At 33.8% G+C, this 135,682-nt stretch overlaps 7 protein-coding genes across 9 annotated transcripts; 4 read left to right on the top strand and 3 right to left on the bottom strand.

Moving 5' to 3' along the window:
- The first annotated feature begins 2,154 nt into the window (after positions 1 to 2,154).
- On the top strand, positions 2,155 to 23,442 carry LOC117916678 (probable apyrase 6). Of its 2 annotated transcripts, XM_034832823.1 has the most exons (8): positions 2,155 to 2,943; positions 6,224 to 6,336; positions 12,202 to 12,309; positions 16,996 to 17,038; positions 18,805 to 18,963; positions 20,979 to 21,076; positions 21,983 to 22,179; positions 22,857 to 23,442. In XM_034832823.1, exons 1-8 carry the CDS (start codon positions 2,337 to 2,339, stop codon positions 23,125 to 23,127), a joined length of 1,596 nt encoding a protein of 531 aa, XP_034688714.1. In that variant the 5' UTR covers positions 2,155 to 2,336; the 3' UTR covers positions 23,128 to 23,442. The 2 variants fall into 2 exon arrangements, with proteins under 2 accessions (XP_034688714.1, XP_034688716.1); XM_034832825.1 differs by lacking the exon at positions 16,996 to 17,038 and having other exon boundaries at positions 12,202 to 12,304.
- Positions 23,443 to 27,436: 3,994 nt separating this feature from the next.
- LOC117916589 (NADH--cytochrome b5 reductase 1-like) lies at positions 27,437 to 41,212 on the bottom strand. The gene is made up of 9 exons (XM_034832700.1): positions 40,999 to 41,212; positions 38,077 to 38,218; positions 37,848 to 37,938; positions 37,674 to 37,751; positions 36,312 to 36,392; positions 36,102 to 36,191; positions 29,829 to 29,894; positions 27,940 to 28,026; positions 27,437 to 27,853 (listed from the first exon to the last, which is right to left on the bottom strand). The coding sequence occupies exons 1-9, from the start codon at positions 41,105 to 41,107 to the stop codon at positions 27,761 to 27,763; spliced, it is 837 nt and encodes a 278-aa protein (XP_034688591.1). The 5' UTR covers positions 41,108 to 41,212; the 3' UTR covers positions 27,437 to 27,760.
- Positions 41,213 to 67,216: 26,004 nt separating this feature from the next.
- On the bottom strand, positions 67,217 to 70,511 carry LOC117916904. Of its 2 annotated transcripts, none has more exons than XM_034833125.1 (5): positions 70,206 to 70,505; positions 69,632 to 69,696; positions 69,482 to 69,542; positions 69,144 to 69,290; positions 67,217 to 67,534 (listed from the first exon to the last, which is right to left on the bottom strand). In XM_034833125.1, exons 1-5 carry the CDS (start codon positions 70,447 to 70,449, stop codon positions 67,422 to 67,424), a joined length of 630 nt encoding a protein of 209 aa, XP_034689016.1. In that variant the 5' UTR covers positions 70,450 to 70,505; the 3' UTR covers positions 67,217 to 67,421. The 2 variants fall into 2 exon arrangements, with proteins under 2 accessions (XP_034689016.1, XP_034689017.1); XM_034833126.1 differs by lacking the exon at positions 67,217 to 67,534 and adding an exon at positions 67,541 to 69,004 and having other exon boundaries at positions 70,206 to 70,511.
- A 383-nt stretch (positions 70,512 to 70,894) lies between these two features.
- On the bottom strand, positions 70,895 to 73,843 carry LOC117916954 (disease resistance protein At4g27190-like). The gene has a single exon (XM_034833196.1). It carries the CDS (start codon positions 73,841 to 73,843, stop codon positions 70,895 to 70,897), a length of 2,949 nt encoding a protein of 982 aa, XP_034689087.1.
- A 34,637-nt stretch (positions 73,844 to 108,480) lies between these two features.
- LOC117916654 (probable inactive receptor kinase At5g10020) lies at positions 108,481 to 115,161 on the top strand. Its single transcript, XM_034832784.1, has 3 exons — positions 108,481 to 110,237; positions 112,272 to 113,846; positions 114,336 to 115,161. Exons 1-3 carry the CDS (start codon positions 109,340 to 109,342, stop codon positions 114,923 to 114,925), a joined length of 3,063 nt encoding a protein of 1,020 aa, XP_034688675.1. The 5' UTR covers positions 108,481 to 109,339; the 3' UTR covers positions 114,926 to 115,161.
- Positions 115,162 to 123,697: 8,536 nt separating this feature from the next.
- LOC117915770 (putative disease resistance RPP13-like protein 1) lies at positions 123,698 to 125,022 on the top strand. Its single transcript, XM_034831449.1, has one exon. The coding sequence runs from the start codon at positions 123,754 to 123,756 to the stop codon at positions 124,939 to 124,941; it is 1,188 nt and encodes a 395-aa protein (XP_034687340.1). The 5' UTR covers positions 123,698 to 123,753; the 3' UTR covers positions 124,942 to 125,022.
- A 26-nt stretch (positions 125,023 to 125,048) lies between these two features.
- On the top strand, positions 125,049 to 127,760 carry LOC117916955 (putative disease resistance protein At3g14460). Its single transcript, XM_034833198.1, has one exon. It carries the CDS (start codon positions 125,049 to 125,051, stop codon positions 127,758 to 127,760), a length of 2,712 nt encoding a protein of 903 aa, XP_034689089.1.
- The last annotated feature ends 7,922 nt before the right edge of the window (positions 127,761 to 135,682 follow it).

A 135,682-nucleotide genomic window follows, 5' to 3' on the forward strand; every position in this document is an offset into this window, starting at 1 on the left:
GTTAGATTGCAAATTCATTCACATTAAAATTCCATTTCACGTTTTATTTTCAAGTTTAGTAAATGGTCAATATTGTTATCTGGAATACATGATTCATACTCTTTAAGATGCTAAGAAAGGATTTGCTTATTGAACTGCAATCGATTTAATGATAGAAATGATTCTTAGTAATTTTTTGCAAATAGTAAAATTATAATGCTAATGTCACAATGGTTTGATTATCACCCATGTTCTAATGTATGTGTTCATGTCAATTCCTTGTTTGCAACTAAATGATTACTCATATATTGAAACAAAACTCCTAGATTGAGAAAGTTAACAATCAAGGTTCCATCACAAACTATATTATCTTTAACATATGATAAAAATTAGAGCACATTCACTCTGATCCACACTAAACAAAAAAATTATCTTATCTTACCTACGACAAATTTCAACAATTAGATTTTTGTTATTACAATATGAAACTAAAGTTGTGAGATATGAAAGCTAAAAATGATAAAGTTGTGGAAAAACATTTTTTGATATGCTAGATATAACTAGTTGTTCCAATGGATCAAACCCATACACTTAAATGACAAGAATGAAAATATTAATTCACAAATTATGACACATGTTGGTGATTTAGGAGTTGATGCTGAAAAGATGTTGTTTGAAGAAGTTAATAGCAAATATCTTAACAAAGACAACAAATTTATTTGAGTAGATAATATAACCACTAACATGACTTCCTTGTGTTAATATTGATTCCATGAGTGTTGGATGTAGTAGTGGTGTTGATCTTCTAGTTCCGATTATGATGCCTCGAGAGAAAAAAGGGGATGATGATGGAAATGATGATAATGCTGAAATTGATAAAAGGGATGTTGGACAATGTAACTGATGCCAATATCCGTTAAATCTATTCACTAGTGAAACCAATTACACACGCTGCATGCAAGTTGAAGACCACGACTTTAAAAGAGTTTATCTAGGCATTGGAGCTATCAGAAAACCATATAAAGGGTCAAGACAATAAAGGATAACAACATTTGACAAGGACTATCAAATAGGGTTATCATTTGTCATCCTTATGTAATGAGTTATGTCCAACATCTTTCAAATTTTAGGATGGGTTCAAATTCAACTTATAATCACTATGGTATATTTAATTATCTTCATATAAAAATATCATGTACTATTCCTTATGAAATGCAGGAAGGATTCCATACAAATACATGGATGAACTTAGAGTTTCTCACCTATGGAGAAGCAATGGGCAAAGTTATGCGACTTATGCATGACATGCTCATAATTACAATTAATATTATACAAACTAGATGTCATAATATTAATATATATATAGATATATTCATCAAGATGAGTTTCCTTCATCCTCAAGTGTTGTAAAACCATATTGGTCTTTATTTTGGTGTTAAAAGGAAACCGTTAATTTGTAAAATGACATTTAAGGAAATCAAATATTTACTATTGATTAGTATTGGGTCTATATTTTGAAAATTCATATTCCTATTCGTGTATATTATATTATTGTCAAATATCACCAATTATATATATAGTTTTCTTTATTAAAATAATTTTAATATGTATTATTATTTGTTTTATCATTTTTTTTTAGTTTTTCCCAATATCCTTATAAGTCTTAATGAATTTTCGCCCCATTATATATATATATATATATATATATATATATATATATATATATATATATATATATATATATATTCTAATATATATAAATTATTTTCATATATTGAATAAATGATATATAAAATTTTTTATTTATTACTTTTAAAATATTTTAATCATAAATATTATTACATATAAGAAAAATTTATATTTTTAATTAAAAATATTGAAATACAATATAATTTTTATTTTTAATAAAAATCAAATATGAAAAATTAACATATATTTTATTTAACTTTTTTTTAAAATTAATTTTATAAGTTAAATGTAAGTACAACATAAATATTTCATAACTGAAGATACCATATTTATTAGATATAATATTCAAAGTTATTATATATCATTCAAAATAATATTTTAAAATATGTATTTTGTATGAGATATTTGTCAATTATATCTTGTACCAACCAAACATGGTCAAAGTAATCGGAGTCTTTTATTTTATTATTATTATTATTATTATTATTTCCTCCATCCTGTCCAGCAGCAACAGCGAACAGCTGCAATCCAAAACCAGTTGCAGAGATCCCAAGGAGGAAGGGAAACCCACACTAACGGCTTCTGAGTTCTGACTGAGCCATCCAAGTGTGGAAAATGGTATGAATTAAGGGGAGGAGGTGTCCATCTGCAATCGGCGTACTTAATAGATGCACAAGGATATGGATTTGTCGACGCTCCAATCTAGGGCATCCTCTGCCTACATTCCACCCCACCGCACGCAGCTCCATCCCCGCTTGTATTCAATCCCAACCCCCAAACCCTCATCATCCTTATCACAGCACTCCCGCGACAAGTGGCTCATCATCGCTGCCTTCGTCCTTACCATCCCTTTCCTATTCTACCTCTTCTCCCTCGCCCAAGGCCTCCACCGCTCCTCTAAATTCACCAATCCTAACCCTGGCCCTATCCTCTTTGGTCTCGTCCTCCACGCCTCCCCCTCCGCCTCCCGAATCCGCGTCTTCCACTCCCTCAATGACGCTCCCATTCCCTTCATTGCTTCCAATTTCAACTCCAATTCTCTCAAGCTCCGCCCCGGTCTCCCCGATGATCCTGGGGCTGCTGGGCCCTCTATTTTGGGGTTGATTGAGTTTGCACAGCGGAGGGTGCCGAGATCCACGTGGAGCAGCACCAAGGTGCAGCTGGAGTTGGAGGGTCTGGGCGCGGAGTTGACAGAGGCCGCCTTGGAGTCGTGCCGCAGAGTCTTGAGGTCGTCCGGGTTTTTGTTCAGGGACGAGTGGGCGCGCGTCATGAAAGGTGTTTGCTGATTTTTCTGTATTTATGTTGTTTGTTTGAGCTAGGTATACTGAATGCTTATGAAATAATATACTTATAAAATAAAAATAAAAATATATTGCTTATGAAATTATAGCTGTGGTGGAATTAGGTTGAATCAGAATTGGATTTCTTCATTGCTTTTCGGTTCGTTGGAGTGATTTAATAAAGGATGATTATGATGCCCACTTTGGATTTAATATGTGCTGCTGTTACATTGATAATCTGAAGTTATTTCATTGTTTGGTATGTTTTTTTGAACTATGAGGTGAAGGTAAAGGGAATCATTTAGTTCAGATGGTTGCTAAATTTCCTGAGAAAGAGAAGAAAAGGAAAATTTGAACTGCGTCAATTCTTTGCAATTCTTTTTCTCGCTTGTGGAAATGTGAATATCAACCCAATTAAGTCCTTTACCATCATCTGGCTCAATTATATCAACTTTCTCAATGCAAGCTTCAAAATCTATTCTTTTGGTTATTTTTCTGGTTAGGCAATATGTTATAATGGATGTTGATCCTGCCTCAAAATTTTCTTTTACATTTAATAATAAGATCAGTACTTGGTCTGTTTGGGAAGAGTGAGTTTTTTAAGTGTCTTAGTTTAAGAAATCAGATATAAAGTTAGTTTGAAGTTTGGACTATATCTTCTGAGTCCATCTTTAAGACCTGTATTGTTGACTGATTGAAGAAGGTGCTTGTTGATGCCATGTACTTCATTTCTTAATCTCAATGGGACTGTTGATTTTTTTTAGATAGGTAATTTTTTTTGTCCACAATGGGATTTGGACCTGGAACCTCCCACAGACCTTGCCCATTCCTTTACCACTTGAGCCAAGCCTCAAGGGCAATCTCAACGAGACTGTTGATGGTTGTTAACTATCAACCAAGTATTCCTAATTGACTATAGTTTTGGTAGTTACTATAGTTCGTTTCAGATATTTGTAACCAAAGTAATGTTCATCTTAGAAAGGAAGATAAGAATCAAGTGAATGCATCTTTTTATTAGTTAATTTCCTGAATATGAAGTTTACTCCCTGAGTAAGACTTGTGAGACATTAAATTTTGAGATTTTAGGGAATTTCATGGAATTTTTTAATATTACAGGTTCAAGGAGAAAACATCTGTTGTTAATTCTTGGAGTCCTCTACTGGATAACAACTATTTGCTATGAAGTAGAAATAGCTTTGGGTATGAGCTTTGGGTTTGGGTTCTCTGGCTTTGCTATCTATAACATAGTCAAGATTTCCTCTCCCCATGAGAGATAATCTTGCTGATTAATTCCTCACCAAGTAATTAATCTCATTTAGTATTCCATATATCAACAGTGCATGTAAAAGATGTAAAATAGTGAATTGAGAACAACGATTTTTTATTTAGTAATGCACACATAAATTATATGTAAAAGATAAAGTCCATCTAGTTTTTTTTTTTTAATTTGCATTTTTTTATTGTTAAAAAAGAGCACTAGTCTTATAAATGGGTAGTCTCAGTCTCCATCTATTCTCTTTCTTTTAAGATTTTCTCTCCCCATGAGAGATAATCTTGACGATTAATTCCACACCAAGTAATTAATCTCATTTAGTATTCCATATATCAACAGTGCATGTAAAAGATGTAAAATAGTGAATTGAGAACAATGATTTTTTATATAGTAATGCGCATATAAATTATATGTAAAAGATAAACTCCATCTAGTTTTTTTTAAATTTGCATTTTTTTTATTGTTAAAAAGGAGCATTAGTCTTATAAATGGGTAGTCTCAGTCTCTTTCTTTTAATGTTAATTTAAACTATATGCTTAATTAACACTATTGTATTATAAATTATTGGTTTAACCAATCTAGGCTTTAAAAGAAAAGGAAGATACAATGGAAGATACAATGTCTCTAATAGGAGCATGAATCCTCCTCACTATGTAAGCAAGTTGCGAAGGGTAGTGTTAATGAGGTGGTGATTGAATATCCATGTTTAACTTGCATATATAGCTATATGCTCTCAATCATCAATAACCGTCTTGGTTTAGAAAAAGACCTATAATAATCTCCCATTGTTAATCTTTGATAAGAAAACTAAACCTCATCTCCATAGAGAATATCTTGGGCTACCCAAAGCCCTTCCATTAAATTCAACTTGTAGATATCATATGGAGGATGAGACCTAGGTGAATAATTTCCTTTGTCTTTGGTTACCAAGCAAATAGCTTTTCAATCCAAAGAGATGAAACTTAGTGTTCAAGAACTTCTTTGTGGTTAACACCATAGGTGCATGACCAAAAATTTTTATCCCATAATTCTTCTATGAAATGATCCTATCTTAATTGACACTGAACAAATGCGAGAAAACAAATTCTGTTCCATGATTCTTCCATCGGGATGGTCCCATCTAAAAATCCTTACAATTTACTTTGATAATGTTGCCCAAATCATAGCAAGAATCACAAGCCTTTGCAAGACTCTACTACATTTTTTGGTAAAGCACTTTGAAGTAGGGATCAACATGTTTAGGAAATGCTCAAGGACCACCTGACATATTCTTGCCAAAGAGAAAAGTCTTTGTGTTTCTTCACAAGCAAAAAAGAAATGAAGAAATAAGTGGTTAACTCAAATCCCACTAGCTTTCTGTAAGGTTCATCTATTAGGGCTAATGGAACTTGAAGCAAATAGCCTTGTTGTTGCTGCTAGGCATCCGAGACTTTGACTTTTGGAGGAGCCTTAGGGGATAGAAAATTGCCATGTTGAGTGACTTAACAAGATGAGGCTACTTGTGTCTATACCCTCATTGATTCTCCTCAAAGAGGAGGAAAATATAAATAGCTTTTTTCTTTTTCTTTTTTTGGGTTCAGTTTTTTTTTTTTTGTAACAAAAAGGATGATTCCTTGAAAGTTCCTCACTAAATCTTTCCAAACCTTGGTTGATTTGAATAAACGAATGAGAAGCAAGGAAGCTCCTATTGGGCTTTGGACAGGTCAAAAGCGAGAAAAGTTGGACAAAAGCAATAAAGCTACATATGCAGCTTGTGTGCATATTGTTTGAAGTTGTTGTATGGACAATACTGTAACACCTTCTTGGAACTTAATAAACGCACTTGCTTTCTTCTTCACCAAATGGTATTGCATCATATTATTTCTTCTTTACTTGCAAGATGTTAATAGTCAAAATAAAAGTAGGTTCATCATGTGAGGTCAAAGGGCCTTTGCTTTCTGTTGCAGTTTAGAACACACCATTGATAGAGGCCCATCTGGCACATGATATGATCTTAATGCAGGTCAAGAAGAAGGAGTTTATTCTTGGGTTGCTGTAAATTATGCTCTTGGAAGCTTGGGAAGTGAGCCTCAGGAAACCACTGGGATAGTTGAACTCGGTGGGGCTTCTATGCAGGTTCTTTTCATTCACTGGACATCTTTCCCCATAATGCATGTGTATATGTGCTTGTGTAGTTTTCATCCTTTGTTTTTGTTAGATTTTTCCATTAACTTGACTTAACAAAATCTCAATCAGGTCCAAACCTTATTGCAATAAGAAATTAGTTCAAGATATGTTTAACCAACAAATCAATCAGTTTGTGGAACTAAAGGATGTAAAAATGGGGGGGAAGTGCTAGAATGGGGTTGAATCAAAATCCTTGGAGATTTTGAAGGAGATGGCTAAAGGCAAGTAAGTTGACGTGATTGTGGAGAGGGGGCAAGGTCTCTCCTCTTGGATCAGATTTGGCGGGAGAGGCCTTGCTATGTTCTCGGTGGGGGTTGAACTTTGTTGTCACAGTAAAAACAGAAAGCCTTTAAGGATGGAGTGGAAAGAAGGTGGATGAGTTAATAAGCTAGAAATTTGTAGCAACAATGTGCACAGTTTTTTGTAGTGTTTAGTTTGATCTGCAGAGGGGAAAATATTCTCCTTAATCTTTCTAGAAGCAAGGGTTTTCCAAAGGGATGGAGGTAGTAAATTGAGGAGTATTGATGTTGTTCCATTGCCCATACTTGGGAAGGGGCCTTTAGTGGGATGATTATCAATGGAGGGGGCGTGCAGAAGAATCCCATCACAAAGGTGTCTCTTATGCAGAAGTGGCAACTAGAGGCAAGAGGTAGTGGGTGAGGCAATTTCTTGCCTACAATAGAGATTTTCCTGGAGTAGGGGTGTGTTGTCCAAGTAGTGACGAGTCCAGCCTTTTCTGCCTGTAGCAAAGATTTGACAGTAGGTGGGCCAATTGTTGGGGGGGGGGGGATGGCCTTTGAGCTTCCTTTTATGGCTTTTGATGGGTCGGAGGACCTAGCAGACTTTAGCCCTCTGTTTCATGTGGGCTGGGATGTGGGATGCCTAGGTTCAGATTGCCTTGGGCCTTTCCAGTCATTTGTAGCCCTAGCCCAGCCCCCTTTGGCCTTTGCTCATCAGGCCCTTCCTAGTTTACTGGAGGTGAGCCCTTCATTGCTTCAAGCTGGGCCTTTGCCATAGAGGACTTCTGTAGGCTGGCAGATTATAGTGTGGACTAACCCAAAGGCATCTTTGAGAGGCCTTTTTGCTATTGGATGAAGGAAGCATGGGTGACCAGAACCTTCTCCTAGACCTTTACATCTTGATGATGACTAAGAGCCCAGAGGAGAGAGTGTCATCTACAGATGCCGCCCTCTTGTTTGCAGTGGACGGTTTTATAACTAAGTCGTCTTTTGATCTTTTGTTGGGGTGTGGGACTTCTCTTTCTATTTCTAAAGACGGCCCATCGTCTATGATGACCAATAGCTTGGTTTCTTGGAGGGAGCAGGAAGAGGGGTTTTTAGTAGAAGGCATGGCAGTGGTTAGGGTCCTCTATTAATAATTTCTTGTGAGGGTTTGGTTATGGACTTCCTGGAGAATCATTCCAGAGATGCCAAGAGAGAGGACCTAGAATTGGGTAGTGAGGAGGTGACTTTAGAAATGGTAATCTCAATCAGGGTACAATGGGCTCAGATATGTCTTTTGGAAAACTTGTCTCCTTTATCAACTTTTTAGGATTGCTAGTGGACGATTATGGAAAGGAAAGTTGACAAATTGGAAGCCGGAAAAGGTCGTAGAGTGGTGGTCTTAAGTAAAAAGAGGAGGCATTCCTTTGCCTCTCGTTTTGATAGGGAGCTATGGAAGTTAGAGTGTGATCGGTTAATTACAATCAATCAAGTGGAAAAGAGAGAAGGGGCTAGAAGTGTGGTTGGAAAATGGTTTTTGAGTGTTCATGAAGTTTTAGATTTTTGGATTGCCGGCGGTAGGTTAAGAGGTTGAGATTTTGGCTCCCCTTAGAAATATGAGGGCTAGAGAAGAGGTGAGGGGATTGGGAGGGTGGGAAGAGAAGGTAAATCATATCCTCCTCAAAATTTGAAAGAATATTAAAGAAGCTAGAACGGTTTGGGAATTATAAGAGGGTAGAAGGGAATTGATCAAGAAGTGGCAAGAGAGAATGGGAAATTGTTGTTGTGGGTACATGAAGTTTTAATTTATCTCTTAGAATGTTAGAGGGGCTAACATTAGCAACAAGAGGTAGATTATTAAGGCTTTTATCAAATTATGAAACCAGACTTTGTGTGGCTGCAAGAAGGTCATCTGTGGGCATTTTGTTTTTCTAGGTCTTTAAGACATTGGTTTTGTACCAGGCGGTGGTCTGTTGTTCCTCTTTTCCTTTTACTTTCTTTTTGGCTCTATTTTTATCTCCATGTGTACTTTCTTACACCTTTTCCTAGTGTCTTTAATTTAATTACTTATTTTTCCTATCAAAAAAATAAAAAATAAAAAAAATTCTGTGTGTGGAACTAGCTCTCACTTGATGCCCCCCCAAATTGCTGATGTGTTTGTGTGAACTTTACATGTTCTGCCCATAATACATATACTACTCATTCTGTGCCTGCTAAAAGAGGAGAGTACACAAACTTTGTTTTCTTTTTTGTGGAGAGAGTTGATTTCTCCTTTTCCTAGTGCTTTAGAAATCCCATCTAACATTTTATATTTGTACTACACTGTATTTCCTAAGTGTTTAATTAGGGGTATAATGCTTATTGAAGCTAAATCAAACTCCAGATTTTACAAGGTCCAAATGCAAGTTTAACCTTGGAATCCATGTTTTGTAGGTGCGAAAAAGTGCCCCAGGTTCTATGAAGTTCTAGAACTTGGATTCCAATTATCAAAACAAGAAAGCAAAATGAGATACAAGATAAGAAAAGGAACTAGAAGAGAGTCTCAAAAAATTTTGAGATTTGAGGTGGTAAGAATGCCATTGAAGAGGCTGTATTTTGGAGACTCAAAAGAGGAAAAAAGGGAATATTCTTTCAGACGTGCCAAAATTGATATCATTGAGCAAGAAGGGAATATGACTCTTGAACTCTCAACCTTAAAAGCCATAAGGAAAAGGGAACTAGAGAAGTTACTGTTAAAAGAAAAGGTTCGTTGGAGGCAAAAATCAAAGGTTAAATGGATAAAAGAAGGAGATTGCAATTTTAAGTTCTTTAAGTTCTCCAATGGGGTGGCTAATGGTATATGAAACAAGAAGTTTATAAAATCGTTGGTGTCTGAAGAGAGGGTAAATTTAATCACCATTGAAAATATTTTGGAAGAGATAGTGCATTTTTTGGTAAGCTATACTCCAAACCCTTAGGTGATTTTTGAAGGATTGAAGGATTAGATTGGACTCCCATATCTAGAGAGAGTGTTGCATGGCTAGATCGTCCATTTTTTGAAAAGGAGGTATGCCTTACTATTTTCCAATTGAACAAGGAAAAGGCCCCTAACTCTGATGGTTTTACCATTGTAGTGTATCAAGGGTGTTGGGATGTGATTAAAGAGGACCTAATGAGGATGTTCTTAGAGTTTCACAATAATGGGATAATAAATCAAAGTACCTATGCCATATTCATCATTCCTGTGCCAAAAAAGAGTCAAACCAACAAAATCTCATATTTTAGACCTATTAGCTTGGTTACAAGCCTGTATAAGATTATAGCTAAGGTTTTATTGGGGCGCTTACATAGAGTTCTCCATGAATCCATCTGTATTTCTCAGGGAGCCTTTGTTGAGGGGAGACAAATTCTAGATGTTGTTTTGATTGCCAATAAAGTGGTGGATGAGGAAAAGAATTCGTGGGAGGAAGCAGAAGATTTCAAAATAGCTTTTTAAAAGGCCTACGAGCTACGACCATGTGGATTGGGGGTTTTTTTGGACCATGTATTAGAGAGGAAAGAGTTTAGCACAAAATAGAGATCTTGAATGAGGGGTTGCTTATCTTCAACAAGTTATGTAGGCTTAGTAAATGGAAATGCCAAAGGTTTGGTTAACGCAACTAGAGGTTTAAAACAATGTGACCCTCTTTCTTCTTTCCTTTTCACCATTGTCATGGATGCTCTAAGTAGAATGATGATTAGAGCGGAGGAGAGTGGCTTATCAGAGGGTTTCATGGTGGGTAGGGATAGGATATGATATCCAAGTTGACCTCTATGCTTGATTGTAAAGCTTCAAAATGACCTTTATCCTATTTGGGCCTTCCTTTAGGAGGGAATTTGAAGGCAAGCGGATTTTGGGATCCATTGGTTAATAGAATCTCGAGGAGATTGGATAGGTACAAAAAGACTTTGTTGTCATTAGGAGGGTGAATAACCCTATCCAATCATGTTTGTCTCACATCCCTAATATTTCATGTCTCTCTTCAAGATCCTAACATTAGTAGCCTTAAAGATTGAGAAATTGAAAAGGGAATTTTTCTATGGTTAGGGGCTGGGGAGGGTAAAAAAGATCATCTTTGAGAAATCATGCTCTTTTAGGGAAGTGGTTATGGAGGTTCCCTAAGGAAAGTTATGGCCTCTGACATCAAGTTATTTCGAGCATTTATGAGACACATTCTAATGGCTAGAACATCAACATTCTGATTAGATGGTCACATAGATGTCCTTGGAAGGCTATTGCACAAGCTTTCTAGGACTTCTCCTTATACACTTGCCTTGTGGTGGGTAAAGGGGAGAGAATTGTTTGGGAAGACATGTAGTGGGGTGATCAACCTTTGTATTCACAATTTTCAGGTCTGTATAGAGTTATCATGGTGAAAAATCTCACCATTTCAACCTTCCTTTGTAATTCCTCTCCATTTTCTTGGAACCTTAACTTCGCCACAGTCCTAGTGATATAAAAACTGAAAACCTTGAAAGACTTATGTCCTCACTTACTTTTGTGTACTTATCTCCTTTTGCCGTAGATTAAAAAATTTGGTCTTTATCCTCTGCATGTTCATTCTTAGTAATTTTTTTTTTCTTGGCCTTGTCCAATTTATCAAATCCTTTCCCATTCTTTCTTGCCAATTTTTTTTATGGTAATCAAAAGCCCCTCCTAAGGTCAAGGCCTTTGCTTGGTTAGTGGCACATAAAAAGGTAAATGCCAATGACATGTTACAATTGGGGAGACCCTACAAGTCTTTTAGTCCTCATTGATGCATATTATGCATGGGAAGTGGAGAATTGAACCATCTCTTTCTACATTGCTTGTTAACATTGGGGCTTTGGCATAAGCTTCTCAGATTAGTCAAGATGGTTTGGGTTCTGTCTAGGAGTGATTGTGATATGATGACCATTTCCTATAGAGGTTTGGGAAGCTCCATCAGAGGCAAGACCCTTTGGGAGATGTTCCACTCAATGTTATTTTTTGATAAGCCAAGAGAAGAAATCATATTAAAACACGCCAAAACAGGGGGCGCTCCCTATGTACACCGGCAGTATACAAAGAAAGCCTCACCCAAGGCAACAAAGGAGAAACAAAAACCTAGAAATGCCAAAGATGACCAACAAATCAACCACCCAACACATTCATAAAAGAGAGATAGTCCACGTCCATGACCACGTCAATGTTATTGTACTGTCGATATGCCAATATTAATATATATTGGTGGTAGAAAAAAGAAAAGAACAATAGCTTATCGTCTAGACATCCATCTGCATGTTACTTACCTGCTTTGAAGTCATCATTTTGGTACTTGGTTTGCTTTAACAACTAATCATTCGATTTAATGTTTTGAAATATACTACCGATTAATGATTTTATTCATTTTATTATTTTGTATTCTATTGTCTGCCCAGCTGCTGTAAAATTTTTTGTTCATTTGAAATGAGGAATGACCTCTAGGAGGAATTTGTTGCGCTATACTTACAATTCAGAGTTATTATCCAGTGTGATGCTTTAGCTTTTTCTGGATGAAGTATATTACTTGGATGACGATTCATGAGTTTTGAACCAGATAAGTAATATTTGCAGATTGCATTTGCTTCAAGAGAAACGACACCAATGCAATTTTTGCGAGTTATCAAGTTAGCTGGAGTAACATACAATCTACATACTCGAAGCTTAACTCAATTTGGTCAGGTGTTTCCTTTGTAAATTCAAATGTGAACTTATTTATTTATATTTTATCTTACTTGACTCTTTATGTTTTTACTTCATCCCAATTGACTTAAAATTTTCGTCTGGTCTTATTTATATAGACAGATATCAAGGGAAATATTGAGATAAGTTTGGAAAATTTTGCAAATTAAAATTGCAAAATTTGGGAATTTAAATGGAACTTTCGGAAGCATTATTGATAAAGGAATTAGTGCCCGATCCTGATTTGAAATATTGAATACACACAAACACACAAGTGCATACACACAAAACATGTGTGTAGGTGCAAAAAGTGCACATTTTATCTCAGAAAGCTAAAGAACTCGTATCAAGTTGGACGTTGGGTTGGCATTGTGGTCTGTGCCTTCATAATCACTGAAGAGTCTGGGGTCCTCTGAAAATTTTCGTATGTTTGTATCATGTGGATCCAATATGATTCCCTTTTTCATGAGACTTCTAGTGTTTATGTTTGTTGGAAGTCAGATCTTTTATGCAGTAGCAGCACAGTGCACTTATTGAGTTTCCTCCATGCTGCCATTCCCAAGTGTTGGAAAACAAGAATATGTTATACAAGATTGCTGATATAGCATAATATATATTTAAACAAGAAAATGTCAAAATATCATGTCAATTTTTTTATATCTTGATTTCTCATCTGATATCATGTCAAAATGGAGCCATGATATTGATGCCCATTGCTAGTCAGGATATCCAATGACATTTTGACATTTTCAATGATATATTGGACAATGGCTGTATAATTAATATCTGATATTGTTGCTATATCTATAATTGAAATTTGTTTCATTCTATTGCTTTTGTAAAACTGACATGGAGCTTTATCCATCAGTGAGAACACAAGCATAGATAAACTCTTTGTATGCTTTCAAGTGTACAGGTCAGGAAAGTTATCCTAGGTTTTACCAATAATTAGTTAGGTTCAAAGTGTTGCTGTCTTGACATGGATTATAATTTGATCTGAATTTCATGTTTGTCAGCCTGTTTGCTGGATTCTTTCTTTCATGTATGGGTGCTTCCTAGGGCTGTTAGTCACTTCTTTTAGCATCTAATGTAGTGCTTTTTCATGAAGAGCTGTATTTTTTTTTTTTTTTTTTTGATAGGAAACAACAAAGAAATATATTCATAGAATTAAGAAGTACAAAAGATGGATGAGGAATCCTCTCACAAAAGAAAACTAAACAACAAGAATACAAAAACAATAAGCTAAATGGTAATAACAAAAAACAAACTCTCTTTGCTACACCACCCCAATGAAGAGCTGTATTGAGAAGAGATTTTTGTAAAGAGGTTTGATGGTGTCTGGTTACTACATTTTTTGGAAGGGCTATGGGTAAGGTAAGGCACAAATGAATATTTTGTACTTTCAGAAATCTTTTGTGGGCAAGTGTGTCTAATTGAAAGGATTCACTCAAATTTCAGGTGCCCCTTGTGCATCCTCTACTTGCAAAGCAACCTTGGAACTGCTCACCAAATAGGACTTTGTTATTGAAACCAATGTACATAAGTACTAGGATTGTATCCAAAACATAGTTGAAGAACTTTGGTTGCCAGGAAGCACTTTCAGACCTCTAAAAAACTGACACATGGGGCCTAAATGTTCAGATATAGATAGCCACCCGGTCTCTATCCTCACATTTCTGTAAGAGAAAAAAGTATGTATAATGGAACCCTAATTTGGAGTTTTATTTGGATGGGGCAGCTCACAATCTCTGATTAACATAATATTTGCTTGTCATGGAAAGTACATGTTGTCTGGCAGTGCGCTTGGCAAAGCATGGGTGGTACATGAAGTTATGAGTAAAGATACGCTTTTCACCAACTTTGATTTGCCCTGGATGAGATATAGAGGGGATCAGAGGGAGGTGGGACCTCTCTGGGTTTATTAAGAGAGATAAGTGTCCCTAATACTGAAAGGAGAGATGGAGAGAGAGCTGGATCTGAAGAAGTGATCTCTTTTCAAAAATATCAAGAGTTCTACATCTCTGTTCTGTTTTAGATTTCATAAGGTCGTAACAATTTTGAGGATCCTGGGATACTTCATGTGATTCCTAGGATATATGCTTCTGGAACTAGTGAGAATAATCCAGGAAGAAAGTTGGGAAGGTAAAACATACAAAAAAAAAAAAAAAAAAAAAAAAAAAAGACAAAAATTTCAACAATAACTAGGAACATTGATTAAATTAGAATTTAATTGTTTCATTTTTGCTAGGTGTCTTTTATTGCATTCTGTTTGTTTGCTTATCAAATAAAAAATAATTAATTGTTGCAAACTCTTGAATCTTCTGGTAGGTTTTGCTTACTCCTGATGAAGTTGCTGATAGTTTGCTGGGTATTGATTTAATTATGGATCACACCTTGTTTTAGGAATTAAATACTTAAGAGCATAAAACATATATACACATCTGTGTGGGGTGTGTGTGTGTGTGTTTGATTATGTGTATATATGTGTTTGTGCGTGTGTATCCATAGAATGGAAATTTTATTTGAACATCATGTAGCTTGTAGTAGATCAAATAAATTTTAGGGTATATTAGTAGGAAGTTCGGGGAGGAAGAAGGGGGATGGTATACTAGAGATGTCAGGGAGGGATTTGGAGTAGGCTTTTGGAAGGACATAAGGAAGGAAGACGCTCTTTTGCAAAACAAAGTGGTCTTTTCCGTGGGGAATGGTAGAAGAGTGAAATTTTGGAAAGATAATTGGTGTGGGAATTTCACTCTCTGTAATTCCTTCCCCTCTTTGTATGCCTTTGCTTCATACAAAGAGGCTTGGATAGAGGAATTGTGGGATCATTCGGGAGAAGAAGGGGTTTGGAGTCCTTGCTTCTCTAGGCCCTTTAATGACTGGGAGGTGGAGGAGGTGGAGAGATTACTTTTGACAATCCGGGGAAGGAGGCTTAATCCTATTATGGAAGATAGAATGCTGTGGAAAGAGACTAAGGATGGGATTTTCTTAGTTAAATCTCTTTGTAGTATTCTAGTTTCAAGAAGAGTTGTTCAGTTCTCTATCAGCATTATTTGGAATCTTTGTGTGCCAACTAAAGTGTGTTTCTTTGCGTGGGAAGCTTCGTGGGGTAAGGTGCTAACTTTGGATCAACTCAAAAAGAGGGGCCGGTCTTTAGCTAACAGATGCTTCCTTTGTTGTGAGGAAGAAGAGTCTATTGATCATATTCTTATTTAGTTCTCCAGGGCAAGAGTGTTATGGGAGTTATTGTTTGCTCTATTTGGTGTTACTTAGGTCCTTCCTCTTTCGGTTAGAGATACCCTTAGTGGTTGGTGTGGAAGGAAAGAAATAGGATTGCTTTTGATAATGAGGAGCTTTCGATGCATAGGTTGAAAAACTCTTTTGTATGTAATCTTTGGTTGTGGACTAAGTCGGTTGTAAATGATGGTCCTCTCTCTTTACTCTTTTTTTTATTGGCTAGGCACTAGGTGAGGGCTGGTATTGTATTTCCTCTCCTTTTTGTGCCCTTTGGCGCCTCTTGTATACTTCCTGTATGCTTTAGGGTCAGCCTCAAGGTGCCCTTTTCTAATATATGCCTTTTGTATGTTTGCCTATCAAAAAAATAAATAAATTTTAGGGTATATGATGATTAGCATATCAAAGTTCAACAATTAAACCAACTAAAAGATATACATTTGATTGAATATGGATTAGAAGCTGGATCAATGCTTCTGTATGTTGATTAGGTGGATGATGACGCAGGAGTAAAAGTGGCTGTGCGAGAGTAGGTGCAAGTTGAAGGGTGGAGGTGTGTGCCAGTGGTTGATTTACAGGAAGTGGGGGATAGAAATTGGTGGTGGTGGTGATGATGTAGTGGTTGTAGTAGGCGATGGTAGCTGAGGTGGTGGTGATGGTTGTTGGGTGGTGGCTATGTTAGGTGGTTTTATAGTGGCAACAGTTCCAGTAGTGGGGCTGTTGATTAGGTTATTAGAAGTTATAATTGGATAGTTAAAGGCCTGTTTGGGGTATCTTTTAACCTATTCCAAAGTGGTTTCTCTTGTTGTGCAATTAAATTTTATGTTCAATTACTGTATTTTAAAAACACGGTGAAATTTTATATTGGAGAATTGTATTTTAAAAAATAATTTTATAACCTATCAAAGAAAAAATATTTTAAGAAATAATTTTATTAAAATGAGGATAATTTTGACATGTTAAAATTTTAAGTAAATAAAACTCTGCTTTTTGGGTTGTGTTTGGAGAAAAGCACGAGTGTCTTTGCTTTTCCAAAACATGAATAAATGACATTAGGAAGTGTTGAGTCCATGTATTGGAGTTCTACGCAAATACTCTTAAAAGTTGCATTAGACCTTCATACACTACTTTTAGCCATGAAGAAGTTCATCCAAACAGAGCTTAGGTATCATTTATCAGTTAAGAGAATATTATCATGCCCATCTGGTCTTTTGAGAATGTAGAAAGTAGCCATTAGATCAGGGGTGAACTTTTTGATTCTTCATCAGTCACCTCAACTTCTCAGTCCATATGTTTTGTATACATAATTTCTTATGATCAAACAATGCATTCTATCTTTTACACTGCTACTTCTATACTTTATAAATGGCATTGAGCTTTGCATTACTTCATTAATTTCAAACCAAATTGGATGTCCTTAACCTAAAAATTTTGATCATTGTTCCTTTACAGAATGCAGTTTGGGAGTCACTTGTTGAGCTGAAAAATTCTAGAGGTTTGACATCTTTTAAGTTTTCAGTAGATTTTTTCTTTGTATGATACCATGGGATAAAAATTGGTTACTTCATTTTCGTATAATAGAGGTTCATGCCTAGTTTCTAGATGTGCAGTTGCATGACTTCTGTAATCATAATGTTTCCATTCATGTGTTATTTCTTGGTTTTGCATCATTACTTTCTTCATTTTCTTTGGTTTGATGTAAGACACATTTTATATGATGGTATTTATCATCTATAGTTCTACAAGGCATAAGTTCTATGACACATGAACACAGATTTATATCTCCAACTACAACCAGGACTTGGGTGCCCTAGCATTGGGTTAGGTTGAAATTAGTCCAAGTTCAAACTAAGTTCCAAGGGAAGCAAAGCCCCAGTTGCTTGACCCAGGCATAATCTTTTGAACTTGGATGGGTTGATCTACACATCAAGTTGGATCAGGATGACTCTCATTTAATAATAGTGATTACACTGCTCTTAACTAGTCTTAGATCTCTGCAATCATAAACTTGATTTATGAGTTAAAAGTAACATTGAACCTGTTCCACTCTTTAATGTTACATAATGCTAGAAAAGGTATGGTAGAGAGGGGAAATCTTGGGCGCGCAAAGTAGGGTTGATGTTGCTCATATCATTTTATTTCTGGAGAAGAGAGATGGTGTTGGCAATTTCTACTTTTGGTCTTTTAACTCACTGCAAAGTATATATGACATCTTGGATAAGGTCTAAATCAAATTGAATTGGGTTTTATATTCTTACTAAACTTATTGTATACTATACCACAACTACAGTACTACCTAATCCAGAGGTGCAGGACTGTGTAGGGCTTTCTTGGTTGGTGTAGAGAGTCTATTACCATTTCTTATCTTATCTTGCTATTTTGGGGCTATGTTCATTTGGGTTGCAGAGTTGGATCATTCTTTGCAACTCATCTAGGATTGATCTACAGTGCAGCTTATGAATCTATTACATTGGCAGACAAGGCTTTTCGAATAATCTGAAAGATCTAGTTCCTATGTATATATCACCCTTAGATTTTAATTTTGAGAAGAATTTAAAGTTGTACCTATATTTATACAAAGCAGTAAAAGCATTTTGCTAAGGTCATAACCAGATGATTCTGAGGCAACAAAAATTTCCTTCTCTTCTTTTTTCAAATTAATATATGTTGATCATAGCACAGAGGGGTTAATACATTTAAGATTGTGATCACTTGTATACAATTTCCAATTATTTATCTACTAATACATTAAATGAAAGTTTCAGAATATTATAAAAACAAATAAGACATTAAATGCTCAACTTTGTTTTAATACTCATAAGAGTCTAATCATGCTCATTAATCATCTGTATATTTCCGTCTTGCAAGTAATGGCTTCCAAAAGACCCAGTATCTTATGAGTTTACTGATAAAAATCACATGAACTAGACCATTTAATTTACTGTTATATATATGTATATAAGGCTATCACCACTTAAGTAGGGCCTGATGCACATGGGTGGTTTGGCTTGGTGAGCTGACATGGCATGGAGTTGATAGTTTGATATGTTGATTCATAAACAACAATGATAGTAGGATGAGCATTGGTAATAAATGAAGCCTTATTTGGTGTCATCTTGTTAACTGTTATGTATTGCATGCATATAAGTCTCATTTTTAGTTGCTTTGTTGGCAATGCATATTCTTATGTTTCCTTTCAGATTTGATAAGTGTAAACAAAGTGTGCTGATTGTTCTAAAGAACATTTGAATAATTGTGCAGCTTCAAGTTCTAAAGAGGGGGTTGTAAACAATCCTTGCATTGCCAGAGGGTATGATTCGATGCCAGATGCAAGTGGCACAAAACTTCTTACATCCCATCCTGCTGGGAACTTTTCCTCTTGCAGATTGGAAACATTGGCATTGTTAAAGAGAAGAAAAGGTAGCATCATCTTCTGCTTCTTCTGTATTGATCCAGCCTACGGTTTGTCTTGGGTTTAGGCACTTCTTTTTAAGAACTTTTTATGAGTATAATTGGATCTCAAACATAATTCAGCAAACATTCAGAAATAGTTCAACAGCAGCATGCTGAAAAATGTTAATAAGAGAAAATTTAAGACTTGAAATTCTAAATGTTTATAACAGTTCATCAGAAATAAAACTGAAATTCAAGAACAATTGGAAACAAACATAAAAGAAACAATTATTGGTCAAATACTCTTGCAAAGAATTTCTGCCTTCCTTGAGCTTGGTCACTGTTTGTGTTGCAGTTTTTATTTTTTTTCCTACTCTTTCATGAAGAGTTTGGTAGGAATTTCTGCTTCTTGTTCACCAGGAAGGTCAGGTTTGGCTTGTGGGTTTGGTTGAGAAGATGATGGGGTGCCTGAGACTTTTGGCCAGGCCCAACCTGGATTGATTTTGATATCTTTTCCCACCTAAGCCCAACTTGATCTACTGGATAAGAATTCATCAGAGACTACATCACCAAATGGTCTTGGTGTAGTGTTTTTGGTATATTTTAATTTTAGTACTATGTCCTTGAATTAATGGTTATTTAGAAGATTCGATCCACCTCTACACTTCTTTTATCATAACTTTCAATAAATTTCTATATATTCTTGCTTATTCTTATACATTCTTTTTCATCGATATAGTTTAGATAATATTTAGATATTAAGTAATATTGAACTGTAGCAATAACCTACTAGATAAATTTACTGCATTATACTAAATAGTAAAAAAAATTTGGCTTTCTTATTTTACATGAAAAGAAATATTTTGTGAAAGTTTAGTAAGTTGATTCATGCTTTTAGTCCAAACCCAGATAATCAGTTGGAGGAATGTTTTATCAAAATAAATAAATAAATAAATCAGGAAAGGTTGCGTATTAGAAGAATAAGAAGGGAAGAATTGCTTGAAGTTGCAATGTTGCATCTAAATTTGAAGCAATATGATTGATGTTAAATTGAAATTTGAAGAACCTAAAACCTTCACAGGAATAAAAGAATTGCCAATGCAGAACTAAGTCATATATTTGTTCATGTTGCAAAAAAATAAAAATGGAAAGAGCTTTTTAAAACTAAGAAGATAATATCTTGCAATAGAACAGAATACAAAATGTTTCACATTTTGACATCCAACTCAGCATGCTTGTTAATGTATACTGATGATATTGAGGACATGGCTGGTATCTTGTTAAATATCCTGATATTGATGGATGTTTTGACATGTTATAAATCTCAATCTTCTTTTAGAGGAAACAGAAGTATCGTCAATAAAAAGTGAAAAAATGAATACCTATATATATAAAAAAAAAAGGAACGGTGAAAAAATGAAAACCTCTTTTTTTTCTTTTTATGATTTTTTTTGTTTTAATTAGGTGTGAGGCCAGTTGGCTAGCACCTATCGAGGGAAAAAACCAAAAATTAATATCCCTAGGTATTGGATATAGGAAGATGTTGATAGATATTGACAAAACTAACTTGATGCATGTGATCATGCCACTTTAGTAAAGATAAATTAAAATGAATTAAAAATTATGTGTGTTTTTGAACACACATACACACTAAATATATGCATTAGGCATTTGACTGCCAAAGTTCTTTGGGTGCAAAACTGCTTTCTGGTTGTTTCTCTCAAACTAGTCTTCACTAAATTGATGCATTAAGCATTTGATAGCCAAAGTCTTTGGGTGTAAAACTGATTTCTGGTTTTTTCTCTAAAACTAATCTTCTCATGGGCTTCTTTTCTCTCTCTCCTCACATCACTCACAGACACATATTATTATGTTTATGTGCACACGTTTAACTATTTTTCTTGTTTTTTGTTTTTATCTCCCAATCTGTGTATTCTTCTTTGTGTAATCACTGTGCCTAGAAACTCTGTTTAACTAGTGACATTGGTTATCGAGTTGGCAAAAAGTCTGATCTGGTAATGATTGTTTCATCCTTCTTGCAGATAAATGCTTACATCCTCCTTGTAAAATCATGTCATCTTTATTTGTTGAGTCACAAGGCAAGCCTGTTCCTCCAGAAAACTTCTTTTATACTTCTGAGGTTTGTAAACAATGACATCAGTTGGAGTTTAAAATTTAATAATTCAGTTTAAATGAATTTATGCTTATTATGCACTGGCTTTATATACATCTTCACAACTGGAAGAATCTCTTGTTTTGGGTTTACCTCGTGCTAGTATGTAATAGATGTGGTGTGAAATTATGTGTTATAATCTTGTCAGGCTTTGTCCATGTTTAAAAAATTTTAGAATGGGAGATTTGTCAATATAGTGACAATTGATGAATTATGTATTCATTAGTGAAATTATGCTGAGTAAAATTGTTAATTTAGAAAGGAAATAGGGATAGATAGCTGATCCTTGAAGATTGGATATGGTAATTCACATAGGTGATTTTTGTATGGTGAATATTTGTGCACGCATGCAAATATATTTATATTCACATAAATTTGATTTGTATGTACATGCAAATAACTGTGTCAAGAAACAGTTTGATTATTTGATGTAAAATCTAATAAAACTGATGTTGGAAACGGTGCAGGTAAGGCTTCTTTGCAAGCCTAGTTGTAAAATATGTTTACCTTGCATTTCAGTCATGTATGTTGAACAGTTCAAAAGTACTCATGGTTCAATATAACTTAGCTCGCCATTTTTTTTTCTTTAGAGAAAGCTCTTGAGGGTGAGTTCATAAAACCCATTAAATTTCGGCCTCAATGGGCATTTAACAATTGAAAATACATATCACAATAGTTGATTCTGTGTCACAAAGTTGAAGTTACATTAAATAAGTGGGTCATATTTTCATGAATTTAATTTGCTTCAAATAATTCAGTGCAATTCCATCCATAAAACTACTTCAACTTCATAGAGATTCCATAATTCTTGGACTGTTTCTTTCGTCTCTTCTTAATTATTGACTGTTGTTTTTGTTTTTAACCTTCCAACAGTTTTTTGGGTTGGTTCCCAAGGCTTCTTTGTCTGAATTGGAAGTGGCTGGACAGCATTACTGTGAAGATGATTGGGATACACTGAAGATGCAACATTCTGAAGTTGATGATTTGGATTTGTTGAGATATTGTTTCTCTTCAGCTTATACTGTGGCATTGTTGCACGATGCTCTTGGAATCCCCATGAATGATACAAGGTACTGTTTCTCACTTTACGACTAAGGGCTTGCTTAGCAGGACTGTAGCTGCTAGTAAAGTGATTTCCTAAAAAGATGTGGAAAATGGTGCTTTCTATAATTTTCAAATTCTGAAATCTCTTCCTGCAAAACTCTTCTGCTTTCTCCTCTGCAAAAGCATTTCATTCCTAACTTTTCTGAGAAGTGCTTTTAGGCCTCATTCCTGTAAAGCTCTTTAACTGTCCAAAAGTGTGGTAAGTTATAGTCAAAATGGTGCATAAATGGGCCCTACTATAGGAACAGTCTTTTTTTCCCTGTTCTCCATGAATTTGGATCCACATATTTGTTTGAATGACTATTGAATTTTGACTAATCTCCAATTAAGTTTCTCTTTATTAATTGAACTTGGGATTGGATGTTTGGACAGGGTTTTGTGATCTGGATAATCATTATGTTAGTGAACTGTTGAGCTTTCGATAAGAGTATCCATTGGTTCCTTTTGTTCTAAACTGTACTTCCTGTTTTCTTCTCACTGTTTTTACAAAGTGGTTCATCCAGGAGACCTGCATTTGCATTATAGTTTGACAGATGAACATTTCCCCGTAGCAAAACACACTTGCATGATTATCTTCTTTTGTTATGAACCTGTTTAGGAGTTGTAGAATCCAGTCTTTACTGAGGAAAACTGATTTTTGCAGGATTGGATTTGGAAATCACACGGGAGGCATTCCCCGTGACTGGATGTTGGGAGCTTTCATCCTCCAGACAATGCTGGAGCCCCTGGAGCTGGAAACAGATAGCCTGGTCCAGATTGTTGGGAATGAGTCAGTCACATACTTCTCATTGTTTGCCTTTCTTTTAATAGCTGTGCTTGCTGCATTCTTTGTACTAAAATGGCGAAAACCACAATTAAAGACAATATACGACCTAGAGAAGGGACGCTATATTGTTACCCGTGTACCCAGGTAATTTTTTTCCATCATCACTGGCCTTTTTTTTCTTTTTTCTGTTGCTCTCCTTTTGTGTTTTTGTTTTTAAATCTTTGTTTCTCTTTTCATTTATAAACCTGTAAAATTGTCTATATATTTCAAAATTAATGCTGCAGTATCCTATTAGTGATTAGCAGCCTTAGGTTCCCATGCCCAACATATATATAAGAATGAACAGAAGAGGCATTCCAATTCATTTGTTATATATAGCCTTACAATATGAGTATGAGAATCATCAACTATTTGACTGACTCATTCAATGGCTGAAATTAATTAAGTCAAGTTAATCTCTTTTTTTTGGGTTGTAATTGCTGATTTGGTGAGTTTTGAAAGCAGTGCTGTCATAAGCTCATTTGAAAATTGTAGCTTTTTAATTTTTATAATGTTTGGATGAATGGTTGAAGGTTATTGACAATAGAATCTAGGCTGTTAGAACCTTGAAAGTTTTTAAGGTTAATGTTTGGTTTGTTGGGTGGTATATAGGTATGATAGGATATTAGAAGGTATAAATAGTGGGGTATCATTTTCAAGGAGATGTTGATATTGTAGGATACTGTATTCCAAAGATAATGATATATTATTATATTATATTTAATAAGATATATAATAATATTATGTAATGTTTAGTTTATCAAAGGAATAAAATTTAAATGAATATTTATTTAATTTTTATCATTTTTAAAATAAAAATTATATTGTGCTCGTGTGTAAATTACTTTGTAGACATTGAATATTTCATTAAGCAAATAGATCTCAAATCAAATTTATGAACAAAAATTGGTTTAGAATAAATTATATTGTTTATCTTTTACATAAAATCATTATTTTTTTTTTTTATTATTATTTCTAAGCAAATGAAGTCCAAATTAAACAAGACACAATGAATTGAACTCATTACTAACCTGATAATTTTTAGAAATAACTTAAAATTCAAATAATCATCCAATTAATAGTAGAAATTTATGAACAAAAATTGGTTTAAAATAACTTTATTGTTTTTTTTTTTTTTTCATATAGAAACATTATTTTTCAATATTTTTTCACTAAATAAATCAAAATCAAACAAGACTTAATAGATTGGATCCATTAATAAGTTTAGTAATTTCTAAAAATAACTTAAAATTCAAATAATGGTTCAATTAATATTAGAAATTTATAAAGAAAAATTGGTATAGAACAAATCCATTCTCTTTATAACATAGAAGCATTATTTTTTTACTAGGCAAATAAACTCAAAACTAAACAAAATTTAACATGTTGGATTTGTTGAGTCTAGTGACTTTAAAAAAATAATAAAGAACTTAAATAGTGACCTAAGTAATATAAAAATTTTATGAACAAAAATTAGTTTAAAACGACTTTATTATTTCTTTCTTATATAAAATCATTATTTTCTAAGTTTTCTAGGCAAATGAACTCCAAATCAAAACAAAACTTAATGTTGGATTCATTTACGAGTCTAGTGGTTTTTAAAAATAATTTTAAAACTCAACTGATAAATCCATTAATGCCCAAAATTTATGGATAAAATTTTGTTTATAATGAGTTTTTTTTAGCACATAATTCATTTTTATAAATTTTGGAAAAATGAAATTCAAATAAACATTTTATATTGAATTTATTAGTAGGTTTAATATTTTTTTAAAAATAATTTGAAACTTAAAAAATATATCTAATTATTAAAAGAAATAATATATCAAAATTAATATATTATGAATAATGATTTGACTATTTCTCTTATATATATATATAATTATATTTTTTGAATTTTCTCTCTAGATAAATAGGTTATAAATGAAGTAAAACATAATTAATAATTCAAATTCTTTAATGAATATTTTAATTTTTAAGAATAATTTAGAATTAAAAAAAATCCAATTAATTGTGAATAAAATCAAAACATTTTAAAATATTATGTTTATAATTGAATGCATGCAATGAAAAATTTTGCTCATTTACATATTAAATGAAACTTTATTTATTATTTATTTTAAATAAAATATTATTAACAAATATTATTATTCCTTTTTAACAAAAAGAAAATGTTAATATCCTTATGTTTCTATCATATACTAAACTAGTTTATATATATATATATATAATTTATGATTTTATTATATTATTACTATTAATATTTTACTAAAACCTATTTATTTCTTAATTTATTTGTCATTATAAAACTATTTTACTTTTAAAAATAGTGAATTAAATTTAATTAATAATATATAAATTAAATTTGCAATGTTTTTACAAAATCAAAATAAAAAATTATTTTTAAAAATAACTTATCAAATAATCTTATTTTTATAAAATACTAAAAAATATTTTTTTTGTTCTTTTTAACTTAAAAAACAGTTTTTAAAAAAACCAACATCAGAAAACATGGTTACACAAACGCTAAATTATCTCATTATTTATTATATTACACTATTAACTAAATATGAAATATTAAAAATTAAATAGAAGACATTATACATTTGTTTTATTTTATAATTCTATCTTACCATATGCGTTGTGAACAAAACATTTGGGATTATTTATGCTTGTAGTTTAAAATTGCAATTTTCAAAATACAATAATCGAGAAAATGTTGAAAATACTGCTATAGTTTTGAAATTAATTATTTAATTTTTAAAATTTCAATTTGAAAAAGAGCATAAATCTTAACTTTTATTTTTCAAAACTAATAAAAAAATTGTTGAATTAGTAGAAATTGAGGTGACTGTAATCATGTTTTGGAGTTCTAAGTTAAAATGCTTTATTAGAATTAAGGATAGTTTATTGTAGTTTTAGTAAACAAGAAGAGGTTAAATTTATAAATTTTATAGTAAATTCATTTCTAATCCAAATTTTATAATTTTAGTTTCCTTATTTCATTTGTGAGTTGGGAATTTATTGAAATTTAATTTTGTTAAGAATTGAATGAGTTATGAGGCAAATGTAGTGGTTGTATGAGAATTTTGGTTTCCATTTCAGAACTTCATGGATCTATTTTAAATTATTTTTTATTCAAATTAAGTGATTTTTGTGTTGTTATTTTCTTTTTTGAGTCGCAATTGATAAAAAAAAAAATTATATCTAACTTTTCTAGAGCAACAAGAGCAAAAATGGACAAAATATAAAACCTATTTTAATGTTATTTAATTTTTCTTAACAAAAAAAAAATTAATTAGTTGTCAATTCATTTCCAATCTAAATTGTACAAAATTGAGGTAATTTGGTTTGTTTAAATTTTATAGTGGGCATTATTGTGCATAAGTCACACAAGGTTGCGCTAGATCATATAATTAATTGTTCTTGGGGTTTTTTTTTTAGGTTATTTAATTAATTGAAGTCTATCTTATGGGTTAATGAATTAAATAGGATCCAATGGGCTAGATTTAAGTAATTTAATTTCATATATTACGACATAGTCACTAAAACTCATCACTTACCTATATTTTTTTTTTATGAATAAAAAGCAATATATTTAAAAAAAAAAAAAAGACACATCAAGGACACATTCCAAAGTATATAAGTAGTATACAAGAGAGAAAATAGAACCCCTTACATAGGGCCTATTCAGTCTACAAAATCTACAACAGAATTACTTATATATAACCTATTAGGCTATCTTTGGTTGGTGGAATAGGATATCAACATCTTGAGATTTCATATTTCATTAGATATGAAATATATATCATAGGATATGATTTCGAGATATTACTTCATTAGATATTATATTTAATGAATATGATATTTTAAGGTAATATATTCCATGACAGTCCCTTTATGTTTGTGCTATAAGAATTCTTTTTTTTTTTTTTGGTATAATGACATAAGAGTGGGTGGGCATTGGGGTAATTGGTTTTATGCATAATGGTTTGGTAATGGGTAGATGTGTAGTTTTAAATATAGACTTGAAGTTGGCGACAGAGTTTGTGGCAGTAGGGAACCGGGGTCCATGGAATCCCTCTTCAAGAAGAACAAGCATAACATAAAGGGAAGCTGATGCCAGTTTATAACGAACATGGAATGAAATTGCTGTGAGACAACTTGATCTTGTCCCCATTCTCGTGTCTTAACAACCCTTGGCAGGCCGCTTTCAACCCTTTTAAAAAGATGAGATAATGCGGACTTCACTTCGCTTCTTCAAGTAGTAGTACCTGATTGATGGTTCATCCCCTTGATAAAGAGACATATAAGTATATTTAAAATGAAAATGAAAATAAAATAAAAAACCTCACACACAATATGGCGCCCATTGTCCCAGCCATCCATGGGCGGATGCTACAATTCACCACAGGAGATAATAGGCAAAATCTGTTTCCCATGCAGTGCCACAAAAAAATACAGTGGTACTATGATTCCTATGAAACCAACAGTAATGCCACAGCCTTTCTACTTCTACAGAAACTAAAGTGTCTTGAGAACAAATGGTGAAGTATGATTCATATGAAAGTTGATTTCAAATGGCATGGCAATGACCTTGTCACCGAGCAACGACAAGAATGTTTTTAGCAGTGTGTAACTGGTAGTTTCAGCACAGTAATTTATAAAAATAAATAGGAGCAACATGGTCATCCTAGGGATAAATGAGGCATTGTAAGGAATGACAAACTCCGTGAGGAACCTCAGAACTTGAACTGCATTTGGGAAGTGTATCCAAGAGCCTCAAGGTGACCTGCCATGGCCTTATTCATGGGCGGTGGCCCACACCTCAATATCTACAACAATATGGGTGGTTACTTTCAGTTTAGTTTCCATTGTTGAATAAATTGAGAGGGAGACTGACAAGTAATTTGACATTTACCTGAATATCGGTTGCTGGAGGTGGGCAGTGGGTTTGAATCATTTCCTTTGATATGAACCCAACTCCACCATTCCATCCTTCAGGTGGCTGAGCATGGATAAAAACACATTCCAGTCACAACAACATTTTATTAAAGTATGGAAAAGGAATATCCAGAGCCCATTAGAATTTCTATTTAGGTTATTTTCAGGGAACAACCAGAATCTATCATGCAGCTGAGTAAATAGGAAGCCATCATTTAATGTTGGAAATGTGGCGTTATCAACCATTTAGACCAGGTCAGGACACAAAACCATTTCAACTTTTTACAAGTTTTAATGATTCTTATTTTTCCATGGGGACTTTGAACTGAGGTTACTCACTGCATATACAGAAAAATCTTAGGGATTTTAATGCCTTCCATGGATATCATTTCAGTGATGAAACCACTGTAGTTTTATAGAACCAGACTCTGGACCCTTTTCTTACAATAATTCTAGTTCAAAGGATGGATCTGTTCATACATTTGTATGTTCTTCAAATGCAATGCCTTTAGTTCACATGATATGCAATTTCTCCCTTAAATCTCAAAAAATTTCCCTTAAAATAGATATAAGACTTTGAACACTAACACTCTGGGTATGATTATGTAAGAAAAGAAATTTATTTTCACTTCCCTACATAAATTCTGTCATAAGGGTGATCATATTCTTCCCATGCAAAGATTCCCACGTTCACCGGTACCCATGGATTCCAAACAATCAGACATATATGCATCATGTTTAATATTTTCTCTTCCACTGCTGGTCCTAAGCCAAGGATAACTAAGGAGAGTTGTGGTAGGTACATGGCCAACATAAAACAAAGTCAACCCCTATGAACATGAAAAGTTGTGGCTCTCATTAGAGATGGATGGCACAAAAGGATTCATCCAACCAACCTGAAAAGTTGGGATGAGGGCTTTTGATTGAGTTTGAGTACTACGTATTTTGAAGAGAGCTATGAAGAAACACTAGGATTGTGCAGCTTACCTCAATTCTCTTAGGTTGTGTTTGGTTCTCAGGAAGTATTAAGGAAAAAAAAATGATAAGAAAAATATTTTTCTCATGTTTGGTTGTATTATGAAAAATATCAAGGAAAATAAAATATAATTAAAATTAGTTAGAAACTTGTACATTTTTTAATTATTTAATCTTTATATTGCATAGTTAAAATAAGTTAAATGAGTTTGAAATAGCATATAAAAATAATTTATTGATTTTAAATCTAATTTTTATTTTGCTTCACTTTTTATTTCCTTCTATTTTTCCTCTATATGTTCTTTCCTTTCCACTTTCCCTTAAATTTTTTAGGAACCAAACATAGCCCTATACTTCCAACGTAAGAAAAGTTTTAAAACCACCAATTATGACTCTCAAAAAACATTTCAGAAAAGGTTTCAATATAAATGTTTTAACCAAACATGCTCTTCTTACCAATTATTACAAGTCTTCAAGCCAGTTGGATAATATTCTAATTCAAATATATGAACAAGCATAATTTGATGGTATAAGCACAGATTCTTTCATCACAACCTTTAGCATGACGAGACATGCACAGGACATGCTATGAAATGCATGAAGTGATGGAGGTGGTTGAATAAAATGTATTGCATTTTTCATAATTCACTAAGCAATCCCAATAATCAGTTGAAAACAATCTGATAAAAAAATATTTCTAAATATTTTCATCTATTTAAGAATAAATTTTGATGGAGATGAAATCACTTCCATTAACTCCTTTTTAGAGAAGTTATCACAACAGATGGAAGTTTCAGGGATAAAAGAGGTTTGCATTAGCCATTAGGTTATGTAAAGCTTGTAGAAGATAAACAAATATATATATGTGCAGCAGCAAAAAATTAGTAGTACCTGATTCAGAACATAATAGACAGTGAAGCGGTTTGGAAAGTTAGCAGCAAAATTATCCAGCTCTTCCTGCACACAATGAATAAAATTAATCAACTTCCCTTAGTCAGCAGTCCTAATTCTGTATTCAATGTATCCCAGTCGTTTCCCTAGTATTTAGAATTTCCAGATGTCAAACGTGTCTTTAGTCATCCTTCTGAACTCCTATAATTAAGTTCTAGAAACTCCTCATTTCAAGAATTTAACAATGGGCTTTTCAGAAGATTTCAAGTCATGACTTGGGCATGTACAAATATAAAATCATTAAATGAGGAACAGGAGTTAATGGACTTATACACATGCATATAAACCTGTATGAGTAACCCAGGGTAAAGGGGAGAGGCTGGGGCAAAAGTATATTTGGATGACCTGGGTTCAATTCCCAGGAGTGTCACAAACACAAATGTTTAATGGATTTCAAGTTGATTTGTTCTTCCCCCCCCGCCCCCCCCCCCCCCCCTCTCTCCCATAAAAATTCACCTCTCTTGTTTTCTTATCCCTAAATACCCAATAGAAACCCAAGTTCCATCAAGCCCATCTCCTTCATTAGTGGTTACAACAACAGAACAGAAAAAAATAAATAAGTAATACCAATCAGCCATATCCAAAGTAGCCACAAAAAAATAATAATAATAATAATAAAAATAATCACTGAACACACTACAAACCAATTAGCCATATCCAAAGTAAGAGAAGTATCCACCATGACAACATGGGTGTACACAGGTACTTTATGAGAAATTGAAGAGTCTAGGCATTCTGCGTATAAGTACTTAGAAAAATAATAGTAATCAACACTTCTCATCCTCAGAGATTCATCGCCATATTCAGTTATAGATTCTGTTCAAAGAACTAATCAGTTGCCCTTTTGGAATTCTCTCCATGGCCCAGCAAAAAATTAATAAACCTGATTCTGCAACAATATTAACCTATCCAAAAAAAAAAAAAAAAAAGATTCTGCAACAATATTTATGTAGTTTGCACAAAGTAACATATCCATTTCTTGTTTTATGTTCTCAAAAACTTCTTTTCTTTCTTATTTTATTCATTTATCTAACTTTTGGGATTTTTATCTTTTGGCCTTATTTCCATTGTCTTTAAAACTTGCATGCACGACATGCACTTATCCAGGGTTTATTTATTTGTTTGTTTGTTTTTTTACCTTTAATAAAAATAGAACATTTTTTAAAATGCGTAAACAACTAAGTTCTAAATTGTAGCTATGCAAGTGTAAAATAAAAGGTGTAAAATGAACAACACAGACTGGCTGAATTGGAAAACCAATAGGGTATGTAAATAGGCCAACTTGGTTTAAATAGAATATAATGAAGAATACAGTTCCCTTGAACATAACTACCATATTAATTTAAAATTATCAATCCAGCCGACGTCAGACTTTTATACTATTCAGTGCAAGCTAGCCCTAACAAAAGTACGATTGATCTTTAGCCAATGATGACAAATCAATGCAGCTACTAGGTTCCCAAGCAAGATCCATATTCAACTACAAAATATAATGAATCTTAGAAATCTATAAATTAGATTTAACATGTTAATTTTTCTATTTCCCACCCACTAGAGAAAGTGAGTAGAAAAAATTATTATCATGGTTTACATGCTACTTCAGTATATTTACTCAACAAAGCATTATCCCAACCATTTGGGAATGTCTGCAAGCCTTTTCATTATTCTTTCTACTCTATTTGATTCCATATTTTGTGCCTAAATAGAAGACCAACATGTCTTCTGGACTAGCTTAAACTATTCACTTTGGGTTCTATCAAAATAAAAAATTAAAAAATTAAAAAAAAAAGGTCATTACATTTCAAAAGGAAAAAAAAAATAAGGAAAGAGTTTTCCTTGCACCTTTGTAGCAACTTCAAGTTCAATCATATCACTACTTTCTCATTGATCCAGTTTTCACTTGCTATACATATTTAAGCCATCTTCATCAGGTTTCTCCCATCTTGTACCCCTGTGGGTGCTACCTCTACATGCTTTCAAGTGAACTCATGTCTCATTTATATGATTTCTAATTATCTTATCTTTTCACTTGCACAGATCAACATTGTTGATTCAATTATGCTCAACTTGAGAACAGTTGTTTCCTGAACACTCAACATTCCTCGTTGTCGCATATTTGTCTTATACATATTCACTTCAATTTGATAAGTAAAAGCATAAACCAATAGGAGTCTAATGCTATGGACAACATCCTATTATGCAAAAGTGTCCCTTGATTACAAGGGAACAAAATTCATTGTTTCTTGCCCATCACTCTCAACCACTCCATTGTTTAGACTACTAATTTCACTACAGTTGAAACTCAAACAACCCCTCAAACTCTAAAAGAACTCCTCATATTTTGATTCAGAATTTACCTAGCTCTAGCTGCAATAATCAAAACTATAAATATAACATGAGAAATAAGCCTACATGTGTTCAAGTGGTTCATCCAGTATTAATCCAGACAAAGACAGGGCCTATTGCTAAATCCAAATGCAAGCCAGGCCAATTGACATTCTGTGTTTCCCAAGAACAAGTATAACAATCCAAGACTCCATTATTTTCAAAAACCAGCTGCTATCTCTCCAAAGCACTGTCATATGTTTCTTTCTCAAATAATAATGTAGCATAGAAATCTTGTTATTGTTCCTGGACCCTTTTATTAAGTCACCTCTTGGCATGATACCAAGCTGGTTCTCCAGCATTTCTTGTTCATGTTATAATCCTCCCCCTTCACAGTGCCAAAAGTTCAACATCTTGATAATCAATCAAGACAGAATATCTTCTCAATTCATATATATGCAACAAAGTGCTTTTTGCCCATCATCTAACATTTTATTAGTCTTTAAAAATTTATTGAACAATTTTAGTCAACCAAGAGTCATGCCCTTTCCCATCTTCATTTTTCTCGTGTCCTCATTTTTAGAAAAAACCTATGCACCTAATTTCTACAACTATTTGCAAGATTCTTCTAAATTAAGCACCCTCCATGACTTTGATAAATAATTTCTGAAAGAAGCTTTTCTCACTTTCTTTTATTTCTTCATCATTTCCCAACACCCATATTCACTTTTATGACCTATTATAATCAAACTTTTCACATTTCCTGTCCTTATGGTTACTCACTTTCAATAGGACTTGATCCTCATTCTTTGCATGCATACCAGTCCAGTGTTTATTGACAAAAATATGGAAGTCATGCTATGTTGCAGATTTAGGGAAAGGGAAACAAAAAAAAAACAAAACAAAACAAAAAAAAACAAAAAAAAAAAAACAAAAGGCATATGAATTCAAATCCATAAAATAATTGGCTTGGTTTCATCAATAGCTCAGAACTAAATCTGATCTTTCCAGAAGTGACATGATATTTTTTCCCCCTCTAAACTTTAAGTTGTTTCGCTTTCATTTTCTTTGCATAACCAAACAAGAGAAGTGAATTAGTTTCATTTCAATTTCATCAAATGAAAACAGAATAGAGGAACAGCCAATTCCTTTTCCATCCCTTTCTATTAATTGCTTCCATTCCCTCTCAAAGTTCGCCTCTCCACACATTGTAAGAACACTTCAACAGAGAGGCAGAATAGGAAAGAAGCCAAACTTAACATCATCTAGAATTCACCCTTTCCTAGGTAGTAGTTGTCTTAGCGAGTACTTTTGCCTTCTTTAGAAACACAAAAAGTGATGCATGGCCATGGTCTCATAATTTGAAAACCCAACCAACTCTAAATGTGATACCATCCTAAACTTCCTGAGATATAAAACAACCAGCATCTTGTGATAAACCACTTCAAGAGTTTCTTCCATGCCATCTTCCTTATCTTCATTTCATTAGTGGAAACAACCATGGAGGTAGCCAATGCCCCTTGACATGTGTCACCACCTCCCAATATCATGTGGAAGATTCTGAACTTCAATCATGGACACAATTCCCACATGAGTCACAAATTTATCCCTCAATGAGTGTAATAGTTACAAGGATAAAATTGCATTTAAAGGAACAACACAATTTCCACATCATGGCAAGGTGCCAATTCAAGAAGAAAAAAGAAATGAGCCTCTATTGCAAGGCTATTTAAAATGGGAAAACATGAATGCATAGGAACCCAAACATCTCTCCACACTTTACGCTTTCAGCAGTTCCTTTTGGGTTGCATTTGCACTGCTATTTTGATCAATGACTTGTGCTCCTGATCTGTAGTAACTCTTGAAAAAGCGCCAATTTAACCACTACCAAATTCAAGTACTAGGAAAGGCAGCACCAAATTAAGAGAAACTAAGTTCTGAGCCATAAAAAAGGGGACAATGATGTGTGCAGAGACATTTGCCTTTTGAACTATTATGCACTTATCCATTCCTTTTGTAAGGACTTTGTATAGAGATTTTTGTACTTGTTGGGAGGAGTTCTCATCCTTCTTTGTACTTCCTATTTCAACGTAATAAAATGGTTGTTTTTTATCAAAAAGAAAAGAAAAGGGGAAAAAAAATTGGAATCATGGCACACGTTAAAGAGTGGAGGATTTTAGTGTACTAGAATAGCTAGATTAGGTTGACTATTTTATTCCAACAAACTTGATTCAATGCAACTACTTTTACGAGGTTTATTGGCTTCAAGAGCAAGATTGAAGACTCAAAGTGAAGTAGATGAAGGTATGTATGTAGTTTTGAATTTGATTAAGTAATGACAAAGTTACTAATTGACTTTAAAAGAAGTCTTAAGAAATTTAAGTTTAAAATTTTGTTTCCTCATCAATTGCTACCTTCCACCTTTATTAAACTTTGTATTTTATTCTACCTAAAGAAAAATATTATTTTGCCATTACCATCCCATCACTTCCAAAAAATCTTTCAAGTTCAATTCTTGAAGTTACATTGGGAGAAAGGTGAGGAATTGTGTTGATTTGCATGTCTCAATACACTTTTGAGATGATCCACTAAGGAGCATGAGGTGCTATGTCGATGATTGAAAAAGTGTAGGTGCTGGTTAGAGCAATTTTCTTAAGGAAAGTTTGTGCTTAGGCTATGTAAAGTTGTATACTTGCTTTTCATATTTAGTGAATTTACTTTTTGATTGACTTGATTGACTGTACAACATCCCATTTGAGATTGCCAGATGTCATAGTGTCCAGAAAATTTCCAATGATATGATTACAAATCTTTTCCTCTTCATAAAATTTAAATCGATGTACCAATACTTTTGTGTTAAATTTGATAAATGCAGAATGTTGATTTTTCAATGGCAAGCCATTTATACCAAATATATTACAATGCTAATACTAAGTTATGTTTCACCTTTAAGTTTAGCTAAAAGCCTGGGTTATGTCCCCCAATAGGTTTTATTAGTATACTTACAACAGTATTAGTATACCTCCAAATTTTATTTATTTCATATAAATTTTTCTTTTCATAGGCCAGAAATTTTTTACCATTAATGTTATTATCATAAATTTGATGATAATAACATTTAGTGGTAAAAAAAAAAAAAATTTGGCACATGCTTTGGCTTTGCAAGCATGCAACACTGATTAATATCTATGTAAAATTGAGATTTGAACAGAAGCACATATTTAGATATGCAATTTTAATTCTCACTACCTAGGAGTATAGAATTAAAAATATCCTCATAATTAGGAGAGAAAGATTGATTCCTCTTGCAGTTTTTCTCTCCCATCAATACTTATCAAGAGTTCTTCTCCCATCAATACTTATTGACAGTTCTGCAATCATTTTGTAGTATTGTCTGAAGAGGGCAAACTTCATCAAAAGCAATCCTCTGTTCATGGAAAAGAATGATGACAAAAGTATTCTGCAGACCATGTTGAGGTCCACCTAATAGTGGATTGAACTAGATTATAGTTGAACAGCTGGCAGTATTGATGAATGGGCCTGGATTCCATTAAGCAACTAATATGCATTTTGCTGGTGTATTGGGTGGTATTATAGAAGCATTTCCCATATTGCTTTCCTTTAGAAGTTCTATTGGTATTTTTTTTGTATTCAAGGGAGGTAGGGAAAGTACATTTACTGTCTGGAAATTGTTCCACAAATGTTCATATATGTAATCATTGTCTTATTAAAGCACAGTAAACTCTGCAATCTTGCATTTCTAAATAGCCCATCATTTTTTAATTTGAATGGGGAACATGATATAGAATGCCTTGAATCTTAGGAGGATGTAGTCCTCAATAATAGATAAAAAAGAAATGAGAGAGAGAGAGAGAGAGAGAGCTTTACCTTTAAAAGAATGTCCTCATATGTGACATTGGCATAAATAAGATGCACCTTGGTATTGTCACTTGGGTTTTCTAATATGGCTCTAGTGACCTAAAAGGAGCAAGTAAAAGCAAAAGCAATTATCAAACCCAAAATGATGCAGAAGATATGTGAAATATAAAGGAGCTATATGGAAAAGGCTCCAGCTCCTTCCACTTGTAAAATGCAGACCTGGAACATTGGAGTGATGCCAGTGCCTCCAGCAAGCATCCCAAAAGCTATAACTTGGCCAGGCTGATACTTGAAGCGCCCCTAGGACAATCATCACAAAACATCAACTAATTAATTAATATGAGGTCTTCAGTTGAACATTGGTGAACTTATGGCCTGGAAGACATTTGATTAGTTGTAGAAGTTTTTCTGTAAATAATTCAAACAATTAATAACCATATTATGAAAAATTAAGTACAAACATCATGTGTTGATTTCCTCATTGTCTTGAAGCATCAAAAGTTAAAAATGAATAAAAAAACCACTACAGTTCTAATTTCATTCAGGTTAGAGGAGAAAAAAAAAATCCATCATGAAAATACACCACTTACTGTGGATGAGGTATATTGAGATTGAGCACATAGTAAGGTACTTTCAAAAGCAGGATTCATTTCTTTCAAAGCAGAAGACAAGAACAAACAAATAATGATTTCAAAACACAAAATTATTTCTTTTTTACCAGATTCATTGCAGATAAGGAAGAGTTCTTATGTAATATTTGCATTGGGTGCTATATATGCTATGCTCTCGCTTCATTGATTTATTTTATCTTATTTCCAGAACTCTCAATCAGATTTCTTTGCAGTGTTCTTTTCAACTTTGCTTCACATGAGAAAAATAAGGGAAGAAAGTAAAGAAAATGCTAATGAATCAATGAATTTAGCATATGGAACAGAAGTCTAATCCATCACAATCATGTTGCATAGATTCCATATTGCTAGAGCACTAACTCTTTCTGGTACTTGGAAAGTATCGTTGTGGAAATTTTGTCACATATGAAGCAGCATTCATTATTTTAACTGCTAGTGCTTACGGCAACATATTAAGAAACATGTGCTGGAGCACAATAGACAATAATAACCAATGAATCTGGTGATGATCAGAATAGAAGCAACACTGGTAGTCTACAATGCTGGCTGTCAAGTGGCATTGCAGGGTTCTGGGCAATCTTTTGTAGGGTGAGAGTCAGGAAAATCACTTTTGAAAAATAATGTAAAAGATTCCCATAGATGTTGACTAAGCTAGGGGAGATAATCCTAGCTCCAATCTTAGTGCTTCTTACTTGATCAAGTCACCACTACTATACCCATTGACTAATTTGAATCTATAAATTATTTACAATCAACAATGGTATTAGAAGTTAGAAATTGACTCAGGATTTGAAGAATCAAATTTCTGAACACAATGAGTGGAGCTCACCCAGTAAACCATGTCATACATAAGCACAAGTTTAAGATGCACCATTTTGATTTTGGAAACCAGAATGAGGCAAAAAGAAATGGGTGAAGAAAATAACACGTATCAAAAAGGAAGAGTTTTTACCTTAGGTCCCTTCACAGCCAGATAATCACCTTCACACATCTCCCGAAAATGATGGGACATCCTTCCTTGTGGATACATCTACCCTTAAGAGAAATTAAAATCAAAAAAGGGAGAAAAAGAGAAATATATGATGACAGTGTATCAAAACATTGGAATATTTGAGTGTTTATGAACCTTTATAACGAGTTCAAAGTATCCAACATCTGAATCTAAAGTGGTTGGAGTATATGGTTTAACAACATCTTCACCAAGACTATCCTTTCCCCTGTTGGGAAAAACTATAAAAGGTTATCACATGATAGAATCTAATGGCACTCAATAATGCCATACATGTATCACATACGAAGAAACAAGACACAGCATTGTATATGAATGGAATACAAGACCAAAACAACCAACCTACTTGCAACTCATATGTTGTCCAATTGGAAGTCCCAACACTGAGGTTGGTGTTGGAAGAGCAAATATAAATTTAGCCACATTATGGCTGAGCTGGGTGCGTTTTATAAGTTTGAACTCCTTGAAGTTTTCAGGATCCAAGCAACCTATTAAGGCACATCCTGGCATTAGAAAATACGCAGATGGAACAAAAGGCATAATCCTGCACTTTTAATCCATAAAGCCTCAGAGTTGGGATGCAAAGAAGTTTAAAAAATGAAGTGAAAATGGAGAATGAGGAAAGAAAAACAAAAAAACAAGACATCCCAGATAAAGAAAAGTGAGAACTACAGATTTTTCGAACAACATGAGATTGTTATAGAATGGAAAATGAATTTTTCTGGAAAAGATTTATTCACATTTTAACATTAAAACTTGAAAAAAAAAATGAATAAACCAAGAATCCAATTCCAAGGACCCCTCATTCCAAAGTAACCCATGAGATAACTACGCCCATGTCCCTTTCCACATAGATTACAAATTTATTGAGTAACCCATAAGATAACCACACGCAAGTCCCTTTCTAGTTTCTACCTGGAGATTACTAATTTATTAACCCATTAGATAAACTGTTTTTAGAATCCTTCCAGTTAATATTTTGAAAAGTTTCATTATCTTAATGACAATAATTTGTCAACAATAATGAAAATAATTTGCTTCGTCTTTTTTTTTTTTTTTTTGCATATTAAATTATAAATTTCTAACCGATTTCCAATTAGTATTAGGAGAATTTATTTCGTGAAACTTTGGGTTTAAACCCATACCATGCTTTGTGTTCTTTGTTTAGCTGTAACTGTCTTTCATCTACAAGATATTTCATCCTACACTATTGGATGTAGATATCAGAAGTCACCTATGCTTTAAAGTCCTCTCACCTGAAATCCCTTATTGTAAAGAAAATTTTAGTGCCAACATATTAAGTTGTTTGGCAAGCCTTGGCTGGCCAATCACATAGATGCAACTAGTCTAAAATTCTTCATTTGCTCCCCACTTTCAAATAGAAGTGTAGCATAAAACTCATTTTCTTTTGAATCAGAAAAGGCAGAAGCAGCAAACCCAATATCCAGTAGGTTGTTGGTCAACATTTAGAAAATAGTTCCCAAAAACAATTTTTGAGAATAATTTTAAAACCAGTTTATAATTGTTTTCAAAAACAAAATTTTGTTTGGAAACTCAAATATGAAAAATAGTTTCTCAACTTATTCTTTATGAAGATATTGTCCACTTATGTACAATGCAAAAGTATTCTCTATATTTTCATTGTTCAAGAATACTCTAGTAGACACCAACAAACACCCCCTAATTTGTTCTAAAAAAAAAACTTATTTTCATAACAAATTTTCAAAAAACTGTTTTCAGACAAAAGTTGTTTAGCTAGATCGGTATTCAGCATATAATGTTCGTTGTTCATTTTTATTCCTCTTTCTAGGCCTCTTGCACCACAACATTTAAGACACTCCTCTCAATGTTGTTTAGCTAGATCGGTAGTCAGCATATAAATCAAAAGGGTTTAGATAGAAGGAGAAGAACATTGATTAAGGTTTCTATTAAAAGGAGTTGTGTTCATTCTCATTGAGAGATAAGATGCTCTATATTGTACATCTTCATGTGGTACTCTACTGATGTATAGGTGTCCTTACTATATAGGAGGAGTTCAAGGTTTCTATTAAAAGGAGTTGTGTTAATCCTCTTCGAGAGATAAGATGCTCTATATTATACATCTTCATGTGGTACTCTATTGATGTATAGGTGTCCTTAGTATATAGGAGGAGTTCAATTATAGTTTTTTTTTTTTTTTTAATCATTTTTGGTAAATTTGGGGAGGATTCCTCATCCTTCTCATGTACTTCTTTACCCATATTTAATTCATATTTTGTTTCTTATTAAAAAGAAAGAAAGAAAGAAAGAAATTGTACTGGGATCTGAACACTACAATACCATCTCCCATTTGTTAACTAACTAGGACAGAAAGTATAGAAGGGGGTTTTCACCAATAGTTCCACCATGTATTTCCGTTGCTTATGGTGAAGCTATCTTAACAATAGAATTGGAGGTTCTATTTTCCCAAGTTAAATGTACCAGTTCATATCCAATAATGAGTTTAACACCAACCCAACCATTGCATTATCTTTGCCTCCATATCCATTCATGACCATAAATTTAGTATTCTCAATACTATAGACATCTCATACATAAAGTCTAATTCAATATTAGAGATTTAACCATTCAAAACTTTGGTGTTATTGAATCACAAGTATACTAACCCAACGTTGGAGTTATGTACCAAATTATTCAGTCCCAAAAGATAATAAATAAATAAAAATAAAGGCACTATTTGACTAGTGTCTGACACTACTTTCCTTGCGTTTGAAAAGGAAAAGCAAGAACAACTATGATTTCAAAACTGCTACCACTACCACCAATAACACCACTTACTGCATCAAGCCATTACTACCACATCTTCCTCCACTGCCATTGCCATCGGCACCTCCTTTCAAAAATCAAGTATGCTTTTTCATCTTTTCGGCCCAAGAAAAACCAAAAATTATTTTCTTAGAAAAATAAAATAAATTCAATAGCAATATCAGAACAAACAAATAAGTCAGAAAGCACGCCCAGATGTACAAATATTTCCAAGTAATTCATGAAAAAACAAAGAAGATTGCGTTAAATTTTCCATCAATTTTGGGAAAGAAAAAAATTCGCAATGAATGTCTCTGCTTTTGGTAGACGATATTGAAAAACTCATCCTCATCATCATATCATTCAGCAAATCAATGCTGAAAAATTCTCCAAAGCACTATTATCAGATTTAGCAACACCAAAAACAGGCCAAAATATTGAAAAAAAAGAAAAAAAGAAAAAAGAGAAGATAGAAAGAGGAAACCTTTAGGTTTTTTGATGAAATAGAAATAATAGGCGGTTCCGGCGCCAATGGCTGCAAGAGCAACGGCTATGCTCAATACCTCCACTCTGTGTGAGTGCAGAAGTTCCATTTTCAAAAGCTCTCCGATATTCGACTTCGATTTTAGTCTTCACCACCAACAAATGCAAGGAAATGGAGAACTGAGGGTTGGCTTCAGCATAGATTGTTTTTCATTTCTCTCTCGTTGACGTTTTGGCCTGCAGCCGACTCCAGGCAAGGGTCTCCAACGGGCCGGGCCACCAGTAAGGCCCATGGCCCAGCCCGGGGCGAGGCACTGAGCCCATTGACTGGTCAACGGGCCGGGCCGGGCTTGGGTAAAAATTAAAATAGTTTTCAGTTTTGAAGGGAACCCTTATGGATTCATAAGGGAGCTAGCCACCAACTGAGTTAGCCCTCTTTTGTGTAACTATTTTGCATTAGTTATATATATATTAGAAATGTTGTATGATTTTTGAAAAAAAATAAAAGTGAGTTGGTTGTTCAATGGTCACATGACTCACATGACCGTTGAACATGTCTGCCACTCAATTCAATATTATGACCGTTGAACAGTCTTGATTAAAAAAAAAAATTAAATCATAATATTTAAATCCCTATAAATATTAAATAAATTTAGAATATATGGAATTTTTTTTTATAGAATAGAAATAAATTTATAAAATAATAAAAAAGAAATAAAAGCAAAATGTAAAATTTGTAACAAACTTCTTAGTGGTGGCTCAAATGCAGGTACAAGTCATTTAAAAAGGCATCATGAAAATTGTAAAACTAAAAATAATGTAGATATTAGAAATTATGTGCAATTAGGTAAAGATGAAAGTGGAAATTTAAAAACATTTTCTTATGATGAATCTTATTGTCGTGAAGAAATGATTGGTTATATAATAAGAGTAGAATAACCTTTCAATTTAATGGAAACTCATGATTTTACAAGAACAATGCAACGAGCTGTTAATCCTCAGTTTCAAGGTTGCTTTGGAAATACAGTTAAAAGAATTCTTATAAAAAATTTTGAAACACAAAAAGAAAATTTTAAATTTTTTTTTGCAAATTTTGAAGGAAAAATTTGTTTAACATCTGATATTCGGACATCTTTAACTCATAGTGATTTTTTATGTATAACTGCTCATTATATTGATAATGAATGGAAATTAAATAAAAGAATTATTTCATTTAAAATAATAAATGCTCCACATAATGGTAAAAATATAGCATCTTTAATAAATGATGAAATTATAGATTTTGGCATTCGTGATAAAATATTTACAATAACAATAGATAATGCTTCTAATAATGATGCAGCAGTATCTAGATTAAAACGATATTGACAAATAAAATAATATCAATGTAAAATATTTCATGTACGTTGGTGTGCACATATTTTAAATTTAATTGTAAAAGATGGATTAAAACACGTTGATGATACATTATCAAAAATTAGAGGCATTGCTGCGAGTCTTAATAGTTCTCAAGCAAAACATGAATTATTTTTTGATTGTTGCAAAATGTTAAATATGAAAAAAAGAAATATAAATTTGAATATGCCCACTAGATGGAATTCCACTTATAAACTTTTACAAACTATTACAAAATATAGAAAAGTAGTAGAACTATATGAAATACAATTAATTAACAATGATTGTGAATTAGATATTGATGTATTAAATGATTATGATTGGCATATTGCAGATCTTTTAAGAGATCTTTTTGAAGTATTTGATACTTCAACAAAAATTTTTTGTGGTGTATATTATCCATCTTCAAACCGAGTTGTCATGCAAATAACTAATATTTTTATTGTACTTCAAAAATATTTAAATTTGGATATATTTAATGATGCAATATTTGCAATGATAGAAAAATTTAGAAAATATTGGGGAGAAATACCTTTAATTTTTTATCTTGGTTTAATTGTGGACCCTAGATTGAAATTTGAAGCTTTGGATGAATGGTTAACAATTATTTATTTTAATGACCAAATAAAAATTGAAGAAATTAAAAATGAAATAAATTCATTATTATATAATTTATATAACTATTATAAAGAAAAATATGGTGATGATATTAGTTCTATTAAATTGCCACCTACATCTACAAGTTCTTCATCTTTTTATAAAGGAGCTCTAGAAATGTTAAAAAGTCGAAAGAAGACAACAAATAGTTCTCCAAACAACACAACTGATTTAGATAGATATCTTAATATTGATTTAATTTCATTTGAAGATGATGAAGATTTTGATATTTTAATATGGTGGAAATCACAACAACACAAATATCATATGCTTTCTATCATTGTTCGTGATGTACTAACAGTTCCTGTGAGTACAGTTGCATCAGAAGCTGCTTTTAGTGATAAACGATGCAGCTTAGCGCCGGATTCTATTGAAGCAAATATGTGTGAAAGACTGGGCAATAGCAGATAAAAGGATATTTGATTCTATTCAAGAAGAAAACATGCTTGTCGATATGGAAAAACTAAAATCATCAAGATCTTCATGGATTTGCGATAGTTCGCCATCACCGCCAAGAGATAATGATTAAAATATTTTACTAAATGTATGTCATATTTTTATTTTTATTTTTGTGGTTGAAAATTACAAATGATTGACAAATAAGTAGGTGCCAACCTAGTTGGGATGTATTTATTTTGTAGTGATGTAAACTTTTCCCACATTTTCAAATGTAACGTATACATTCAATGAATAAAATAGTTAGCAATGAATATTTTTATTAATGTAGCATTTTCTATTTCTTGAATATATATATATTTTTTTATATATATATATTTTTAAGTGGCGGGCCTACGGGCAGGCCGAACCTAAATTGGAGCCCATGGCCCGACCCATCCAGAAATGGGCTCGGGTCGGGCTGCGGGCCGCGGGCTTTTTGGAGACCCTTATCTCCAGGTGAACACACCCTTATTAGTTAGGGGAATTTATGTAACCATACACCTGCAAAATTTTGCATTTTAGAAACTTTGTTTTTAACTTTTGAAGTTCAATGGATTTTGGGGAAAATAAATGTATTTCCATTCACTATGATAGTAATATTGAGATCCTTTCAAAAATTTCGTCCTATACTTTGACAACTCTCCTAGTTGGATCATCCACTTGGAAAAGTTATGTAAGCAAAGTCCCAATGATGAGGATGAATATTCAATATATATATCAAGAAAGGAAATTAGTATTAGTTGTAATTAAAGTAGCATTAATATTACTTGTAATTAAATTAGAATTAATATTTGTTGGAGTCTAATTAGGATTACCTAGTTGAGTTATAATATAATTAGAATTTGAGTCATGATAGGTTATTAGAGTCTTAGTAGATTTTGGATGTTATAATTAGAATTAGAATCATAATAGGTTATTAGAGTCATAGTAGACTTTGAATTTCTTAGAAAAGCCTATAAATAGGTTAATCAATGTAAATCAAATGAATGGATTTGATGAATAATATTATACTTTCTTTCATTGCAAGGTTGCAACCCTCAATGGTGAGACTCCATTGATTTTCTTTTAGGTGAGACTCCTAGAAGACCTTAGTAAGACTCTAAGGTTTTCCATATTTTCTTCATTGTTTCTTATTTCTCTCTATTTCTTATCTTATAATTTTCTCTACCATAAGATTTATTCCTTGCTCCTCTCCTTGCACCTTAAAAAATAAAACCCTAGCCCACCTACCCTTGAGTGTAGGCAACCATCCTAGGGTTATCCTACATCACCTAATCAGCAACCCATTAAAACTGATGACATGGATCATGTACATGTCACCATCCAACTAGACACTCCACATGGATTGATTTTTTTTTTTTAAATATTTATCCCAAATGTCTTATTCTTTCTTCAACCAAACCCTAACACCAAAAACACATGTTCTTTCTTCTTTGTTCATAGGCATAACCCATCACAAGGTGAAATGATCCATAAAAAATCTAGTAGTTTCTCAATTCGCCATAACCCATCAACCCAAACGAACCTCCAAACATGATCCCTTATTTTGTTTCTCCTCCATCACCATAAGGAAGACAACATTGTCATTTTCCCACCAAACATCAATCTGAAAACAAAAGTCCAAGTGTGAACCCCCTAACAAAGGCTAGATAAACAAAGAACCCATTTCTTTCTTCTCATTTCAACACCGACAAAGTCATTTCTCCCCTTGCTATACTTCATCTTTTGCTTTTACATTGAAAGAGAAAGAAAGCAATTGAGAGAAAAAAACAACGAAGCATATAAATATTGTAATTGCATTTAACTTTTAAAGCAATGGTTTTTCCAGGTGATATATGTATTTTATTAAATTTTGTAATAACTATTTATTTTTATTTGTCGTTTTTATTTTTGAGATTTGAATACTGTCATAGTTATGTGATTTGTGCAATTTTGTGATTTAAACTTGATTACATTGCATATTTCTACATGTTGAATGTTCATTAATATTGTTTCTAATTTTATATTTTAATTTATTTAGGGTTTATTTGAAATGAAATATGGTTTAAAATTTAATAAATGATGGGAAAATGAGACAGTGGTAAGCTATATTGATTTTGTTTTATTTTCTGAATTGTTGTGTTTGTGTTATATATGGTTGTTGAGAAGAATATGGAAAAGAGAATAAAAATATGACTATTGCATGAGAAGGGAATACAATTTTTAGGAATGTTCAAACAATTTGTTTTGTTTAATGTTGTTTATATGGGATTCGAGATGTTTTATTGTTTAATGTTGTTTATATGAGGTTCCAAAATGAGTAGGTTGAGTGATTTTTTTATAGTTGTTAATTAGTGAATTTAATGCATGGGAAAAGAATTCATGTTTAGTCATGAGTAGATGAGTATAAATTTTAAAAATGATTGGGAGTAAAGTTTGAATAATTTTCTTCATAAAAGTTTTGAATTTGTAATAAATGAGGTTGAATTGAAGAAGAAAATAAAACAAATGTAGTAAAGTAGACATGAATTTATGTGGGAATTAGGGAAAATAATAGTGGAGCCTTAAGTGCAAATCTAATGCTCACAGCCACAAATATGAAATTTGTTTTGTTTATATGTGTGTAGTGGTCATAGTCGGGGTTTACCCTTAGATGAAGGGGTTGACCGTAATTCAGGTAATGACATTTGGATGAAATAATTGTTTTCGTAAGAGGGTGCAATAAATGAATTAGAGGTAGGCCCTTAGTTGTAAACATTGTTATGGTCTAATTTGGGCAGTAGGCAAAATAAAGGAAGACTCGTTGTTTTAAGGGTTGGTCTGAAGAAAGTGACATTAGCACAATTTGGCTTGAAGAGTTACAAAAACAATGGTTGGCCCATGAATTGAGAGGTTCACTCCCCAACTTATATAACATAGCAAATTACTACCAAATAAAATAGAATAATTGCATTACTTAATGTTAAGTATACACTATGCATGTCCATATTTAGAACATTAATTGTAGACCATGAAATGTAAATGAAGCTCGCTTATAAAGTTCCAAAGATAAACGATGTATTAATATATGATGGTCATAGGCGTGATAATCGATTTTGTTATAAGTAAGTTGGTTTAGGCAGTGTTATTAAGAAATTAGTTAATTGTTTCAACTTGACTAAAGGTTCGTGTTTCTAAACAAGGGTTGCACATGATTGAGTATCATTTAAATGGATCCGAGTAATACAATTTATTGTTATCTCCACATTAGAGGAAAGCTAGTAAGAGGTGAACATGGCAGTGTGGAATATATGGGTGGGAGACGAGAGGGTCTAAGTTTAGAACTATCAGTGACATATAATGATTTTGTTTCAAGCATTTGTGGGAAAATAAACATCAATATAGTGGGACCAACATTTTCGTACACTCCCGTTTGATCTATATGCACTTCAACCATTGAAAAATGATGAAGACTTGACAAACATGTTTCAATTTAGTGACCGATTTGCACGTGTATATATATGTTTAGCATCAACAGTTGAAGGCGATGAAACAATTGCGAATGGAGGACAAGGGTAAGTTATATCAAAAGAATATCTAATCTTAAACGATTTCATGTATTTATTTATTTTTAAATATTTATGTTTATTCATTAGATGTTATAATGCAGATTGAACGAAACAATCGTAGGGTCTAACTCATCGGTCCCATATTCAACAAGGGATGTTGATATTAGAATGCAATCACGAGGATTTCATCAAAGGTGTGTTAAATCACATGTTGGTCCACTAGAGTCAAGCCGTTTTGAGAGTGCAATATTGGGTAGTGGGCATACCTTCTCAACTGCAAATGACTTTTGGGATGCAATATATCTCATGTCAGTAGGAGGTTGTTTTAGATATAAGTTTAAATGGAATTGTTTTAAGCATATGACTGTAATATGTGTTGTTGAAGGATGCCCTTAGAAAGTAACTACTCGTGTTGTTGGGAGAACAAAAATTGTTTAGGTGCATACATTTAGAAATGAACATAACCACTTTTTAGAAGATGTGTCAATTTTCAAACCAACAGTTTGTTGTAATCGAGCCATAGCTATGATTGATGATGTTATTCTTTCAAATCCAAATTACTTGCCCCATGAAATATGTAAAGACTTTCATTGACAATACGAAATGCAATTGAATTATTATTAAGCATGGAACTTGAAAGAGAAGGCTAAAGAACGAATTCATGGTGTGCACCAATGTTTATATAAGTTGTTACCTTGATTGTGTACAAGACTTATTGAAACAAATCCATTGACGGTTGTTGAATATAGATGTCCGAATGATGGTCATTTTATGCAATTGTTTGTTACCCTTTCAGTGTCAATACATGGGTTTAAAATGGGATGTCAGCTTATTATATCAATAGATTCATCCCATATGAGTGAGCCATACAAGGGTACTTTATTTTCAATTTCTTCGTATGATGTTGACTATGGCATGTTTCCACTTGCTTATGACTTATTTAGCTATGAGAATTACGAGGATTGTCTTTGGTTCTTAAAGAAATTGAAGATGGTTATAGGTGAAAGAGAGGTTATAATAATATTTGATAGGCACTAAGGGATTATCCGTAATGTTTCAGAGGTATTTGGTAGTGAAAACCATGCACATTGCTATCGTCACATTAAAGAAAACTTCAATAGCTTTCTAACAAAGGTAAACACTAAATAGAGGAAATGAAAGGAAAATTCTTTGTAAATGCTTGATTTTATCGCCTATGCTAGGTTAGATTGTGATTATGAGGTTGCAATGGATACTTTAAGGATATTTAATCCTGATTTAACGAAGTGTGTTGAAGAAAATAACCCTCAACATTGGGCAATCTCTAAATTTAAGAAAATGTGTTGGGATAAGATGACAAGTAATATGACCAAGTCTTTCAATTCTTAGTTTAGACATGAACGACACCATAACATTTGTGTTTTCTTCATTGAGCATATGGATAAGTTAGGATCTCTTTTAGTTGAGCACAAAAATGGACTTGTAAAATGGAATGGGTGCATTGGTTATAAAATAGAAGAAAAGATTGCATTGAACATTGCAAAAGGTGAAAATTATATCACTTATTTACACTTGGGTAGTTCAATGAAAGTATCCAATGGAAAAGCATTCCTAGAAGTGGATTTAATGGAGCGAACTTGCACATGTAAAGCATGGCAAATGTATGGAATCTCATGTGATCACGTTTGTGCAGCTATACGACGAATGGGGTTTGATGTATCCGATTATGTTGATGACTGGTATAAATACAATTTGCAAGAGAAGATATACTCTGGAAGCATGCATACTTTGGTAACACATGACATGCCAAGGATTGATGAAGATGAAACTGTTCATGATGTCTTATGTCATACTTATCCCTTTTTTAATCCTCCAACCACAAAGCAACCTCCTAGAAGACCTAGGAAACGTCGAATCGAGTCTCAATCATGTAAAAAAAAAAAACGGTTCATTGTTTTCGTTGTAATGAACCTGAGCATAATTGTGCGACATGTAACAACCCATTGTCGTAACTATTTGATTAAACTTCATAATGTAACATCGACTTTATATTAGTGTGTAATAGTTTGGTAATCTTCGTTGTTGTTTCCTTGATTATAAGCAATGACTAATTTATTGGATTTGTAGTGTTTGGTGTACATATATTGTGATTGTATGTTGTTATTTAATATTATGGATATGTTTCATGAAAATGTAATTGTAATAGCAAAATCTGTACCTTGGTGACGATTGTTCAAAGATGCCATTGAAGTCACTTAGATTCACATGGCGTTCTTGGCAAAAAAACAAATTGTTAACCAGTGAGCATAATCGTGATCGACCTTTACATGTAGGGGTTGCCGCTTTTTGGCTGATGACCCTTAATCATATTATTTAGTTTTGTGTGAAGTGGGTAGTAGCCAAAATAAGGGTCGGTCTATTAGGTCATAGGCATTCCTATCGTTTTTCTTATTTAAAATTAACTTTGTGTTATGTGAGGAGTCGGTAAAAGGGAGGTTGACCCATTGACACCATGGGAAGGCATTCGAACGTTTACACTGTACCCTTAGAATCAATGGAATTTCTTTTATACAATAACATTAGTTTGGTATGTTATGTGCAATCAATCTAGGGGCGTACCTTCTATTTCAAAGGCATGTCTATGTGTGAATGACATTATATTACTATGCTATATGTAGAAAGCAAAGTAGAAGTGCACCCTTAGTTGCATAGGCATGGGCATGGGTATGATAACACTATTTTGGTATGCTATATGCAGTATGCAAACTAAGGGCACACCCTTGATTTTAGAGGCATGCCTATTGGTGAAACCATTATATTGGTAGGCTATGTGCACTAGTAAACCTAAGGGCACAACCTTCATGGAAGACACATGAATGTGGGTGAAAAACTTAATTTTGCTAAGTCATGTGTAGTAGGAAAACGATAGGCATGACTCTCTATCGGAGGCATGCCTTCAAAATGACTAGATTTGAGGTGTGGGTTGGGTAGTAAGGCAAATGGAGGCTTGTTGATAGCTTGAAAGGTTGACCCTTAACGTTCATATGAAATAAGTGACCACCAAATGAATAAATGAACAAAAGTTCTGCTTTATCAGATGTTTGGTAGATACCATATGTTCTAATGTTTAGCACATTAATGTCATGCCATCTAGTGTTAATGAAGTTGAGTTGTATTGTTTATAATCTAAATGAGACATTCATCATAATGACAATAGGTGTGAATGTGACAATTGTTAGAGTTAATTAATTTTGGCAAAGTTAGTTACAAACATTGTTATAAGCAATTAAATACCTAATAGGGTCCAAATGAGGTATTAAAATAATTTATGCTTATTTTATAAATGATGTAAGTCTTTATGTAAGGAATATACATATTATTGCACATATTAACGAACACACACACACACACACACACACACATATAGATGTATTAAAGTAAAAGGACATGAGGTCTCGGATTGATGTTAAAAAAATGTACAATACTTTATTAAAGTTAATAAGGAATAGATTGATCTTAAAGATATATGGAACACTGTGGATGATGTTACTATGGTTTGAAACCCCATTACATGGTAGTGAAGGATTTCCCATCAGTTCCTATGGGCTCTCGGTAGCATGAGGCTTTGAAATACCAAATTTTCTTACAAATCTACCAAATTTTATAAAAGATGTACCAAAGTTGTAAATGATGTAGCAAAATTTGTCAAGGATGTATCAAGGGTTTAAAAGTCCGTTCAAGAGTAGCGAATGAACTTTCATTAATTAACATTGATTCCTAAATGAAATAATGGGCCACAGGTGATAAAATGTGTGTCTTAATGGCAATAGGATTAGATGTACCAAATTTTATGAAGGTGTACAAAATTTTGTGAATGACGTACCAAGGATTCCAACGTGCATTCAAATATGGGGATCAACCCCTAAGCACTTCCTTATGGGTTTTGAAATGAAATTATGGGCCCTAGGCAATAAGATGGAGGTCTTAGAAACAATAGGATGGGATGTACCAAATTTTGTGAAGGATGTACCTAGGGTTCCAAAGTGCGTTCAAAGGTGGGAATCGACCCCCAATAATTTCTTTAAGGGTTTCTAAATAAAATTATGGACCATCCATGCTCACATGAGAGTCCTAGAAGTAATAGGATCAAATCTACCAAATTTTGTGAAGTATGTACTAAATTATGTGAAAGATGTACCAAGGGTTCCAAAGTGAGTTTAAAGGTGATGATTGACCCCCAATCACTTCCTTATGGGTTCCCAAATGAAATTATGGGCCCTAGGTGATAAGATGGGGGTCTTGGAAGTAATAAGATGAGATGTATGAAATTGGACAAAGAATGTACGAAATTTTGTGAATGATGTACCAAGAGTTCCAATATGTGTTCCGAGATGGGGATCAACCCTGAATCACTTCCTTATGGGTTGCCAAATGAAATTATGGACCATCAATGTTCAAATGGGGGTCCCAAAAGCAATAAGATCGGATGTACCGAAATTTTTAAAAGATGTATCAAGGGTTCCAAAGTGTGTTTCGAGGTGGGGATTCACCACTGATCACTTCCTTATGGGTTCCCAAATGAAATTTTTGACCAGAATTGATAAGATGGGGGTTCTGAAATCAATAGGAAAGAATGTACCAAATTTTGTGAAGGATGTACCAAGGGTTCCAAAGTGTGTTCCGAGGTGGGGATTGGCCATGAATCACTTCCTTATGGGTTGCCAAATGAAATTATGGCCTCGAGGTGATAGGATGAGGGTACTGGAAGCAATAGGATGAAATGTACCAAATTTTATATAGAATGTATCAAATTTTGTGGAAAATGTACCAAATTTTGTAAAAAAACATACCAAGGGTTCTAAAGTGTGTTCCGAGGTGGGGATCGACCATGAATCACTTCATTATGGGTTGTCAAATGAAATTATGGACCATCCATGTTCAAAACAGGTCTTAGAAGCAATAGGATCAGATGTACCAAATTTTATAAAGGATGTACCAAGGGTTCCAAAGTGTGTTTTGAGGTGGGGATCCGCCATCGATCACTTTCTTATGGGTTCCCAAATGAAATTTTTTACCATAGCTGATAAGATGGGGGTCACAAAATCAATAGGAAGGGATGTACCAAATTTTATGAAGAATGTACCAAGGGTTCCAAAGTGTGTTCCGAGGTGGGGATCAACCATGAATCACTTCTTTATGGGTTGCCAAATGAAATTATGGCCCCGAGGTGATAGGATGAGGGTCCCGAAGGCAATAGAATGAGATATACCAAATTTTATAAAGGATGTACCAAATTTTTTGAAGGATGTACCAAGGGTTCCAAAGTGTGTTCTGAGGTAGGGATCGACCATAAATCACTTACTTATGAGTTGCCAAATGAAATTATGGACCATCCATGTTCGGATGGGGGTCCCGAAAGTAATAGGATCGGATATACCAAATTTTATAAAGGATGTACCAAGGGTTCCAAAGTGTGTTTCGAGGTGGGGATCTGCCACCAATCACTTTCTTATGGGTTCCCAAATGAAATTTTTTACCATAGATGATAAAATGGGGGTCCTAAAATCAATAGGAATGGATGTACCAAATTTTGTGAAGGATGTACCAAGGGTTCCAAAGTGTGTTTTAAGGTGGGGATCAACCATGAATCACTTTCTTATGGATTGCCAAATGAAATTATGGACCATCCATGTTGAGATGGGGGTTCCGGAAGTAATAGGATCGGATGTACCGAAATTTATAAAGGATGTACCAAGGGTTTCAAAATGTGTTTCAAGGTGGGGATCGACCACCAATCACTTCTTTATGGGTTCCCAAATGAAATTTTTTGACTGTAGCTGATAAGATGGGGGTCCCGAAATCAATAGGAAGGGATGTACCAAATTTTATTAAGGATGTACCAAATTTTGTGAATGATGTACCAAATTTTGTGAAGGATGCACCAAGGGTTCCAAAGAGTGTTCCGAGGTGGAGATCGACCATGAATCACTTCCTCCTGGGTTGCTAAATGAAATTATGGCCCCCAGGTGATAAGATGGGGGTCCCATAAGCAATAGGATGGGATGTACCAAAATTTATAAAGGATGTACCAAATTTTATGAAGAATGTACCAATTTTTTTGAAGAATGTACCAGGGGGTTACAAAGTGGGTTCAGATGTGGGAATCGACCTCTAATAACTTCCTTATGGGTTCCTAACTGAAATTATAGACCATCTATGTTCAGATAGAGGTCTTGAAAGTAATAGAATGAGATGTACCAAATTTTATTAAGGATGTACCAAGGGTTTCAAAGTGTGTTTTAAGGTGGGAATCGACCACCAATCACTTTCTTATGGGTTCCTAGATGAAATTTTTTACCATAGCTGATAAAATGGGGGCCCTAACATCAATTGGAAGGGATATGCCAAATTTTGTGAAAGATGTACCAAATTTTGTGAAGGATGTACCAAGAGTTCCAAGGTGGAGATGGACGCCTAATCACTTCCTTATAGGTTCCTTAATGAACCACATTGGACCATAGGTGATAAGATGGGGGTCCCGCTAGCATTAGGATTTGGTGTACCACATTTTATAAATGATGAATTAGTAACATAGATACGCATAGACATTATTTAAAAATATACCCTGATTGAAATGATAAGTATGATCACCACAATGGAAATTTGTAGGAAATCTGACAAAACGCTTTGATTGTGTGGGAAGTAACAATTTGTTTTGCCATAACTACCGTAAAAATCTACATACTTTACATTGCCAAAACTCATCGTAATGAAATTTTATGACACAATTATTTCCATCTATTACTTGGCCTCATCGTTTGACATATGAAAATCAGAGCTATATTCTGGCATCATATGATGATAGTTGACTTTTTATGTCAATAGAATTCTATTGTTATTGTTTGCGTTTGTTGTGCCAACAGTGAAAATGTAATATCTTGTCTTTCGAATTAGCATACGATTGTTCTCTTCTCTTATTTGTAAAATAGTTGTTGCATATTCCATTATGTTACGACGAGCCATTGTTTGTGAATGTCTCTGCACTCTTGGGCAATTTAGCTCATGAAGATCCTCTACCCATGCATTCAACTCATCAACACGATAAGATCATTTACGCTCCAACTTTCCATAATATGCTCTTTGATCCTTACACCATAGGCCTCCATAGCTATATGGTTCCCCTAACACCTAATGATGATTGTCTCGCTTATGAGCACGTAGGCTCTTTGTAAAGGGATCACTCATTTTCCCTGTATGGGAGACACTTAGTTTGCAATGTTGTGTTTGAAACACAATTAGCATGGGCAAAATGAAATATTAATGCATTAGAGGATGAGTTCTATTACCTAATGACGCCACATGATCCTTATAGTGATGTTATTGTGCATATGATGCAACAGGAGTGGACGTTTAGAGTAAACTAAGCTGAAGTATTGAGAGAAGATCTTTGCTTCTTAAGGAGTCCTACTCCTAAATGCCAAGCCATAGCGTTCCTACGTATACTCCAACCTACGTAAAGCAATTAACATGATTAGAGAGGAAAACAATAGAATGTCAATTCGTCATGATAGGTACTATATGTTACAAAATTTTTGCCAAATAGTAGAAGAAATCGGAAAGGTACTTGATTCATCTATTGTTAACAACATTACGTCTATGCAAGAGCACCATTCTGATGTAAAGATGTCGGATAAGGAATCACCAATGTAGATGCACTTTCAGTGGTCATATTCTTGTATGCATGATGATGTTAACAATCCACTATTGTACAATTAGCTTTTCGTAATGGTAGCATATGAATTGTTATCATATTGAGGACTATATTATCATAATTGAAGTTGTGCTATTGTGTGTGGTTAAGTTAAAAAATTGTGTTTGTTACATTATGCTAGGAATGATAGTCGTAATATATTCATTTGATAGAACATCACATGTATACAGTTCAACATTAATGATGGTTGCAATATATTTCTCTTGCAACAATACATTAGGTATATGTACATAGGGTTCCATATATTGTGAGAATCTGGAGAAGAATATATTCCCTACCTACACTATGTAGAAGGTCAGATGTACCAAATAGTTGTGCATGGAAACCTATTTGAAAGGAATATATTCCCCATATGTGTATGATGACATCCCATTGTCTCATCAGTAGGAAGGAGAATGTTGTGGATGTACATATGAATGTGAAAGGATTGAGAGGAAGATACAGCCTCTAATGACATTGTCACGGGTAAATTAGACCAGATGTATAATCCTTTATATGCATGATAGAGGTGTATAAAATGGGTGGGCCAACAAATAGTTCATTCCATATGTGAAACATTTTAAAGCACCACACATTTGGAGGCAAAATTTGGAACTTTTCTTTAGTGAATCCACACCGATTTTTTTTTGGTTTGTAGGGTAGGTGGTGGTTGAATGTGTTTTAAAATTTTGTTCGAACATTTGTTTTATGTACAGATTATAACAGTTGATTCGTAGGTTTTGCAATCATGTCAATCCACTTTGTTCATGCCAATGCCCTAATTTCAAATGAATTATTCTTATTTTGCAGTTATTATGGATGGTCAATGAAGTATATTATGTAGTTTTTGTCAATAAAAAACGAGGTATTTACAATTCATCGCCAAAATGTCAAGAACAAGTCGTTAGGTATAAAGAAAATGTGTATAATTCATACAAAACGTTCAAAGAGGCTAGACAAGAGTGGGTGTTCTATGAACCACGTTGGAACTGTACGAAAAACATATCTACGCCAAACCTAGGAAAATAGATGAATTTCCCAACTCTTATGGAACATAAAGGGGATAATGGAATGCATTGGGTAAAACATCAACATTTCATAACTCTTTTCATCATGGTTGTCTTTTCACTATTGTTTTTATGTGGATAATATCAAAATTTTGAAAAAAAAAATGAATTTAGGTCCTTCATGACATATAGATGTATTGCTAAAAAAACCTGTATGACAAATAAGTTTAGTCTGTGGAATCATCTTTATCAAAATTGTAAAAATTGAAGTTAAAATTAGGGTGAATAATCATGTATACATGATTGGGATAAATACTGATAATATAAACTAATGGATGACATAGTATTAAGTAATGACAATGTTTTTGTAGGAATGGGCTTAAAGGAAAACTAGAGCCACACTCTTCATGTCATAGCCATCCCTAGTGGTATGATAACATTGGAATTTTATGTTATATGCAATACATAAAAAAAAGGGCCCACCATTCAATTCACAGGCATGCCTATGTGTCAAAGCAGTATATCCGTATGTCATGTGCAGTAGGCAAAATAGAGGCGCACCTTTATGGTAAGAACAACAACACCGTCTGTTCATATTATCACTGCATTAAACAACCATAATTCATTAATAAATGAATCAAATGTTAAAGACATGTGAATGTGAATATAGTGTTCCTATATACATTCATCATAATTATTACACAAATATAACATATATTAACAAATAAATGGGAAACATTTTGTTACATCATGTAAATGAAAATCATTGAGATAGGTTTCCCCCAACCTCTCAATAATATGGTTATCAATAAGGGTCAACCTGATATATATAGGGTCACCCACTATGATACCCACTGCCCAAATAAAAATGCACAATGTGCCTTTCAATAGGATGAAATGACTATATAAAATTTTAATTTCTTTTAAAATTAATAATTTATGTAAGATTTAATTATTGTTACTAAACTTGTTACCATGGTATGAATTATGTGTGTATCACCAAAATGAGATAATGTTTTAAACTATATTTAATACTTGAATTCTTAATTAATATATACATATAGTCCATTACTTTTAGGTTGCTAATCATTAGCTGAGAGCTCTATCCACCAACTTGAAAGACACATTATTGTGTCCCTAATGTGACTCAAATCCATATTTATTGGTTATTATATTAATATTTAGATCAAAATTTAATCATTTCATATTAAAATCAATTAATATTCACTAAGAATAAGTTGAATCTCTTATGATATTTAAAATCACATTTTATAGTTTTGCTTCAAGAATATGACTCTTATTTGTAATACTAATATTTGGATTGAGTTTGAATCATTTCATCTTAAAATCAATTGATGTTCAATAAAGATAAATTGAACATTTTATGATATTTAAGATCATGTCTTATAGGTCTTTTCTAAGAATTAATCATCTTTAACTTAAACTTAAAAAAAAAAAAGTCATCCATATAACTCCAAATTCCAATTGAAGTTCTTTTGAGGAGAGGTGAAGAAATATACTAGCTAGTTTCCTATAGTGGGAATCCCAAATATGACTAAATATGATAAAGGCATCTAAGATAAAGACTAAACTTCACACTAAGATATAACTTATTCCACTATATTTTATTAGGTCCTATTTCATCATTGATTTTATGGATTGCTTCATTAATTTAAGAAAACGTTTCCTAATCTGTTTGATTTTCTATAATCCCATACCAATGATGGGACTTTATCAATCCAACACACCTAATTTTCTAAGTTTGTCACTATTGGAAATAAAGACATGTTCTCAAAATGACCCCTTAGTTCATGATTGTGACTCCAAAATGATCCAAAATATATTACAAATAAGCCAAACACACCATAATGTGGGTAACCAATTTTGAAGCAATGGATCACAAGTTTGTCATTTTTTGGTGATTAGATCAACTCACCATCCAAGAATTCATCACTAATTTAAAAAGTAATTGATGTGTGAATCTCATCACTGTCTAATTTCTCCTCAAACCCCTTTGTGCATATTTATCCTATAAGGACAATCTCATAATATGGAAAATGATGTCATTTTCCATGACTAATGAACAACCTTTTAAAATTGTTCCACAATATTTTAATAAAGTGCCTAACACATGATTAGACTTTGTTTCATATGGGCCTACCTCATTTTCTCACACCTAAGATCAACAAATTATTGAAAAATAAATTATTTTTCTTTAAAATAATAATAAAATAAAAAAAGCAAACAAACCCAAGTCATAGCTTTTAAGTTATTTTCTTTAAAAAATATTTTATTTTCTTTAAAAAATTACAAAAGTATGTATAGGGTAACTAGACAAAGGAAATAGGCATGTCATAACATTTGGAGTTGAATAATTGATGATGGTAAGATGGATTCATGCACTCACTTTAATTAACAACAAAAAAACAAATTAAAGGGCATGTCATAAATGTATTGTGTTGTAGAATCATATAAGAGCTGATGATAGAGTTCAAACAAAGCTAAAAAAGAAGTTTAAGTATATGATTAATGGTTCATAAGTGGAAAAAAACATGTTGTTTGGCCACATTAGCTTCTCGCCTAATAGAGAAAAAGACAAATTAAATGCCATTTACATCATATATCACGTATATATGCCTTGATTTGATATACTGGATTTATTTCTAGATTAATGAGAGTTGACATGTTAGAAGATGTAGTCAAAGTATATCTTGTGTTTTTATATTACTCCTCATTAATGTTCTTTTCTGTTATGCTGCTACATAAAATTAGGCCTCCATCTATGTTCTAATTTTATACAAAATCCTGATTCTATCCCATAATGCCTTGAATATTCTAGCCCATGGAGGAGGTACTTTCCATCTCGTTGGCAATTCGGATTTCCACAAGTTATTAAATAAAATAATTATTTTATAGTCTATAAAGTATAAGTCACATCATCAAATAAAAGATTAAAAATTATATATTTCAAATTCATAAAACGAGTAATTAGTTACTAATTTAACATAGATAATTATTTATAAAATTAATTTTTTTTACTGTAAAAAATAATTTAGCAATTATCGAAAAATAATAAACTTAATACTTGAAAATTGGTTACTAATTTAACATAGCTAATTATTCATGAAATTAATTTTTTTATTGTAAAAAATAATTTAGCAATTATAGAAAAACAATAAACTTAATACTTGAAAATTAGTTACTAATTTAACATAGCTAATTATTCATAAAATTATTTTTTTTGCTATAAAAAATAATTTAGCAATTATAGAAAAACAATAAACTTAATACTTGAAAATTAGTTACTAATTTAACATAGCTAATTATTCATAAAATTAATATTTTTACCATAAAAAATAATTTAGAAATTATAGAAAAACAACAAACTTAATACTTGAAAATTAGTTACTAATTTAACATAGCTAATTATTCATAAAATTAATATTTTTACCATAAAAAATAATTTAGAAATTATAGAAAAACAACAAACTTAATACTTGAATATAATTAAAAACTAAAAAGCATAAATTTTGTCTTTTCATTTTCACTTTTTCATAATTAAAGCACTTCTCCAGCATAATGTGACTTCAAATTGAAACAAACTGAATTTTTCTGAACCTCAAAATCCATCATGTTGATTATGAATGATAAATGTAGTTTTTCAATTCATTCAAAACAAAGACCCATTACCTCTAGGGAAGTCCCTCTAATTCAAAACCTTTCTCCCAAAGCCTTTCCCAATCTGACTTTTGCCAGGCCATGGTGCGGATAAAAACTTATGGGTTCTCTCCAACTTATTCATTAGGGTGATTTGATGTCAAGGGAGGGGATCATAGTCTTTCAACTCATCTGGCATATAACGGAGCAAGAGCAGCTTCGTGCCCTTATTTTGGTTTGGATGCAGCCCCATCATCTGTAGCTAGAGCAACATGGGTCCTTCCCCATAAGGCCTTGGGAGCTGCAACTTATCTAATGGACTTATCATTTCAAAGATTTCATTTTAGTGGGAGGCAATATAGACTAAAACCATGAGCACTTCATTAGTATAGTATAGCTCCAATCTTAAAATAAACGCATTTACTTTTTCAGTGTGACATGTTTTTTTCTTAAGAACCAATTCATCTTCTCTCTAGGTTTGGATCATAATTGTGAGATTCTAACTGAACAACAAATTAAGGAATGAAGTTCTATAGTGTCTAATTTCCCCACTTTAATTTCACAAAACAAAACCTGCAAACTTGGATAAATAAAATTGAAACTATTACCTAGATGTTGGTGTGTACAAGCAATGCAAGTTGCTGTAAAAACATCCTGAAGAATATATTGTTTCCTTTCCATGACAGTTACAAAAACGAGGGAGGCTAGATTCGATCTTAACAAGCAACGATAAGAACCCAAATGAAATAATAAATCCATTACACTCGTACCTAGGAAAGCTTATCTCCAACAATGTTTAACTCGCTTCAAGTGTCTTGTGTCTTCTTCCAAAACCAATGAAACCAGTGACCCACCTAAAGTGTCCTCCTCTTCTCTCTCTCTCTCTCTCTCTCACACACACACACACACACACACACATTTTTTTTTCTCCTCCCAACTGGGGCCACCTCTCTCTATTTTCATCACCAGCTCTCTTGGCGAATTGTGGTTGTGAATGAAAGGGAAAGAATATGGGTTTTTGGAGTTAGGGTTTGGTTCAAGAGAGAAGAAGGATTTAGGGATAAATCTCACTATCCATTTTGTTATGTTTTAGCAATTTTTTTTTTTTTTTGAAAAGTCAATCCATGTGAAGTGTCTAGTTGGATGGTGACATGTACATGAGCCATGTCATCGGCTTAAGTGGACAACTGATTTGGGCCTTGCTTACGTGGCTTTTCCAAGCGGATGATCCAACTAGGAGAGTTGTTTAAGTGTAGAAGGGCATTTTTGGAAGGGCCATTTATTTTCCCCAAAATCCACTGAAATTGAAAAGTAGAAAGCAAAGTTTCTAAAAGGCAAAATTTTGCCCATTGGTGTATGGTTACATAAATTTTCCTATTAGTTATTGTCTTATTGGTACTCCATGGTTTATTTAACAAAGGATATGGTAGTGATTCTGGAAAGTGTTTTTGCTCTTTCTAATACTTGAAAATTTTTATTTTTCAAGTATTAAAAATGATAAAAATACTTCTCAAAACCACTGTCAAATGTACTCTAAATGGGATGAAATCATCCCAATATGTAACAAGAAGGGGTGTTGGGTAAAACTTTTTACTCTTTATTTAATTATTTAAATTGATTTTAAGTTAAATTATATGTAAATTGTCAATTTAAAACTTATTACTTAATTCTTACTAAAAGTATTAAAATTATTTGATAAAATTAACTTAAAATTTATTTTAAATCATCAAATTGACATGTTTATCTTCATAAATCATAATTAGGGCAAAAAATGTTGAGTAATGGTAAATGTTGTGGAATAACGAATGAGATTATGGAGGTAATTATGAGAAATGGAGGTAAAAAAATAAAATGAAGATATATTTAAGAATAAGTTAACTATTTTTATTTATTATTTAAAGTTGTTTTTAACTTTATGTCATGTCATTAAGTTATTTTACCAAACATACTTAATTTACTTAATAACTTAAATTAAGTTATTAAATTAGTTTAAGTCTGGTTTACCAAACATCCACTAACTCTTCACTTTTTTTCACAAAAAAAAAAAAAAAAAAAAAAAACCAATACCCATTTTGGGTAAGAATGTACTCATGCTTTTCTTAGAAAAATGATATTTTCTTTTAAAACATACATATAAATAATTAAAAATTTGAATGATATTTATATTAAAAATGGATACTCTTCGAGTTCAAAAATATGAAAGATTAATTTTACAAATTTGGAATCTTTTCATCACTTTCAATCAATTAATCCTTTAATAAATAAAGGATTAATATTCATGATTGCAATGCCACTTTTCCTAAAACCCTAATTGTAATTTTTTTTTTAAAAAAAGGAAAACATGTTTATGAGAGAGAAATTATCAATCTCTCAAGATTATCTCTACCATCCTTGAGTTTCAGATATATCTATTTTATTGACATATTCTAGTCTATAAAGGACATATATTAAATCTCACTTAAGGAATAACTACGTCGCTATAGATTTCATGATCACAAGTCCTTAGAATCACCTAAAAGAACACGTTATCTCAATCTTATAAAACATCATGGTATCTCTATGGAGAATACCAATTGTTACCTACGTTAAGTAAATGTAACTAAATCTATAGACAATATATAACCACCTTAGAATCTCACTCATAGGTCAAAACAACTGAAAACTTCAACATTATTTTAATATTTTTTTCAAGGTTGAGAGTTCATGCAATATAATAATTTAGTAAAATCATGACTACTTAATAACCAATATCATGATTTACTGTAAGTCTTATTCAATGTGTAGTCATATATACTAGTACACTTACCATGGAAAACTCACCCTAATTATCAAAACAAATTATCCATCCAATTAAGAGGTAGTAACTACAACCCTATATGGATTATCTATTCATAAAATATTTGTGAATAACTCATCAAATTATAAGGAATCCATGACTTAGATTTTATGTGCAATTCCTAATGAACTCAAGTCATGTACAATACAAGTTATGCAAGTTTGAATGTTCAAATAAATATTAATAAAATTAAGGATAAAATGGTAGAAACTAAAAACTCATTTATTTCATAATGTCGTACTTTTGAAGGCTTTATCCCAACAATATCAATGTATATCTAGATAAAAGCTCTTATTAACATCCCTCTATGAGTCATGAAAGATGCAAAAACACCTCAAACTAAATTTGGATTCTATTGAGCTAACAACTGATCTCATCATTCTCCTACCTTACCTATGCACACATTGCCTCTTCTACAAGTGGTCTACACTGTGTGAATTACAAGGTTACTCAACCACTACAAGTCACAAAATACACATCTTTGCTATCATTTGTGGGGTTTAAAGTCAACATGAAATGAACCATTGAGTTATTAGGTAACTAGAATTAGATCCCTCAAATCTACTAGGCTTGGCATCAAAATATACAATAATCCCTCTACATTCTAAATAGTGTGGATACTTTGAGCAATGTATCCAAAGTCACATCAACTTCCAAGGACATGGTGTCAAGGATTGAACATTCCCACAACATCATGTGAATTGCCTCATCAACATCAATTAGATTGATCTAGTTTAGGCTAGTAGGAGGAGCAATCTCAACATTAGATGAATGCATTAAAAAAGAGTTGGTGGCAACATTTGGGGTTAACAATTTGATCATACCACCACATGGGTTCAATACATGTCAATTCTATTTTGGTGAGCCTCTAACTCTAACCATTAAACCAAAACCCTCAAACCAATCCCATTATTCTAGATTGTGACATGTTTGAAATGGTGTAAGAGATCATCTAGGTCCAAGTATTCTATCATCTCCTTTTTATAATAAGAGTGAAAACAATCATTGTTCTTAAGCACATAGGGTCACCTTCATCAATAAATAGAGTAAGAAAAAACCTCGTAGCATCCATCATTGGTGAGTATACATGTTCCATAGGCATCTAGATAGATTGTGGATGTTCATGCCCAAATAGCATATCACTATGACATATAGGGGATGTGACACCAAATGTCTTTTTAATAGAGTGTTGTCTTAAACATTTGAAACTATTGGAGAGCATAATATATAGTATAAATCCAAATCTTAATAATTTAAGTTTTTAGTTGAATATAATATTAGAGTTTCATTTAGTAGGAGGCCATATATTTGAACTTGTACCATGTTTGCCTACAAAGTCACATATTCATGGTGCGTTGAAACATTAAGAATAAAACATGTTGACAAAAGAGAGAAGTGAATGTTAAACTTATAGAAAAATTGGTTTTGAGTTACGTACAAATATCAACAATAAAACATATGATCAAGGGAAAGATAAAATAAAATTAAAAAAAAAAACAATTGAACCATTTTAAAAATTTTGAATAAGTAATGTAGGAACATCAAATAAGAGAAAATTGAAAAGTGAGAGAAAAAAAAAAGTCTAGGTCCATTTCAAAAGTGTTTGCTTTGGAAAGGAGATTGGCTAGTGGTTTTTTTTTCTTTTTTTTCTTCTTCTTCTTCTTTTTCTTTTTTAAAGAAAAAATAGCACAAATTTTCAAACCTTGTCTAATGGGATATTTAATGGAATTAGGTGAATAGGATAATATATTTGCAAATATGAATTTTACCATGTCTTATTTTGGGAAAGTAATGAATTATAATGTTTTATGATGACATGTCTTAAAACTCATAGTGATATAGGTATGTTTACTTTGTATGACAACAAACTTGACATTAAATAAATAATCATTCTCATTTGTGTCCTAAAATCTTCATGACTTTGTCTCCTTATGTTGAGATTTGGTTGGTTGATGAAACTATGGTAGCAACTTGGGTTAGATTAATGCAACCCACTTATAATCCAACATGATCTTTGATCTGTGCTAATTGTTAAATAATAGAAAACTCATGCTAAAACTTGAGACCCTCTAGAATAATTTGTGGGATGATGATAAAAAAAGGAAAGATACTAACATGGGTCTTAGAAGTATATGTGCCCATGACATCTGGAATAAATCGACACATATCAATATCCTTCTCAATGAGGATGAAATGAAAAAGCATACTCTCAACCTCATAATTTAAGGGCAATGACAGGTAGGATAGAACATATTACACTCAAAATTAAGTACCCAAAAGCTATATTGGCTAAGCATATCAATCAAAGGAATATAAACAAGAAAGTGGTGAACCTTGCCACTATAGCCCCACATTCAGAAGGTCTAAACATCAAGAACCATGGGTAAAGTAATGCCTTGCTAGAGAAGGAGGCCAATGACTTGGAAGATGAGATGTGAGATAACAATGAAGGATAAACCATATATGGAAATGTTGAACTAAATACTCCAAATGTAGACATGATGTTGACATGGAACATCTGAGTATAGTGAAGGTACATAGCTTGTCAAATGGAAGCTAAAGGCTTTAAATGATGCTCTAAAAAAAAATTCGAAGAATAGAAGTATCCACATTCAAAATTTCCAGGATAGAAGTATCTTAAATGTGGATAAGTCTATCTAGAGCCTAGTTTAAATGTGTCTTTCAAAATATCTCTTATAAAAAGTGGTCTTGTGTTGTAAGCCATGAAAATAATAAATTGTAACACATGTATTTTTCATATTTACAAAGAATCATAGCACCTAAAAAGATCTCTCAAAGAATCTAAATCAATAATTCTACAAGTTTATAGAGAATATAACATATATATAAGAAATGTAAAATCAATTCCACAATCAAAGATACTACTCATTACTTGAGTCCTTTAATTAATTGAACTTCAATGTTCCATTATTTAACATGATACCATTCAACCATAATTCTGTTCAATATGGCTTACATTTAGGAAGTCAATTTATATGACTTTCCTTCTCCATACATAAGGAATTTTCAATGGTACATCTTTGTAGGGAAAATTGGATATAGAACAAAAATTATGTTTCATCTAAAATTATCTATTTGTCTTGAGGATATTTCTAATATTAGAAGTGATGACTTTCATGCTTGACTTAATGATAGGGATTTAAGATTTGATGAAGGTATTCACTTCACAAAATCTTAATAAAATATTATTTTTCAGTCATCTAAATAGAATCAAACATGTTTTTTTTTTATTTCCTAACCCCTAGATTGATTTTGAGAAACAATTTAGTTTAATTTTGATCAAGAAAACAAGTACAAGTAGGTCCCCCTAGATCAAGAACTTCTTAACGCAAGGTCACAATAAGAAATATTCAAAATAACCTTTAGTAAACAATTTCTTGCTATAGATCAATTAAAATACGTCAAATAATTAAAAATAGAACAAGTAAACCATATAAAAGCATTTCAAATCATAACAATGAACTAGAAAATTTTAAGAAAATACTATTTAAAGAGATATTCAATATCTCTAAATCAATATCTCTAAATCATAAAGCTAGAAACTAGAACCTACAAGATAGCTTTCCTCCTAAGCATAAGGTCTTAAACTCTAGAATATGTAATCCTAACCTAAACACTTCCTAAGACTTTTAAACCTAAGGGCATCTAAAAGTTTAGCGAAGATTGACTTTTAGTAGGGGGGTATATTCAAGAGTAGTAACCTTTTCTTCGACAAGATCTCTAGTGAAGTGGGGATGCATCTAAATACGTTTAGTGTGAGAATAAAGGACTAGATTTTTGGAAATACTAATGACATTGATAATCCATGAACTAATAATTCTCCCCCTAAATAGGAGATCCTAGACTCAAAGACACAAATACCTAATCTATGAAGAAAATATCACTTCTCTCAAAATTTAAGATCTAAACTTAATAAAGAAAAAAAAAACACACTAAAATTAAAGTCCTAGTTGATAAAAACCCAGGATTCCTAAATTGACATGGAACTAAAGATAAAGAATAAAACACTAAGACCAAACCTTGGCCATGGAACAAAATTGACTATTTAGAAATTGAAGTATCTTCAAGGAGATGAAATCCTAAGATAATATAAAGAAATGAACTTGGAACTCATTAAGCTTATTCCTTAGTCATCCTGACCATACCATTAGTTTTCTATTTCTTATATAGGTTTTCATTCATCCTGATCGCACCTTAGTTGTATCTTTTTCCCTTGGCCTTCTATCTTTTTTCTTTTGTTTTCTATCTATTTCCTTTGGTTTTCTATCTCTTACCTAGGATTTCTATTATTCTGATAATAACCTTGGATTTCTATTTCCTTCCCATAGATTTGTTTTTTCTTTGATTCATCATTTGTGTCTTATAGTGTCATCATCATTTTCCTCAAGATCTTTTCCACATGCTTTAGACCCTCCCACCACTAGTTGGAGAGAGTGCTCCAAGAGTTTGAGTGCCTATAGTACTAGGATAAAATTGATAGTCTTTTTAGTTTTTCTATGCAATCCCACTACATTTTTTTTAATACATATACATTTTCACTTGTAACCTCTACCAAAGAGTTCGAGACATATTTGTAGACCCCAAAATGTTATCCTTAATACCACGATACATGTATACTAGTATACTAGTATTCATATCTTCTTATTCCTTAATTTTGTGGGATATTGATCATACTTTCCAAGGGCACACACCCAATTTTAGTGTGTGAATATTGACTTTAAGATCTCAGATTGGAGCCAAGGAGTTGAAAAGAATGGATGTCTAAGAGGAGGAGAAAACAAACACTTTGAGGTTGGTATCTGTTTTGGGAAGGAATTTTGATACTGAAACACATACCATGATTGGTGGCCTTGGAAAGTGACACTGAAACACATATCAGTCTGCAACTTCCATATATTGTTTCTTCATGGCAGAAAAATTTCAGAAAAAGTTGCAAAACCAACAAACAAGAATGAGAAAGAATTGTATGCTACGTTTTTAATTCTTTTATTTTTTTTTTTCAGTTATGTAGTCAACATTTATAGCCAAAAAACCTTAGAAACATAACATAGAATCTCCTCTGCAAAATCAAGAAAAGAATGAACTACAAATTTCAGTATTGGAAAATCGCGTCTACTCAAGATAGACTCTGATTCCTTGGAGACACATTCTGCAATTTTAGCCTTCGGTTGGACTGTCAGCCTCTGGTTTAACTGGAGAGTCTTCTGATTCCTTTGTAACTTCTGCATTCTCAAGTTTTGAAACGCGGAATATTGCCAGATGAATATCCCCTGGCAACCAAATAAACCTCACTTCAGTCAATAAAGATGGAGGTCTAGAAATTCATAGAGAGTGAATTATAGTTGAGTTTTGGAGGTTTATTACAAATCCTGTTCAAAACACCTATTTGATCAGCAAAATTGATAATGAACACAAAAATAAAACAAGTTTTTGGTCACATAGTAAGCTTTTGGTCAATGCTACTTGTTGGTACAATAACATAGACATTCAAGCAAACCCATGCATAGAGATATATGGATGGGGTTTTAACATGGTTCAACGAATATTACTTACATCCCTGCATGAGAGAGAATCAATTCTTAGTCCTATTATCTTCACCCTGAACCATAAGCCATGCTTCAAGGGATGCCCTATACCCTTCCTTGCATCTTTACTTATCCAGTGTAATTTTTACCAATCAATCTCAATCTTATAACTTTTTCCCCTCGTGACTTTAAATATTTGTAGAGATACAAGGAAATGTAGTTTTACAAGAAAGGAGGCTCTTCACACCATTGACAAAGTATTCACTTTATTTAGGGTAATGACAGGCCATGCTGAAAGTAACTGGATTTTTAACTTTCTTTCCACCATGTGGCCTGATATTCAGTATGTCAATTGAGCACTACAGATGCCACAACAAACCATATGCTTGTGAAGGACTATGTTAGATGCCATGTATTTAAATATTTGACTTTCTGTCATGGAAAAGAAGCTAGCGAATCCATTAAAGAGGAGGGATCATTCCTAAACGTAAAAGAGTGTTAAAACACTGACCATGTACAAAGAGATTGGGTAAGGAAATTGCATGTAAGTGATGCTCACTTTAATATGGATTGAACTGTGACAAGAAAAGGATCACATTCTAATGCAGCTTCCTCAAGCCACTTAGTGATATGAGAAGCTTGGCTAGGGCCAAAGCTGGGACCTTTGGTTCCTAAGACATGGTTGTACTCAGCCAAGTAGCATTTAGAGCTAATATTCAATTCATCACAAGCTAAAACCTGATGCCACCACTCAAGAAAAAGTGTTATCCTGTTTGAGGTTTAGGGATATTTGATAATTGCACTCTATACAGGCTTGTTGGGGATTATGTTGGTTGTGGGTTCAAAGTGTGTAAAGGTGCACAGGCAAAATTACTGAAAGTCCCTTTGGTATGGAGATGCCTTGTTCATGGAGGCATCCATTCTGATATATGACAAACAAAAGCATTGGATGAAGGATTATGTGGAGGTGGTGGGGGATGAAGATGCAATATCGGAGTGCTGTTTTTATCAGGAACATTCAATATTGGGAGTTTTGCCAAACCTGTGTAATGAAAACAAATAGGGATGCATTTGATGCGATCGTTTATTCAATCTTCCCAAGCCTTTGGTTAACTTTTCTGAGGCTGAAAGGTTCTCTCTGACTTGTGATGTTTGCCTCATAGGTTCAAGTTTGTCACTAAGGTGGAAGTTGATGTTTCTGGCTCTTTCATACTACTAATATGCCAAGAAAATAGAAATAAAAACGCATTCATGACAGAGCAGAGTTTAGACTCAGATTCAGGTCTTTCAATCTAATTCACCTCAAATGACAAAAAATTAAGTGCATAAATAGGATGAAGAAGAGTCATGTTACCAAATGTAATACAACTTCCTGGTGATACAGGGGCAGCAACACCAGGGCTGAGCTTCTTGTCATCAATAAATGTTCCATTTGTGCTGTCCAAGTCTGTTACTATAAGGCCCCCCTCTTTCTTCTGAATGCGGGCATGCAAACCGGATACTGTTGAGTTTGAAGGAAAGACAAGAACACGAGGGAGATGTAAATAAAATGGTTCCAAATTAATTCAAAGCATTGGTAAGATACTTTAATACCTCATTAAAATTCAACAAGAGTCTACTATTTTACCTCATTGAGGACATGAAAGCAATTTAAGCTATGGAAAGAATTTTGAAGCTGGATGCTTAGATTACCTGTTGCAACTGGAATTACCAAGTCGGCTTTATCTGGAAGACGCCCAACAGTCACCACACTCTAGACAAGATTCCAAAAATAATGGAGTGAACATGGTGCAAACTTCAGTTATTTCAAACCACCACAACCCCTTGATTTGGACAACTTACAGAAGCTATTTCGTATGCACCTGGCCTTGCAACTTTAAATCCTATGTGCCTAGTGTCTCCATCACCTGCCATGCATCATACATTGACTCTAAAAGATTAACATCTTCATGATCGAATTGACAGTAGAATTTCATCTCATGGCCACCATTAGTGACAAAAAAGTAGGATAAAAAACACAGATTTTGCTGCTTAGATTCAACCCAATAAAGATTTCTTCTCAACTTTTTCGTTCCATTTTTTCCTTGACTTGCCTCACTTTACCAATCAAACAGAAAGGAATGTGAATTTCAGATTCAGGAATTTGGGTCTGACGAGAGATGCAATTTGAGTTTCTCAATTTACTGCAAAAATTGATCTGATTTTGGTAGAAATAATGGGCCAGAAAGTTCATTTTTCCAACACCCAGGTTCTGAATTTGAACATTTTCTTCAGTGTCCGATTCAAGAAAAAATAAGGTAAAATAACAAGGAAATTAAGGATTCAAACAGAAAGCTACCTATAGGTTTCCCATATGAAATAAACATGTTAAAAAAGAAAAAAAAAATGTAAGTGCATCAGAGCAAATATGACTGACCTATAGGTTCAAGAAGCCATCGTTCTACATTATTCTCTGTTGAGGCAAATACAGGAGAAACCTTCCTCCGCTGCCTAGCTTTGATTCTAAGACCATATAGCTGTGTGGAGAGGCTCTTACAGTAAATAAAATTAAGAGAATGAGAGGGGAGAAGAGAAGTTTTAGAATTAATAAAGAAAGAAGGAGACAGAGATGCTGAGCAGCATAGAGGCTTTGGAAGAGAGTAGTGGGCAGTCACTTGCATTTTTTTTTTTCGGGTGCTAGAGATCTATGCCAGTGTGTGATGGTGAAGAGAGATGTATGAAGGGGTTCTCATTTTTTGGGCACATGTTGGTGGAAGTATGTGGCTGTCATTTAATGCTGTGACAAGGATTTGGATAACAAAGCTTGGCTGCTTCTGCTTTGTTTTTATTGGGGTGGAAAAGGATTGGATTTTTTCACACTAAATTACATTATATTTTAATAAATTAATAAATCTATTTTTTTTTCTACACTTTAGGACAGGCTATAAGAACTTGAGAAGTAAATCAAGTGGGCAACAAATTATTATAAAATGAAAAAAAAAAAAAATAAATTATCATCTTATTCCATTAAAATAATTGTCTGGTCCAACTTTGTTGTACTACTTGTCTGAATCCTGCTCTTGAACATAAGCACAAGAGGAGCTCAGCAACAAGAGAAGATCAAATCTATCTTGGTGTTTGTTTTCCGAAAGTACATTCGAGGAAAAAAGGCTGCAGACTTGACCTAATTTCCTCATCACCCCACTCCAATTGCCTCCACCACTCCAGTTCTCCTCTTATTTTCTTTATGCTATTTACACTTTGGCGATTCAGGGGCAGCCTTTTGAGATGATCACAGTCATTCACTGTAAGTTCCTCTATGCTCGGCCATGACTCCTCTTCTTTGCTTAAAGCCTTCAATGTGGGAAGTTTACGCAAGTATATTCTCTGTAGGTTTGGAACAACAGGTCCTTGAACTGAGTTCAGCTGCCCTGAATCGTATACAAAGAGATCACCCAGATCAACACAGTCACTTAATCTGATATCTTCCAGGTTTTCTAAGGTTATATCAACCACACCATCAAATGATAGAAGATACTTTAATCTGGGACAAGACAGCACCTCCATTACTTTTAGCTTTGATAGTCTTAGTCTCAGATGAGAAACTAAGTCCGAGACGTTCTCTAGATGTGTGAGATGACGAAGATAAAGCTCCTCCAGACTTGGGAGTAGGTCATTTTGGGCAACAGAACCGTTCTCTGGCCTTAAGCAGCAGTCAGAATTGGTAATAGTAAGCTTTGTCAAACAAGCAAAGGAAACATTATTTAAGACTAAGTTTTCAAGCATCTGCTTCTGTCCACTGCAGAAACCCAAAAGTAAGGAGCTTGAATTCGGCAACAACCACCCAATACATTGTCCTGAGAGATCAACATCACAGATGATCACATGTGTTTTATTGAACTCTCGTTCTTGGAATATGAAATGAGTAGTTGAGCCCACAAGGATTTTGAAGCTTTTCAATCTGCTTATCCACGCGTCATACTCGAAGGTTGGGGGTGTAATGCCTTTCAAGTTAATGTGTAAGTATGTTAATTGCCTGAGACTTCCTAGCTCATCAAAAGATGCTTCTCCCTCTTCTACATTTCCCATCACTCCCCATTTGTATTCGGTATCTGTCATGTTGAGAACCTCTAAAGCAGGCAGCCTAGATACTACTCCAGCTCGAAATGTTTTCAACTGCTTAGTGCGTGACAGGTTCAGCTCCCTCAAGTTGCTCAATTGCTCCATCCCTTGAGGCAATTCCTTGATAGCAGTGGAATCACAGTCGAGCAACTGCAGTTGACTAAGCCCCCCTAGTGGAGGCAATTCTTCAAGACAAGTGCAATTCTTTAAGAGGAGAGCGCGTAGCTCACTAAGATGGAGAAGGGAAGAAGGCAATCTCTGGATCTGAGTTCCACACAGATTCAAAACTCTGAGTTGTTGAAATCCAACCAGGAATCCCTCAGGAATCATCACAAGGGTCTGATTACCTTGTAGAAATAAAGTTGATGCCTCTAGGCACTCTATCCCACCAGCTGGTAGCTCTGTTATCACATTATTCATGAATGAAACTCTCTTGAGAGAATTCGACAATTCAACCATGGGAATCTCAGTCAATCTAATCCCTGATCGAACTAGGAATTTACATCCATCGCTCAGAGAGGAAGAAATCCATATGGCAACATCGCGGACTACATCATGCATTTTCACAGTGCCAGTAGAGTCACCAGGTTCCAACAAGCAACAATTCTTTAGATTTTCAATCAAAGCAAGTGCCCTATTCTGTGCATCCCTATAGTTTTGCTGTGAACCTAAGAGACCTTCGGCCAGCCAGCATTGTACTAGTTCACTTATTTCAATGGAGAAATCCTCAGGAAATAAAGAACAATACAGGAAACATGACTTGATATTCTTACCTTGTAATAAATCATAGCTCCACTTTAAGGGCTTATAGACCTCATCCTCTATCCCTTGGATATTACAGGGCAGTGATTGTTGCAGCTCATTCAAGGCATCCTCCCAAAGCTCCACCATTGTCTTTCCCCTCATAGACGTCCCCATGACGATTATCGCCAAGGGCAATCCTCCACATTCTTTAGCAACTGCCTCTGCTAATGGTTTAATATGTTGTAAGGAGGCTACATCCCCCACGTTTTGACAAAACAAATTCCAAGCTTCACTGTCATTTAGAACATCCACTCTGACATCCACATCAGTCCTCATCACCCTACAAACATCCAAAGATCGAGTCGTTAATACGATCTTGCAACCCACATGATCTTCAGGCTGGGGCACACCCAAGGAGTCTAAATGAATTCCCTTCCACACGTCATCAAAAATGAGGAGAAACTTATTTTCCTTCTTCAGTCTGTGAAACAATTTAATAGCCATCCTCTCAGTGGTTTCATCCATATCCACAGCCATATTCAATCTCTGAGCAATTTGTACTTGGATTCTTTTCAAGTCCATTTCCTTGGATACTGTAATCCATATCACAATGCCAAAAGATTGTGTTGAAGAAGCGTCCCGGAGCTTGTTGTTCAGGTTCTTTACCAGAGTAGTTTTGCCTACTCCGCCCATGCCCCAAACACCGATTCTCCCAACTCCATCATCATTCAGAAGACTCATGATTTTAGCTAAACTTTGTGTTGCTGTTGCTTGACACTCAATTGATGGCCCTGGAATATGCTCCACTCTTCTGGCTAGACGATGAGCAGCCACCATGCTGATGCTGGTGCCCACTTTGCGAAGTCTTTGCACCTTCTTCAGCCTTTGTACCAGTTCTTTGTTATGCAGGCTGCAATTTAAGCAACCTCTGCCGGATCTCTCGTTGCTGGCTGCTATACCTTCTTGCATAGAATTCACTTCACACTCCAGTTCTTCAACCTCCTTGAGCCACTCACTTACTTGGGGGGTCCAAGCTGACTCATTCTCCACTTTGCTTCTCAGATCTATTAAAAGTTTCATCTCTTCTTCCAGATCATTGAAACCTGCTTGAAATCTGAGAGAATTACTAGCTTTAGAACATATGCAATCACATAGATGTTTGCCAGCGTCTGCTACCACTGAACCCAACAGTGAAGCCACTAATTCCATTCAAGAAATTTGGTAAGACAGGAGAAAGAATACTCTCAGAGGGCAACAATATGCAGAAACACTGCCAGTATATTATCATCGATTCCTTTTTTCTGGTTCTTGGGATTAGTCTACCAGTCAAGTCAACCATGTGAAGACTAGGTATGTCGTCATTCCGAAATTATCCACCAAATAGTAAGGAAAATGTTAGGGTACGACATTGGTATTTATTAATCGAGCTTTCAATTTCAACCGTTGAATGCATAATGATAAAATTTTGGTCATCAGATAAAAGTATAAATAAATAAAATTAAAATATTAATAAATAAGATTAAATATAAACAAATGAGATGAAAAGGTTTAAGTATAAAATAATGGGTCCTAAAATATATCTGTGGCACAATGTGTGGTCCACTCTTTGATTAATAATCCATTCAACAATGTAAGGGGATCTAAATAAGGGTACCTTATTTTGGTATCACCACATAGTTTCCCATAAAAGCTCATAATTAAATGATTTTTATTTATTTATTTATTTTTACTCTCCCTTAGAACTGAAAATAACCTCAATCTATTTTATAAATTTTTTAATTTAGTTGCAGGTATCCTCAAGCAAACATACAGGAGAAACAAATGACCTCATATTCATTTCTTCTCTCTTTTGCTGCCCATAGGTTGTTGTCTTCTTCATCCTTGATTTTTTTTACTAAATACACTAGTTGCATTGCATGTCAAAGTAGCTTCACGAATTTATAATTGCGTTATAGCCTTTACTAGTGTTTTTTTTTTTTAAAAAAAAAAAAAAATTACATATAACTTTAAAAAAAAAATACTAAAAAAGATATTTTCAAGTCTACGATAATATATGTCATAGATATGATATCTTGAAGACATATTTCAACATAACTTACTAAAATTGTCCTAAAGACATGATTTGAGTATAAATATTATAGTTATATCTAGATTATATGATTTCTTTGTATTATATTAATTCATGTCTTGAAAATACCACATTCCTTATATATATATTAAATTTTTTGGATTTAATTTTATATATAATCCAAAAATACCTAATTTCATATATTATAAAAGTTGTATCTTGAAGATATCATTTTAGCGTAAATATCATAGTTGTATCTTCAAGACAGTATAATTTCTTTGTATTATGTTGAAGTTGCGTCTTAAAAGATACAACTTCCTTATGAATATATGTAATTATTATTAATTTTTGTTTAGAATTTTTTTAAATTTTATTACCTTCTTGTTTTTTCTTTTGAAAATTTTTTGTTTCAATTTTATACGTAATCTAAAAATATCTTGTTTTTATAAAATTATAAAATCACTGCTCCACATGTATAAAACATATAGTTATATTTAGAAAAAAGTTGCAAAGAGGTTGACCTTTCTTCATTTTTTTTAAAAAATTTTGGATAGTTTATTTATTAGCACTCAAAACTACTCTTTTCATATGCCTAAACGATGCAATTTTCTAAGTGTTTTGAGTGCAAATTATGTTCTTTAAGCCTAGTATAGGCTATGTCCTAATTTGTTGACTAATATGCCTAGAATGTAGCGAAAAGAAGGTAAAAAAAATGCAAATAATTGAAGTCTCCAAGCAATCCAACAACTCAATAAGAGGTGGCACACTTTATAAAGACCTTGAGGTGTGTCAACTTGTTGTGAACCTTGGATTACTCCATTATTTGACCTTAGCTCTCATATGATGCATGCATACTATCCCTGGACTCTAGATCTAACGTAGTGGAAACATATGATAATAAAAATCATAATAAGACATTGATTTAGAGATCGAAAACTCATACTTGTGATATGGACATTCCTAAATCAAATCCAATCCAATGAAAATAGTTCATAGTGTGTCATAGATCTTGTAGACCCATGCTTTTCCGCCTGATCTCTCATTTCATAGATCTTTACATAAGAGCGGCGTTTTTCTTTCTCTAGAAGGTTGGCTATGGTCTACTCTCTGGAGTTTGGAAGACAACAACCAAAGTTGTTAAGCCTTAAACTCCTAAGGGGGTTTATATAAGGTTTCTTGTGGGCTTAAGTGATCATTTGAGTCCAACTTGGGTTGGGGTCATCTAATCCAACCTACTTGGATTCTAATTAATTAATTAACCCCATTGGATTAAAATTAATTAATTTGTCCAACTTAAAAAGACCATTCATAAGATTTACCACAACCTCACATTTTTACTAAGGTTTCAATTAATCAGTCCAACTTAGAAAGATCATTCATAAGATCTAGTGCAACCTTGTATTTTTATCAAAACGCTCGTATGCATAATTATAAAAAAGTGTTTTTATTAGAAAGAATGATTCATTTATTTGTTTTGAGTCATTGGTTAACAATCTCTTTCATACTATTCTTGTTCCTTTTTTACATATTGTTGAAAGTCATCATATCTCATTAAAGTGAAAATATCTATCACTTATCAAACATACTTATGGCATCTACTTCTAAGTCATATTAATCTAAATAGGATCCAAAGATTAGCTAAGTCTGAAACATTGCACTCTTTAGTTTCATAATACCTTCCTATTTGTGAATCTTATATAGAAGGTAAAATGACCAAGAGGCCCTGTACGACTTGATTGGAGCCAAAATATGGGCTCTAACAACTCATATATGATGTGATTTATGCAATATAAAAAAACTCAAATCATCCAACTTAACTCAAATTGATGCTAAGACCCTAGTAATGGATCTAACTTCTGTTTTTAACCTAATCCCAAATTTAAGAGATGAAAAAAATGATAAGTACAAAAATCATTATCAACCAAGGAAGAAGCATACATACTTGAGAGACTCGAGAGTTGTGAACCATGAAGAGTCTAAGAACGGTTTAAATGAGTAAGTCATGGGCGTGAAATACTAACAAAGGATGTTATGAAGTGAGATAGAGGGCATGCAACCATCATGAAGGAGGTTTGAAGCAAATGCAATCAAGTTCATATGGAAATTTGGAACTTAAAATCTTGCCACAACATATACTCTGATTTTAAGGTGATATTTGAAGTACTTTCTAATATCATTTTTAGGTATACTATATATTATTTCAAATCTTGGGAATTCAAGAGTTCAACACTTCAAACGGTGTGTAAATTGGAGTTTAAACGAAGAAATTATGGTCATTTGAAGACAACTACGTAGAGTTGAAAAACCATTTTGAAATAATTTTGAAATTCAACTTATGAATTTGAAATCCATTTTGAAATGACCCCAATTTCAAAGTCGCACACTACCACATTGATGTTTCACCTCCTTTACTTTGGGAATTGCATCTTGGGCACCTTATCCGTCTTAAGTGGGCCCTATATGACTAGAAATCATCATTTTATTGTTTTTTTAGTCATTTTATGTAATTATTTGTAATATGTAGCCAATGAGAGTGTGCCATATGTTAGGTCATTAATGATACTATATAAACTCTCTTAGTTCTAGGGTTTAGGGATCTTTTGGGAGAATTTGACATTGGAGGTGGAAGAAGACAAAAACTTTGGTTTGTTTCTTTTCTTCTTTATTGAGTATATTGTTTTTAGTTCTTTTTTTATTCAAATTATGGAATTTTACTCTTTTATAGATATTGATTATGACATCACCCTCATGAGAGGCTAAAAGCAACCTTTGGGGCTTGAAAAATGACAACATAAAGGTTAGGCAACTTACAGGAACAATGGGTAAATCATTATAACAATGAGATTAATTATTGATAGAGTTACAATTTATCATTTTATTTTTACCTTATGCTTGTGAGTTAGTTTAGGGAATGATACAGTAGATTATTACCCAATACTAGTGATTCTTAGTAACTTTTGATCATTAGTTATTTTAATATTCTCTATCATTATTTGTCTCATAACAAAGCTATAGGGAGTAGGATTAGTTAAAAAAGCAAATCTTATACTAGTAATTCCTCTTATTTATTTGATGGTTTTAAGAGTTTGTTTTAAAAAGGAAAATTAGGTTTTGGATGCAATTTTGAGTTTTAGAGCTCGGGTCGATTGTGAGCAGCCAAGGATCCTAAAATCCTAAGATCATATTACTTAAAAGACCCTTGTTCTCTTTAATTTCTATACCCTAAGTTAGATTGTGGAAAACTCTAGACTTGAATCAATCAAATTTAAAATTAATATTCGTTTTGTTATTAATTTAATTTTTTAGTTTCATCTTGGTTGGTAGTGGGCTAGCTCGCTCCATAAAAAACCACCATCACCACACATTCTTTTTCCTCACCACACACCTCCCATGTAGTGGGCTCCATGTACAAAACACCTGGGTTACAGTTGAAAATGTGTCAAATATCATTGATTCGATTTTACAGTCAATGTTTCTTTTCTCTTTTTTGGATAAGGCAACATATTGACCTAGTACAAGCCCAAGTCAACCCACAACATGCTTATGATGTAATTAAGGAATGGGATGGGGATGCTCCTCATCAAATCCACAATTTTTTGCTTTCAGCCTTTTGAATAAGGCAATATATTGACCCAATACCAAGCCCGCCCATTACGTGCTTGTGAAGAAAGGAATGGGATCATCCTTATTAAATCCTTGGAACTTAGTCTTCTACATAGCAAACTACTTTCAATTTTAAATTTGCACATGCAATTATATATATAATATTTAAACTAAATATATTTTTATTTTACTATTAATACATTTTCAAATTCCATATATTATTACAGAATATTACAACATATATTATACATATATATATTTTTTTATAAAAAAGAAATTGAATATGTATATTATTTCTTAGTTTATCATTTATTGAAAATTTTCTCAATAATTTTGTAAGTTATCATTAATTTTGATTTCTTTTGTTAAAATTTTCACCAATATTTTCGTAAAATTTAACTATCGATATATATATGCAAAATCAATTTTTTTTCATCCTTGGTCCCCAAGACCTTAAACTCATACACTCACCATCTAAACTTCTTTTACACATTCCTAGCTACCATCCCATCACTATTCCATTTTTGGAAAAAGGTAAAAAAAATCTCATATATACGAACTTATTTCTATACATAAGAATATGCAACAATCTCTATCACATCCCCACTATACCTCCAAGTACACCATAGTTGGTGATGTGTTTCTTCAGTACATGTAACAATATATTTCCAATTGTGTAGATATTATCTATTTTAGATTTAAAAGGTTTTTATGATTTTAAAACATACCTCCATGATTAAGATAGACTTATACATACATACTCTTAAATACTTTTTTCTCCATCCGGTGTTGAATATCTCAATCACTTTCCATTAAGTTGCTCTTAATCCTGAAGATGTGTTTTAAAACTATGAGGACCCATTGGTCTCATAATAGACAATATTTATATGCTATCAAAGTTGAACCTCATTAGGAGAGAGCCCTTAAAAGCATGACATGATGTAATAAATTTAGAATTCATTATTTATTTAATGACGTTTTAGTTTCACTTTTATCTATACTTATTCCATATAGTATACTTTATGACCATTCTTGTCTACATCTTTTACATTGTACGTGACTCAGATGCATTAGGAGTTGCACAGAAAATCTAAGTCACGAATTTCTTGTAAATAAATTATTTGTTCACAGTCAGTTCATGGATCTAGGCAACCCATTAGAGACCATAGTGTACCACCTCCTAATTAAAGGGATGGTTGGTATTGGTTATTGGGATGAGTTTCCCATGGTGAGTGTACTAGTGTGTATGGTTGCACATTGAACATAACCTATGGTAAGTTATGACTTAAGGCTATCAAGTAGTCATGAATCCATCAAGTTGCTTCATTATGTTGTCTCTCAACCTTGAGAGAATATTAAGTTTGTGCTGAAGTTAGTAGTGGTTTTGACCTACGGATGAGATCGTAAGTTAATCATATATTCCCTATGAATTGGGTCACTGTTGATGGAAATCGATAGCAATAGGTATTCCCAATAAAGACACCATGATATCTTTTGGGATTGAGACAATGTGTCCCCTTGGGTGATCCTAAGGAGGTGTGTTCATGGAAACTATGGCTATAGTAGTTCCTTAAGTGGAACTTGACATAGGCTCTTTGAAAACAAAGATATGTCAACTGAACATACAATAAGAGGATATGTAATTCAAGGATATTAGAGGTAGTCTTGAAAGATTGATAGCTTTCAACTTGTTAGACTATGGACACTAGTTCATGGGAAGATAGAACACAATGGATAGTAGGTCACACACCCAAGCACTTGGTGTCTCGTTGTTATTTATATAGGATACTAGAGTTCAATTGATTCTCTATAGTGAGATGTTTAATCAACTTTAGAATTGGATTTTGAGGGAGACAGTATTCCTATGGGTCCTAGTGGTCCCTGCTCTAAGCCCATATACCTTGTTGGCATGGGTTATGAGGGTCGAATTGACTCTAAGTTCACTTTTGTGCATAAGGGAGTTTTGGTAATTACGCAATGTTGCACAGAGGTAACTGAACAAGGTCTCTAGATTGGACTAATTGATTAATTAGTAGGTCATATTAGGTTAATTAATCAATTAAGACCCGTTTTGGATTAGATTAAGTGACCCAAGCCCTTAATGGATTCAAGTCATTTAAGCCCAATAAGAAACCCTATAAATACCCCCTTAGGGGTTAGGGTTCCCATATTTTTTTCTAAAAAATTGTCTTCCATCTCCACAGAGAGAGAGACAGTCATAGCCTCCACTCTCCCTTCTATTCCCATCGGAAGTGTGTCAAGATCAAGGTTCAAGTCATCGGGCAGAAGACTTTGGGTTTACAAGACTTCTACGATTTCATTCTTCATCTTTACCACATGTATTTAATTCGGGAACATTTGAATCTGAGTTATGGTTTTTGTTAGCACTTTCTAAATCTTTTTAAAGTATAATTTTTTTTCATGCCATGCATAGGGTTTAGAAAAAGCTTAAGATAGTTATGTATGTTCCTAACCTGATCCAAACTTGGAAAATAGAGAGATCCGTGTTTTTCTCTTCAATCCTTACTTCATGTGAGACTTTATTTAACTCCACAGGAGAAGAGATGTTTCTTTATTTGACCACAATTGTGTTTGCATTAAAGATGATTATGATATCCCACTTCGATAATTTTGTGGGACATAAGAAGGAAGTTATGTCTATATAAGAATGATTGTGATATCCACATCAAATATGAGAAAAAACTTTTAACATAATATATATATATATAAACGCATTTTCAAATCATGAAGGTCCGCTATACTTAAAAGAACAATATTTACATAATTAGGATGAACTGTTTTAAAGTGTAACTAAACTAAAGCGCAACTAAGAAATTTCCTAAAGTTGAATTAAATGAGTTAGACTAAGTGAATTAAACCTAAAATGCAAATAAGTGAACCAAACTAAAATATAACTAAACGAGCTAAACCTAAAATACAACTAAGTGAGCTAAATAAAAATGCAACTAAGTGAGCTAAACCTAGAATGCAACTAAGTGAGCTAAACCTAAAATGCAACTAAGTAAGCTAAACTAAAGTGCCATTAAGGTTACATTTGGGATCCATAAAAATCCCTCGACAATGAATCTCTAAAAATGGCTAAAAATTAGTAAAATAAATGAGTGGCAATGAACCACCATGGGATGATTATAAGGCAATGAGAAGTAAAGGAAAATATATATAATAATATGTGCTACTAGGAAAAAATGGAGGGTCTACACATAAGGGATTGCATGTTGTGGATAGTAGCTCATGGACCTAAGCTTTGTCTCATTGTTATTTACATACGGCATTGGAATGTAGTTGATTCTCTTTAGTGGAATCTTGAATCAACTTCAAAATTGGATTTTGAAGGAACCAATACTCTTATGGGTCCCAACGGTCCCCGCTTTGATCTCATATATCATTATGGTACGGTTTGTAAGGGTTGAATTGGTTTTAGGTTCACTCTTGTACATAAAGGCATTTTAGTAATTACATAAGGTTGCATAAGGGATAATAAATAAGGTCTCTGGATTTGGCTAATTGATTAATTAAATGGTCATATGTAGTTAATTAATCAATTAGAACCTATTTTTGGGCTAAATTAAGTGACCTAAGCCTTGGTAGGCTCAAGTTACTTAAGCTCAATATGGGAACCCTATAAATACTCTCTTAGGAGTTAGAGTTTCCAAGGCTTTTGGTAGTCGTCTTCTACCTCTAGAGAAGTAGAAAGAAAGCCAAGTCGTTCTTCTTTCCAAAGCTCATACTTTGGAGTTTCAAGATCATGGTAGGAGTCATCGAGCGAAAGATTTTGGGTGTACGAGACCTCCAGACTCTTGAAGGGAGATAGAGTTTTTGAAAAACTAACTATATAAAAGATTAGAGTTTATTCCTAAAACTCATAGGGTTTATATAGATTCTCTTATGGGTTTAAGTGATTTTAGTTTAACTTGGGCTTCAATCACTTAATTTAGCTCACTATGTTCGAATTAATTAATTAATAGATTTCAATTAAGTAATTAGGCCAATCTAGATAAATAAAAATAATTAATCATAAAATCCTATATAACATTGCATTTTTACCAAAACACTCTTATGCACATAAATGATAAATTCTTCATAAAGCCTTCAAATAAATAATTATAAGTTCTTTTGCAATCTAGTACTTTTACCAAAATACCCTTATACACATATGATTAATCTTCAATTTCCTTGAAAACTTTATGCCAACAATGAACTTGAGTAGAGACTATTGGGCTCATAAGAAAATATTAACTTCCTTAAAATCCAATTTAATTAATTCATCCAATCCATGACCTATAATCTACTATATCTAGACTCCTTATGAACTAGTGTTCATAATCTAATAAGGTAGATATTATTTAGATTTTCTATGAATAAATTAAATATAATCATATCTAGTGTAATCATTAGTAAAGGCGATGAAACACTCATACCCTCCACATGTTTGGACATTAAAAGGTCCACACATATCAATATGTACTAACTCCAAACATTTTTTGGCTCAAACTCTTTTAGTAGTGACCGTTGTTCTCTATTATCCAAAATACTAAGGCCTTTTACATGGTAACTCTGGTCATAGTTGTCATCGGGCGGTGCGATGCCACCCTCCGGTGCCTCGCCTGAAAGCATGCGATGCCCCTTCACGAAGGCATCGTTTAAGCGCGCAAGGCATGATGTTGTCCATAGGTGTGCCTCGATCCCCTACCTTCTTATCATTTTTCTTCTTCTTTTTCTTCTTTTTCTTCTTCTTCTCCTTCTCTTCTTTTCCGGCGTTGGGTTGCAGAGGGCAGAGAGAAGCCTTATTTTTTATTTTTTATTTTTTGGACCAAAACGACGTGGTTTTGGGTCTTTTTAAAAATGGTCAAAATGACGTCATTTTGGACATTTTTATTTTAAAAAGAACAGGCCAAAACGATGTCGTTTTCAACCTTTTTATTTCAAAAAAGAATAAGCTAAAACGACGCCATTTTGGCCCTGTTTTCCCTTCCAGCCCCCTTTTCTGGTTGGTTTCAACTCGACAATACTCCCAAATTTTGCCCTAACCTCAGACGTGCAATGGAGAAGTGAAGAAGATGAAGAAGACGAAGAAGATGATGAAAACTAAGAAAAAAATAGAGAAAATAGACATGCCTTTCCGGGACCTTGGTATTTTTCTCCTTTTTTCACTTTTCTGCATTTTTTTTTCATTCTTGTCTCATAACTCTCATTGGCATTTTTTAAATAAATAAATAAATATTGTATTTTGACATGAAAATTTTACTAAATAAAAATAAACAAACAAAAAGCACTCTCATGTGCATATTTTTTTTGTTAATGTGATATGCATATTTTATTTTTATTTTTTCTTAATTTAATTATAATTATTTTATTGAATTATAGATAATTTGTTGGCAAGATGGATAATGCGAGTGAAACTCAAGTGGACTCTAGTGCAAGTGGAAGAAGAGATTTCGGATGGAAGTATACTCGTTTGGTTAATGAAAAAAAAATTGAACACCATGACATGCATTTTTTGTGATAAAGTAACCAAATGAGGCATATATAGACACAAAAAACATTTTGTTGGTGGATATAGAAATGCTAAAAAGTGTAGAAAATGTCCCAAACATGTTAGAGAAGAAATGGAAGAGCATATGAGTTCTAAGAAAAGTCAAAATGAGCAAATGAATATGGGGAGCGAAGATATTAATAAAAATTTGTTTGGCTTGGAAAATGAAAATTTTGGTAAGGATATTAATAGTAGAATGAATGTCATCAACATTTCTAGTGGAGGTAGTAACCGAGGAGAAAGTAGTAGGATGCTTTTTTTCAAAAAAAAACAAGACAAAAAGGTCCTATGGATCATTTTTTTTCACTCTTAATGCAAAAATGGTTGTTCAAAATCGAAGAAGTGAGAAGATAAATCAAACTACCATCAATGATGTCTACAAAAAGGAAGCAAGAGAAAAAGCTTTTATGTTTATCACAAGGTGAATGTATGAGACTGTTATTCCATTTAATGCAGTCACATATCCGAGTTTCCAACCAATGATTGAGGCTATTGACTAATATGGTGTGGGTATGAAGGGACCAACTCTTCATGAAGTAAGAGTTACTAACATTAAGAAAGAATTGACTCTCACAAAAAGATTTGATGAAAGATCACATGGTGGCATGAAAAAAAAAAATTGGATGTTCAATTATGTCGGATGAATAGACCGATAGGAAATAGAGAACTTTGGTGAACTTTTTGGTTAATTGTTCAAAGGGAACCATATTCATGCAATCTATTGATACTTCTTCAATGATTAAGACAATAGAAAAGATGTTTGAGTTACTTGACAAATGAGTAGAGCAAGTTGGTAAGGAGAATGCTATTCAAGTTATAACAAATAATCACTCAAGTTATGTGATGGCAAGTAATAAATACTATTTCTTGAATTTTTATTTACTTTTAAAATTTGAATTATTTATCTTGAGAACTAAAGTGCCCACATTTGTATTGGACACCATGTGCTACACATTGCCTTGACTTGATGTTAGAAGATATTGGAAAACTACCAAACATCAAGAGGACATTGGAGAGCGTTATATCACTAAATGGGTATATTTATAATCGTTTAGGGCTACTCAACATGATGAGGTGGTTTACTAGACAAAGAAAATTGCTTAGGCCTGCTAAGACTTGGTTTGCAATTGCTTTCATCATATTATCATGATTGCATGAATAAAAAAAACAACTTGAAGAAGGTGTTTACAAGTTTAGATTGATAAAATAGTAAATGGGTAAAAGAGCAGAAAGGGAAAACTATAGCCAACATAGTTCTAATGCCTTCATTTTGGAACACTATTGTGTTTTCCTTAAAGGTTTCGAGTCCCCTAGTTCGTGTGCTTCGTTTGGTTGATGGTGAAAAAAAAACTCTTATGGGATACATCTATGAGGCTATGAATAGAGTTAAGGATACAATTGTGAGAAGTCTTAATGGAAATGAAGAGAAGTACAAAGAAATTTTCAAAATCATTGATAAGAGGTGGGAGATTCAGCTTCATCGGCCTTTGCATGTAGTAGGGTGCTTTTTGAACTCGAAATTCTTCTATGGTAAACCAGAAATAGAGCATGATGCAGAGATTATGAGTGATTTGTATAAATGCATCTTAAGGCTGACAAAATACCCTACTAAGCAAGAAAAAGTTGTGGCCAAAGTGAGTTTGTGCACAAATGCCCAATGACTATTCGGGAATTAGTTAGCTGTTAGGACAAGGAAGACTAGAGCACCAGGTTAGTTATTTAGTTTTGTTTATTTAAATGATTAGATTGTATTTTTGCTAAAAATAGGTGAATTGTTTCACTAAATTGTTAATATCTATACTACAGCCGAATGGTAGGCTGCATATGGAGCTTTAGCTCTAAATTTGCAAAGGTTTGTAATGAAAGTCCTCAACTTAACGTGTAGTGCATCGGGTTGTGAATGGAATTGGAGCATCTTTGAAAATGTAAGTGACCAAAATAATTACAATTAATAGTCTAATGGAGTCTTAAATGTAACTTAAAAGTTAAAAGTTAAAACTTTAAAATATATTTATGAGCTTATAAATTTTTGCAGATTCATAAAAAGAGGAGAAATAGGTTAAATCATCAACACTTGAATGATTTGGTATACATTAAATATAATCGAGCCTTGAAGAGAAGATACAATGAATGTAACACCATTGACCCAATTTTCTTGAAAGATATAGATGATAGTAATGAATGGTTGATAGGAAGAATGGAATATAAGGATTTTCATGGAGGTGCACAAGATGATTTTATATTTGATGATGATAATTTGACATGGGGTGATGTTGCTAGATCTATTGGAACTGAGGAGGCTAGGTTTGATACTAGAGCTGGAGCAAACTTGAGCATAATACCACCAATGATGGGGGTAGTTTCAAGCTCTAAAACTTTGCCTTCTCATTAATTAATGGATGAAGATGAATATGGAGAAATGGTCGATTCAACAGATGAAGAAGATGGGGAAGGCTAAAAATGTGATGATGGAAATGATGATGATGATGATTTTGTTGATTTAGAGGAGTGATGATTGCTTGCTATGGACAAATTTGTTATTTAAGTGTTTTTTTAATGATGTTTTTGAATTGTGGACAAATTTCATGTTTTGGTTTGGAAACTTTGGATTTGGATATGTATTAAGTTATTAGTAATATAGATTTGGATTTGTTTTTATACTTGGAGTTCTTTATTTTTATGTTTTTTGTTTATTAAATTGAAGTTTTGGATGATATTTGATGATTTATGTGTTTAGGACAAATAAATGATTGTTAAATTTGATTATATTATATAAAAATATATATGTAAATTAGGGTGCACCTCACTTCACTAAAGCCCGCGCCTTGCGCCTTAGGCTCTAAGACTATTTTGCGCCTTGGTATGTCTTGAACCTTTTAAAACTATGACTCTAGTCAAGAAAACTAAAGAAAGAATCACTACGACTTTTGTAGTACTTTAGGTATCATCTTTAGGGACTACCTAATGGAATTTGTCAATACTAAGGTAAATGAATCGATTTTATTTAAATTGCAAGTGAAAAACAATCTAGGAACTAACTTTTATGAGCTTTCTCTTTCTTTCTTTCTCTCTCTCTCTCTCATGTAGCCACTCTACACAAGTGTCATAAATCAAAGAAAAAGTAATTGGTTCGAACATTTAAATCCCAAGTATGGTTTCTAACACACCTTATAGAGGCAAAGTTTTAATTTTTATTTCTTCCATTTGTAGACCCTCTATTTTGTCCTACTAACACATGTTCTATTACATGTCCGTTTGATACTTTATAATAATTCTCTAATGACCCATTGGGCACCTCCTTAGGCCCACTTTTGCACCCTAGGCCCATTTAGATACACCTGGCCCAGTAGGTACACTCTTAAGTCACTTAGCACGTTTTTTTATCACTTGGACACCTCCTTGGTTTAGTTTCCACCTAGTTCACCTGGGCACTTTCCACTTAGGTCACTCAGGTCACTTAGATTTTTTTTATTTTTTATTTTATTTTATTATTATTATTATTATTATTATTTTTTATTTTTTATTTTTGTAAGCTTAATTCTCTAAGATTAGTTTCTTGATTGATGAACTTTTGAGACTAGGTGAGTATTTAGCTTGATATTTCTTTATTATTTTATTTGGATTGCCTGAGATGAGTTTTCGATGTTTAATTGTATCAGCTTGATGTTCTATTTTTATTTTCATTTTATCTTATTTTTTTCATTTGTGTTTTAGTTTAATATTTAGATTATTGTTATGTGCGTATGGTATTTATTTATTTTTCCTGCTTTATTTGTTCATTGATCCACTTATTTATTTTCAGAAAATTGCAAGTGACTAGGGATCTTATATTATTATTATTAGTACCAGTATTATTGGTTGTTTTTATTATTATCATTATTATTATTATTATTATTATCCTTATTATTATTATAATCATTATTATTTTTTTATCGTTATCGTTGTTATTCTTAGTACTATTATTATTTATTTATATTATGCTTTTACTGTGTCATTTTATTTTCATTTTTTTTATTGTATTATGTTTTTTTATTGCTTTATTTACTTTGTTTTTATTATATATAAAAAAAATAATAGAAAAGGAGAGTCGGTAGACTATATAAGAAGAAGAAGAAAAAAAAAAGATGTTTTATGGAAAAATTAAAAGTCAAAATTAATACTTAGGAAGCCAGCAAGAAGCATGGGGATTAAAAGTTGTTTTTTTTAAACAAAGAAAGGAATAGTAGAAAAAGGATTTCTTGGAGAGAAAGGAAAAGTGGGAGGGTGTTTCCCGAAGAGGCTGTGGGAAATTGGAGCTACATGGGAAGCTGTAAGGGAAGTCTTAAGGGTGAAGTCTGGAAAGGGAGAGGAGAGGGTTTTGGAAGAAAAGCATTCAGATTTAAAGAAAAAAAAAAGGAGTTTGAGAGAAGTCTGAGAGGAGTAAGAGGGAAGGTTTTGAGAGAGAAAAAAAGAAAAGTAAAAGAAAGAGTTTACAGGAGGAATCCGAGAAAAGAGGAGGGTAGCTGGAAACTGATATTTCATACAGCCAGAAAGGACTTTCGAGTGCTTTATTACCTGCTAATAAGGTACACTCTCATTCTCACTTTGTTAATTATTTCATTATCATGACTTATTTTTGAACTATTATCATTTTGGTATTCATTGATCTCCTAGTTAACTATCATATCTACTTTACCTTATTTAGTAGAGACCCTTTTTTTAGGGGCTTAGAGAGGTGCTACGGTCTTTACCGTACCTTCCCAATAAGTAACCTAATCCTCGAACCCAAACTCAGGTTTTTCGCAGACAGCTTTTCCAAAAATAATAAAAATTAGGAGTCCATTTAAGGGTTTTGTTCTTACTTGTTTTCCCCTTTAAAAATAAATAAAAGTAAGTGGCGACTCCAAGTTTTTTCTAAAAAACATATTTTTCACCAAATAAATGAAAAGTGAGTCTCGCCGATCGAATGGGAACGCATTATTAAAAATGCAGGGTCCACAAATTGGCGACTCCACTGGGGATTGAACCCAGAATCTCTGGTTTCATAGAAGATCAAGCTCGAACTTAAGTTGAGGCAAATATGGCATTTGATTAGTCGATTGATGGATACCTTCTCTTTGTGTTTTTCTATGATCGAGTGTTCATAGCACACTGAGAGTTTGATGTGATGATTTGCTATGCTTGACTCTCATATTCATTTGGGACATTGACGTGTTAATGACATTGATTGTTTATCTTGTCCGTCTTAGCATAGTGACTTTGATCTTGCCATGATTGTTCTGCTCACCTCACATGTATAGACTCATTGTTGTATATATTTTGACTGGATGTATTGATTTTCTCACTTGTATATTATCTTGATCATCTTTGAGCATGTTATCTTTGTTACTATTTGTCTTGATTTTCATATTCTCGTTTAGCTTGTGTGTAGACATGGATGATGTATCTGCGCTTTGCTTGACTGTCTATTGCATGACTGCTCTTCTCCTGTGTGATTGCATGTTGCTTGTCTATGTGCGTCGTGCATATATCCCCTTACCTCCAACCCTCTGGTTTCGGTCATTTCCTTTCTTTCGATTCTTACATTTGCAAGTGTGAGACCTTGTGTGTGTTTGTTTCTTTGGCCGAGCTAGTGATTAGGAGTAGGGTCTAGCGACGGGCTATATTGATGTTTGAGAGCATTCTGGAGAAAGCCAACACACTGATATTGATTGAAGTCCGATCTTTGAAGACCTGTATAGCCCAGAGCTAGGTTTTATGGATATTTGTGTGACTAGTGTGTTTCTTTTTTTCTATTTTAGATTCATAGGATTTTCAGATGCACCCACACCACTTATTGTGCACTTTAGTTTACTATTGAGCGCTGAGAGTTGTGAGAGCTTTTGCCATAGGAAACCCCCTAGGATGTTGAGGTAGTGCATGTGTGGAGGTGATGACCACCTTGCATGGAAGCGCCCCGTCTCTTCGGAAGCGTACAGAGGGTTGCATACCGCTGGAGGGTATGATCACTTCTGCTAGGGATCCTTTAACCCACATTGTTTTTTTTAGAGCCATTTTGTCCTTTTAGGCTAAGCTTAGGCCCCATTATGATTTCCTTCCTACACGTGGGTGCATCTGTGGGCCTTCAGAGCCGGGTTAGTAGTGATAGGTTTAGTTACCTTCGTAGTAGTCTCTTCTATATTCACTTAGAATTGGATATTAGTCTGAGTACTTCCAGGTTACCTTCCTGTATAGTTGATAGACATTCGTTGTAGAGTTTTCTTTACACCGTATCTTATCTAGTATTTCCATTATTGTAGGAGTATTGATATGTTCGATCTGGGTTCAGCTTCTTGGATCAGAGTTAGAGGGAGATTGATTAGAGTGTCAGACCAGTCAAATAAGACAGATATGGATTCACAGGTGGTTACAGTTGATCAGTTTGTTGTTGCTATGGCTTCGATCCATGAGGCCATAACTAGCCTTGATCAGAGGATGGATGGGCAGTAGGCCCAACAGGTTCCAATTCAGGAGAGTGTGCAATATGATCCCACTATTCTACCCCCTCTCCCGCCTAGTCAGATAGCTCCACAGGACACTTAGATGTCACCACCTCCCCCACTTGGTCAGACAGTTCCACAGCCTACACCATTTACTTTATAGAGTCAAACTAAAGTTGCCCCACCACCTGCCATGGTGGTTGTTCCGACTTCGAAGGATACCCATGCACGTATGGACAGGCTTGAGCAGAGGATGAAACAGATGAGAGTATCAAATGGAGGTATGGGATGGGATGATTTTGATGGACTACCAATGGCCAGTTTGCCGGCCAGTTTAGGATGCTAAAAATCGAGCGATACACAAGGATTGGATGTTCGCGCATTCATTTGAGACTATATAGTACTGTGATGAGGGCCTATGGCTTGGATGAGGCTCAGATGATTATGTTATTCCCCATGTCCTTGAGTGGGGCGGCCCAGCGTTGGTTTGCTTCTTTAGATGTATCACGTCGTCGTATATAGGATGATTTAGCCCAAGAGTTTCTTCGACAGTTTGCATTTAACACTATCATAGATGTCTCACAGAGAGAGTAGGAGGCCTTGAGGCAGAGGCCCGATGAGACAATCACATCATTCATCTCCTGTTGGAGAGAGAAGATTGCTCGGATCATTGATAGACCGTCTGAGAGGGATCAGATCAGCATGATTATGAAGAGCTTGCAGCCTCGATTTGCTATACATTTGATGGGGTTCCCACACGTGGACTTTGGATCTTTGGTGCAGGCATTATATGGTATTGAGGAGGGTATTGCTAGAGGTTTGTGGCCTTATTCTTCCCCTTCAAACTCGAAAGGGAAGAAACCCGCTATTGGACAGAGACCAAGAGATGTCAGCGCCATTAGCGTCGTCGGACTGAGGCCCCCCAGATATTATCAGACAGTTGGACAGACTTCTGGAGTTTATTATCCGTCATCACCCCATGTGCAGTATAGGTCACCTGTTCCTTTTAGACCTATGTCTCTCACATATCTACACTCAATTCCACAACCAGTTTATGCTACTCAGACCACATAGAGGCCACCTGCTCATTATCCTCAGCCTAGTGCTCCACCTGCACCGAGACCGATGCGGCAGTTTTCCCAGTTGGGAATGCCTTTGAGTAGAGCTTTCCAGAAGCTCATAGAGGGAGGATTGTTGACTGCACTAGCACCGAGACCACCAGCTCAGCCTTTGCCACCTCAGTTCAGGATGGACCTTTACTGTGTTTACCATCAAGGTCCAGGACATGACACCGACCGCTGCTCTGCTCTGAGACATGCTATTCAGGACTTGATAGATCAGGGTCTGGTTAACTTGGTACAACCAAGTGTGACCACGAACCCTTGACCTGGTCACACCACACATTCGATGCCTCCACCTACTAGTGGTATTCATCACATGGATTTTGTTCAGGATGATGTCATACACATGCTGAGTTGGGATGATGGATTGCCTAAGATGATTGTTCCATACGATGGCTATGAGATTGTAGGAGCTACATCAGATTCTTCGATCCCTGCACCATTCAGTTTGATCCCGGATAGAGCACCGTTACAGTTGATTCCTTTTACACCATCATATGTCGGGCATAGGGACATGTTTGCTCTGTTTATTCTATGGCCTGAGGATGTTGCTGTACAGGTTATGACCCATAGTAGGAGGATAGCCCAGACTACACCTCCAGTTACTAGACCATTTGGTGGTACGGACTCTCGTGAGGAGGTTAGGAGGGAGGACGATGAGATATTGTGACAGTTGCAAAGCACCCAAGCTCGGATATCCATTTGGAGTTTGTTGGCTACTTCTAGCATCCATAGAAATGCACTTATTCGAGCTTTGAGTCAGATACGTGTTGAGACCTCTACTACTCCAGAAAGATTGATTCATATGATGACAGTTGATAGGGCCACTTGCATTGTGTTTTCTGCGGATGATCTACCACCGGAGGGTTTTGACCATACTCGCTCTCTCTATATTACAGTTGTTTGTTCAGGCCATAGAGTCCCATCCGTCTTGTTGGACAATGGCTCTACCTTGAATGTTTGCCCATTAGCCACTGCTAGAGCCCTCGGCTTTGCACCCTCAGATTTTGGTCCCTCCACGCAAACAGTGAGGGCTTATGACAGCACTCAGAGGAAGGTCATGGGCACCTTAACTATAGATTTGTTGATCGGCCTGACCACATTCTCTATATTATTCCAGGTTTTGAGGATTCCTGCTCCCTTTAACCTGCTTTTGGGCCGACCATGGATTCACCAGGCTAAAGCTATTCCATCTTCCCTTCATCAGAAGGTGAAGTTTATCCATGATGGACATGTTATTACAATGCAGTCTACTAGAGACATGATTTCATCATCTGAGCCAATATTGCAAATCAGTCATAGTGATGATGATTTTTTTCTGACAGGATTCACATTTGATGAGGTACAGACCCTTGAGATTCAGGATTTTTGTAGAGATTTCGTGGCCATGTCATTTGACCAGCATAGTAGTACCCTTGTTCTTGATATGATGAAAGGCATGTCATTTCTACTTGGTTTTGGGTTAGGATGACGCCAACATGGATCTAGTGAGTTTGTGACTTCTATTGATCATGAAACTCCTTATAGACTTGGATTCACCCCTTCAGAGGATGATGTTTGTTATATGGCACGACTACGTAGGGATAAGGTGAGGGCTCGTTTGTCTGGCATCCCATTTGATTATCCTGTTTGCCCTTACACTTTCAGTTTGGCCGATTACTTTATTAGGGGATCAGAGGTTCAGCATTGTGTTGAGGAGATAGGTGTTGATGATAGTATAGTGGATGAGCTTCAGCATATGTTTCATCAGATGCAATTGGATAATGAGACCCCTGACAAGTCAGCTTCTGTGATGATCATTCCACCATCTTCGGATCGAGCCAGCTTATTCTCCTTGTGCTTCCCAGATGAGACTACTGATTATGGGGTAATCATTGAGCCCGAAGATATGACTGATGGAGTAGTTCCTTATGATGAGTATCATGATGAGATGGACATGTTGGGTATTAGTCGGTTCCTTGATATAGTTCAGCATGAGCCTTTCTCGCCATTGGAGCTTTTTGGAGTATTTGTCATCGAGATTGCTGAGGAGGATCAAACTGTTCCTGCTCCTGAGCTTTCTGCTTTTGTTATTCCTACTGTTGATATGTATGAGGGCACTGTTGGCCCAATTGAGGAAGCGTCCGACTCTGTGGACCCACCTCTTTCATTTGACATTCTATCGGGATTTGTCACCCGCTTTGACTGTGTTTCTGATGATTCAGTTATGGATTTGAGCATTTACGAGTATTCGTCTGTCTCTTGTGACGATGTTTCGTTATTTGCACCTTATTCACTCACTTCACATATATTTGATATAAATGATGAAATTACACAACCCGATTCAGGTAGACTCTTTTGATCACGACTCTGATCCCATAGATGAGAGAGTTTCACCTACTATAGGGGATGTTGAGATTGTTGATTTTGGCATAGATGATCAGCCTAGAGAACTAAAGATTAGTTTACCCCTATCCACAGATGAAAGGAATAGACTTATTCATTTACTCAGGTCATACTTGGATGTCTTTGCGTGGTCATATGAGGACATGTCAGGCCTTAATCCCTCTATAGTTCAGCATCATCTACCCATCCTGCCACATGCCAGACCAGTTAAGCAGAAATTGAGGCGATTACACCCACGTTGGAGTCTGCAGGTGAAAGAGGAGATTCAAAAACAACTCAGTGTTGGATTTATATCAATGGTTGAGTATCCAGAGTGGTTGGCTAACATTGTCCCTGTTCCAAAAAAGGATGGCAAAGTCAAGGTTTGTGTTGATTTCAGAGACCTTAATAAAGCCAGCCCTAAAGATGACTTTCCTCTCCCACACATTGATTTGTTGGTCAACGGCACCGCAGGCCATTCGATGTTGTCCTTCATGGATGGGTTTTCAGGGTATAATCAGATTTTGATGGCTTTAGAGGATATGGAGAAGACAACCTTTATTACTGAGTGGGGTACTTACTGTTAAAGGGTTATGCCATTTGGGTTGAAGAATGTCGGAGCCATTTATCAACGAGCCGCCACTACTTTATTTCATGACATGATGCATAGGGATGTTGAGGTGTATGTCGATGATATGATTGTGAAATCCCAAGGCAGAGCAGATCACCTAGCGGCTCTAGAGAGATTTTTTGAAAGGATTCGAAAATTCAGATTGAGGCTAAATCCCAAGAAGTGCACTTTTGGAGTAACTTCTGGGAAATTGTTAGGGCATATGGTTAGTGAGCGAGGCATAGAGGTTGACCCAAATAAGATCAAAGCCATACTCGACATGCTTGTGCCAAGGGCTGAGAAAGAGATCAGGGGTTTTCTGGGTAGGTTACAGTACATCAGTCAATTTATAGCCAGATTGACAGATATATGTGAGCCTATTTTTCATCTATTGAGAAAGAACCAGCCTACAGTTTGGAATGATGATTGTCAACTCACATTTGAGAGGATTAAGGAGTATTTGCTTTCTCCTCCTGTTTTAGTGCCTCCCATGCCAGGGCGTCCACTTCTTTTATATCTGTCAGTTTCAGACATGGCCTTGGTATGTATGCTAGCTCAACTGGATGACTCAGGGAAGGAGCGAGCTATCTACTATCTGAGTAAGAGGATGTTGGAATATGAGATGAGATATGTTATGATTGACCGCCTTTGCTTAGTGCTAGTATGGGCTACTAGGAGGTTGAGGCATTACATGATAGAGTATTCAGTGCACTTGATTTCCCGTCTTGATCCATTGAGATACTTGTTTGATAGACCTGTTTTGGCTGGTAGATTGATGAGATGGTTAATGTTTCTTACAGAATTTGATATTCATTACGTCTCTCAGAAATCCATTAAGGGGAGCATTGTTGCGGATCATTTAGCGTCCTTACCAACAATCAAGAGTAGGCCGATTGATGATGATTTTCCAGATGAGGAGTTTGTCGCTATGACTAGGTTATCAGGATGGTGCATGTACTTCGATGGAACAGCTAATCATTCAGGGTATGGGATAGGTGTTTTGTTGGTATCTCCCCAAGGTGATCACATCCCGAGATCAATTCGTTTAACATTTCCTGATTACCATCCCACCACAAATAATATTGTTGAGTACGAGGCATGTATCCTCGGTTAAGAGACTGCATTAGAGCTTGGCATCACACAGATGGATGTACTTGGTGATTCCAATCTAGTGCTCAGATAGGTTCGGGGTGACTGGAAGAACAGAGACGCGAAGTTGAAGCCATACCATGCCTACTTGGAGTTATTGGTTGAGAAATTTGAAGAGTTGAAATACATTCATCTCCCTAGAGCACATAATCAGTTTGCTGATGCTTTGGCTACCCTAGCTTCTACAGTTGATATTCCAACTGATGCGGTAGTTCGTCTCTTGCTGATTGAGACTAGATCTGCGCCCGCATATTGTCATTTGATTGATAAGACAGAGGTCCAAGATGACCTACCATGGTTTCATGACATTCGTTAGTTTCTTAGATCTGGCACATACCCTGAAGCTGCGACAGCCAAGGATCGGAGAGCATTGAGACAGTTAGCCACTAGATTTGTGATATGTGGAGAAACCTTATACAGACGATCAGTTGATGGGATATTACTATTATGTTTGGATCGAGCCTCTGCAGATCGGGTGATGAGAGAGGTTCATGTAGGAGTTTGTGGTCCTCATATGGGTGGACACATGTTAACTCGTAAGATCATGAGGGTTAGCTATTTCTGGTTGACCATGGAGACAGATTGTTGCCAGTTTGTTCAGAGATGCCTAGAGTGTCAGATGCATGGGGATCTTATTCATGTACCACCCTCAGAGTTACATGCTTTGACATCATCATGGCCATTCTCAGTATGGGATATTGATATCATAAGAAAGATCTCGCCGAAATCTTCCAATGGCCATGAGTTCATCTTAGTAGCCATTGATTATTTTACCAAGTGGGTGGAAGCTACATCATATGCGAAGTTGACATCTACTAGAGTTGCCAGTTTCATCAGGTCACACATCATTTGTCGTTACGAAGTTCCACACGAGTTGATTTCAGATAAGGGTGCACACTTTAGAGCTGAAGTCGAAACTTTATCCAACACCACAGATCGTCTGCATACAGGTGGCTGCAAATAAGAACATTAAGAGGATTCTGAGAAAGATGGTCGAGACTTCTCGGGATTGGTCAGAAAAACTTCTTTTTGCCTTATGGGCATATCGTACTTCTTTTCGCACTCTTACAAAAGCTACACCTTACTCCTTAGTGTATGGTATGGAGGTTATTTTGCCAATCGAGACAGAGATGGGTTCCTTAAGAGTGGCTCTCGAGCAACAGATTTTAGAGACAGAGTGGGCCCAGGCTCGATTTAATCAGCTTAACCTTTTAGATGAGAGAAGATTGAGAGCAGTGGATCATGTTCAAGCCTATCAGAGAAAAATGGCTCGTGCCTTCAGGAAAAGGGTCAAGCTTAGGCCATTATATAAGGGGGATTTGGTTTTGAGGATGCTCAGAGGTTTGATTGGAGACCCTAGGGGGAAGTTTAGACCTAATTGGAGTGGACCTTATGTTATTCGAGAGTTGACTCCAGAATGGGCTGCATGGTTGACTGACCTAGATGGAAACCAATTTTTGGAGCCAACCAATGTGGATCAACTAAAGAAGTATTACGTTTAAGATCATGGTCAAAGGATGGGTGGCCATCATTTCGATTAGCCTTATACCTTATCGCACCCATTTCACATACATCCCGTTGCTAGCCCCTTGAGCCCCACGAGTACATTAAAGTCTTTCATTCTTATAGCTCTGCTTACCTTTCATCACCTGGGTAGGGGCCCTTAGTTGTGTATGAATGTTTTACTTGGATAGTCTCATGAGTTTCAACTCTTTGATCTATTTTCATTTTTCTTGTCATCATCCTTTACTATTCTACTTCTATTATGTTTCATTATTGTTCATTTTCCATCTACTTTCGTGTTTTGTCTTTCCTTGCTTCGTCTCATTCTCTTTATTTTCTCTAGTTGATGACTTTTCACATTTTTTGGTGCATCAAGGTAGTCATGTCACACCCTTCATTCCATCTGTTGACTTTGATCTGGATCTCTTAGCTTGAGAGGTGACCTTAGGGTGGGGGCTTTATATACATGTCAGTGATTGGAGTCGACATACTTTTGGGGGTTTGTGTATGATTCATATTTTCATTGGGGATTGAAGAGAGTTTATTCATTTCTATTCTTTGCTCAGTGGGGTTCTGGTTTATTGATACTAGTGTTCACAAAAAGCAAAAAAAAAAGCCAAAAAAACAAAAAAAAAATTGTGACAATAAGTTTGTTTATGGTAGCATATTCCACTAGGCATTCATTGATGTTTGAGGGCTGTTCATTGAGTTATCTATCATTGAGCTTGTATGTGAGCCTTTCTGAGAGCATCCCGTTCCTTACATTACTCATGTTTTCTGAGTAACAATAGTTTGGTGAGAGTTTTGTGAGATCCTTCGCTTCATGGATCAGGGTTGGTATACATTGGGTGTGAGGATTGAGTAACCCATCACTTGGATTTCCGAATCACTGTCTTCACTACCATTCCATCTTTGGTGATATGATTTTCCTTGGTTGCACTAATATGAGTTGGTCATCATCATTTGTACATTCTCTCTTCTCTCATTCATTTTCGATCATCTCTTTTCGTGGTGATTATTCCATATTTATTCCTTTCTTACATTGATACATGTCTTCGTTTTATTAGCCTCTTCATATCCGTTACATATCGCATTGAAGACCTGACCACTTCCTTTTTCTCTTATAGTTCGTCATTGACACTTCCATTGTTTGCTATCGAGTTAGTTGGCTCATGAGATTACCCTACACATCACATCTTACACATGAGGGTATTGGGTTTGATCATTGGATACTTGAGCCTAGTTTCCTTTCATTTCTTTTACCCTATTACCCTAAGCCTACATACGGTCCGTGTCGTAAGACCACCCTGAGGCCATGAGATTAAACGTTATCTTTGACAGTCTCCAGTTGGGCAGGTCTTAACAATTTGTTGAAATATGGGTGTTGATATGCTTTCCCTTATGGAATATGCTTCGAGTGGCATTTGGTTCTTCTTATGCTTAGTCTGATGAAGTTTGGCAGAACTTGAGTATGAAGATAGTATTTAGCTGGTGATATCAGTCCCGTTTCTTTGACACACCAGATGCCTATATTAGGGCATATTACTCTCATCATGGGATTTTCCTAGTTGTGATTGGTTTGTACGACTCCTACATCCATGATTTGTAAAGATGCTTGACTGGTAATGATAGACCCTTGTCATACGCTACGCATCTACTCCAATACACCTTGGCCCAGTACCTTGGGTTATCATCATATAAGCGTGTTATTTTTCTCTTGGGATGCTAAGATTTGTTTGAAGGCTGGGTGCATAAAGGGGATAATCAATGTTGTTCGATTATCTTGAGACTTGATCATCAGATGCCATATTGGGGCATATCCCTCTCTTGTTGAGGTGAACTGATTGGGGTAGTAATGCATGGGTAGATGGTCTGTATTAATTACTTACTTTATGTGAGAATCATCTATTACACTGGAGCATATTTCTCGCTTTGATGAGATGGATGGCTTTGTGCCTTGTATTTATGATTCTCTGTTCTACATAGGGGATTGATGTCTCTATGATCAATTTTTGCTTTCGTAGCCAGTTTATCTCCTTATATGAGCACATTCTTCAGTTTTATAATTTGTGATATTGTGATTGGCTACATACGACATTGCTTGAGACTGAGATGGACCCCATCAGATTTAACCTAGAAAGTATCGATGGACTCCCTTGTCAAGAGTTTATGAGACAATTTGTTTTCGCCATAGTCGTTTTTTTGTCAAATTGTGATGTGCATTTGTTGAGCTTTATCTTTGAGATCAGTTGACAAGGAATTTATCTGAAATATGAAGAAATTTATGTTTATACTTCTCGAGACCTTTGTCATGAGGTGTTGCTTCTTTCTCATTGCGATATTTGCAGCTACTTGTTTCATTGGACATTTTAGCAGCTTGATGTAACCGTGATACTAGGGCATATCCCCTATGTAGAAGTTATCCAGTTTTCTTCATTATTTACATAGGCGTTCAGAGCCACCATTTTCATAGGCTTTCAGAGCCACCACCATTTTCATAGGCGTTCAGAGCCACCATTTTCATAGGCGTTCAAAGCCACCATTATTTACATAGGCATTCAGAGCCACCATTATTTACATTGGCGTTCAGAGCCACCACCACTTTCATAGGCATTCAGAGCCACCATTTCCATAGGCGTTCAAAGCCACCACTTTCATAGGCGTTCAAAGCCACCATTTTCGTAGGCGTTCAGAGCCACCACCATTTTCATAGGCGTTCAGAGCCACCACTTTCATAGGCGTTCAGAGCCACCATTATTTACATAAGCGTTCAGAGCCACCATTTTCGTAGGCGTTCATAGTCGCCACCATTTTCATAGGCGTTCAAAGCCACCACTTTCATAGGCGTTTAGAGCCACCATTATTTACATAGGCTTTAAGAGCCACCATTATTTACATAGGCGTTCAGAGCCACCATTTTCATAGGCGTTCAGAGCCACCACCACTTTCATAGGCGTTCAAAGCCACCATTTTCATAGGCGTTCAGAGCCACCACTTTCATAGGCGTTCAGAGCCACCACTTTCATAAGCGTTCAGAGCCACCACTTTCATAGGCGTTCAAAGCCACCATTATTTACATAGCTTTCAGAGCTACCACCATTTTCATAGGCGTTCAGAGCCACCACTTTCATAGGCGTTCAAAGCCACCATTATTTACATAGGCATTCAGAGCCACCATTTTCATAGGCGTTCAAAGCCATCACTTTCATAGGCGTTCAGAGCCATTACTTTCATAGGTGTTCAGAGCCACCACTTTCATAGGCGTTCAAAGCCACCACTTTCATAGGCGTTCAGAGCCATCACTTTCATAGGCGTTCAGAGCCATCATCATTTTCATAGGCGTTTGGAGCCACCATTTTCTATAAACCTCTTATTCAGGGTATTTCTTTCCCTACATATGGTTTATCTTGGGATTTATTGCACCATGTGCTAAGACAAAATTTCTGGTCTTTCTTAGTTCTTCGGTATAGTTTATTTCGTTCCACTCATTACTCGTGTTTCCCCTCATATTCCTTACACTCATGATCTTTACTGAAGAGGGGCATATTTGTAGACCCTCTATTTTGTCCTACTAACACATGTTCTATTACATGTCCGTTTGATACTTTGTAATAATTCTCTGATGACCCATTGGGCACCACCTTAGGCTCACTTTTGCACCCCAGGTCCATTTAGATACACCTGGCCCGATAGGTACACTCCTAAGTCACTTAGCACATTTTTTTATCACTTGGACACCTCCTTGGTTTAGTTTCCACCTAATTCACATGGGCACTTTCCACTTAGGTCACCCAGGTCACTTAGATTTTTTTTTTTTTTTTTTTTTATTTATTTATTTATTTATTTTTATTTTTATTTTTTGTAAGCTTAATTCTCTAAGATTAGCTTCTTGATTGATGAACTTTTGAGACTAGGTGAGTATTTAGCTTGATATTTCTTTATTATTTTATTTGGATTGCCTGATATGAGTTTTCGATGTTTAATTGTATCAGCTTGATGTTCTATTTTGATTTTCATTTTATCTTATTTTTTTCATTTGTGTTTTAGTTTAATATTTAGATTATTGTTATGTGTGTGTGATATTTATTTATTTTTCCTGCTTTATTTGTTCATTGATCCACTTATTTATTTTCAGAAAATTGCAAGTGACTAGGGATCTTATATTATTATCATTAGTACCAGTATTATTAGTTGTTTTTATTATTATTATTATTATTATTATTATTATTATTATTATTATTATTATTATTATTACTATTATTATTATCATTATTATTTTTTTATTGTTATCTTTGTTATTCTTAGTACCATTATTATTTATTTATATTATGCTTTTACTGTGTCATTTTATTTTCATTTTTTTTATTGTATTATGTTTTTTTATTGCTTTAGTTACTTTGTTTTTATTATATAAAAATAATAATAATAGAAAAGGAGAGTCGGTGGACTACATAAGAAGAGGAAGAAGAAAAAAAAAAGATGTTTTATGGAAAAATTAAAAGTCAAAATTGATACTTAGGAAGCCAGCAAGAAGCATGGGGATTAAAAGTAGTTTTTTTAAAACAAAGAAATGAAGAGTAGAAAAAGGATTTCCTGGAGATAAAGGAAAAGTGGGGGGGTGTTTCCCGAAGAGGCTATGGGAAATTGGAGCTACATGGGAAGCTATAAGGGAAGTCTTAAGGGTGAAGTCTGGAAAGGGAAAGGAGAGGGTTTTGGAATAAAAGCATTCAGATTTAAAGAAAAAAAAAAAAAGGAGTTTGAGAGAATTCTGAGAGGAGTAAGAGGGAAGGTTTTGAGAGAGAAAGAAAGAAAAGTAAAAGAAAGAGTTTACAGGAGGAATCCGAGAAAATAGGGGGTAACTAGAAACTGATATTTCATATAGCCAGAAAGGACTTCCGAGCGCTTTATTACCTGCTAATAAGGTACACTCTCACTCTCACTTTGTTTATTATTTCGTTATCATGACTTATTTTTGAACTATGATCATTTTGGTATTCATTAATCTCCTAGTTAACTGCCATATCTACTTCACCTTATTTAGTAGAGACCCTTTTTTTAGGGGCTTAGCGGGGTGCTACGGTCTTTACCGTACCTTCCCAATAAGTAACCTGATCCCCGGACCCAGACTCAGGTTTTTCTCAGACAGCTTTTCCAAAAAAAATAAAAATCAGGAATCCATTTAGGGGTTTTGTTCTTACTTGTTTTCCCCTTTAAAAATAAATAAAAGTAAGTGGCGACTCCAAGTCTTTTCTAAAAAACATATTTTTCACCAAATAAATGAAAAGTGAGTCTCGCCGATCGAGTGGGAACGCATCATTAAAAATGCGGGGTCCACACCATTATGCCTATGATACAAGCACGTCAAAGCCTAAACGTATATAAGATCTCCTTAGGAAGTTTTAGGTAAATATTCTCTAGATTAGGATTACATATATATTCTAGAGTTTAGGACCTTATGCTTGGGAGAGAACTATCTTATAGGTTCCAAATTCTAGTTTTATGATTTTGAGATATTAAATATCTCTTTGATTACTATTTTCTTAAATTTTTCTAGTTAATTACTATAATTTGCAATGCTTTAAATGGTTTACTTGTTCTATTTTTTATTATTTGACTTATTTTAATTCATCTATAGAAAGAAATTGTTTACTAAAGGTTACTTTGAATATTTCTTATTGTGATCTTATGTTAAGAAGTTTGTGATCTAGGGGGACCTACTTATTCTTGTTTTCTTAATTGAAATTAAACTAAATTGTTTCTCAAAATTAGTATAGGGATTAGAAAAATCATAGAACATGTTTGATTCTATTTAGATGAGCTAAAAGGAATGTTTTATTAAAATATTTTGAAGTGAATACCTTAGTAAAATCTTAAATTCCTATCATTAAGTCATGCATGAAAGTCATCACTTGTAATATTAGAAATATCCTTAGGGTAAATATGCAATTTTAGATGAAAGATAATTTTCATTCTATATTCAATATGCCTCATAGAGATGTACTATTGAAAATAATTTACGTATGAAGAAGCAAAGTCATATAAATTGACTTCCTTAATGTAAGCCATGTTGAATTTATGGTTGAATAGTATCAAATTAAATGTTTTCAATGGAAAGCATTGAAGTTTGACGAATTGAAGGACTCAAGTAATGAGTAATATCTCCAATTGTGGAATTGATCTTTACAATTTTTATGTGTTATATTCTTTGTAAACTTGTAGAATTATTGATTTCTAGAAATTAAAATTTTTAAGAGATTTTTTCCATGTGTTCCTATTCTCTATAAACTTGAAGAATGCATATGTTACAATTCATTATTTTCATTCCTTACAATACAAGGCCACTTTCTATGAAAGATTTTTGGAAAGACATGTTTAGGTCAAGCTTCAAATAGTCTTATCCACATTTAGGGATACTTTTATCCCTTGAATTTTTTGAAATTGTCATTCTCGCCCTTAGCTTGCATTTGATAAGCAATGTACCCTACTATACTCAAATGTTATACAACATCCATATCTACATTCTAAGTATTTAGTTTAGTATTTCCATGTATGGTTTATCCTTCAATGTTACCTCTCATCTCATCTTTCAGGTCATCGACCTCTTTCTCTAGCAGGGCATTGCTCTACCAATGGTCCTCAATGTTTATATCTTTTGAGTGTGGAATTGTGGGGTCAAGGTTCATCTATTTCTTGTTTATATTCCTTTAATTGATATGCTTAGCCAATATGGCTTTTGGGTACTTTTAAGTGTAATAAGTTCCAACCTACCTCTCACTGCACCCAAATTAAGAGGTTAACATCCCGTTTTATTTATTTTACCCTCACTATAAGAGATATCAATATAGGCCAATTTATTCCCAATGTCACAAGCATATATGCTTCTAAGATCATGTTAGTGGTTTTCTCTTTTTTATCATCATCCCACATATTATTCCAGGGAAGGGTCTCACTTTTGGCATGAGTTTTCTATTATTCAACGATTAGCACCAATTAAATATCATGTTGAGTTAGAAGCGCATTGCACTAGTCCAACCCCAAGTTGCAACCTTAGTTCCATCAATCACCCAAATCTCGACATAAGAAGGAGATGAAGCCATGAAGATCTTAGGAAACAAACGAGGATGATCATTTGTTTCATGTCAAGTTTGTTGTCCTACAAAGTAAACATGCCCATATCATCAATGAGTTTTAAGACATGTCATCAAAGCACATTATCATTTATTAATTGTCTAAAATAAGACATAATAAAATGCACATTTGCAAGTACATTATCCTCTGCACCTAATTCCATTAAAATACCCATCACAAGATTTGAAAATTCGTGCCATTTTTCCCTCCTTTTTATTTATTTATTAAAAAAAAAAAAAAGAAACTAGCCAATCTCCCTTCCAAAGAAGAGAGGATGCATTAATGAAATTTTGGTATTTGGTGTTTGGGCAAAGACAAGGTAGTAAAGGCTGAAGTCTCCTTGTCCCATTGAACATTTATTGGGATGGGGATGTGGACCACGTTAGGCCCCTATCCCCACTTGCTCCACCTTCTACCTTCTTATAGTTATAGCTGGTCAACACTCTAGCCATTTCTCTATGTGCTACCCCGCTTGCTCTCCACCACATAAGAGCTTTCCATTTTTTTTTAATTAATAATAAAAATCGTACATTTTTGTATTTTTTGGAAGCATTGCCTCATATGGTCTTTTACTGTCATAGCCTTTAAACTAATCGCCTTTGCAGTCAAAGTAATAGAAGTATAAATAACTTATCTCATAATTATGTTTTTTTTAATTATTAAAAATATAAATAGTATTAATACCTTAAAATTTTAATTAAACAATAATTTATTTCTTATATGTTACTTTTAGAATATATTTTGCAGTGTTTTCATTTTTTTTTTAAAAAAATATTTCATCTTTTATTGAATGCTACAAATAATTATATTTAATATTTAATAGAAATAAAATAATAATGATAAATAATATAATATTTAATACTATTAAGTTATATTTAGAATTAAGTTAAATTAAGTTTCATTTAGATTTAAGTAAAAAAAGATGAACGTAACAAAATAAGTTTAGTTATGGACCAATATCTTAACATAACAAAAAAGAAAAAAAAATTATTTTTCTTGCAATATGATGTATAATTTTATTTAAGACTAAAATATACTAATAAAAAAATGGTATTTTCCTTGAAAAATGAGACATAATCATGTGAAAAAATAAAAAGGTTTGAATAATGTAAGTATGAATGAGGAAAACTTTATGGAGAAGATGGGTGGGTGGGTGATTAAGAATCCAAGATCCAATTATTGAATGAAGAGTTGGAATGAAAGTGGAGACAAGGGAGCAGTTGAAAACTTGACATCAAAGTCTTTAAAGGAGGTAGTGATAAATAAAAAGGCAAAAGGGTGGAGCCTTTAAGGGGAGGTCTACAGTATTTATTTAAGTCTTAATAAAAGTAGGGTTAAGTTTGGGAAGGTGGGTCCCTTTGAGGGTGCAGTCATTTTCAAGATGAATCATGGTAGTAGGAAAGTGAGCTATGCAACCACACATCCACTATAAATATACTAAAGCTTACCACATCTCCCCCACCATATTAAATATTGGCCATTGATTATGTCTTATAGTATGGTCTATCCTATTACTATTTTGATTAAAAAAAAAAAAAAAAAGATAGATTTGTTTAAAATTATTTTTCAAAACATCAAGATCATATCAAATCTTTTCCAAAATAACATAACTATTCCCAATGGTCACTAAGTGCTCACCTTTCAACTTCTACCACCGACAAATATTAGGAATGCCTTGTTTTTATTTTAAAATGTTTTTAATAAAAATATATATTTTTAAATATTTTAGAATCATTTATAAGTGATTTTTAAAATTTTTTAAAATGATTTTTTAATTTTATCAAATATTTAATTTTTAGAATAAATATGATTTTTAAAAATACTGTCAAATTAACACAAAAGATCGATATAAGTGATTGTTTATATCTTTAACTTAAATCTTAAAGTAACTTATTACCTAGTAAGGCCATCCTCCTCTTCCCCACTCAAATTTCCAAAAAAATTCAAAAATATAAATTTGATTATGAATTTTTGAAAAATAAAAAATAATTACCTTTAAAATTCTATATTTTTTTTTTGTAGTGAAAATAAATTTACAAATTTTAAAGAAAACTAAAAAACAAAATATTTTCTATATAAAGTTAAATAAAAAAATAAAAAATATTTATAAAATCTAGTTGATATTCTTACTTTTTTTTCCCTCTTATTCTATTTTTTGTCATTTTTTTTTTCATGCTAACATGATCTTAATTTATTGTCTGATTTTTAACTTTATAACAATTCTTGGGGGAGAAAATAAAAATCTTAATTTGATGACAGTGAATATTCTATTTTTATTGCTAAGGTGACTTTAAATAGTGTGACAGAAAGTCAAATTCTATCCCAGTGTAATTATTCTTGCAATAAATTCTCCCATGATGATTGCCCGATTTGAAAATAATATTTTTTTAGAATTAAAACTTAAATGTCAAGCTAAAATTATAATTTAAAACAAAATAAATATTAAATAAATGGAAAATATTTTTATTAGAATTAGTATTAAAATTTTAATTTTATTTATTTATTTAGAAATTGGACTATATGTAGAATTTTTTATTAAAAAAGTTCAACATTTTGGAGATGTAGTACAAAAATATTATTATAAAATGTAAAATCATATTTTTGAAATAAAAAATAATAATTTTCTCATGACCAACCCATCCCCATTCCTCAACTCTTTGTCTGAAATTCAAAATAAAACAAACACATGCCTTACTCCTAAATCTTCTTAATATTCAAAAACCCATACTCTCCCCCACTTTCTAAAGACCCTCCACTTCCTTTATATTATTATTTTTATTTTTATTTTTTTAAAAAAATATATTCTTATTTGTTTTCTTCTTTCTTTTATGTAAATTAATTTTAGTATTTAATTGTTAATTTTTTAGAGTTGCTAATGGATTGTATGACAATTGTTTTTTAGAACAATTTTTTGTTCTTTAAAACAAAAAAAAACATAGGAAACATGTTTGATAACTGTTTTCTATTTTGAGTTTATAAAAATTTAAAATAAAGTATTTTTAGAAAACATCTTTTAATTGTTTTATATTATTTTTACTTGTTTTTTAAAAACTGTTTTAAGAAATAATTATAAAAATATGTACAATAATTAAAAATAAAACATTATATATATAAATTATTTTTAAAATATATTTAAAAATATTAAAAACATGTTAAAAATATTTTAAACTTTTAAACAGACTTTTATTCTACAAAAATTACCAAACAAGTCCTAAGATTCTACTTAGTAATTGTTTTCGAAAATAATTTTAAAAAATAGTTTTTAAAAATTATTTTCTAATATATTAAATTAAAATTTATTTGTAAACCTAAAATATTTTTAACCAATTTGTAATAAACAATTAAGAGATGATCTCCAAAAATATTCCATTTTTCGTTTATAAAAACAAGATTAAATTAAAACTATTTGCTAGTTATCGAACATGTGTTACTGTTTTTTGTTCCAATTGTTTCACATGCCTTAAATATTTTCAAATCGACCATTAAATTAAATCAATTATTAAATTACAAGTCATTGATTCTTCCGTTGATTTAAATATATATATTTTTTAATATTTTGACACCGAATGATCATTAAATTGAAAAAAAATATATGCTACATTGATTCAATTATTGATTTGACCATGGTCGCTAAATATTAAATATTTCTAACTTAAAATTATATAAAAATACTTTACAAAATTTTCCATATATATACCAACTTTAATGCAAATTTGAATTCTCAAGATAAAAAGGTTTTCAAAAATAGAATATATTACTTAATTGCAATTTTATTTTAAATATTTTTAGAAGAGTTGTATTAAATTATTATTTTTTAAAGTTGCTTTATCTTTCTATCTAAGTTGGTTTGAAATAATTTTATATTTTTAGCTTTAACAAAAAATTAAAACCAAAGTTAAAATATTATTTTCAAAATATAATATTAATATTATAAAATTTATATTTATTGTATTAAATTATTTTCAAGTAATCAATTTATAAGATATAATTATCCTTTTTTCTCTCTCTCTCTCTTTTTTTTTTTTTTTAAATTTTGAACACCAATGCAAAATGATATATTTTTTTTTTTAACCCATTTCACATGATGCCTAACAAATTGAAAACAATATATTTAGGTTAAAAAAAATTCTTAATTTTCTTGACTTGTAAACTAATACTACAAAAAATCCCAAAAAAAAAATATTTAATGAAATTTTGTTCTCTAAAATGTTTTGATTTTTATACCATTTGCTCCATAAAAATTCCATAGAATGGTGGGGTGGGGAGAGAGAAGAGAAGGTAGAGGAGGGAAGATTCCCACCCACTACTCCCACGCCTAAAGGCATTGGGATTCGTTTGAAGAAAATTTAACGCAAGTCAAAACACCAGCTCACCAATTTGGTGTTTCTAACAATCAACACAAGAGGCCTCCCTCTGAGTTTGTGGGTAATAACTGCACCTACCAGTACAACTATCTGTTCTGTTCTCTACTCCACGCTCCTTTTACTCTCAGTCTCAGTCTCATCTTTGGATTCCACCTTCTCTCCTGTCTTTTAATTTTGAGCCTCCTTCCTACATTGCATAGTACATTCACAAATTTCAGATTGTGCGCTTATGGTTTCAAGTATTAGTGTTTAGCTTGGTCTTTCTTTTTTTTATTTGTGGGGCTTTGATGGAGAGGAGGAAGCCCCTCTTTTGCGGTGACTCCCAGTGTTGAAGATGTAGGATTTTATGCAAAATCCCACCTTTTTTTCGTTGTTTTTTTGTTTCAGCAGTCACGGGTCTTCTTTCTATTTCTTGTTCATCTTTTCTTTTTGGGTACATTTTGGTTTTGACTTGATTTGCTCACAGTTTGGTTTCCAGTTTTACAAAAATGGGTTTGTTTTAGCAATGCTTGAGCTCTGGTTTTCTCTTAGTGGTTTCTGTTAGTTGCAACTGCATTCTTTATGTCCATTCCTTTTCATTTACCCCATTGCTTCTAGTTTTTGTCTTATTTTTTTGTAAGTCCAAAAATTTTTTGTTCTGCATTATTGTCTGGTCGTTTTCTGCTCTTTTTCTGCTTCAATGCACATGGGTTGATTCTGTTTTCTTCTGAATTGTGTAAATTCTGTGTTTTGGGCCTAGAATTTGTAGAAAAGGAGTAAGAGTGGAGGTTTGTTGTAGTAGGAATGCATTCCACGTGTTTGATATTCTTGTTGTTGGTAGAATTGGCAGTGGGACAATCAGATTTCGGGGCACTCATAGAGCTCAAGAAAGGGATTCAGAAAGACCCTTCTGGAGTTCTTGATTCATGGGATTCTAAATCCTTAGCGTCTGATGGGTGTCCAGAAAACTGGTTTGGAATCATCTGTAGCGAAGGCCATGTCACATCCATCGCCCTAAACGACTTGGGTATAGTTGGAGATTTTCATTTCACTGCCATTACTGGCCTTAAAATGCTTCAGAACTTATCAGTTTCCAACAATCTTTTCACTGGGACTATCGAGGACGTAGGCTCCATTGAGTCATTGGCATATTTGGATCTCTCACACAATGCTTTTCATGGGCTGATACCCTCAGACTTGACCCACCTGGAGAATTTAGTTCTTCTGAACCTTTCTTCCAACAATTTTGAAGGGAAAGTGCCATCTGGTTTTGGAGATCTTGAGAAGCTGAAGTATATAGATTTCAGGGCAAATGGATTTTCCGGGGACATTATGCGTTTTCTCTCTGAATTGGGTAGCGTGGTGCATGTTGACCTCAGTAGTAATCAGTTCTCCGGATCACTGGACTTGGGACTTGGAAACTCCAGCTTCGTTTCCTCGATTCAGTATTTGAATATTAGCTGCAATTCCTTAGTTGGCCAGCTTTTTGCTCATGATGGAATGCCATATTTTGACAGTTTAGAGGTGTTTGATGCTAGTAATAATCAGTTGGTGGGTGCTATTCCTTCCTTCAATTTTGTAGTCTCTCTTCGGATTCTTCGACTTGGAAGAAACCACTTAACAGGGTCTCTACCAGAAGCTCTTTTCCAGGAGAGCTCAATGATCTTGTCTGAACTAGATCTCAGCCTTAACCAGCTTGAAGGTATTTCATTTTGAAGAATTTTCTCTGCATTTAGTATGCTACTCTTTTTCATAATAGAAGTTGTAATTTTATTTTTTAAAAAAAAAAAAAAAAAATTGGAAAGTTGTTTGTTCTATGCATATTCTTTTCCATGGGTGAATATCCTGGAAAGGGGCCAGTTGATGGGTCTGTGCTGAAAGTTGCAATGGATTACTTATGGCTTAAAAATGCTTATAGACTAAAAGGAATTCAAAGCAGTTGCTGTTGATTGGGATTGTTCAGGCTTAGTTTTAATGATGGGTTTTCTGGTTTTCTGGTTTAATGATGCTTGTAGACTAAGGGTAGATGAAATATTGCAATTATTGATATTATGATGACCTAAGAAATTAGGATTTGAAGCAGTAGTGGTGATAAGTCAGGATTGAAATTTATATTGGTGTAATATGTTGCAGATCTGGTACACGGACTTGCTTTCGTACATACATATCTTTAATAATAGAGGTAAAGAGGAAAATAATAAGGGTAGATAATTGTAGTTGCAGTTCTGGTAGAATTTTGGATTGGCATCTCATCATACCAAAGACTTTACGATTTTGAAACAAAGGTGCACAATTTGAGTGCATCTCATCATTCCTTCATAAAGGAGTGACTTTATAAAGGTTCACAAAAAGTAGAATTGATGTACAATGAAGCAATGTGGCCAGGGTGAGTGGGGAGGAGTGGATTGTTGGGGATCGTGGTGGGGCTCAGGGGATGGTTGAGGTGGTTGTAGGGTTTGTATTCCCTTTTGATATGTGGCTACCACAAATATGTTATATCAACCCCTAAACAGAGATACTCCAGCTCAGGCATTTTTAACTTCTGTCTGAGCAAGTCAGAAGATCATGAATGTACTTGATTGAAAATTTAATAAATAGAACTAGTAAAGAAATGAAATTGGAAGACGAAGAGTTATTGTCCTGCTTCATCAGCTGGATAGTATGGGAGCACATCATGGACTAATTACCATTGGGCCCCCCTCATTGCCCTTTCCTGCTTTCATTGTTTCATGCTTGTCTCTTTAACTGCTCACAGCAGTGCTTTTGATGCCCTTATCTGAATCATTGTGACTGAGTGTCCCTTTTTTTCTGGGAATTTTTATTTGTGAAATTGAATCATAATCATTGGACTCGTATTGGGTTTGCTTAAATGAAGTCTGATATGTATATTTTATTTTCTTTTTCTTAGTCTTGTAGTGTATTAATGCTCCTCTGATTGCAAGAGGGAGAAAGAAATGAGAGGAAAATATTGCTAGTTTGAACTTCCATGATAAAAGGGTTCCCTTTGCCCATCAATATCGCTTAAAGTAGCAAGTGTAAAGATTATATTCTATCAAAATATTTCTGTTTGAACATGCAGGTCTTTGCTGTGGCTGGTATTAAATCTATCTGAATATTGATTGTCCTCTCTGATTAGAGTTTTTTGACACGATTTGATTAATTTTCAATTGGTCTCAGTCACAACATTGGTGTGCCTTGTATAAGGTGGTACTGGTGTTGGCACTTAATGCAGTTACTGATTTAGTTCAATAGAAAATAATGTTTGCAAGAATCTGAAAGGATCAAATCCTAAATGCATTAGGACCTATGAAATGAATAATGTGTACTTACCAAGATATGATATGATGAGGTTTAGTACATGTGATTCCTCCGTTTATCACACCAATGCATAAATTTTTCATATCAAATATTTAATAATGTCCAAAAACTACTCATGCTTAATATAGAAAAGTATGATATTATTTCTTACATAACTGCCTATGATGTAAATACCACATCAACTCTTTGAAAGTTATTTCTATATTATACATTGTTGTGCAGTTTCTAGTTGATCTTATTCTGGGATGTTGAATTTTGCCTTGTATAATATTTCATATGGTTTTTATTAATTTCAGGCTCTTCAGTCTTACAAGTATTGGTTATGTCATTATTCTCAGATTGTAACAATGCTGAATCCAATGCTTCCCCATTTTCCTGCTTTTCTTTGTTAGTCTAAAACAATTCATGTTCATGGCAGGTCCTGTCGGAAGTATCACGTCTGCAACTCTAAAGAATCTTAATCTGTCTTCAAACAGGCTGACAGGTCTCTTGCCTGCCAGGGTGGGGCACTGCTCCATCATTGATCTGAGTAATAATATGCTGTCAGGGAACTTGTCCAGAATGCAAAGTTGGGGAAATTATGTGGAAATTATTGATTTAAGCTCAAACAAATTGACAGGAATCTTGCCAAACCAGACTTCTCAGTTCTTGAGGTTGATTTCACTCAAGTTATCCAACAACTCATTAGGGGGATCTCTTCCGCCTGTTTTAGGTACATACCAGGAATTAAAAGTGATTGATCTAAGCCTCAACCAGCTCACTGGGTTCCTCCTCCCAAGCTTCTTCAACTCAACAAGATTGACTGATCTTAACCTGTCTGGCAACAATTTGACTGGATCCATACCTCTGCAGGCAATCCCAGATATTCCTTCAATTGATTCCACCCAAAATTTGAGCCTAGTTTCTCTTGATCTATCTGGTAACTCATTAAGTGGTCATTTGCCCCAAGAAATTAGTGGTTTCCATGAATTAGTTTATCTTAATCTATCTAACAACCTTTTTGAGGGTAGCATCCCTGATGACCTTCCAGATGGATTGAAAGGATTCAGTGTGTCTTATAATAATCTCTCTGGCATAGTACCTGAAAACTTGAGGAGGTTTCCTGATTCAGCATTCCATCCAGGAAATTCCTTACTGGCTTTCCCTCGTTCACCATCATCATCAAATGCTGCTCCCGATCTTGATTTGAGGGGGCAAGGGTCGTCCCACATGAAGCCTGCTGTTAGGGCTGCTCTGATTGCTGGTTTGGTTGGTGGAGTTTCTATGATAGCTCTCTTGTTCGTAATGATATGTTATGGGGCCCACTGGGTAGAATGTAGCAGGGACAGTTTGAAAGGGAATGGCATGAAGAAAGGTACCGAAAAGGAGACTTCATCTGATCTTCATACATCAGCACTTCACAAAATTCTAGATCCATCAATTACTTCATCTAGTTTCCCTCAAGACAATACATCTTCATCGCACTTGGGATATGAACATGAGCATGGTATTATATCGTTAGTTACAAAGAAGCCTAGTGATGGCAGCCCTCCTGAACCAATAAGAGAAGATGAAGGAATATCTTCTCCAATATCTCTCCTGTCACCTTCTAATCCATCACCTTCTAAAAGCCCATATCGGCCAGACGAGAATCCTGATGTGCTCAAGGTGTGTTCTCCAGATAAATTGGCTGGGGATCTACATCTATTTGATGGCTCTTTGGTGGTTACTTCAGAAGAACTTTCACATGCTCCGGCAGAAGTTATTGGGAGGAGTTGTCATGGAACATTATACAAAGCTACACTTGACTCTGGTCATGTATTAGCTGTAAAATGGCTGAGGGAGGGGATAGCAAAAGGAAGGAAGGAATTCTCAAGGGAAGCAAAGAAACTTGGGAACATCAAGCACCCAAATCTAGTTTCTCTGCAGGGTTACTACTGGGGTCTAAGGGAGCATGAGAAGCTGATCATATCCAACTTCATCAATGCACCGTGTTTAGCCCTTTATCTTCATCGTAAGTTTCTTTGTACTTTTTTGTGATTGCAGTTAGTTGACCTCCAATCTTTTCAAATTTTCTTTCTTGGAAATATATGTCTGGTTCTAAGCATATGACCATCTTCACTCCTAAAATATGCTAAGCTTATAGTTTATTTATCTTACTTTTCATTTGTATTTTAATACTGTTTGAGCACATTCTTTGGCCTGGGTAGAATAATTTTTGTCACCCTAGAAATAAACAAATTGCTCAGATGATTAAAACATTGTGTTGTCTAGTTGAGGATCAATGAGATATGCATATGTTTGTTGGACAAATTTGTAATATTTGTCTGATTTTGCATTCTTGTGATCTATGATAGTGTAACATAGTCAAAGTTTCGCCTTGATTGAATCAATTTGTCACAATTCTTTTTTTTTAGATCCCAAACATTACATTTTAAATGCGATTTATGGCATTATCTTAACTTGTGACGGATGATTTGCATGCTTGTTACTTCTTATGCAGAGATGGAGCCAAGAAAATTCCCACCCCTGTCCCTGGTTGAGCGGCTCAAGATCGCTAGAGATGTAGCCTGTTGTCTGAACTTCCTCCATAACGAGAGAGCCATACCTCATGGCAACCTGAAATCGACAAATATCTTATTAGAAACTCGTAAATTAAATGCACTCCTAACTGATTACAGTCTCCACCGGATAATGACTCCTGCAGGCACTGCTGAGCAGGTTCTAAATGCAGGTGCTCTTGGCTACCGGCCACCTGAGTTTGCCAGCTCAAGTAAACCGTGCCCATCATTGAAAAGCGATGTCTATGCATACGGGGTCATCTTGTTGGAGCTGCTGACCGGAAAAAGTTCTGGGGAGATAGTGTCCGGGAACACAGGAGTGGTGGATTTGACAGAGTGGGTGAGGTGGTTGGCTGCAGAAAACCGTTGGGGTGAGTGCTTTGACAGGCTCATTCCAGGTATGCAGTCTGTGGACCACCCACCAAGATGTCTGCATGAAATGCTGCAAGTTGCTCTAAATTGTATCCTCCCAGCATCTGAGAGACCAGACATGAGGACGGTTTATGAAGATATTTCATCTGTAGTGTTATGAAAGGCCACCAAGCTTGAGGATTAGCTCTAACTTCAGACTTTGACACTAACCCAATTGATTGATTCTTCCTTTTAGGCTTTTGTGTTGCCTCCATTGTTGTCTGTAATTGTTTAGTTGAAGCCTCCCTTTGTTCAGGATGGAAGTAGAATTTTGTGACATGTAAGGGCTAAGAATAAAGGTATTTTGTAGATGTTGGGGAATGGAATAAAAAAGGTCAAATATTTTGATTTTTTCTATTAAATCGAAAAACAAATACCATTTTCGTAGATAAACCAATATAAAATTTTTACCGAAAACAACTTTATTTTTGTTTTCATTTTAAGTTGTTTTAAGCTATAAATTTTGTTCGCAAAATTAATCAAACAAGCATGGAAGTTTTTGTTGGGTTGGAAAAAGGATTTTTGGGTTTACCCCATCCCCCACCCCATTAGGGGCCTACTTTTTGTCTAACCTTTTGGCTTTGATGAACATCTAGATAGGTGTTAAATTTAATATGCATATAATGTAATTTTAATGGATTAATTATCTTTTACTTAAAGTTATGTTACTTATAACCTCTTATTTTGGGTGATTATATTATAATATACATAAAGCTTAACATTCACATCAATTTATTATTATTATTTCATACATTAAATATGGATATTTTTAACCTATGGGAGGACAAATGTGATATCGAGAAAATAAAATGAGATAATATGTGACGACAATGAAAATGATGTGACAAATGAGTCATAAGAGTAATTAATTAATTAATTAAAAAAACCAAAGTATTTACTAGATTTTCTATATATAATTATAATTACTATTTCTTTATTTTCTTATAGAGAGCTAAGTATATTTATGAATGACGATTAAAAAGAGATGAGTACATGATGCAAATAATAATATAGCTAAAATGCCCTATTGATTTTTTTCATATTAATAGGATGCAATTACCTAATTTTTTCTTCATTTAATCAATTCCCATTTTTTTCCTTATTCAATCAACAAATGCAAAATATTTTATTTAGTGTTTAATATCAAACTTAAAAAATGACATTTAAGATACGAAGAAGAAAGCATACCTTGATCCATAATCCCAATTTCAATATGATTTGGAGTTCTTTAAGTAATTGTTTTAAACTTTACTCTTGATTTTTAGTGTCCCACTCTCTTTCATGCACTCCTTAGTGATAGGTATGAAAAATACTCTTAAAATTTGTGAGTGGAGAAAGGTATGGAAAACTCTTCTATATGTAAGCACTTTATGATTCTTCCCATCAATGAATCACTAATTAAATACTTCAAATTTTTTTAATAATAATATGAACTTAATAAGTATTGTAAATTTTAAAATAATTATAGTTTAATATCACCAAAATTCATACATGGAAATAACCAAAACTTTTAAGAAAAAAAAAACTTAATACAATCATTAAGGCCATTTCTAGATCCAACACTTCAACATTATGGTGATCTTCTTTGTTTCATACCTACCTTAGCAACTCTTCTTGAATTTTGTTGAGGTTGGGCAAGGATTCTACCTTTCTCTTATGGACCATAAATGTTTAGCTTATTTATAGAAGTTTAGATGTTTGTGGTGGCCTTAGAAGAATGAGTATTGAACTTTGTTGGCTCCACATGGATGCTATCTTGCTTATGGATGAAGCTTTAAATTAAAACTCTCAAGGGTTGAAAAGACATTTCCTAGTTGAGAGTGACTTTGTTGATGTTGGTATTGTGTGGGAAGTGAACTTGAAGCACTTATCTAAATGGAGAAATTTGCATCATTTGCTGGTTTCAAAATTGACTTTGGTCTCAATATTTTGGTCTCAACATCTCTTGTTGATAATTGGCTTGATTGCTTTATGAGAGGTTTAAGTGATTCCTCCAACCTAAATTGTATTTATGGGATAAGAGTTTGTTTCTTGATTGTTGTTTGAACATCCTTATTTCATTATTTTATTCGGTCAAAATCATTGGTTTAAAAATTAGACTGAATCGGTGACCTTTCTGGTTTGGTCCACCCTTTTGGGTCGGTGACCTATTGAACTGGCCTTGCATTATCAAAATCGACAATCAAACTAGTGAACTAATCGATGTTTGGTGAATCGAACGGTTCATTGCAAGTCTTTATTTTTTTTTTCCCCTTGATAGAGATATAGTGAGATGGTAGGAATGGGAGGACTACTGGCTACTGATCAGCAATCATGCTCAAGCTGCTTCAAACGGTGAGGTGGTTGCTAGTCAGGGTAAGCGCGGGTATGGTGAGAGAAAAATGGAATGAAAGAAAAGAAAATGGAGAAGAGAATAAGAAGAGAAGAAATGGAAAAGAAAAAGAGAAAGAGGGAAAAATGGAAGCGATTGGTGATGGAAAGAGAGAGTTTTAAGGTTTTGTTTTTTAAATGAATTGTGAAGATTAAGTATGAAAATGGAGGGTCTAGATGGGTTCTCTAAAAAAATGAGTATAAATAGGCCTAAAAATTGGATTATCTAAAATGGGTATAAATAGATATAAAAATGAGGTTTTTTTTTCAAATACATTTATATTTATTTTTGTCATTTAATTTGATATATTAAATATAAAAATGAAATATTATTAAAAATTTAATTATATATATATATATATATATATATATATATATATATATATATATATATATATATTTAATTTCTCATAAATATTTTTATTTTATTAAAATTTTTAATTATGTATGTGTGTGTGTGTGTAATTTCTTATAAATATTTTTAATTTTAATAATATATAAATTATATATTTATGGCATTACTGATTCAACCATAGTTCAACCACTAGTCCAAATAGTGAACCATGAACCGAAAATTTTTTCGGTTTAATGATTGGTTCGATTTTGAAAACATTGGTCAAAATCCCCTTAATAGTAGGACTAGTGGGACACTGTCCTATGATATGTTCTATAAAATCACAAATGATACAACATTGACCTCTAGCGAAAATTCCATTTGTAACGCTTATCTTGTTGGTTTCCTACTCTTCCATTCGTTTTGCAAGTGTAAACTTGAGATCCTTGATTTACAACTTATGGTCTAGATTTATAGAGTATATTCCACCTCCCATGGATTAGGGGTAGTGACTTTACTCTTCTTCACTTGGTCACCCCTTATCCTAGGATTTTCCCATCTCTTGGATATATGTCCTATGTAAACTGAATCACCTCATCTAGATTCTTGCTAAGGAAGTTCCCTCCACACATGGCCCCCACTTGTTTCATTTGAGATATCATTGCTTCATAGAAGTATGGACCAACATCTAGTTATCAAACTTGTGATGAATGTAGGCTTCAATTTATTTTTATTTTTTCAAACCTCTTCCATTAGGCAGAGAACTTTTCCCCATATTTGGCCTTGAAGTTCAAGATTTCTTGCTTCAATGTGCTAAGAAAAACTTCTAGAAGAAGATGGTTTGTAGATCATTCCAACTTCTTATGCTCCTTGGTTTGATGGTACTAAACCATGTTTTTGTTTTATATCCTAAAGTCAATGGGAAGAGTTTCATTCTCATGAGATCTAGCGATACATTAACATCATGAAAAGGTGAAACAAATCTCTTTTGCATCTTTGATATGTGCATAAGGGCTCTCATTTCTATTTAATATGATTTGTATTTATTCATAATAATAATCAACTCAAATTTTCATTTTTTTTTAAATGTAATTTAGTAGATGTAGCATACACACACACTCGAGGTTTTATGGTACCATATCGTAATGTACATTGTTGGTTTAGTGAAATTTGTAGTGGTGGTAGAGTTGTAGGAAAAGAGGAGATATACAACCAATGTCATGCAAAATTAAGAAATGTTATTGAACGTGCTTTTGGTGTTGTTAAGGTGCATTTCCCACTATTGAAGAGAATAACACGTTATTTGTTTACTATTTAAACAAAAGTTGTCATAACATGCTTCTCCGTGTGCAATTTTTTATTTTTTATTTATTTATTATTTTTGTTGACAAATCTCAAGTATTGATGGATTATTTTTTTAATATAACAATGAAGTGAAATTAGAAAGTAACAATACAAATCAAAATCAAATCTCAACTACATGTAACTTTTTTGCAGTATTTGATCAAGAATTCATGCAATAGTTTTGAGATCAACTCGCAAATAAACTCTTTCAAGTTTTTAATTAACTTCTCATTTTTAGCTTTTACCATTGTAAGAAATGTGATGTTTAGATATTAGCATAAAATGTGATGTCTTTGGATGTATGAAAATATGTACTTAAATTGTTCTATTTTTTTTTTTAATTTGAATTAGTTTTTCCAATCCATTATTTTCAAATTATTAAGTTTAAATATTTTGTTTTTATTTTTTGTAAGGATGATAATGATAAATTATTTATTATAATGATTTTATTATTTTGAACTTTTTAGAAATACGTTAAATTAAATTATTTTTCTTAATATATTAAAATGTTAAGATCTTGATTTGTAGCATATAAAAAACAAACAAGTTAATACTTAATAAAAATAAGGGTTTATTACACTTTACCCTTCTAACCTATAGCGTGTTTTGCACATTGCCCCATCGAGTTTAAAGTCGAGTAATCTATCATCCATATTTTATAATTACATACAATGTACATTTTTGAGTGACGGTATTACATTTTTTTATGGAAGGTCCATGTGCTCTCCACGTGACCTGTTCAAGTGAGGGAAAAATGGTAATTTTGCAACCAAAACAAAACCCCTCCAGCCTTTCTCACCCTCATCGTTTGTTCCTCTCCTCTTATCGTTCCTTTTGCTGAATCCCCAAATTGCAGTTGAAACCCTAAAATCCTAAGGAAGCTAATGTTTGCATTGAAGAGCTAACATCGAAGAGACAATATGGAGTTCAATGATATGTTTTTTGTCTTAAAATTTCTTTAATGGCTAGAAAATTCTTGGCAAAGAGGGTTAGGGTTTCGTTTTGATGTTTTAGAAAATTTGGGGAAAATTGAGGAAATTTCTTTTTAAAACTCAACAAAGAAGATAGATGAAAATTTGATGTAATTCTTCAATTTGTTGTTTCAAAATAAAGTTTTGTTTTGATGTTTCAAAAAATTTGGGGAAATTTTGGGTGAGATTTAGGGAAACTTATCTGCAATTCGTTATGACATTTTTAGTTTTTTTTTCCTTTTTAAATTTGGAGAAATTTTGGTTTGTTGATATTAGTTTATTACTTTGTAGTCTACATAATTTTAGGTTGTTTTTTCATGCATCCAATGATTTTTTTTTTTACTTAATGATTGGCGTTCATTTTAATTTCATCTTTGTTTTTGTTGGACATCTTTGTTTTTTATTCATTGCTTCCACAATCTCTTACAATTTTGATTTATCTCTTTTTCATTTGGATTTGTGCTTGGTTTAAGAGAAAATATTTTTGGACATACATTTCAGGGAATTTTTTTTTTTAGGGGCCAAGTTTTTGGATTGTGAGGTTTTCTAAAAAAGTATTTTATGTCAAACAATCAATGGAATCTTTTCTAGCTTCTTATTTGCTCTGTCCACTAAACCCCTAATTGATACATGGTTGTTGTTACAAGATTTGCTTTGTAAATATCAATAAGTTGTGGTTGTTATTACAGGATTTGATTTGTAAAGACAAAGAAGTTGGGGTTGTTGTCATAGGATTTGATTCAACAAGAGGAATGAGCAACGGGGAAGAGGAGGGTTAGAGGGGTTTTGTTATTTTTGGTTGCAAAATTACCTTTCTGTCATCACTTTAAAGGTCATGTGGAGAGCACATGCACCTTCCTTCAAAAAATGTAACACCATCACTCCAAAAATATACATTGCATGTAATTATAAAGTATGAAGGGTACATTGCTCAATTTTAAACTCAATGGAGCAATGTGCAAAACACATTTTAGGTTAAAAAGTAAAATATAATAAACCCTAAAAATAAAATATTAAAAAAACAAACAACTTAATACTTCGGGAAAAGTGTGTTTCCATACACTCAAATGAAAAAAAAAATCACAAAATAGGAACTTAAATTTATAAAATACAAATTTCAAGCGATTATTTAAAAATAATTAGCATTTCATGCACTTTTTGGTTAAAGGTAGTATCTTTGACCATTCGGGTACTACCTTTGATCAGTGAGTGCATAAAACTTAAATTATTTTTAAAGAGTTTTTTTATTGGAGCCAAAATATGTGCTCTAATGACACATATTCGATATGATTTGCACACCAAAGGACACTCAAATTACCCAACTTAAGCTAAATCTATGCTAAGACCTTAACCATAAGTTTAACTTGTATTTTGGAGATTTATCTTAAGTTCAATGGAAGAAAATGGTGCAAGTTAAATCACTTTAGATTTTGAAATATCAAGAAAAAGTTAAATGAAGAAATGAGTGAGTAAAGACTATGGACCATGAGGAAAGGCAAAACAAGGATATCATGAGTTTGAGAGATGAGAAATGACCATTATGGAGTAAGAAAGAAGGCAAGAAAACATAGAAAACGAGGCATGAAGCAAGATTAAGTTGCATGGAAATTAAGAATTCAAAATCTGGTGGCAACATATACTTTGAATTTAAGGACAAATTTGGAGCATTTTCTGAAGTCCAGTTGAGGAATACCATATATTGTTTCAAAGCTCAAGAAGTCAAGACTCCAACACTTCAAATGGTGTGCAAATTGGAGCTGAAATGAACAAGTTATGGTCATTTGAAGACAACTATACAAAGCTGAAGGACAATTTCGAAATGCAACTTGTGAATTCAAAATGACCCCAATTTTGAATTCACCCACTGCTACTTTGATGCTTCGCCTCCTCTACCTTGGAAATTGCATCTAGGGCACTCCATTCACCCTAAGTGGATCCCACACAACTAGAAATCATCATTTTATTATTTTTTTAGTCATTTTTAGGTAATTATTTTGTAATAAGTGGCCAATGAGAGTGTGCTACATGTTAGGTAATTGATAATATTATATAAACTCTCTTAGTTCTAGGGTTTAGAAATCTTGGATCTTTTTTCTAAAGAGTTGAACATTGAAGGTGGAAGAAGATAAGAACTTTGATTTGTTTTCTTTTCTTCTTTATTAAATATATTGTTTTTAGTTTCTTTGGATTTAAATTATGGATTTTTATCCTATTATGGATTGTAACTGTGACATCACCCCATGAGAGGCTAAAAAGCCGACTTGGGACTTGAAGCATGAAAATCTAAGGGTTAGAAACTTATAGGAACAATGCGTAAATTATTATAACAATGAGATTAATTATTGGTTGGGAGATATTTTATCAATTTTTTTTATCCTATCGTTGTGAGTTAGTTTAGGAAATGATATGGTAGGTTATTACTCGATACTAGTGATTCTTGGTAACTCTGGATCATTAGTTATTTTCGTATTCCTTATTGTTATTTGCCCCAAAACAAAGTTATAAGGGGTGAGAAAGGTTAAAAAGTCAAACCTTAAACCAATAATCAATCTTATTTATTTGATGGTTTTAGGAATCTATTTTAAAAAGGAAAAATTAGGTTTTGGATGCAATTTTGAGTTATAGAACTTAAGTTGATCGCGAATGGCCAAGGATCCCAAAACCCTAAGATCACTTTACTTGAGAAACCCTTATTCTCTCTATTTATATACCTTAAGTTGGATTGTGGAAAGCCTCATACTTGAATCAATTGAATTAAAAAATAATAATTGTTTTGTTATTAATTTAGTTCTTTTACTTAGTTTCACTTTACTTTATTCACATATTATTTTTCACTTTAGCATCCAAACAAAAGCAATTCATTTACCCTAGTATTGACAAATCTCATAAGTCAGTCCTTGAGGACCATACCTAGAACACTGCAAAAATCATAGTAGTTTTTTCTCTGATTTTTTTTTTACCAAAGCTACTACATATTAGGCTTAAGTATTTTGGTACAACAAAGAAGTTCAATCATTTCTATTTTGTAATTATTTTTATGAGTATGGAAACTCAATTTTTCGTAATATTTAACACTATTAAGCACTATTTAATATTAAATTAAATTAATATTATATTTAGAATTAAACCAAATAAATAAATAAATAAGCACCCCCTAAGTATGTACCAAAAAATAGTATTATATATATATATATATATATATATATATATAATATATATATATATATATATATATATATATATATATAAGGGATTTTTACATAAAGATATAAATAAGATAGATTAGTGGTCAATTGATCTTACCATGCGATATGTACTAACCAATGCCCTGTAAAATTATTTGCAAACTACCATTATTATTATTATTAATTAATTAATTAATTATGCAATACTTGAACAAAATACGTACAAGATAGTAATGGGGTATGTAGAGACAAAGATATACTAACTATAACATTGAATATTAGTATAAAAGTTATTTATACTGTTTTAAATAGTAAATAAATATTTACATTGACTTATCAAATAATAATATTAATATTAAAAAATAATAGTAATATTAAAAATATATTTATATGGTTATTTTCTTTCCTCAAGCATAGACTTTTTATATGAATTATAAAATCTCTTAAACAACTAAAGCATAATCAACTCTTTTTCTTAATGGGATTGCTTTCCACCATACCAACTCTTGTTGACTTTAGTACAATGAGCATTGTGGGATGACTATGAAGGAGTTGAATGCACTGTATAACAATACATTTTTTATTGTTATTTTTTAATGTACTGTATTTTTTAATCCTTCGTTCACCAGATGTGGATTCAACCACGATTATATTGACCTCATTTTCCACCCAACCAAACACCTGCTAGTTCATCCTGAACCCCTTTCCCTCAGTTCCTAAATTCCTTGTTTTTGGGGGAGAAAACATGTTTGCAGCAGAGGCAGCTCTATCTGCATTCCTTGAGGCTGTGTTTACCAAATTTCTCTCCCCACAGCTGTGGAGTTATGCCCGCTTCCTTGAGGTTGATTCAACTTTTGAGGAGTGGAGGAAAACTCTGTTGGGCATTGAAGCAGTTCTAAATGATGCTGAGGAGAAGCATATAAGGGAGAAAGGAGTGAAAGTTTGGTTGGATGATCTCAAGGCTTTGGCCTACGACATGGAAGATGTACTGGACGAGTTTGATACTGAAGCTAAGCAACCAAAGCCTATGGGTGGACCTCAAATCACCATGACTAAGGTACAAAAGCTCATCCCAACTTGTTGTTCTAGTTCTGGTTCTGGCGCTCTCATACTTAATGAAAACATGAATAGAACTATCAAGAGAATTACAAAGGAGTTAGAGGCTATTGCAAAACGAAAATTTGACCTCCCTTTGAGGGAAGATGTTAGAGGGCTCTCAAATGCCACTGAGAGGAAGTTACAGACCACTTCTTCAGTGGACGGGTCTGGAATTTATGGTAGGGATTCTGACAAGGGGAAGATTATTGAATTATTGCTTTCAGATGAAACAACTAGGGATAGTAAAATTTCTGTGATTCCCATTGTTGGTATGGGTGGGATTGGTAAGACAACCTTGGCTCAGATGATTTATAATGATGAGAGGGTGAAGAACCATTTTGAGATGGGGATTTGGGCTTGTGTCTCGGATCAATTTGATGTCACAAGAATAACCAAGGCAGTTCTAGAATCGGTGACTAAAACTTCTTATGACATCAAGAACTTGGAATTGTTACAAGATAGTTTGAAGAATGAATTGAAGGGGAAAAAGTTTTTTCTGGTTTTAGACGACGTGTGGAATGAAAATTACCATAACTGGGATGTCTTACAAGTACCTTTCAAGGTTGGAGCTCAAGGCAGTGCCATCATTGTAACCACCCGTAATGAGGAAGTCGCATATCTCATGTCCACCCTTCCTTCTCATCACCTTGGTGAGCTATCTTCAGAAGAATGTTGGTTACTGTTCGCACAACATGCGTTTGCAAACATAAATTCAGACGTGCGCAGAAGCCTGGAACCAATTGGGAGGAAGATAGCGAGGAAATGCAAAGGATTGCCCTTGGCAGCGAAGACATTGGGAGGTCTATTGAGAAGAGTGGAATTCTTCCATCTTTAAGACTAAGCTATCATTATCTTCCCACACAATTGAAGCGATGTTTTGCATATTGTTCCATATTTCCCAAGGATTATGAATATGAAAAGCAGAAGTTGGTGTTATTATGGATGGCAGAAGGTTTACTGGATGACTCTGGCAGTGGGGAAACCATGGAGAAGGTCGGTGACATGTGTTTCCGCAATCTGTTAATGAGATCATTTTTTCAACAATCCGGTCGTGATAAATCTCTTTACTTGATGCATGACTCAATGCATGAGTTATCGCAATTTGTATCTGGAGAATTTTGTCTCAGAATGGAGGCTGGAAAGCAGCAAAAAAATCCTGAAAGGGTTCGACATTCATCATACCTTCGTGAATCATATGACGGCTCTGAGAAGTTTGATTTCCTTCGTGAAGCTTATAATTTGCGGACTTTCTTACCATTAAATATGTCTTTTGAAGTTGAAGCTTGCTACTTAACTCATAAGGTACTAGTTCATATGTTGCCAACACTAAAGCGTTTGAGGGTTCTATCCTTGTCACACTATCAGATCACTGACTTGTCTGATTCAATTGGAAATCTAAGGCATCTACGCTACCTTGATATATCTTACACTGCAATCAAAAGAATATCTGAATCAGTAAGCACACTTGTGAATTTGCAAACACTGGTACTGTCACACTGCTATCATATGAATGAGCTGCCTAAAAACATGGGGAATCTGATCAATCTGCGTCACCTCGAGAACAGTGGAACTTCTTTGAAAGGGATGCCAATGGAAATGAAAAAATTAAAAAGCCTCCAAACTTTGTCTGCCTTTGTTGTGGGCAAGCATTATGGGTCAAGTATCAGAGAGTTGAGAGACCTCTTCTGCCTTGGGGGAACACTTTCAATTTTAAACTTGGAGAATGTGGTTGATGCTATGGATGCCAGGGAAGCCAATGTAAAGGATAAGAAGAACCTTGATGAGTTAGTGCTGAAATGGAAAGATAATGATAACAATATTGCAGTTGATTCGCAAAATGAAGCAAGTGTACTTGAACATCTCCAGCCTCATAAAAAGTTGAAAAAGCTTACTATTGATTGCTACAGTGGTTCAAACTTTCCAGATTGGTTAGGGGAACCTTCATTCACAAATATGGTGTTCTTACATCTCAGCAAATGTAAAAACTGCCCTTACTTGCCTCCACTTGGGCAACTTCCCAATCTTAAAAGCCTCTCTGTTGTGCATTTTGATGCAGTAAAGAGGGTGGGTGCAGAGTTTTATGGCAATGATTCTTCTTCAGCAAAGCCTTTTGGATCACTAGAGACTCTAATGTTAGAGGAGATGCCAGAATGGGAGGAATGGGTTCCTTTACGAATTCAAGGTGAAGAATTCCCTTGTCTCCAGAAACTCTGTATTCGAAAATGCCCCAAACTGACTAGGGACTTACCCTGTCGCCTGTCTTCTTTAAGACAACTTGAGATTTCTGAATGCAGGCAGCTAGTGGTGACACTTCCAACAGTTCCCTCCATTTGTGAAGTAAAGTTGCATGAATGTGATAACGTGGTGCTTGAAAGTGCCTTTCACTTAACCTCAGTTTCTTCCTTGTCTGCAAGCAAAATTTTTAACATGACACACCTACCAGGAGGTCAGATCGCCACTTCTTCCATACAAGTCGGATTGCAACACCTTCATTCTCTAGTAGAGTTACATCTTTGCAACTGCCCACGGCTGAAGGAATTGCCCCCCATTTTACACATGCTCACATCTCTTAAGCGGTTAGAGATAAGGCAATGTCCAAGTCTCTATTCACTTCCAGAGATGGGGCTGCCATCCATGCTTGAAAGGCTAGAAATCGGTGGATGCGACATTCTACAGTCTCTACCTGAGGGAATGACATTCAACAATGCCCATCTCCAAGAATTGTATATCAGAAATTGTTCTTCTCTCCGGACCTTTCCTAGAGTTGGTTCATTGAAAACACTATCTATCTCCAAGTGCAGAAAACTAGAGTTCCCTCTTCCTGAGGAGATGGCTCACAACTCCTATGCATCCCTTGAAACCTTCTGGATGACAAATAGTTGTGATTCTCTCAGATCCTTTCCATTAGGCTTCTTCACTAAGCTTAAGTATCTTAATATCTGGAATTGTGAGAATTTGGAGTCCCTTGCAATCCCAGAGGGACTTCACCATGAAGATCTCACCTCTCTTGAGACCTTACACATCTGTAATTGTCCTAATTTTGTCTCTTTTCCCCAAGGAGGATTGCCCACCCCCAACCTGAGATTCTTTCGAGTTTTCAATTGTGAGAAGCTCAAGTCACTGCCCCACCAGTTGCATACACAGCTCCCATCCCTTGAGGTAATGGTGTTATACAAATGTCCAGAAGTAGTTTCATTTCCAGAAGGAGGGTTACCGCCTAACCTCTCTTTTCTCGAGATCTCATATTGCAACAAACTCATAGCTTGTCGGACGGAGTGGCGATTGCAAAGACACCCTTCTCTTGAAACTTTTACCATCAGGGGAGGATTTAAAGAAGAGGATAGATTGGAGTCATTTCCTGAAGAGGGACTGCTGCCCTCTACTCTGACATCTCTCAGAATATGCAATCTTCCAATGAAGTCATTGGGCAAGGAGGGGCTTCGGCGCCTTACCTCTCTTAAAAGCCTGGAGATCTACAGCTGTCCTGACATCAAGTCCTTCCCTAAAGACGGGCTGCCTATCTGCCTCTCGTTTCTTACCATTAACCACTGTCATCGGTTGAAAAAGGGATGCCAAAGAGATAAAGGGAAAGAATGGCACAAAATTGCTCATATCCCCTGCATTGAGATTGATGATGAAGTCATTGTCTTGTGAGCCATAGTATTGATAATGAATCATTTTCTTCTTACTGGTTGAAGTTTCAGGTACTTGCTTTTTACTATTTTCTGCGCATACCAATATTCCTAAGTTTCAAGCATGATTGACAATCTGCCCAAACTGATCTCCTCAGATTGTTACTTATGCATCGGTCAGATGACTTCCTCGATTTGAATAAGGATGGTCAACAAATATGCAATGAAATATGAGTTGTGAAGACCATACAATCAGAAGATGGAAAAGCTAATCCATGTTGGAACATCGTTATCCTTTCAGGTTTGGAACGTTTTCTTCTACAACAGTTTTAACAGCAAACTTCAAACCAATAGCTGATATTTTTCTATTCCATGTCTTTCTGTTTTTTCAGCTCAGTGGATTCTCTGCTCAGTCCATCTTCGAGTTATGGTCATCGCTCATAATCCACCCATTGTGCAAGTGTGGCCGGGCTTGTAGGAAGGTGCATGCTTCTGTAATACCATCATAGGAGAAATCAGGATCCATCCCAGATGCTCAAGCAAGACCGAAAATCCTATTACAAGTTCACATTCAAGGGAAGGATATGTTCAGTTGAACCGGCCTTGGGTTTGCTCCCCAATGGTCATCAGTTTGAGTCCCCTCAGGGCCACTAGAGGTTTATCGGGTTGTTAACTTCCCTGTGGGATTAGTCGAGGTATGCGAAAACTGGCCCGGACATCCACGGTTATCAAAAAAAAAAAAAAAAAAAAGGAAAGATATGCAATTCACTTCTTTTTTTCCTCACAAATATGTAGTTTGTTTTCCAACCCTAATTACCGATAACAATCAATGGCAATCAATGGTGTTTAGGTGTATTTACACCAAATCTTAGGGAGTTCGAGTGAAATTAACCTGACAAAAATATTAGAACAAAGAACATTTGTCTTCCCTATCAAGCTTATCTCAATAGAATCGATAACTACTAGAGCTATCTATAGATGCACAATATGGTAGTCCAAAGAAAAAAATCAAAACACCTATAGTAGTCCATATACATAAAGCCAGCAGCTATTTAAAAAGAAAACGGACCAGAAAATTGAAGATTCATCAGATATAGAATCAACCAGTCCCACTATCCGAGCCTCCGCCATATTTAGACTCAGGGAACTCTGAAAACAGTCATCAAAATGACCTCCTGATCTGCAAGCAGACCCAGAAATTGAGACAATTTTTTTTTTTTTTTTACTTTGTAGAATTTACTTTCCACCAATTCAGCACATCAAAGTTTTCATTTCTACATCATCAGAGGGTTCAAATGATTGTTTTTTTTAATCTAGACAACTTTAGAGAAGGATGATCACAAATCATATTAATCCTTTGACACATTGACCACACTCGATGATTGAATTTCACTAGAAGTTTGGGTAGTATCAAAAGTGGGTTCACATGAATTATAGCAGTCATACACAAAAATAGAAATAAAAAGTTTTCTTTGAATTACCTTGTCAAAGATGCAACAACAACATCATCATATACTTGTTCAAAACAAAATGACCAATGATTCAAGTTTATTACATCTCAAATCAAGCATAATTCAAGTAGTCAATAATTTGTTGACTCCATAAGGAGAACCTCAATACTTCTCAAGCTTCCATGGCATTTTGGTTGCCAAATTCCATTCAACCAACTCAAAATGAATTAAATACAATTCATAAAAATTAGTATTAGAAGTAACACTTTCTATGCTTTTGATGGTGTTTCTATTTGAAGTGCTTTTAGTGAAAGTATTTTCTTCTTTTTAAAAGAATCGTCTATTAAATGTTTCTCTATTCAATACTATAAGTGATTTTTCAACTTTTTAAAAGTATTTTCTAAATTTTATCAAATATTTGATTTTTCTTCAAAAGCGTTTTTTTATGCTAAAAGTGCTTTCGAAAGGCACTATTTGACACACTCTTAATGTAACCCTAAACTTCAATGTGGCGTCAAAAAGGCTTTTCAACATTTCACAAAAACTTATGCATTTTCCCAATCATTTGGTATAAGTGGTCCAAACTTTTTTCCTCTTACCATCATCCTCAACAAAGTAATTGCAATAGTTCTCATCTTCCATCTCTAACATTTCTAAAACTTTTCCATACTTGATACTTGAATCAACATCATATAAATGGAATTCCACCTAATAGGCACATCTAACACCATAATACCACTAAAATAGATTTTCCCATGTTCTACACACGCTTTAAACTTTTGTAATCTTGCAGGGGAAGATCCAACATATCAAAGAACATCCCTAATACTAGCTAGAGAATCATGCAAATCTCTCAAGCCCTTGGTCACAATCAAACCCAAAATATGAGCATAAAAATGTTGTTATGCCAACGAAAGCTTTGAGACCCACAATGTTAGTTCAAGAAAACAAAGATAAAACAATTACACATACGGTACACGAGGTTTTAACGTGGTTCGGCCAACCATGTCTACGTCCACAGATGAGAGAGCATGATTCCACTTTATAATAGAAAATATTATAAAGGACAAAACCAGATACAACTATTGGGTTTCCAAAACATTCCATGTTTCCTCATTCATTCTATCCATACCCTACTACGAGCCCTCTCGCTCTACCGAGTACCTCCCGTTCTTCCTCGCATCTCTATCTACCTTGTATAGTCTTTATAGGTCTATCTCTGTCTCATAACTTTTTCCCCTCATGACCTAGGATATTTATAGAGATATTTCTAATAATCTTCCTTATTCTATAAGGAAGTTTAATATTATAATAATATATCAACCTAGAAATATTCTAGATAATATTCTTTACAAAAAAATGAATCTATACTAATTAGGAATTTGGGACACTTCCTAACAATCTCCACCTTGGACCAAATTCCATGAAATTAATCTTCAAGTTCTCCATGACACAAACTTTTTGTATCATATCACTACGAGAGAGCAATCGACTCCACCTTTAGCAAAAATTCCTTTTGTTTTCATCTTATGTGCTCTGTGATCTTTTACTATTTCAGAAATCTTCAACCCAAGCTTTGATACCGGTTGTTATGCCAGCGAAAGCTTTGATGCCAACAATGTTAGTTCAAGAACACAAAGATAAAACAATCACACATACGGTACACAAGGTTTTAACGTGGTTCGACCAACCATGCCTACGTCCACGGATGAGAGAGAATTATTCCACTATACAATAGAGAATATTACAAATGATAGAACCAAATACAACTATTAGGTTCTCGAAACATCCCATCCCACTCCTTGTATCCATACCCTACTACGAGCCCTTTTACTCCACCGAGTACCTCCTATTTTTCGTCACATTCTATCAACTTTGTATAGTCTCTATAGGTCTGTCTCTGTCTCATAACTTTTCCCCCTCATGACCCAGGATATTTATAGAGATATTTCTAACAATCTTCCTTATTCTATAAGGAAGTCTAATATTACAATAACATATCAACCTAGAAATATTCTATATAATATTCTTTACAAAAAAAAGAAAAAAAAAAGAATCTATACTAATTAGGAATTTGGGACACTTCCTAACAATCTCCACCTTGGACCAAATTCCATGAAGTTAATCTTCAAGCTCTCCATGACACAAACTTTTTGTATCATATCACTACAAGGGAGCAATCAACTCCACCTTCAGTGAAAATTCCTTTTGTTTTCATCTTGTGTGCTCTGTGATCTTTTACTATTTCAGAAATCTTCAAACCAAACTTTGATACCAATTGTTATGCCAGCGAAAGATTTGATGCCAACAATGTTAGTTCAAGAACACAAAGATAAAACAATCACACATATGGTACATGAGGTTTTAACGTGGTTCGGCCAACCATGCCTACGTCCACGAATGAGAGAGAATGATTCCACTATACAATAGAGAATATTACAAAGAATAGAACCAAATACAACTATTAGGTTCCCAAAACATTCCATGTTTTCCCACTCCTTGTATTCATACCCTACTACGAGCCTTCTCGCTCCACCGAGTACCTCCTGTTCTTCCTCACATCTCTATCCACCTCGTATAGTCTCTACAGGTCTATCTTCATCTCATAACTTTTTCCCCTCATGACCTAGGATATTTATAGAGATATTTCTAACAATCTTCCTTATTCTATAAGGAAGTCTAATATTATAATAATATATCAACTTAGAAATATTCTATATAATATTCTTTACAAAAAAAAAAAAAAATCTATACTAATTAGGAATTTGGGACACTTCCTAACAATCTCCACCTTGGACCAAATTCCATGAAGTTAATCTTCAAGCTTTCCATGACACAAACTTTTTGTATCATATCTTTATGAGAGAGCAATCGACTCTACCTTTAGTGAAAATTCCTTTTGTTTTCATCTTGCATGCTCTGTGATCTTTTACTATTTCAGAAATCTTCAACCCAAGCTTTGATACCAGTTTTTATGTCAGCGAAAGCTTTGATGCCAACAATGTTAGTTTAAGAATACAAAGATAAAACAATCACACATAAGGTACACAAGGTTTTAACGTGGTTCGGCCAACCATGCCTACATCCACGAATGAGAAAGAATGATTCCACTATACAATAGAGAATATTACAAATGATAGAACCAAATACAACTATTAGGTTCCCGAAACATCCCATGTTTTCCCACTCCTTATATCCATACCCTACTACAAGCCCTCTCGCTCCACCAAGTACTTCTTGTTCTTCATCACATTTCTATCCACCTTGTATAGTCTCTACAAGTCTATCTCCGTCTCATAACTTTTTCCCCTCATGACCTAAGATATTTTTAGAGATATGTCTAACAATCTTCCTTATTCTATAAGGAAGTCTAATATTACAATAATATATCAACTTAGAAATATTCTATATAATATTCTTTACAAAAAAAGGAATTTATACTAATTAGGAATTTTGGACACTTTCTAACAAATCTCCACCTTGGACCAAATTCCATGAAGTTAATCTTCAAGCTCTCCATGACACAAACGTTTTGTATCATATCACTACGAAATAGCAATCGACTCCACCTTTAGTGAAAATTCCTTTTGTTTTCATCTTGTGTGCTCTGTGATCTTTTACTATTTCAGAAATCTTCAACCCAAGCTTTGATACCAGTTGTTATGCCAGCGAAAGCTTTGATGCCAACAATGTTAGTTCAAGAACACAAAGATAAAACAATCACACATACGGTACACGAGGTTTTAACGTGGTTCGACCAACTATGCCTACGTTCACGGATGAGAGAGAATGATTTCACTATACAATAGAGAATATTACAAAGGATAGAACCAAATATAACTATTAGGTTCCCGAAACATCCCATGTTTTCCCATTCCTTGTATCCATACCGTACTACGAGTCCTCTCGCTCCACCGAGTACCCCCGTTCTTCCTCACATCTCTATCCACCTCGTATAGTCTCTACAAGTCTATCTCCGTCTCATAACTTTTTCCTCTCATGACCTAGAATATTTATAGAGATATTTCTAACAATCTTCCTTATTCTATAAGGAAGTCTAATATTACAATAATATATCAACCTAGAAATATTCTATATAATATTCTTTACAAAAAAAAAGGAATCTATACTAATTAGGAATTTGGGAAACTTCCTAACAAATGTAAGTGTAGAAATTGACTATCTAAAATGCATCCATTTCAAAATTTTCAATTTTCTCTTTATATAATTAATGGCAACAACATCAAATGTAATAGTATAAACTTTCTCAATACCCAACCCTAGTAAACAACACCCTCATCAATACTGTTATTTTGGATGGGCTCCAAGCACTACAAATGAAATGAGAAGACACACAATTGATATTTTTTGTAGGGAAGTTCAAGCTATATCCATTCTAAGTCATACCCTTTGTTCAAAAAGAAAAAACTTTCCACCCTCTTTTTCTTTTCCATATATAGTTGATACACTAGTCTATAAATTGTCGTATGGGATGATGAATCAATCTCAAGACATGTTACCTCACAAAAATGTTGAAATCATTCTCTCTTCACAAAGCTACATGGTTGCTCATCAATGATTATCCTCCTAGCACAAGCTTTTCCACATGCTTCCTCATTCAACCCTCAACCACTCTTTATCCGTTTTTTTTTTTCTATTAAAAAAAAACAAAGACATTTTTTCTTTTATCTTGTATAGATTGTGGACTAAAACCAACAACTCTAGCATAAGTTACTTTGAATTACATCTATATGTATATTTCAATAATTTCTCCGACTATGTTTCATTTTTGGAAAAATTTGAGAGAAAAATACGAGGGAAAGAAAATAGAAAGAAAAGGTAAAAGAAAGAAAAAGAGAAGGAACAAAATATATTTAAAATTAATAAATTATGTTTATATCCTACTTCAAACTCAATTTACTTATTTAACGTTTCTATATAAAGATTAAATAATTTAAAAATATATAAGTTTCTTACTAATTTTAATTACATTTACCTTTCTTTACTATTTTCGTAGTAAAACCAAACATAACAAAATGATTTTCTTTAATAATTTTAATAATAATAATAATAATAATAATAATAATAATAAATAAATAAATAAATAAATAAATAAAAATAAAAAGAGGAGAATTTATCAAGGTATAAGTGAATAAGAGAAAATATAGGTGAATTGGAAAAATAAATAATTTCGGGGAATAGTTTTCAAGACAATTCTTTGTTGTTTTTCAGAACATAAGTCTCAAGAACATGAAATGTTCTCAACTATTTGTTAAATATAATTTTTATATGCAGTACTTTAATTTCAATCATTCTCTATATTTATACAATTATTGTTTAAAACAATTCTCATAAAACATATGAAAACAATTTTAAAAAATTAAAATATGTTGTCAAAAGGCACCTTGTTTCCAATTTAAGTTCTCAAAAAACCGTTTTGGTCAAAAGATTATCAAGGGTGTTTTCGAGTTTGAAAAATAATTATCTCTTATCTTAAACATTGAAGTGAAATAAAGTTGATTCAATCCTAGGTAAACATCCAAGAGAGAGGGAGGGGTTGAAGTAATTGTCAATCATTCTTTCAAAATTTTAATAAATACAATTAATGAAATAAATATAAAAGGAGTAAAGAAAAGAAATTGCAAATAAAGTTTATAATGATTTGACGATCCATCTATGTTCACTTTCCTCAAGTTCCAATTTGAATGAAGGTTCTACTATCTCCAAAGGCTTAAACATAAGCCTTCAATGTCTACAATTAAATTCTTAAGACATTCACAATTCACCTCAAATGATCAATCTTACTTGAATAATAATCACAAGTTTTTGAAATAAGAATGAATCAACACAAGTAGGAACTAGGATTGTACTAATGTGTTCAAAAATCTTTTAATAAACAAGGAATAAATGCACTCAAGATGATTTAAGACTCTTTTCAAGATGTATGGTAATTTTCATAAGTATGTCTATCTCATAAACTCTCAAAAAAGGTCTTAAATATGAGTTGGTAAACTAAACTAACGGTTAGGCACAAAAGCCCTGGATCGATTGAACCAAGTAGTTTACTAGTCACATAGCCATGAGGAGTCAGAAATATAGTACAACAGGTGATTGTTGCTCATAAAACTTCATCTAGATGCACCTTCTGGTTCATCTAATTGCCTCAACCAAATGGGGCTAAGCCAACCTTACTAGAAAAAAAAACTTGGGATTTTAATACCTCAACTAAGAGTGTGTTAGTAGTGATTTTAGAAAGTATTTCTTACATTTTTAATATTTGAAATATAAAAATTTTCAAGTATTAAAAAAACTAAAAACACTTTCTATAATCACAATTAAACACACTTTAATTGTATCAACCAATTGATCAGTACCCTTGTCAATGAAAAAAAAAAAAAAAAACTAGTCTTCCTTCTAGAAGAGCTTAAAGGGGGAAAGTAAAAAAAGCAATTATGTTACCAATAGGTTTAAAAACTTTTAGAAAGAGTATCCA

This window comes from Vitis riparia, chromosome 6 (assembly GCF_004353265.1).
Source record: "Vitis riparia cultivar Riparia Gloire de Montpellier isolate 1030 chromosome 6, EGFV_Vit.rip_1.0, whole genome shotgun sequence".
NCBI classification, from domain to species: Eukaryota; Viridiplantae; Streptophyta; class Magnoliopsida; order Vitales; family Vitaceae; genus Vitis; species Vitis riparia.

Coding starts and splice junctions, on each gene's coding strand:
- LOC117916678 (XM_034832823.1), top strand. CDS start 2,337: ATGCACAAGGATATGGATTTGTCGACGCTCCAATCTAGGGCATCCTCT. Junction 2,944..6,223: donor GTGGGCGCGCGTCATGAAAG/GTGTTTGCTGAT, acceptor ATCTTAATGCAG/GTCAAGAAGAAGGAGTTTAT. Junction 21,077..21,982: donor ACTTCTTTTATACTTCTGAG/GTTTGTAAACAA, acceptor ACCTTCCAACAG/TTTTTTGGGTTGGTTCCCAA.
- LOC117916589 (XM_034832700.1), bottom strand. CDS start 41,107: ATGGAACTTCTGCACTCACACAGAGTGGAGGTATTGAGCATAGCCGTT. Junction 38,219..40,998: donor TTTCATCAAAAAACCTAAAG/GTTTCCTCTTTC, acceptor GTGCCTTAATAG/GTTGCTTGGATCCTGAAAAC. Junction 28,027..29,828: donor TCTATTATGTTCTGAATCAG/GTACTACTAATT, acceptor ATCCATGCTCAG/CCACCTGAAGGATGGAATGG.
- LOC117916904 (XM_034833125.1), bottom strand. CDS start 70,449: ATGCAAGTGACTGCCCACTACTCTCTTCCAAAGCCTCTATGCTGCTCA. Junction 69,543..69,631: donor GTGCATACGAAATAGCTTCT/GTAAGTTGTCCA, acceptor AATCTTGTCTAG/AGTGTGGTGACTGTTGGGCG. Junction 67,535..69,143: donor AGGAAGTTGTATTACATTTG/GTAACATGACTC, acceptor TTTGGTTGCCAG/GGGATATTCATCTGGCAATA.
- LOC117916954 (XM_034833196.1), bottom strand. CDS start 73,843: ATGGAATTAGTGGCTTCACTGTTGGGTTCAGTGGTAGCAGACGCTGGC.
- LOC117916654 (XM_034832784.1), top strand. CDS start 109,340: ATGCATTCCACGTGTTTGATATTCTTGTTGTTGGTAGAATTGGCAGTG. Junction 110,238..112,271: donor CAGCCTTAACCAGCTTGAAG/GTATTTCATTTT, acceptor TGTTCATGGCAG/GTCCTGTCGGAAGTATCACG. Junction 113,847..114,335: donor TTTAGCCCTTTATCTTCATC/GTAAGTTTCTTT, acceptor CTTCTTATGCAG/AGATGGAGCCAAGAAAATTC.
- LOC117915770 (XM_034831449.1), top strand. CDS start 123,754: ATGTTTGCAGCAGAGGCAGCTCTATCTGCATTCCTTGAGGCTGTGTTT.
- LOC117916955 (XM_034833198.1), top strand. CDS start 125,049: ATGGCAGAAGGTTTACTGGATGACTCTGGCAGTGGGGAAACCATGGAG.